This window comes from Mercenaria mercenaria, chromosome 2 (genome assembly GCF_021730395.1).
Source record: "Mercenaria mercenaria strain notata chromosome 2, MADL_Memer_1, whole genome shotgun sequence".
In the NCBI taxonomy this organism is placed as follows: Eukaryota; Metazoa; Mollusca; class Bivalvia; order Venerida; family Veneridae; genus Mercenaria; species Mercenaria mercenaria.
The window spans coordinates 58,772,968-58,917,146 of NC_069362.1; the positions used below are offsets into that span (position 1 = coordinate 58,772,968).

Below are 144,179 nucleotides of genomic sequence, written 5' to 3' on the forward strand. Positions count from 1 at the left end.
TTTTTACGACTAATACATTTTGAACAGCACATTATTTGTAATATTGAACAATGTGTACAAAAATGTCCCAAGAGTACAAAATAGCAAAATTAATAAATATTTTTCTTGTTCTTGTGAAATATTTCATTTATTTGCACATTCTTAGAGGAGGACTCTGCAAATCAGTTCTAACAAAGATTTGACATAGTTATGCCATTTGAGATTTTTCTTGCAAATAATGTGATGTCCCAAGTGTACATGACTTGACATGTTTGATTTTACAGGTGTCTGTGCCCAAAAATATAAATGACATGTCACCTAGGTGCATGGCAGCATTTAATAGGGTGCAGTTTTCTTACAGAAATGTCTTTTCAGTTGTTATAATGGTAAACTGGCAAAACATTGTGGATTTTTGCAAATTTTGACAGAATTTTTTTTAAATAAGTGTACCTTTATATTGACTAACTTAATTCTAAATCATATACTTTAATGTATTCTACTATCATTATAGCTCAAAAGAATGCATATTCTCTTGAAAACTAATGACTTTTTAGGGTAAAATCCTGCAGGTTTAAATTATTGCTATTTTTGTACACTTTGGAAATAAATATGATATTATACAAAATACAAATATAATTCTAATTATTTTCTCACAGAAACATCTAAAGTGAACATGACTACTGCCATGGTAGTAAAATTGTTGTCATTTACATATATGTGCACAAAATTTGCACAACTGAGAAACTGAATAAAGTTTTAAAAAAACATCAGCAAGCAATACTTTAGTAAATAGGAGACTAAAATATGAAATATGAATAAAATGCTATTAATTAACTAGTAAAACTACCAAGAGAATGTTTTTATCCATATGTTGTACAATATCAATGTTTTCACTTGAAAAACAGTGAATCTAATAAGGGCTTATAATTGTCCCAAGTGTACAGAGTGATGCTTACCTTAAAATATGTTGTAATAGAAGGCTATTATGGTACATGCTCTTGATATATAATGTGATATCTGATGCAATGAAAAGGTTGTTAACTTAGCTCTTAATTTATGTTTAAGCAGTTGTCAAATCCTTCCATCTTAAAACTTATGGAATTATAATTATTATGAGCATATAATATTATACTCATTTTGTAAGTTATTAACAAGAGCACACATCTGCAAGACACTATTTCTTCTCTCTATTCTTCAATGATTTGTTTTGTGTGTATACAAATGAAAGATACTGGTATTATTTTTCAAACACTGTAAATATAATCAGTGAAACTGTGTTTTTGTCCCAAGTGTACAGAAAATATACAAATATGTTCTTATGAAAACTTCTATATCTTTGACAAAGTTTGATATATTGTTATGAAAAGTTGGCACAGTTCATGCATACATCCGAAGTTTTGTAAATGTAAAGATTTACCACTGCACCAAGGACCTTCAAACTTCACATGCTGATAGTACTTATTGAGTATACTACCCCTACTGAATTTGGGGTCACCAGGTCAAAGGTCAAGGTCACAGGGGCCAACGTTAACTTTTTGCATGAAGGCACTTTACTCGCGAAATACTGCACCCAGGACCTTCAAACTTCACATGCTGATAGTACTTATTGAGTACACGACCCTTACTGACTTTGGAGTCACCAGGTTAAAGGTCAAGGTCACAGGGGCCAACGTTAACTTTTTGCATGAAGGCATTTTACTCGCGAACCACTGCACCCAGGACCTTCAAACTTCACATGCTGATAGTACTTAATGAGTACACCACCCCTACTGAATTTGGAGTCACCAGGTCAAAAGTCAAGGTCACAGGGGCCAACATTAACTTTTTGCATGAAGGCACTACTCACGAACCACTGCACCCAGGACCTTCAAACTTCACATGATGATAATATTTATGTGGAGTACACCACCCCTACTGACTTTTGGGTCACTAGGTCAAAGGTCACCAGGTCAAAGGTCAAGGTGCTGTGGGGGCATTTGTCACCATTAGTGACAGCTCTTGTTGATTCTATCTTTATAACTTTTGGTCAGAATGTTTATCATGAAATCTTGGACAATTTCAAATCTGGGTCATGTGGGATCAGAAACTAGGCCACTAGGTCAAATCATAGGAAAATCTTGTATACTCTCTAGAGGCCACTTTTTTGCTCCAATTTTCCCGAAACTTTATCAAAATGTTTTTTTCATGAAATTTTTGGGTCATGCGGGGTAAAATACTAGGTCACTAGGTCAAATCAAAGAAAATGCTTGTTCACACTTAAGAGGCTGTTGTTTTTTTTGGTCCAATCTTAATGTAAATTGGTCAGAATATTTGTCTCAATGAAATCACTAGGTAAAACATGTTTACACTGTTATGTTACACAGGTGAGTGACCTTGTTTTTGATGTTTTGATTATCTTAATTTTGTACCTAATTTTCTTTTGAAAGTAATCTAGGAGTTTCCAAAGGGATTCACAGTTTCTTTGTTTGTTTCAGACAAGAAAGATGGGGAACGTATGTTGAAGATGCTACATGTGAGTAAACATGTGTAACAGAATGCCGATGCTGAGGTGGCGGAAGCAGTGAGGGCTAATGAGACTTTAAGATATGGTAAATAGACTAGACAATAGGTCTTTTGCTATTCACAGGGCAAAATGTTTAAGGGATTTTCACATTAGAGTATATGGATTACTGATTTAAGGCATGTTTTGAGCATTACTTCGTATTTCAAATAATTCTTTCAAGAGTATTTTTATGAAGAGAAAAGTGTAATTGGCCTACATGGCTGAGGGGTTAATGTTGCTGAATGGAATTCCTTTCTCTTGCTCTTCTTTGGATTCTGACCCTGCTTGCATCTTCATGGCTTCCCAATTGTTGAGAGTTTTTAGCTCACCTGTCACAAAGTGACAAGGTGAGCTTATGTGATCGCGCAGCGTCGGTCGTCCGTCTGCGTCCATGCTTGTTTAAACTAGAGGTCACATTTTTTATGGGATCTTTATGAAAGTTGGTCAGAATGTTTTATCTTGATGATATCTAGGTCAAGTTTGAAACTGGGTTGTGTGCAGTCCAAAACTAGGTCAGTAGGTCTAAAAATAGAAAATCCTTGTGACTTCCCTAGAGGCCATAGTTTTCAATGGATCTTCCTGAAAATTATTCAGAATGTTCACCTTGATGATATCTAGGTCAAGTTTGAAACTGGGTTACGTGCGGTCTAAAAGTAGGTCAGTAGGTTTAAAAATAAGAGAAACTTTGTGAACTCTCTAGAGACCATACTTTTCAATGGATCTTCATGAAAATTAGTCAGAATGTTCACCTTGATGATATCTAGTAAAAGGTTGAAACTGGGTCACTGCCATCAAAAACTAGGTCATTAGGTCAAATAATACAAAAACCTTGTGACCTCTCTGGAGGCGATATTTATCATGGGATCTGTATGAAAGTTGGTCTGAATATTCATCTGGATGATATCTAGGTCAAGTTTGAAACTGGGTCAACTGAAGTCAAAAACTTGGTCAGTAGGTCTAAAAATAGAAAATTCTTGTGGCCTTCCTAGAGGCCATATTTTTCAATGGATCTTCATGAAAATTGGTCAGAATGTTCACCTTGATGATATCTAGGTCAAATTTGAAACTGGGTCAACTGTGGTCGAAAAATAGGTCAGTAGGTCTAAAAACTGAAAAACCTTGTGACCTCCCTACAGGCCATATTTTTCATGGATCTTCATGAAAATTGGTCAGAATGTTCACCTTGATGATATCTAGGTCAAATTTGAAACTTGGTCACATGCGGTCAAAAAAAAGGTCAGGAGGTCTAAAAATAGAAAAACCTTGTGACCACCCTAGAGTCCATACTTTTCAATGGATCTTCATGAAAATTGGTCAGAATGTTCACTTTGATGATATCTAGTTCAAGTTTGAAACTGGGTCACGTGCCGTCAAAAACTAGGTCAGTAGGTCAAATAATAGGAAAACCTTTTGACCTCTCTAGAGGCAACATTTTTCATGGGATCTGTATGAAAGTTGGTCTGAATATTCATCTTGATGATATCTAGGTCAAGTTCGAAACTGGGTCAGTGGCGGTCAAAAACTAGGTCAGTACGTCTGCGTCGTCCGTGTGTCCGAGTGTAAACTTTTGCTATTTGCTTGTGACCACTCTAGTTTAAGATCCAGCCTTGAAATTTGGATGACACAGTGATTTTTTTTGCCCGTTTTGGGAAAAGGTCCGGTACCGGATAAATTGGGAAAAACAGCAGGGTTTTTACTCAGACTGGGAATTTTTATAGTTAATTAATAACATCATTTAGAATGCTTCTTCCTTTAATTCCATGTAAATAGCATCAAACAAACTGTTTAAATGGTTAAATCATGGTGAATGTCAATGTAACTAAGTTTTCCTTCTGCAATCATCAAAATGGCTTTTAGGGGTACTTTATAAAGAAGGAAAAAAATCGCTGTGACATGTACAGTTTTGCACACCAATCTTGAAACTGTCTTTCAGTGACCATAAATGTGACCTACTGATTTACACTCTAATATTTTCGCATCGGTTTGCCATTTGAAACATGTGGTTCAATATACTCAGGTGAGCGATTCAGGGTCATCATGACCCTCTTGTTGTGTTATACAATGTTGACATCATTTTTGTTTTTGAAATGTTTTTCTGTGTTGCAATTATTGTTATAAGAAATTTAGAGTATTAACTGAAGTATTTTGCACTTTTTATGGAAATCAGATAACCTTGCTAATCGAGTTTTGCTTCACAAGGGGATGGTCGTCTGGAAGAATGCACGAGGCAAGTTGGAGAAGGTTGTTGCAGTTGTTTAGAAAGACATGCTGTCAGTTCTGCAAGAATTCATTCCTTCTTGATAATAAGGTAAGGGTATTTTTCTAGTGAAGCAGAAGCAGAAATTGCTGTTGTGCAATGTATAAGTTTGAAGAATACTGTAAAATCAGGTTTTTGACATACTTTAATTTTGGCTAAATTTGTATTAAATTTTGTGTTTATTTTGTGTAAATTAGTCCTAGGGTAAACTTGGACATTTTACATTAACATTAAGGGCTTCAGAATTTTAAAAACTCCATGGGTCCAAAACAAAGTCACATCCTGCTACACAGGGCTACTCGTCCCACTCATTTATACACAGTACTATATTCTAAAAGAAAGTGTGTCGTAAAAAAGGACTAATACGTCAGCTTGAGTAATCTTGCAATGAGAAAAGTCTTTTCAGTGTTATATCTGATTGTTACTTTGATGTTTTTCTGAGAATTAATTTTGAATTTTGCAAGGATAAACTTGCCGATGTATTTTTACCTAACAAATCAACAAGTCAGTGCACATATCTTTGGTACTATATACATATTACTTCACAGATTTAAATAAAAAAAACAATGCATCAAGCACATGAAAAAGAGGGATTTACCTGGTACAAAGAGTCTGCCGGACATCTCAGTATTTTTGTCAGGCACTGCCAAGGACCAAATGTGTTGGTTATGTGCACACTGGGATATGAGCAAAGGGTTTGGAGGAAATATTGAGGATGTCTCACAGATGCTTTGTGCCAAGGAAAGCACTTTTATTTTTAGCTCATCTGTCACGTAGTGACGGTGAGCTTTTGTGATCGCCCTTCGTCCGTCTGTCATCCGTCCACAATTTCATGTGAACAAGATAGAGACCACATTTTGCAAGCAATTTTGATCAATCTTGTACAAAACTTGTATTGGCATTATATCTTCGTTCCTTTCAAAAACTGGCCAGATCCCATTATGGGTTCTAGAGTTATTGCCCCTTAAAGGGCCAGAATTTGCTATTTTTGTCCGTCAACAATTTCTTGTCTGCACGATAGCAGCTTCATTTATGAGTTGAATTTAACCAAACTTGCACACAGCTTGTATCACTATAAGATCTTGGTTTCTTTCTTGAACTGGCCAGATCCCATAATGGGTTCCAGAGTTATGGACCCTAAAGAGCCAAAATGAGCTATTCTGACCTTTTCTGCACAATAGCAGTTTTATTTATGATTTGATTTTAACCAAACTTGCACACAACTTGCATCACCATAAGATCTTGGTTCTTCCTTGAACTGGTCAGATTCCAGTACGGGTTCTAGAGTTATGGCCCCTGAAAGGGGCAGAATTAGCTATTTTGACCTTGTCTGCACAATGGCAGCTTCATTTATGATTTGAATTTAACCAAACTTGCACAAAATTTGTGTCACCATAAGGTCTTGGTTCCTTTCTTGAACCAGATTCCATTATGGGTTCCAGAGTTATGGCTCCTGAAAGGGCCAAAATTAGCCATTTTGACCTTGTCTGCACAATAGCAGCTTCATTTATGATTTGATTTTAACCAAACTTGCACACAACTTGTATCACCATAAGATCTCGATTCCTTTTTATTCGCCCAAAGGGACATATTATGTTATCGCCTCGGTGTCCGTCTGTATGTCTGTTGGTTAGCAATTTTCCTTCCGCTCTGTAACTCTTGAACCCCTTGAAGGATTTCAAAGAAACCTGACACAAATGTTCACCTCATCGAAACAATGTGCAGAGCGCATGTTTCAGATGGCTCACTTCAAGGTCAAGGTCACACTTAGGGGTCGAAGGTCATGACTTTGTTTTGTGTGTATATTGCTCTGCATTTGCGTCGATTGCAGTGCTCTTGTTTTTATTTGGCAGATCCTTTTGCTCACTTACAATACTCTTTTTAATTATGTTCCATTCTGATTTCCTTTATCTGTTTGTTTTTTTGTACAGCGGTTGCCAAGCCATTTTCCTGTACCAGTTTCAGCCAGTTTGCCAGGTTGGATGTTTAGGTTATTAGCTTGACTATTTTAAGAGTAAGTAGAGCTATCCTACTCACCACAGTGTCAGAGTTGGCGTCACACCTTGGTTAAGTTTTTCGTACCAGTTCACATTTTGACAAAAAAATAGCTTTTGAGGTAAAATGTTGAAACTTTCAATACTTGTGTACCATCACCATGTGTAGTTTTAGGCAAGAGTACATAATTCCATCAAGGATTTTGTCTGAATTATGGCCACTTTAACTTGGATATCTTGGTTAAGTTTTTCATTCCAGTTCATGTTTGGTGGACACTGTTTGATATATGGCTTTGAAACTTTTATCATTTGTTAATTATAACAGTCTCTATCTTCAGACAAGAGTATGTAACTCTGTCAACTATTTTGGATCTCCATCTGTAGAGAAGAAAAATACTTGTGTATGTAAATTGTTGGATATTCTGTTTTCACTGTTACGTTAACTGTTAACAGCGTCCCACGGTCATATATTCTTTTTAAGGTCAGGGAAAAGTCAGGGAATTTTGTAATTGGTCAGGGAAATTGGGAAATTTGGCAAAAGTCAAGGAAAAGTCGGGGAAATTTGGAATTAGAGGTTGGGAGTTTAGGAATCAATTTTTAAAAACGCAGAAATAATGCAATACATGTACAAGGCTATGGTAGTTTCTTAGATTTTGGTCTAAACCTAGCACTTTACAAATATTTCAGTTAGCACTATAAAATTATTCTGTATTTCATATCCAAACATTATAGTCTATCTATCATTAAGTCTTATATCCCTTCTGTTAGATTCGAATAGTGTCATGTTTTACAAATGCTATGAAATGTGTAGTCCTGCATAGTTGAAAAGTTATTTCATCGTAAAATGTACTGACATAAAAGCCATTACAGTTACTGTTCTTTTCTGTCAGCTATGCTTGCATGGAAATTTTGCTGAGGAATGCTGAGGAAAGTTCTGTACTCAGCCTTACAATTTTTAGCTCATCTGATTTTTTTGGAAAAAAAAATTTTAGTTATTGTCATCACTTGATCAGCACCTGTGTCAAGGTCAAAGGTTTTAGCCTTCCATTTCGTGTCCGCTCTCTATCTCCAAAACCCCTTGAAGGAATTTTATAAAACTTTGGTCAAATGATCACCTCGTCAAAACGATGAGCAGAACTTATGAGTCAACCATGCCGGCTCAAGGTCAAGGTCACAACTTAGGGTCAAAGGTTTGAGTCTTCCATTTTGTGTCCACTCTGAATCTCCTAAACGCCTTTAAGGATTTTCATCAAACTTGGGTCAAATGATCACCTCATCAAGAACTCACGAGTCAGCCATGTCAACTCAAGGTCAAGGTCACAACTCAAAGTCAAAGGTTTGAGCTCTGTATCTCCTAAACCCCTTGAAGGATTTTCATGAAACTTGGGTCTAATGATCACCTCATCAAGACATTGTGCAGAATTCATTAGTTAGCCATGTCAGTTCAAGGTCAAGGTCACAGTTAAAGGTCAAGGTTTCAGACTGCCTTGTTTACAAAATTATTCCCCTTTTTAGCTCACCTGTCATGAAGTGACAAGGTAAGCTATTTGACCGCTTGATGTACGTCGTCCGTCGTGCGTCAGCAATTTCTAAAAAAAATCCTCTTGAAAACTACTGGGCAGAATTACACCAAACAAGAAAGATTCCTGGGTGGCCCCCTTTCAAAAATTGTTCAAAGAATTGAATTCCATGCAGAACTCTGGTTGCCATGGCAACCGAAAGGAAAAACTTTAAAAATCTTCTTGTCCAAAACTAGGCCTTTGATATCTGCTGTGTAACATCATCTAGTGGTCCTCTACCAAAATTGTTCAAATTATCTCCCAAGGGTCAAATATGGTCCTGCCCCAGGGGTCAAATGGTTTATATAGACTTATATAGGGAAAAGTTTGAAAATCTTCTTGTACAAAACCACATGGCCTAGGGCTTTTATATTTGGTATGTAGCATCATCTAGTGGTCCTCTATCATGATTTTTCAAATTATCGCTTTAGGGTCAAATATGACCCCGCCCCGGGGTCCCAAGTTTTACATAGACTTATATAGGAAAAAAAGGTTTAAAATCTTCTTGTCTGAAACCACAACACTTAGACCTTTGATATTTGTTTGTAGCCTTGTCTTATGGTTTTCAACCAAAAGTGTTCAAATTGTTCCCCTTGGGTGAAAAGAGGCCCTGCCCTAGGGGTCCCAAGTTTTATATAGACTTATATAGGAAAAAGCTTTAAAAATCTTCTTGTCTGAAACCATACGACCTAGGCTTTTGATATTTGGCATTGTCTAGTAGTCCTACCAAAATTGTTCAAATTATGCCCCTGAGGTTCACTTAGTTATTATGTGAGTTATATAGGAAAAATACGTAAAAAATCATCTAATCCTATTTCCAAGATTGTTTAATTATAATCCTGATGACCCCAAGTAATATGATGTCACTTGACTGTGACCTTGACCTACTGACCTACTTTCTTGTTTTTAGCTCACATGTCACTTTGTGACAAGGTGAGCTTTTGTGATCGCGCAGCGTCCGTCGTCCATGCGTCCGTCCGTGCGTAAACTTTTGCTTGTGACCACTCTAGAGGTCACATTTTTCATGGGATCTTTATGTAAGTTGGTCAGAATGTTCATCTTGATGATATCTAGGTCAATTTCGAAACTGGGTCATGTGCGGTCTAAAACTAGGTCTAAAAATAGAAAAGCCTTGTGACCTCTCTATAGGCCATACTTTTCAATGGATCTTCATGAAAGTTGGTCAGAATGTTCACCTTGATGACATCTAGGTCAAGTTGAAACTGGGTCATGTGCGATCAAAAACTAGGTCAGTAGGTCAAATAATAAAAAAACCTTGTGACCTCTCTAGAGACCATATTTTTCATGGGATCTGTATGAATATTGGTCTGAATGTTCATCTTGATGATATCTAAGTCAAGTTCGAAACTGGGTCAACTGCAGTCAAAAACTAGGTCAGTAGGTCTAAAAATAGAAAAACCTTTGACCTCTCTAGAAGCCATACTTGTGAATGGATCTTCATGAAAATCGGTCAGAATGTTCACCTTGATGATATCTAGGTCAAGTTTAAAACTGGGTCACGTGCCATCAATAACTAGGTCAATAGGTCAAATATCACAAAAACCTTGTGACCTCTCTAGAGGCCATATTTTTCATGGGATCTGTATGAAAGTTGGTTTAAATGTTCATCTTGATGATATCTAGGTCAGGTTTGAAACTGGGTCAACTGTGGTCAAAAACTAGGTCAGTAGGTCTAAAAATAGAAAAAACTTGTGACCTCTCTAGAGGCCATACTTTTGAATGGATCTTCATGAAAATTGGTCAGGATGTTGACCTGGATAATATCTAGGTCAAGTTCGAAACTGGGTCATGTGCCGTCGATACCTAGGTCAGTAGATCAAATAATAAAAGAACCTTGTGACCTCTCTAAAGGCCATATTTTTCATGGGATCTGTATGAAAGTTGGTCTGAATGTTCATCTTGATAATATCAAGGTCAAGTTTGAAACTGGGTTAACTGCAATCAAAAACTAGGTCAGTAAGTCTAAAAATAGAAAAACCTTGTGACCTCTCTAGAGGCCATACTTTTGAATGGATCTTCATGAAAATTGGTCAGAATGTTCACCTTGATGATATCTAGGCCTAGTTCGAAACTGGGTCACGTGTCATCAATAACTTGGTCAGTAGGTCAAATAATACAAAACCTTGTGACCTCTCTAGAGGCCATATTTTTCAATGGATCTTCATGAAAATTGGTCAGAATTTTCATCTTGATGATATCTAGGTCAGGTTCAAAACTGGGTCAAATGAGCTCAAAAACTAGGTCACTGTGTCAAATAATAGAAAAAACGTTATACTCAGTTCAAAACTGGGTCATTTGGGGACAGGTGAGCGATTCAGGACCATCATGGTCCTTTTGTTTAGCTCACCTGAGCACAAAGTGCTCAAGGTGAGCTTTTGTGATCGCCCTGTGTCCGTCGTTGGCGGCATCAATAATTTGACTGTTAACACTCTAGAGGTCACAATTTTGGCCCAATCTGAATGAAACTTGGTCAGAATGTTACCCTTAATAAATTCTTGGATGAGTTCGATATTGGGTCATCTGGGGTCAAAAACTAGGTCACCGGGTCAAATCAAAGAAAAGGCTTGTTAACACTAGAGGTCACAATTTGGGCCTAATCTTAATAAAACTTGGACAGAATGTTACCCTCAATAAAGTCTTGGAGGAGATTGATATTGGATTATGCGGGATCAAAAACTAGATCACCAGGTCAAATCAAAGGAAAAACTTGTTAACACTCTAGTGGTCACAATGTTGGCGTAATCTTAATGAATCTTGGTCAGAATGTTACCCTCAATAAAATCTTGGACGAGTTTGATATTGGGTCATCTAGGATCAAAAACTAGATCACCAGGTCAAATCAAAGGAAAAACTTGTTAACACTGTAGAGGCCACATTTATGCCTGTATCTTCATGAAACTTGGTCAGAATGTTAATCTTGATTATCTATAGGTCAAGTTCAAAGCTGGGTCAGGTGGGGTCAAAAGCTAGGTCACTAGTTCATTTCAAAGGAAAAGCTTGTTAACACTCTAGAGGCCACATTTATGATGTATCTTCATGAAACTTCGTCAGAATTTTAATCTTGGTGATCTTTAGGTCAAGTTTGAATCTTGATCATGTGGGGTGAAAAACTAGGTCACTGGGTCAAATCAAAGGGAAAGCTAGTTTACACTGTAGAGGCCACATTTATGACCATATCTTAATGAAACTTGGTCAGAATGTTAATCTTGATTATCTATAGGTCAAGTTTAAATCTGGGTCAGGTAGGGTCAAAAACTAGGTCACTAGGTCAATTCAAAGGAAAAGCTTGTTAACAATCTAGAGGCCACATTTCTGACTGTATCTTCATGAAACTTAGTCAGAATGTTAATCTTGGTGATCTTTAGGTCAAGTTCGAATCTGGGTCATGTGGGGTCAGAAACTAGATCACAGGGTCAAATCAAGGGAATAGCTATTTAACACTTTAGAGGCCACATTTATGACCATATCTTAATGAAACTTGTTCAGGTTGTTAATCTTGATGATCTTTAGGTCATTAGGTCAGGTGAGCGATACAGGGCCTTCATGGCCCTCTTGTTTAAGATACAGCCTTGAAATTTTGATGACATACACAGTTTTGCACACAAATTTTAAAACTGAATTTCATTGACCATGAATGTGACCTACTGACTTGCTTAATATTTTATCATTTGTTTGACATTTGAAACATGTAGCTCATATTAGTTACTCGGGTGAGTGATCCAGGGTCATCATAACCCTCTTGTTTGACTTTTATATTCACTCAATTGACAAGGCTGTTGAATAGTCTTGCGTTGCTGTCCTACGACAGCTCTTGTTTGACTTAGTACTTTTTGGTTAAGGTTTTGTATGTAAGCTAGTATCTTAGTACCCACTAATGGGAATGGATAGAAACTTCACACATTTGTCCATTGTCATAAGCTGATAAGCACTGTGCAGGTTCCATAATCCTGTTTTGCATTTGTACAAAATTATGCCCCTTTTTTGACTGCTGTATTCATTTATTTGACAAGGCTGTTAAATAAGTGAGCGTTGCTGTCTTCTGACAGCTCTTGTTTATCAGTACCAATTATCGGTCAACTGACAATTTGCAAGCTTGTATATGTAAGCTGATAGCTCAGTACCCACAGACGGAAATGAATTGAAACTTCACACACTTGTTCACTGTCATGAGTAGTGCACTTATTTCATAACTCTATTTTGCATTTTTACAAAATTATGCCCCTTCTTTGACTTAGCAGTTTTTAGCACACCTGTTACAGAGTTTGTCCGTCATCTATCCGTCCACAATTTCTTGTGAACACCATAGAGACCACATTTTGCAATCAATTTTAATCAAACTTGCACTCAACTTGTATTGCCGTAATATCTGGTTTCCTTTTAAAAACTGGCCAGATCCCATAATGGGTTCTAGAGTTATGGCCCATTAAAGGGCCAGAATTTGCTATTTTTGGCTTGTGAACATGATAGAGACCACATTTTGCAATCAGTTTTAATCAAACTTGCACACAACTTGTGTTGGCATAATATCTCAGTTCCTTTTGAAAACTGGTCAAATTCCATCAGGGGTTCCAGAGTTATGGCCCATTAAAGGGCCAGAATTTGGTATTTTTGGCTTGTGAACATGATAGAGAACACATTTTGCAATTAGTTTTAATCAGACTTACACACAACTTGTATTGGCATAATAGCTCAGTTCCTTTCGAAAACTGGCCAGACCCCATGATGAGTTTTAGAGTTATGGCTTAAAGTGCCTAAATTTGCTATTTTTGGCTTGTGAACACGATAGAGACAACAGTTTGCAATCAACTTTAATCAACTTGTATTGGCATAATCTGATCCTTTCGAAAATTGACCATTGGTTCCAGAGTTATGGCCCCTTAAAGGGCCAAAATTTGCTATTTTGGCTTTTGCAGCCATTTAGAGACTTCGTTAATAGTTTGATTTGATACAAACTTGCAAAATGTCTTCAACAACAATAAATCTTGGATTTCATGATGAATCTGTCAGATCCAATCATAGGTTCCGGAGTTACGGTCCCTGATTTACCCCCTGAAAGAGCCAAAATTTGTTAATTTTTACCTTGTGAACACAGTAGAAGTGAAATTTTATATTTGATTTTAACCACACTTACACACAGCTTAAGTCACAATAAGATCTCGATTTCTTTAAAAAGCTGGCTAGATTCCATGATTGGTTCTAGAGTTACTGCCCCATTTCAAATTTTCTATTTTGGCCCTTTAATCCATATAGAAGTTTCATTTATTCTTTGATTTGATACAAACTTGCACAGAATGATTATCTTGATGATCTCACGGCCCGGATCGAAAGTGGGTCATCTCAGGTCAAAAACTAGGTCATCAGGTGAAATCATAGGAAAAGCTTGTTAACAACCTAGGGGCCACATTTATGACCCTGTCTTCATGAAACTTGATTAGAATGTTTATCTTGATGATTTCTAGGCCAAGATTGAAACTATGGGTCTATGGGCTCAAAAACTAGGTCATCTGGTCAAATCAAAGAAAAAGCTTGTTAACACTCTTGAGGTCATATTTATGACCCTATCTTCATGAAACTTGGTTAGGATGTTTATCTTGATGATTCCTAGGCCAAGTTTGAAACTAGGTTATACGGTGTCAGAAACTAGGTCACCCAGTCAAATCAACCCAGTTTACACTCTTGTTCATTTGATGTGCAAGAAACTTGGTCAGAATGTTTTCCTGCATGAAATATCTGATGAATTTTTCTGGATCGTGTGCGCTTAAAAACTAGGTCACCAGGACAAATCAAAGAATAAGCTTGTTTGCACCGTAGGGGCACATTTTTGTTTCTGTTTTCATAAAACTTGGTCAGAATGTTATTGTGAAGTCTTATACGATTTCATAGCTGGGTCACGTGGGGTCAAAAGCTAGGTCACTAGGTCAAATCAAAGGAAAAGCCACTTTTTTGCTCCAATCTTCCTGAAACTTTTTCAAAATGTTTTCATGTAATTTTGGAGAAATTCGAATATATGGGTCATGTGAAGTAAAGAACTAAGTCACAAGGTCAAATCAAAGAAAATGCTTGTTTACGTTCAAGAGGCCATGTTTTTTTGGTCCAATCTTAATGAATTGGTCAGAATATTTGTCTCTATAAAATCACTAGGTAAAACATGTTTACAATGTTATGGTGTGTTACACAGGTGAGCCACCTAGTTGAAAGTTTTAGCATTCGACCAACCAGCAGTTTTTGAAATTTTTTCAAAGAAACCCCTTAAGTTTCTTTTTAGCCAAACTTGTAGAGACAGACCTGGTACTGTGTTGTTTAGTCTGGCTTAATACCTGCTCAAGCCATAATTTTCAGGGGGGTGTAGGTTCAAGCCCCACTGGGACCAAATTTTTCTTTCCTTATTTTCCTTTTTAGCTCATCCGATCTTTTGAGGAGAAAAAATTATGAGTTATTGTCATCACTTGATCGGTATCGGTGTCGGTGTTGGCGTTGCCTGGTTAAGTTTTATGGTTAGGTCAGCTTTTCTCCTAAACTATAAAAGCTATTGCTTTGAAACTTGCAACACTTGTTCACCATCATAAGCTGACCCTGTATAGCAAGAAATATAACTCCATCCAGCTTTTTGCAAGATTTATGGCCCCTTTTGTACTTAGAAAATATCAGATATCAGATTTCTTGGTTAAATTTTGATTAGGTCAACTTTTTCTCTTAAACTATCAAAGTTATTGCTTTGAAAGTTGCAACATTTGTTCACCATCATGTGCTGACCCTGTAAATCAAGAAACATAACTCCATCCTGCTTTTTGCAATAATTATTGCCCCTTTTGGACTTAGAAAATCAGTTTTCTTGGTTGAGTAATATGTTAAGTCAGCTTTTCTCATAAACTATCAAATCTATTGCTTTAAAACTTGCAACAGTTTTTCACCATCATAAGTGGACGCTGTAAATCAAGAAACTTAACTCTATCCTGCTTTTTGCAAGAACGATGGCCCTTTTTAGTCGTAGAAAATCATAGGTATGACAATATTTCTATTATACAAAAAAAATCAGATGAACATTAGCACCTGCATGGCGGTGCTCTTAATTTTATGTTTATCATACATTCAGAGGAATCTTTTAGAATTCCTCAAAACTTTGACATTTAACGCATGTTACTGAAGATAATACATATGGTCAGATTGCTGGGTCAGTGAGCCATTAGTTAATCATCCGAAAGTTTCCATGGACTACCAAAGTCTTTAAGCTCTGAAACTCGGATGAGCGATCTTGTTACTGGACATGGTCAGTCAGAAGCTTTCCTTTAGATTATACTTGTTGTATATATTTATAGTATATCTTTCTATATGTTTAATAAAATCTGTAAGAAGATCCTTTGGAAGCATAGAATGGAACCATGCAAAATAATAGCACACTCGGTTTGATTGAGTCTGTTCTGTTAAGTCATAATAAATCTTGAAACATTGTTGTAAGTGAAATAATTTTGTTTTCAGTAAAAGTAAAGGACGATGATGCACTGGACTTTTCCTTGGAGAACAAACAAGGTGGCGCGACAACGAGCATGATACAAGTGATCCTGACCTCAAAATATTCAGATTTACCTGCCTCCGAGATGGGTGACAAGGTATAATGTCTACAATAATTGTGTAAAAAATCAGTTTTATTGGTAACAAAACAACTGAACCAGAAGCTGAGACAAGGCATTTATGGCTCGATGTCTTACAGGAGCCCAATAGGGAGGGCGCAGATCTACAGATGATGGGGTCATGAGTTTGATCCTAGGGCGAGGCGCATATTCTCCATGACCATCGGTCCATCTTTCAGCTCTGACAGTACCATTGACTGTTAAAAGGGGTGCTTACCAAAAAGATACTGGCAGAATAGCAAACAGTTCAAATCATGATCAGACTGAACAGATGTGCAGGCTGATCATGATCTACACTGTTTGCAAAGGCAGAATCAATCTTGTCCAGCATGGTAAAGGTTAAAAGATTACACACTTTACATTATTATGTCTCCCCATACATATTGTTTTTGCCCCGTCGATTCTTTCCATCCATCTGTCACACTTCATTTCCGATCAATAACTGAAGAACCAATTGACCTAGAACCCTCAAACCTCATAGGGTGGCAGAGCTTATGGAGTAGACGACCCTTATTGTTTTTAGGGTCACTCCATCAAAGGTCAAGGTCACAGGAGCTTGAACATGGAAAACCATTCCTGATCAATAACTCGAGAACCACTTGACCCAGAATGTTGAAACTTCATAGGATGATTGGTCATGCTAATTAGATGACCTCTATTGATATTAGGGTCAGTCTGTTAAAGGTCAAGGTTGCAGCAGACAGAAAATGGAAATCCATTTCCGGTCATTAACTTGAGAACCAGTTGACCTAGAACGTTCAAACTTCATAGGGTGATAGAATTACAGAGTAGACAATCCCTATTGTTTTTGGGGTCACTCCATCAAAGGTCAAGGTCACAGGGGGCTGAACATAGAAAACTCTTTCTGAAAATAACTTGAGAACCACTTGACCCAGAATGTTGAAACTTAGTAGGATGATTTGACATGCAAAGTAAGTGAGCCCTATTGATTTTGGGGTCATTCCTTCCACTCGTTTGTCCATCTGTTTGTCTTGGATTTCGTGTCCTGTCCATAACTCTGTCATCCATAAATAGATTTCAATATTACTTGGCACAAATGTTCCCCATAGTGAGACAATGTGTCATGCGCAAAACCCAGACCCTTAGCTCAAAGGTCAAGGTCATAATTGGAGGTCAGAGGTCAAAAGGTTTTTTTTTCCTGTCCGGTCCACAATTCAGCCATCCATTAAGGGATTTTAATATTATTTGGCACAAATGTACCTTATAATTAGGCAATGTGTCTTGCACAACTTTCAAACCCCTAGCTTAAAGGTCAAGGACACACTTGGCAGTCAAATGTCAACATGGCATGAACAGGGTATGTTTCATGTCCGGTCCATAACTCTTTCATTCATTAAGGGATTTTAATATCACTTGGCACAAATGTTCCCCGCAATGAGACAATTTGTCTTGCGCAAATCCTGGACCCCTGGCTCATAAGTCAAGGTCACAATTGGGGGTCAAAGGTCAACAGGGTTTTTTTCCTGTCCGGTCCATAACTCTGCCATCCGTGAAGGGATTTTAATATTACTTGGCACAAATGTTTCCCATGATGGGACAATATGTCTTGCTGAAAACCCGGACCCCTAGCTCAAAAGATCAAGGTCACAATTGGAGGTCAAAGGTCAATAGGGTTTTTTTCCTGTCTGGTCCCGAACTCTGTCATGCATCAAGGGATTACAATATTACTTGGCATAAATGTTCCTTATGATGAGATGACTTGTCTTGCGCAACACCCTGAACTCTAGCTTAAAGGTCAAGGCAACACATGGAGATCAAAGATCAATAGGATTTTTTTCCTGATTGGTCTATAACTTTGTCATGCAAAACAGGATTTAAACATCCCATGGATGAGACAACGCTTCATGCGCAAAAGCCGAGCCCTTACCTGCAAGGTCGAGGTCACACTTGGAAGTCGAAGGCCAAAAGGGCTGTTTTCCTGTCCAGTCTGTTACTCAACAATCCTTAAAGGGATTTTAATATTACTTGGCCCAAATGTTTGCCAGTATGAGACGGAGTGTCGTGCCCAAGAACCAGGTCCGTAGGTCTAAGGTCAAGGTCACACTTAGAGGCCAAAGGTCAGATACAAGAATGACTTTGTCTGCAGTATTTTTTCTTCATGCATGGAGGGATATTGACATAACTTGGCACAAATGTTTGCCACCATGAGACAGATTGTCGTACGCAAGAAGGTCCCAAGGTCTTAGGTCAAGGTCACGCTTAGAGGTCAAATTCAAGAATAACTTTGTACAAAGCATTTCTCCTTCATGCATGGAGGGATTTTGATGTAACTTGGCACAAATGAGGCAGCCTTGTTTTTAAAATTACCTCCCTTTGTTATTACTATAAATAGATTATATTGTAACATTTTTTAGCTCACCTGTCACAAAGTGACAAGGTGAGCTATTGTGACCGCTTGATGTTCGTCGTCCGTCATCAGTTGTTCGTCGTCCGTCAACAATTTCTAAAAAAATCTTCTTGAAAACCCCTGGGCAGAATTACACCAAACTTCACAGGAATGATCCTTGGGTGGCCCCCTTTCAAAATTGTTCAAAGAATTGAATTTCATGCAGAAGTCTGGTTGCCATGGCAACCGGAATGAAAAACTTTAAAATTCTTCTTGTCCAAAACCACAGGGCCTAGGGTTTTGATATCTGGTGTGTAGCATCATCTAATGGTCCTCTACCAAAATTGTTCAAATTATCTCCCTAGGGTCAAATATGGTCCCGCCCCAGGGGTCACATGGTTTACATAGACTTATATAGGGAAAACTTGGAAAATCTTCTTGTACAAAACCACATGGCCTAGGGCTTTGATATTTGGTATGTAGCATCATCTAGTGGTCCTCTGCCAAGATTGTTCAAATTATCGCCCTAGGGTCAAATATGTCCCCGCTCCGGGGGTCACATGGTTTATATAGACTTATATAGGGAAAACTTGGAAAATCTTCTTGTACAAAACCACATGGCCTAGGGCTTTGATATTTGGTATGTAGCATCATCTAGTGGTCCTCTGCCAAGATTGTTCAAATTATCCCCCTAGGGTCAAATATGGCCCCGCCCCAGGGGTCACATGGTTTATATAGACTTATATATGGAAAACTTTGAAATTCTTCTTGTACAAAACCACATGGCCTAGAGCTTTGATATGTTGTATGTAGCATTGTCTTATGGTCCTCAACCAAGATCGTTCAAATTATCCACCTAGGGTCAAATATGGCCCCTCCCCGGGAGTCCCAAATTTTACATAGACACATAGGAAAAAAAGTTTAAAAATCTTCTTGTCTGAAACCACAACACTTAGACCACTGATATTTGGTTTGTAGCAATGTGTTATGGTCCTGAACCAAAATTGTTCAAATTGTACCCCTTGGGTGAAAAGAGGCCCTGCCCTGGCGGTCCAAAGTTTTATATAGACTTATATAGGAATTGCTTTAAAAATCTTCTTGTCTGAAACCATACGACCTAGGATTTTGATATTTGGTATGATGCATTGTCTACTAGTCCTCTACCAAAATTGTTCAAATTATTCCCCTGGGGTTAAAAGAGGCCCCGCCCTAGGGTCACTTAGTTATTATGTGAGTTATATAGGAAAAATACTTAAAAAATCATCTGATCCTATTTCCAAGACTGTTTAATTATAATTACCTGATGACCCCAAGTAATATGATGTCACTTGACTGTGACCTTGACCTACTGATCTACTTTCTTGTTTTTAGCTCACCTGTCACATAGTGACAAGGTGAGCTTTTGTGATCTCGCAGCGTCCGTCGTCCGTGCGTGCGTTCGTCCGTCCGTCCGTAAACTTTTGCTTGTGACCACTCTAGAGGTCACATTTTTTGTGGGATCTTTATAAAAGTTGGTCAGAATGTTCATCTTGATGATATCTAGGTCAAGTTCGAAACTGGGTCACGTGCCATCAAAAACTAGGTCAGTAGGTCTAAAAATAGAAAAACCTTGTGACCTCTCTAGAGGCCATATATTTCACAAGAGCTTCATGAAAATTGGTCAGAATGTTCACCTTGATAATATCTAGGTCAAGTTCGAAACTGGGTCACGTTCCATCAAAAACTAGGTCAGTAGGTCTAAAAATAGAAAAACCTTGTGACCTCTCTAGAGGCCATATATTTCACAAGATCTTCATGAAAATTGGTCAGAACATTCACTTTGATGATATCTAGGTCAAGTTCGAATCTGGGTCACGTGCCTTCAAAAACTAGGTCAGTAGGTCAAATAATAGAAAAACCTTGTGACCTCTCTAGAGGCCATATTTTTCATGGGATCTGTATGAAAGTTGGTCTGAATGTTCATCTTGATGATATCTAGGTCAGGTTCGAAACTGGGTCACGTGCCATCAAAAACTAGGTCAATAGGTCTAAAAATAGAAAAACTTTGTGACGTCTTTAGAGGCCATATATTTCATGAGATCTTCATGAAAATTGGTCAGAATGTTCATCTTGATGATATCTAGGTCAAGTTTGCAAGTGGGTCATGTGCCTTCAAAATCTAGGTCAGTAGGTCAAATAATAGGAAAACCTTGTGATCTCTCTAGAGGCCATATTTTTCATGGGATCTATATGGAAGTTGGTCTGAATGTTCATCTTGATGATATCTAGGTCAAGTTCGAAAGTGGGTCACGTGCCATCAAAAACTAGGTCAATAGGTCAAATAATAGAAAAACCTTGTGACCTCTCTAAAGGCCATATTTTTCATGGGATCTGTATGAAAGTTGGTCTGAATGTTCATCTTGATGATATCTAGGTCAAGTTCGAAACAGGGTCACCTGCGATTAAAATCTAGGTCAGTAGGTCAAATAATAGAAAAACCTTGTGACCTCTCTAGAGGCCATATTTTTCATGGGATCTGTATGAAAGTTGGTCTGAATGTTCATCTTGATGATATCTAGGTCAAGTTCGAAAGTGGGTCACGTGCCGTCAAAAAGTAGGTCAATAGGTCAAATAATGAAAAAACATTGTGACCTCTCTAGAGGCCATATTTTTCATGGGATCTGTATGAAAGTTGGTCTGAATGTTTATCTTGATGATATATAGGTCAAGTTTGAACTGGGTCAACTGTGATCAAAAACTAGGTCAGTAGGTCTTGAAATAGAAAAACCTTGTGACCTCTCTAGAGGCCATACCCTTGAATGGATCTTCATGAAAATTGGTCAGAATGTTAACCTTGATGATATCTAGGTCAAGTTTGAAACTGGATCACATGCCTTAAAAAACTAGGTCAGTAGGTCAAATAATAAAAAAACCTTGTGACCTCTCCAGAGGCCATACTTTTCATGGGATCTGTATGAAAGTTGGTCTGAATGTTCATCTTGATGATATCTAGGTCAGGTTTTAAACTGGGTCAACTGCTGTCAAAAACTAGGTCAGTAGGTCTAAAATTATTAAAATCTTTTGACCTCTCTAGAGGCCATATTTTTCAATGGATCTTCATGAAAATTGATCTGAATGTTCACCTTGATGATATCTAGGTCAGTTTCGAAACTGGGTCACGTGTGGTCAAAATATAGGCCAGTAGGTATAAAAAAAGAAAAACCTTGTGACCTCTCTAGAGGCCATATTTTTCATGAGAACTTCTTGAAAATTAGTGAGAATGTTCACCTTGATGATATCTAGGTAAATTTCAAAACAGGGTCACGTACCTTCGAAAACTAGGTCAATAGGTCAAATAATAGAAAAACCTTGTGACCTCTCTAGAGACCATATTTTTCAATGGATCCTCATGAAAATTGGTCAGAATTTTTATCTTGATAATATCTAGGTCAGGTTCAAAACTGGGTCACATGAGCTCAAAAACTAGGTCACTATGTCAGATAATAGAAAAAACAACGTCATACTCAAAACTGGGTCATGTGGGAAGAGGTAAGCAATTCAGGACCATCATGGTCCTCTTGTTTAAGATATAGCCTTGAAATTTTGATGACATACACAGTTTTGCACACAAATCGTAAAACTGAATTTCATTGACCATGAATGTGACCTACTAACTTTCTTAATATTTTATCATCATTTTGACATTTGAAACATGTAGCTCATATTTCTCAGGTAAGCGATCCAGTCATCATGACCCTCTTGTATTACTGGCTGTAGGGAAAAATCAAGACCACATTTTTATTGATACAACATACATGTTACATCCAATTTCATTCCATTCCATTGTAAGAGTTTTTATGCCCCCGGCATCTACTGATGCGGGAGGCATATAGTGATTGTGCTGTTTGTTTGTTCGTTCGTCCGTCTGTACGAGGTTAATCAAATAGGACCGTTTCGTCTAGCATGAATACCCCTTACTAGAATTACTTGATATTAATGCAGATGTAACCTGTGACCATTCCTCATCTTCAGACATGATCAAAATAATCTCTAAACCAAAGTTATATTTTGAAGAACATGAATAAATTTCCTACCATGATAAGATATTAAATTTTAACATAGCCTAACATATGAGTTGTTGAATTATTATGCCGTTGACAATAATGATAGATACCCTGTAATTACAAACGCTAAGGAAATTAAAAAGTGTCAGTGTTCCAGATAATCAGAGGGTGACTATGATTGCAATCTATGTAGTTTTAGGATACATCTATGTTGCCATATGATAGGCTATATTTTAGATTTACTGTAAAAGTTGCTTCAATATTGTCCCATATTATTATCCCCCGCCGATGAAATCGGGAGGTGGGTATTGAAATGGCTGTCAGTCAGTCCGTGCGTCCATCCACAGCCATTCCTGAGTAACTGGCTGTTAGAATTTCATGAAACTTGAAATAATCATGAACCAACATACTGCAATGATGCCCATCAAGTTTTTGTTTTGATTGGTCAATTTCCCTTAGAGTTATTGCTCTTGATTTAATGAAAAATGCCCAAAAATGTCCATCCGCAGCCATATCTCAGTAACTGTCAGGTAGAATTTCATGAAACTTGAAATAAACATGCACCAACATACTGCGATGATGCCCGTCAAGTTTTTTTTTTTTTATTGGTCAATTTCCCTTAGAGTTATTGCATACATGCCATAATCTTTCAGAATGTTTCCGGGATTCTGAGTTAAAATTTCTGGGATTTTTACCTTTTGTCCGGGACATACACCGTGACATAGGTATTCATCTGTTTCGTGCAAAAATATCATAATATACATGTAGTTTCCTGAGTTAAACATTGTTCACTCGCTTGTATTAATTTGCGGCAAATGTCGTCTAGCTTTCTAAGGGAGGTAAATACATGGATAGGGGTAAAACATCTATAGTTCGGCACGTGAATTTATTGCGTTCCCGAGGTGAACAGAATTAGGAGACTTACTATATATATACGAAGAATCAACCTGGTCATCGTGATTTAGATTCTAGCTAATTTGGTATCATTCTAAAGCTTAAACATTTATTTAATAATTAAATTGAATCCTTAAAGGAATAAAATAAATCTTGTAGATAAAATCGACAATATAAAATATTTGGAGTCTGGTCAATTTTCATCGGTCGGTCGGCAAAGGCATTCAGCATTTTAATTTAGAATATGTGTGACAATCAATCTATATCTTAAATAATTACAACCTTTTAAAATAATTATCGTTTAATTGACCGTTCTTAATAATCTCTTCCATAAAGGCTACATGTAGCTTTACCGCCAACGTGCTAAAAACAAAGAGATTTACGACTAATTTAACTATCATAAAACAGTTATTGATTGCATAATCCTGTCAGTTCTTAATCAGGGTCATAATAATAACTGACTGTAATTTGATCAGTGTCATCAAAAGATCGTCGCGTGATCAAAGCGGGCTTAATCAATACGTGTCCCGCTCGAGGGCATGAAACTGATTAGGAATAAACAATGTGACACCGGGGACTGTTTATTGTGTAAAATTTAACAACTTATAGACAAAAACAAGTTTTTTTGGGGGATTATTTTTATTTGTTCCTGTATTTTTATTATTCCGGGACATTTTAAGACTGCCCCGGACACGGGGACGAGTGTGTAATTTCCGGGACAATCCCGGACAATCCGGGACGTAACACATGTATGGTTATTGCCCATGATTTAATGAAAAATGCCCAAAAGTCTGTCTGCAGCCATATCTCAGTAACTATCTGGTAGAATTTCATGAAACTTAAAATAAACATGCACCAACATACTGCGATGATGCCCTTCAAGTTTTTTTTTTGATTGGTCAATTTCCCTTAGAGTTATTGCCCTTGATTTAATGAAAAATCCATGTCTGCAGCCATTTCTCAGTAATAAGCTGATAGAATTTCATGAAACTTCAAACAAATATGAACCAACATACTTTGATGATGCCTGTCATTTTTTTTTCAATTGGTCAATTTTCCTTAGAGTTATTGCCCTTTAATTGTTTAAAAATCTACAGATTTGTACATAACAAACCAACCAGTTGGTAGAATTTCATTAAACTTCTTTCATTCTTTTCCATTAAAATTTGTTATAAACATGTGAAGTTTTGTGCCCACACATGGTCACCACTTTGCCTTGGTCAAAACCCACCTCCCCAACCCCCCCCCCCCCCCTCCCCCCACCAAAAAAAACATTATTTTTTTTATTATTATTTCTTTTCAAACCCCCCATGAATATTTGTCAGCATGCAAAGTTGCACCGTCCCCCCCCCTCAGTCTTCCCCCCCCCCCCCCCCGATCATACATCCCCATCTCCCACCCATTTTTTTTTTTTTTTTTTTTTTTTTTCATTTTTGATTTTCCATCTATTTATAATCAACATGTGAGATTTTGTAACCTCACCTGGTCACCCCTGCCACTGCCCCCGCCCCACCTCCCCCACTGCAAAAAAAAAAAAAAAAGCAACATTCATTGTGCCCCCCACCCCCCATGAGTGATGGGGGCATATAGATTTGCTCTTGTCTGTGTGTCTGTCCATCCGTGCGTCCCTCAGTGATATCAATTTGATGAAACCTTGCATTAGTCTTTATCATGATATGAACTTGCGCACCTTATATTTTCCGTCTGGCTCCGCCCACTATTTTTAGAGTTATGGCCCCTGAAATAGTCAAAAATGCACATTTTCACCTTGTGACACGCCTAGCTCAAAAAGTGTTTGATATAAATTGATGAAACCTTGCATGAGTCTTTATCATGATATGAACTTGCGCACCTACTATTTTTCATCTGGCTCCGCCCCCTAATTTTAGAGTTATGGCCCCTGAAATAGTCAAAAATGCACATTTTCACCTTGTGACACGCCTAGCTCAAAAAGTATTTGATATAGATTCATGAAACCTTACATGAGTCTTAATCATGATATGAACTTGCGCATCTCTTATTTTTAATATGGGTCCGCACCCTATTTCTAGAGTTACGGCCCGTGAAATAGTAAAAAATGCACATTTTCACCTTATGACACCCCTAGCTAAGAAAGTATTTGATATAAATTGATGAAACCTTGCATGAGTCTTTATCATGATATGAACTTACGCACCTACTATTTTTCATCGGAGTCCGCCCCCTATTTTTAGAGTTACTGCCCCTGATAGAGTAAAAAAAATGCACATTTTCACCTAATTATGTGCCTCACTCAGAAAATATTTAATGTAAATTCATGAAACCTTGCTTGAGTCTTAGTCATAATGTGACCTTGCACGGTTGGCATTCTTCTTGAGAATTTTAGCAGTTATGGCCCATGAAATAGCCAAAATAGTGGGGTTTTTTTGTTTCTGATGCTGATAGCTCAAAAAGTATATGGTATAGAATAATGAATCCTTCTCATATTTTTTTTTTTTGAGGCTATACCCCATTAAGACTGCAGACATTTGAATTATTTCACCTTATTTGTGACAAATGTACCAGTGGGGGGCACACCCTGTGTCCTACAGATGCATTCTAGTTTTCTGTTAAAATGATCTTGACTAATGAAATTATTTGCTTCTTAGTCACATCCTTAACTTTTTGCCGGACAATTGTTTTGCCATTCCTCACCACAAGCCCTTTCGGCGGGGGATACCAATTCATCGAATTTGCTTGTTGATAAATTTATTTTGGTTTAGGCGTAAAAAAAAAATTGTTTCCGGTATCCTGACTTACCCTAATTTTTTGGCCCGAACCTAAATGTTTTTATGGCCTTGGAGAATATTTTTTTCAACTTTTTAATAAAAAGTTGCAAAACTGCAAAACACTCTTATTTACATTCATTTTTTGACAGAAAAATAATTTCCAAAAAGTCTCCCTTAATAAAAAAAAAAATCCAAAAAAAAAAAAGAATTCCGACCTACCTACCCTAATTTTTTTGAGCATGTTACCGGAAACAAAGAATTTTTTTTTTAGGCCTTAGAGATTATTTTGATCATGTGATTCCTCCCTCCCCCACCCCCCACCTGCAGTGATTGGATATATAGTACAATATTGTTTATATATCATCGACAGATGTCAGTTCATTATGTTATACTGCAGTAGAGAAAATTAGGTGCCTTGTAGGGGACTTTGTATTGCATGGCAATAATTCATTCACTTGTTCTTCTTGATTTTGTTAAAAATTGGAACCAACAAACTGTCACAAGGTCCTTTTGTACATAACTTTTATTTATCAGGAAATTAAATATCTTTCCCGCATTCACAAAACAACTTTCTTGGCGGGGGGATATGAATTCACTGAATTTGTGTTTTCTACTACCGGTAAATAAAAAAGTTAAGGTTTAAAGTTGTTTCATGTCAGTCAGATGCTACATGAGCCATTGGAAAAAAAAAATAAAGCCTTGCTTGTGAAGAAAGTTACTATATGTCGTCCACGTTTTTTAAGCCATGACTAATTTATGCAGGACAGTTGATTCGCAAAAAAAAGAGCAGGAACATATATATAATACATAGTGAAGTGTATAAGTTATCGATGAATGTAAACAAATGCATAGCCCAAAGAATATGGCGTCAGCTTGACAAACTTGATTTTCGAGGTTTGGGCCTTAGTAATTTCACATTCTTTTAAAAAAATAAATCATTTGTTTCAATAAACATTGCATGAGAAAATTGTGCAGTTCATTGAATTGATAGTTAATGATAGCTAGTCAAAAGTACTTGCCTATTATGTCATATGGACAGAATGTCAATATAACGCATTTGAAAAAGTGTATCTTTCCATCACGGCTAAAAACATGCGGTTGAAATATACTGGTACCGGCTGAAAAAAACAAACTTAGATGAAATGCCTTCTTGCTGTAAAACAGCTGAAATGCTTTTTTAAAAATATACTTGTAGTAAAGTAAATGTAAATCACTGTAAAACAAGATGTTTGTCATGATGTTTTGTTGTCTTTTCAGAAAAAGGCTGCTGAAGCACACAGTATGTGGTCCAAAATGGGTCCTAAAGTTAATCTTGTAGGTATTTTTCTTTATCCATTTCTTATTTCTAGAGACTTCTGTTCTTTAGAATGATAAACTTCACACCAGTGGAGGTTTGAAATCTCCCAAAAGATCGTATAGAAGCTATTTAGTAGGCTTTTAGAAGGTTGATAGTTCAGCCTTGGTACTTTGCCTGAAATAATGCCAGGAGGTGCCACATCTGTCTTCCTCCACCGTTATAGCTGGATGTTTTTCTACATTGTTTTTTAAATAACTTGGCTATTTCAGAAACGTCCATTTAAAAAGAATAAAATAATTGAAAATGCAAAATATGTAACTTCCTGTACCAATCTAACATGGTTTAGGCTCTATAGTCAAATATCAGAGCTATTGTTGTTATCATTTTGTATCTGTCAGCATCCAGTTGACAATAGTTTTGCATGTAAGCAGGTTTCTCTTAAACTTAGCAAGGCATAATGCATTCAAACTTCACACATATAGTTTGCATCATGTGATGACTTCACAAGACAAGTTAACTCAAGTTTCTACTTTATCAAAAATTATGAACCTGTCTAGTCTCTTACCAGTGGAACACCAGAAGGGACTAGGAATGCCATCCATCCATCCATCCATCCATCCGTCTGTCCAATTGTTTCTGCCCCGTAACTTTATATGCATAGATGGATTATCTAAATACTTCACACAAACATTCCCCATGATGAGACAGTCACAATGTGTCTTGCACATGACCCATAGTTGTTGGTCAAAGGTCATCTTCCTTTGGGCGATTATTGCCCTGTTGGTGAAGCTCTTGTTTTTTCTTAGTTCCTAAATGCCTTGAAGCATTTTTAGTCCTAATGCAGTTGCCAACAACCACAATTGACAATCACTAACAAAGTTTTCCACCAGTAGCAGATTTCTGTATTGCCACTGCAATGGCCACATGTTACCTTAGAATTTCTGGTTAAAGTTTTGCATGTAAAAATTTGATTTAAAGAAACTGTTAATAGCCTATGCCAAATGTTTTCAGATATTACACATGCCTTGGTCATTATGGAATTACTTCCCAGGACAAGTTGAATAACTCAAGCTTCAAATAGGAAAGCGTGCTTTCATAAGACAGTTCTTGTTTTGTATTATAGTCTACTGAGAAGGCAGAATGATTTTACATACATCCATTACATTTGATAGATCAACAGACAAACCTCAATGTTTTAGCACTGGTAGCTTAACAATTTTAAGCTCACCTAGCTCACTTGTCACATAATGACAAGGTGAGCTTTTGTGATCACCTTTCGTCTGTCGTCCGTCGTCAGTCCATCCGTGTGTCCGTCCGTGCATCAATAATTTCTTATCTGCATGATAGAGGTTTCATTTATGATTTTATTTTGACCAAACTTGCACACAACTTTTATCACCATAAGATCTCAGTGACTTTCTTGAACTGGCCAGATTCCTTCATGGGTTTCAGAGTGATGGCCCCTGAAAGGGCCAGAATTAGCTAATTTGACCTTCTTTGCACAATAGCAGCTTCATTTGTGATTTGAATTTAATCAGACTTGCACAAAACTTGTGTCATCATAAGATTTTGGTGCCTTTCTTGAACTGGCCAGAACGCATTATGGGGTTCAGAGTTGTGACTCCTGAAAGGGCAAAAATTAGTTATTTTGACCTTGTCTGCACAATGGCAGCTTCATTTATGATTTGATTTTAACCAAACTTGCACACAACTTGTATCACCACAAGATCTTGGTTCCTTTCTTGAACTGGCCAGATTCCTTCATGGGTTCAGAGTTATGGCCCCTTAAAGGTACAAAATTTGCTATTTTGGCTTTTGCAGCCCTATAGAGACTTCATTCATGGTTTGATTTTGATACAAACTTACAAAATATCTTCAACAACAATAAATCTTGGATTTCATGACGAATCTGTCAAATCCAATCGTAGGTTCCAGAGTTATTTGATATCTGATTTAATCCCCTGATTATAATTAAAATGGATTTATATCTGTAAGTACTTAAGACTTATTTGAAATTTCATTATTGTTTTTAGTTGGACTGAGAAAATCAGGGTAGGTAGCTATTGACTGATTTTATGTCAAATTACCTCCCTTTGTTTCAAATTAAAATGGGTGTATCTCAGTAACCAATGAAGATACTGATCTGAATGTCATTTGTGCCATCAGATGGACTCGGACAATCAGGGTAGATAACTTTTGACTGAATTTACGACAAATTACCTCCCAATTATGTAAACGAATATATACTAGCAGCATCAAATGAGATTGGTTTTAAATGTTATTTTAGTCTTCCAGGGTAAGGAATAGTCATGTTAGTACAAAAATGTAGCATTTGAGCCTAGGACCCTCAGACTTGATATGGAAATTGGCCCTGATTAGGTCAAAAGGGACTGTTACAAGAAAATGTTTATCCTGATGATATTTAATGTGTATACCTATGTGCTCTACGTCAAAACTTGATCATATCATTTTGAGCAATGGTACTCAGGTGAGTGATACAGGGCCATCATGGCCCTCTTGTTCTATTTGCATTCTCTTTTTACAGAGAGAAGATAGGCAAATGAGAAATCTAGCTGTAATCTGTGTGATGTGTTTGATGCACATCAACATAGTCTCAACAAGAACAGACTCTTCACCGACTGTATGAAGGGATACAATGAGAGAAAATATATCAGTGTATGGACAGTCCAAGAGAAACAGAATACTTAAGGAGAAATACCTGTAGCATCCAAAAAATTCCAGTCCTGTCGCTAAAGGTAAAATATGAGTTTTGTGATTGTACGTTTCATTATGTTATGTTCAACAGTATATAGAGGCTTTATGTATTTCACTTACATAAGCAACATTATTATGTCTCCCACCACACAACGGTGTGGGAGACATATTGATTTAGTCCTGTCTTTGTGTGTCACAAATATTGTCCGCGCTCTAAGTCAAATATTTCTCATCCGATCTTCACCATACTTGAACAAAATGTGTTTGACCATAAGTCCTCGGCCAAGTTAGATAACGAGTCAAATTGGCTTAGGCACTTTGGAATTATGGCCCTTGAATTACCGAAAATTGGCCGTTTTAGCTGGACTTTTCGAAGAAAATGTAGAGCTATTGCACTCGCCCCGGCGTCGGCGTCGCCGTTTAAAAGTTTTTGATAAAGTCAAATATCTCTTTACTATTAAAGCTATTGACTTGAAACTTAAAATAGTTATTTACTATCAAAGTCTACACCAGGAGAAACAATCCCCACAACTCTGTTTTGAATTTTGACAGAATTATGCCCCTTTTTAACTTAGAATTTTTGGTTAAAGTTTTTGATAGAGTCAAATATCTATGTTACTATAAAAGCTATTGACTTGAAACTTAAAATACTTATTTACTATCAAAGTCTACACCAGGAGAAACAATCCCTATAACACTGAATTGAATTTTGATAGAATTATGCCCCTTTTTAACTTAGAAATTTTGTTAAATTTTTTGATAAAGTCAAATATCTCTGTTACTATTAAAGCTTTTGACTTGAAACTCAAAATAGTGATTTACTATCAAAATCTACACCAGGAGACACAATTCCTATAACCATACATGTGATACGTCCCGGATTGTCCGGGATTGTCCCGGAAATTACATACTCGTCCCGGTGTCCCGGACAGTCTTAAAATGTCCCGGAAAAATAAAAATACAGGAACAAATGAAAACAATCCCCCAAAAAACTTGTTTTTGTCTATAATTTGTTAAATTTTACACAATAAACAGTCCCCGTTGTCACATTGTTTATTCCTAATCACTTTATGCCCTCGAGCGGGCGAGCGGGACACGTGTTGATTAAGCCTGCTTTGATCACGCGACGATCTTTTGATGACACTGATTAAGTTACAGTCAGTTATTATGATGACCCTGATTAAGAACTGACAGGATTATGCAATCAATAACTGTTTTATGATAGTTAAATTAGTCGTAAATCACTTTGTTTTTAGCACGTTGGCGGTAAAGCTACATGTAGCCTTTATGGAAGAGATTATTGAAAACGGTCAATTAAACGATAATTATTTTAAAAGGTTGTAATTATTTAAGATCTAGATCGATTGTCACACATATTTTAAATTAAAATGCTGAATGCCTTTGCTGACCGACCCATGAAAATTGACCAGACTCCAAATATTTTATATTGTCGATTTTATCTACAAGATTTATTTTATTCCTTTATGGATTCATTTAATTATTAGATAAATGTTTAAGCTTTAGAATGATACCAAATTAGCAAGAATCTAAATCACGATGACCAGGTTGATTCTTCGTATATAGTAAGTCTCCTAATTCTGTTCACCTCGGGAACGCAATAAATTCACGTGCCGAACTATAGATGTATTACCCGTATACATGTATTTACCTCCCTTAGAAAGCTAGACGACATTTGCCGCAAATTAATACAAGCGAGTGAACAATGTTTAGTCTCGGGAAACTACATGTATAATATGAAATAAGACAAAGCCTCAAAGCGAGCTCAAAGAAATCGGATTTATCTAAAAATATTATGCATCATTTATTTGTCACAAAGAAACTATTCACTAGTCACAAGAACTCAGGAGAACCTATTCACTTAAAAAGTCTACATTTAGTGTCACCATACCTATAACAGTGAATATCATAACGTTGTAAAATTTATGGGAAGCCGGTGTCACGGTGATGTCATACCGCGTTCCCGTTTCTTTTTGCTTATTATGACATTTTTTCCATTTTGTGGCCGATGCTTGATCTTTTAAATGAAAACAATTTTTTTTTTTTCAAACAACTGGTAATCATTTTTTCATTATTGTTAAGTGATGAATAATTTTTAGCAATTCAATGAAGTTCTGTATTCACTCCGGAAAGAAGTACTTCCTGTGAGCACCAGTCCGCTAGGGTGCGCTTTTTTAAAACTTCCGACGAAACTTTTCAAATCCATCACCAAGTGTGAAAGTATACTTGCGTTACCGTAAAGCTCGATTCTCGAGCAGGCCCTTTGGGCCTGCTCTTCGAGCTCGCTATTATGATATTTTTGCATGAAACAGATGAATACCAATGTCACGTGTATGTCCCGGACAAAAGGTAAAAATCCCAGAAATTTTAACTCAGAATCCCGGAAACGTTCTGAAAAATTATGGCATGTATGCCTATAACTCTGATTTGAATTTTGACAGAATTATGCCCCTTTTTAACGTAGAATTTTTAGTTTAAGTTTTTGATAAAGTCAAATATCTCTGTTACTATCAAAGCTTTTGACTTGAAACTTAAAATACTTATTAATCATCAAAGTCTACACCAGGAGAAACAATCCCCATAACTCTGATTTGAATATTGACAGAATTATGCCCCTTTTAACTTAGATTTTTTTGTTAAAATTTTTGATAAAGTCAGATATCTCTGTTACTATTAAAGCTTTTGACTTGAAACTCAAAATAGTTATTTACTATCAAAGTCTACACCAGGAGACACATTTCTCATAACTATAATTTGAATTTTAACAGAGTAATGCCCCTTTTTAACTTGGATTTTTTTTTATTGGCAAAGCTCGAATTCAGAGTCAAGCACTGAGAAAAGTCGAGCGTGCTGTCTTACGGACAGCTCTTGTTACTCTTGTCCTCGCTCTAAGTTGAACATTCTCATCCAATCTTCACCAAACGTGAAGAAAATGTGTTGACCATAAGTCCTTAGCCAAGTTCGATCACTAGCCCAGTCGGCCCAGGTACTTCGGAATTATGGCCCTTGAATTACTGAAAATCTGCTTTTTTACCCTTGTCTGTTCTCTAAGTCGAACAGTTCTCACCTGATCTTTACCAGACTTGCACCACACAATGGTGTGGTAGACATATTGATTTACTCCTGTCTGTGTGTCCGTGTGTCTGTCACAAATCTTGTCCGTGCTCCAAGTCAAACATTTTTCATCCGATTTTCTCCAAACTTGAACAAAATGTGTTTGACTATAAGTCCTCAGCCAAGTTTGATAACTAGCCCAATTGGCTCAGGTATTTTGGAATTATGGCCCTTGAATTACTAAAAATTGGCTTTTTTGTGCCCCCCATGAGTGGTGGGGGGCATATAGATATGGTCTTGTCCGTCCGTCCGAAGTTCGTGACACGCCTAGCTCAAAAAGTATTTGATATAAATTGATGAAACCTTGCATGAGTCTTTTTATCATGATATGAACTTGCACACATCCTATTTTGAGCTCGACTATTCATAGAATAGTAGAGCTATTGGACTCGCCCATGCGTCGGCGTCCGCGTCCGCGTCAGCGTCCGCGTCCGCGTCCCGATTTGGTTAAGTTTTTGTATGTAAGCTGGTATCTCAGCAACCACTTGTGGGAATGGATTGAAACTTCACACACTTATTCACTGTGATAAACTGACTTACATTGCACAGGTTCCATAACTCTGTTTTGCTTTTTTACAAAATTATGCCCCTTTTTTGACTTAGAAATTTTTGGTTAAGGTTTTGTATGTAAGCTGGTATCTCAGTAACCACTTGTGGGAATGAATTGAAACTTCACACACTTATTTACTGTGATAAACTGACTTACATTGCACAGGTTCCATAACTCTATTTTGCTTTTTTACAAAATTATGCCCCTTTTTCAACATAGAAATTTTTGGTTAAGTTTTTGTATGTAAGCTGGTATCTCGATCAGTATCCACTAATGGGAAAGGATTGAAACTTCACACACTAGTTCACTGTCATGAGCTGATAAGCACTATGCAGGTTCCATAACCCTATTTTACTTTTTTACTAAATTATGCCCCTTTTTCGACTTTCTTATTCATTCAAGCGACAAGGCTGTTAAATAGTCGAGCGTTGCTGTCCTCCGACAGCTCTTGTTTGTCTGGCACTGCCCCCTATTTTTAGAGTTATGGCCCCTGAAATAGTCAAAAATGCTCATTTTCACCTTGTGACACGCCTAGCTCAAAATTTTTTTGAGAAACCTTGCATGAGTCTTAATCACGATGTGAACTTGCGCACCTCCTATTTTTCATCTGGCTCCGCCCCCAATTTTTAGAGTTATGGCCCCTGAAATAGTCAAAAATGCGCATTTTCACCTTGTGACACGCCTAGCTCAAAAATTATTTGATATAGATTCATGAAACCTTGCATGAGTTTTAATTATGATGTGAACTTGCAGACCTCCTATTTTTTGTCTGGCTCCGTCCCCCTATTTTTAGAGTTATGGCCCCTGAAATAGTCAAAAATGCACATTTGACTTTGAGATGCTTCTAGCTCAAAAAGTATGTAATATAAATTGATAAAACTTTGCATGAGTCTTTATCATGATATGAACTTGCGCACTTCCTATTTTTCATCTGTCTGCCCCCTATTTTCAGAGTTATGGTCCCTGAAATAGTCAAAAATGCACATTTTCACCTTGTGACAGGCCTAGCTTAAAGAGTATTTGATATAGATTCGTGAAACCTTGCATAGGTTTTAATCATGATATGAACTTGTGCAATTCATATTTTTCATTTGTGTCCGCCCCTATTTTCAGAGTTATGGCCCCTGAAGTAGTCAAAAATGCTTATTTTCACCTTGTGACACACCTAGCTCAAAAAGCATTTAATATAAATGGTTGAAAACTTGCATAAATCTTTATCATGAGATAAACTTGCACATCTCTTATTTTTTTGGCTGGCTCCACCCCCTATTTTTAGCTCACCTGAGCCAAAGCCTCATGGTGAGCTTTTGTGACCACTCAGTGTCCGTCGTCTGTCGTGGGTCGTGCTGTGTGCGTCATGCGCCCGTCAACAATTTCTAAAAAAATCTTCTTGAAAACCACTGGGCAGAATTACACCAAACTTCAAAGGAATGATCCTTGGGTGGCCCCCTTTCAAAATTGTTCAAAGAATTGAGTTCCATGCAGAACTCTGGTTGCCATGGCAACCGAAAGGAAAAACTTTAAAAATCTTCTTGTCCAAAACCACAGGGCCTAGGGCTTTGATATCTGGTATGTAGCATCATCTAGTAGTCCTCTACCAAAATTGTTCAAATTATCCCCCTAGGGTCAAATATGGTCCCGCCCCGGGGTTACATGGTTTATATAGACTTATATAGGTAAAACTTTGAAAATCTTCTTGTACAAAACCACATGGCCTAGGGCTTTGATATTTAGTAAGTAGCATCATCTAGTGATCCACTACCAAGATTGTTCAAATTATCCCCCTAGGGTCAAATATGGTCCCGCCCCGGGGGTCACATAGTTTATATACACTTACATATGGACAACTTTGAAAATCTTCTTGTACAAAACCACAAGGCCTAGGGCTTTGATATTTGGTATGTAGCATCATCTAGTGGTCCTCTACCAAGATTGTTCAAATTATCCTCCTAGGGTCAAATATGGCCCCGCCCCGGGGGTCACATGGTTTATATAGTCTTATATAGGGAAAACTTTGAAAATCTTCTTGTACAAAACCACATGGCCTAGGGCTTTGATATTTGGTATTTTACATCATCTACTGGTCCTCTACCAAGATTGTTCAAATTATCCCCCTAGGGTCAAATATGGCCCTGCCCCGGGGGTCCCAAGTTTTACATAGACTTATATAGGAAAAAAAGTTTAAAAATCTTCTTGTCTGACACCAGAACACTTAGACCTTTGATATTTGGATTGTAGCATTGTCTTATGGTCCTCAACCAAAATTGTTCGAATTGTACCCCTTGGGTGAAAAGAGGCCCTGCCCTGGGGATCCCAAGTTTTATATAGACTTATATAGGAAAAAGCTTTAAAAATCTTCTTGTTTGAAACCATACGACCTAGGCTTTTGATATTTGGTATGATGCATTGTCTAGTAGTCCTCTACCAAAATTGTTCAAATTATGCCCCTGAGGTGAAAAGAGGCCCCACCCTGGGGTCACTTAGTTATTATGTGAGTTATATAGGAAAAATACTTCAAAAATCATCTGATCCTATTTCCAGGACTGTTTAATTATAATTACCTGACGACCCCAAATTATATGATGTCACTTGACTGTGACCTTGACCTACTGACCTACTTTCTTGTTTTTTAAGATACAGCCTTGAATTTTACATACACAGTTTTGCACACAAATCGTAAAACTGAATTTCATTGACCATGAATGTGACCTACTGACTTTCTTAATATTTTATAGTCAGTTTGACATTTGAGATATGTAGCTCATATTACTCAGGTGAGCAATCCAGGGTCATCATGACCCTCTTGTTTACTCTTGAAAGGTATATTTATAGTGAGTAAACAATATATAAGGACAAACTTACTATTTAGATGATTAGGCAGTTGTGGGAGATGTGCACTTTTCTCAAAAGCAGCTCTAATTTTTAGTTTACAATTTGAAATTGTGATGACTGAATTTGTTTGTAGAGTCTTCAGTTTGTAGGCCTGTTGTAGGTATATGTAGATGTCTTAAATTGGAATGACCAATGTTCAATGAACCTAACTTAGGTCACTTTTATCTCTTTTTAGCTTCTAAAAAGTGTTATTTGCAGAGAAATAAATTTATACTGAATGCAAAATCTATAACTTGATATTATTAGTGGGCGCTATGTTGGAGAGTATTTGTTGAATGTAAAAAGAATTTGTCATAGCAAACTTGATAAAAAAACTGAATAACATAATGTTTAGCCAAAGTAATTATATTGATTTTGTATAGCAAAACAATGAAAATATGATAGTTTTCTGCTACAATAAAGACATGATAGTTTTCTGCTACAGTGAAAACATGATCATTTTCTGCTTTTGCTATATTACTGTAAGTTTCCAGAGTACAATGTATTGTGTATATTACAAGAAATAGATGTTGAAAAAAAAAAAACAACTGTTACAGTGAAACAGAAGAGGCAGCAGCAGAAAGCACAGGTATTTAGTAAATATTTGGAAGGTCCACCAAACTTGCAGACAGCTTGGCCTATTGATCTAGTTGAATTAAATTAACATTATGGTAGTTTTGCAGGTTTGATAAACTGGAAGTAATGGTGTTTCGTCATTAAAAAATAGGATTAAGTCTGGATTCGGGGGGATGGCAATGGAAATCATTTTTAGCTTGACTATTTGAAGAATAGTCTAGCTATTCTACTCACCCTGGCGTCGGCATCACACCTTGGTTAAGTTTTTGCATGCAAGTACATACAGCTATCATTTAAAGGCATATAGCTTTGAAACTTATTTTTTCTTTTTCTAGATCAATTACCAACCTCACTGGGTCAAGTTCCATAACTCTGACATGTATTTTGAGCAAATTATGCCCCCTTTTGGACTTGGAAAATTCTGGTTAAAGTTTTACATGCAAGTTACTATCTCCAAAACTAATGCAGATACTAAATTGAAACTTCACATGTGTCTTTGGGGTTATAAAACTAGTTGATAGCAGCAAGTCCCATAACTCTGACCTTCATTTTGGCCAAATTATGCCCCCTTTTGGACTTAGAAAATTCTGGTTAAAGTTTTGCGTGCAAGTACATACAACTAGTACTAAAAGGCCTATAGATTTGAAACTTATTTTTTCCTTTTTTTTAGGTCAATTATCAACCTCACTGGGTCAAGTCCCGTAATTCTAACATGTATTTTGAGCAAATTATGCTCCCTTTTGGACTTAGAAAATTCTGGTTAAAGTTTTACATGCAAGTTGCTATCTCCAAAACTATTGCAGATATTTAATTGAAACTTCACATGTGTTTTCGGGGTTATAAAACTAGTTGATAGCACCAAGTCCATTAACTCTGACATTTATTTTGGTCAAATTATGCCCCCTTTTGGACTTAGAAATTCCTGGTTAAAGTTTTGCGTGCAAGTACATACAGCTATATCTAAAAGGCTTACAGATTTGAAACTTATTTTTTATTTTTCTAGATCAATTACTAACCTCATTGGGTCAAGTCCCATAACTCTGACTTGTACTTGGGCAAATTATGTCCCCTTTTGGACTTAGAAATTTCTGGTTAAAGTTTTACATGCAAGTTACTATCTCCAAAAGTAATACTGTAACAGATATTGAATTGAAACTTGACATGTGCCTTCGGGGTTATAAAACTAGTTGATAGCAGCTAGTCCCATAACTCGGATGTGCATTTTGGTCAGATTATGTCCCCTTTCGAACTTAAAACTATTTTGATATTTAACCTTTTTGTTGTAATATTTTCCTGCTTCTGGGACAATATTTCGAATAGTCGAGCTTGGCTGTCTTATGGACAGCTCTTGTATTAATTAATTGCAGCAGGTAAGAAAATTTATTTCAAGGGCAACGTCATTATCTTTCTAAAGTGAAATTATGATATTACAGAGCTCCAGATTTTGGTGCATTTGGGAATTTACCCATCACTTTTTGTCTGAATTGGGTAGTGGAAATCTGAATTGGGTAAGAATAATATCATTACCCAGCCTTTTCAGAAGTAATTGGGTATTTGCTAAAACCAATTGGTTATTCAATCTCGCACAAACAATTGAGTATTGTTTTCTCGTGGCTTAAATGAAATTGTGTATGCTTACAGATACATGGTATATATCATTAACCAGGTTTGACTAACTACATAAAAGTACTTTAATGGCACCCTTCAATGTTTAATGCAAACATGTATTTAAAATTGTAATGAAATGTGATTGATTGTATGTAAAACAGTATTGTACAATTTATTTGACCTGTCAAAACTTGTTCCCGGCTTTCATTATGTCTCCCACCACACAGTGGTGTGGGAGGCATATTGATTTACTCCAGTCTGTGTGTGTGTGTGTGTGTGTGTGTGTGTGTGTGTGTGTGTGTGTGTGTGTGTCACAAAGCTTGTCCGCACTCTTAAGTCGAACATTTCTCATCCAATTTTCACCGAACTTGAACAAAATGTGTTTGACCATGAGACCTCGGCCAAGTTCGATAACTAGCTTAATCAGTCCAGGCATTTTGGAGTTACGGCCCTTGAATTACCGAAAAATCCGCCTTTTTACTCTTGTCCGCTCTCTAAATCCAACATTTCTCATCCGATCTTCACTAAACTTGAACAAAATGCGTTTGGCCATAAGACCTTAGCCAAGTTCGATAACTAGCCAAATCCACCCAAGCACTTTTGATTTATGGCCTTTGAATTACTGATTGGATCCACTCATCCAGACCATATGATTGGATCCACTCATCTAAACCATCTAAAGAAACTAGACATTTTACATAGGGGCAGTTGTGGGAGACATGCGCTTTTCTCAAAAGCATCTCTGGTTATATTCTGTTCAGGCCTACATAAGATTAACATGAAAGCCAGAAACATGTTTTGACAGGTCAGCTAAATAGTACAATACTCTCTTTTTAAAATTGCTTTTACATGCAATATCCCAAACGATGTGTTCACAGCAGTATGCATTCTCCCATAAGATGTCGTCCAGTATGACACTACATCATCACAAACAGATAACTGTTTTTGTTGAACAGCAAAATATCCCACTAATTTGTTTGTTTGTGCTTCAACAAAGTTTTTTTTCTGCAATCTCTTTTACATTTCATCGGCATATGTAGGAGTGAGCTTGGCGGCTGGTCTGTTGGTTTTTGTGGTTTCCGGATGATAACTAATGAAAGGCTTGACCGATTTGAATAATTTTTGGTACACAGGTGTAACATCAGAAAATACAGTTCAAGTTTGAATTTGGGATCAGTAGGTCAAAGGTCAAGGTCACAGTGACCCTGAACAGTTAAACAGTTTCTGGATGATAACTTGAGAACGCTTGGGCCTATGATCATATATTTTGGTACACAGGTGTAACATCATTAAATACAGGTGAAGTTTGATTTTGGGGTCTGTAGGTCAATGGTCAAGGTCACAGTGACTCAGAACAGTTAAATGGTTTCCGGATGATAACTTGAGAACACTTGGGCCAAGGATCATAATTTTTGGTACACAGATGTAACATCATGAAATACAGGTCAAGTTCGACTTTGAGGTCTGTAGGTCAAAGGTCAAGGTCACAGTGACTGGGAACAGTTAAATGGTTTCCAGATGATAACTTGAGAACACTTGGGTCTAGGATCTTAAATTTTTGTACACTGGTGTAACATTGAATGCAGGTCGTGTTCGACTTTAAGGTTAGTAGGTCAAAGGTCAAGGTCACAATAACACGTAACAGTTAAATGGTTTCTGGGCGATAACTTGAGAACATTTGGGCCTAGGATTATGAAAATTGATAGCGAGGTTGGTTATGACCAGCAGATTACCCCTAATGATTTTGAGATCAGCAGGTCACAGGTCAAGGTCAAAGTGACCCGGAACACTTAAACGGTTTTCAGACAATTACTTCACAATGCTTGGGACTGGGATCACGAAATTTGATAGGGAGGTTGGTCATGACCCGTAATTATTTAGGGTTCCAAAGGTCAAAGGTCATTTAAACCTATTCCAGACAATAACTTGAGAACGCTTTGACCGAGGATCATGAAAGGAGGTTGATCATGACCAGCAGATGACCTCCATTGATTTTAGGTTAGTAGGTCAAAGGTCATGCAAGTTCAGCTTTGACATTGGCTTAGTTCTGTGACAAGGCCATATTGTGGGGGTATAATTCATCACTCATGTGACAACTCTAGTTTTTCTTTCAAACAAAATTAATTTCATGAAAATTTATATGTATTTTGGTGAAAGAAATATTAAAATTCACAAATATTGTGATACTAATGAAAAATCAAGTAATATCTTAAACAGAGATCAAACCGTGAACAACAAAATTGACACGACGTGACAATTTAGCTAACTTGCCAATTATTACTGGTTATTTGATCGTAACAAAAAGACTATCACACCTTTTGTTATCGGTTTGAATTGAAAAGCTCATGTCAATTTGAAAGATATCATTCTGAAATACTGAAACAGTTGTTTTTATTTATTAAAAATATTTAATTAAAAAAACAAAAACAAAAAAAAATATAATGATATTTGTTTTATTTTCGAGAAAACAAAAATCGATAGTACTGTGAGACCGATTCAGCTCTCCACCGCAGAGGTAGAATTTTTTACCTGTGTCAATGTAAACTCTGCTTTCATTTTCCATCCACCTCAAAGTTTACCAAAAATATTTTTTATGCCCCCGGCATCTACTGATGAGGGAGGCATATAGTGATCGTCCTGTCCGTCCGAGCTCACATTTGCATACTTAGGTGGCTATAGGAACAATAGGTTACTGTACTTTTTCTTTGATGTCATTCATTCCGTAAGGCTTTTATGTGGCTATTTTTAGCTCACCTGTCACAAAGTGACAAGGTGAGCTTTTGTGATCGCGCGGCGTCCGTCGTCCGTCCGTCCGTGCGTGTGTAAACTTTTGCTTGTGACCACTCTAGAGGTCACATTTTTCATGGGATCTTTGTGAAAGTTGGTCAGAATGTTCACCTTGATGATATCTAGGTCATGTTCGAAACTGGGTCATGTGCGGTCAAAAACTAGGTCAATAGGTCTAAAAATAGAAAAACCTTGTGACCTCTCTAGAGGCCATATTTTTCATGAGATCTTAATGAAAGTTGGTCAGAATGTTCACCTTGATGATATCTAGGTCAAGTTTGAAACTGGGTTACGTGGGATCAAAAACTAGGACAGTAGGTCTAAGAATAGAAAAACTTTGTGACCTCTCTAGAGGCCATATTTCTCAATGGATCTTCATGAAAATTGGTCAGAATGTTTATCTTGATGATATCTAGGTCAAGTTTGAAACTGGGTCACGTGCGATTAAAAACTAGGTCAGTAGGTCTAAAAATAGAAAAGCCTTGTGACCTCTCTAGAGGCCATATTTTTCATGGGATCTTTATGAAAATTAATCAGAATGTTCACCTTGATGATATCTAGGTCAAGTTCGAAACTGGGTTACGTGCGGTCAATAACTAGGTCAGTAGGTCTAAAAATAGAAAAACCTTGTGACCTCTCTAATGGCCATAGTTTTCAAGAGATCTTCATGAAAATTGATCAGAATGTTCACCTTGATAATATCTAGGTCAAGTTCGAAACTGGGTCACGTGCGGTCAAAAACTAGGTCAGTAGGTCTAAAAATAGAAAAACTTTGTGAGCTCTCTAGAGGCCATATTTTTCATGGGATCTTTATGAAAATTAGTCAGAATGTTCATCTTAATGATATCTAGGTCAAGTTCGAAACTGGGTCATGTGCATTCAATAACTAGGTCAGTAGGTCTGAAAATAGAAAACCTTGTGACCTCTCTAAAGGCAATATTTTTGAAGAGATCTTCATGAAAATTGGTGAGAGTGTTCAGCTTGATGATATCTAGGTCAAGTTCGAAACTGGGTCAAGTGCGGTCAAAAACTAGGTCAGTAGGTCTAAAAATAGAAAAACCTTGTGACCTCCCTAGAGGCCATATATTTCAATGGATCTTCATGAAAATTGGTGAGAATGTTCATCTTGATGATAACTAGGTTAGGTTTGAAACTGGGTCATGTGCGATCAAAAACTAGGTCAGTAGGTCTAAAAATAGAAAAGCCTTGTGACCTCTCTAGAGGCCATATTTTTCATGAGATCTTCATGAAAATTGGTGTGTATGTTCACCTTGATGATATCTAGGTCAAGTTTAAAAGTGGGTCAAGTGCCTTCAAAAACTAGGTCAATAGAAAAACCTTGTGACCTCTGTAGAGGAAATATTTTTCAATGGATCTTCATGAAAATTGGTCAGAATTTTTTATCTTGATATCTAGGTCACATGTGCTCAAAAACTTGGTCACTGTGTCAAAGAATAGAAATAACGATGTCATACTCTGTTCAAAACTGGGTCATGTGGGGATAGGTGAGCGATTCAGGACCATCATGGTCCTCTTGTTCTCTTATGTGGCTAAAAGAACAATAGAGAGAACAAAAGAGTAGCCACATAAGTATCCATATGTAGGAACGTCCGTTTGTACGAGGTTAACCAAATGGGACCTTTTTGTCTAGCATCAATACCGCTTACAAGAATGACTTGATACTAATACAGATGTAGCCTGTGACCATCCCTCATCTTCAAACATCACCCGACCTCAGTTTGACCTTGACCTCGTTTTGGACTTTGGTTGCTTTGTATCGACAAGGATGCCACTGGGGGCAAACAAGGATGCCACTGGGGGCATCAAGCGTTTATTGAACGCAGCTCCTTGTTTCCCAGGATTTTGGGCTAAAATCGGGGGTGCGCATTATACATGGGAGCGCATTATACAAGGGTATATATGGTATTAGGAATTTCAATTGCGTTTCAGTATGCACACTGTAAAAATTCAGTTTGGTTTTCTGCAACTTTAATTGCATAAATACCCAAATACACAGCTTATCTGGAGCTATGATATTAAATATATTTATTTACGACTGTGAGAAGATGCATTAAAATCTACATTGTAGAAAAAAGGTCTTTTAGTGAATATGTTACCAAATTTGTGATTTTCCCATGGACTCCCATTATGAAAACTTGTGTTAGGTCAAACTTTTTAAAATCAGTCTAGCAAAAAATCGAGCATACGGCCATATCTTTTTTATTATCTCGTCTGAACACGAAGTGCTCAAAGGTGAGCTTTTGTGATCGCCCTGTGTCCGACGTCCATCCATCCGTTGTCAACAATTTGACTGTTAACACTCTAGAGGTCACATTTTTGGCCCAATCTTAATGAAACTTGGTCAGAATGTGACCCTTAATATAATCTTGGATGAATTTGATATTGGGTCATCTGGGGTCGAAAACTAGGTCACCAGGTCAAATCAAAGGAAAAGCTTGTTAACACTCTAGAGGTCACATTTTGGCCCAATCTTAATGAAACTTGGTCAGAATGTGACCCTCAATACAATCTTACATGAGTTCTATATTGGGTCATCTGGGGTCAAAAACTAGGTCACCAGGTCAAATCAAAGGAAAAGCTTGTTAACACTGTATAGGCCACATTTATGACTGTATCTTCATGAAACTTGGTCAGAATGTTAATCTTGATGATCTCAAGGTCTTCAGTTTGAATCTGGGTCATGTAGGATCAAAAACTAGGTCACTGGGTCAAATCAAAGGAAAAGCTAGTTTACACTGTAGAGGCCACATTTATGACCATATCTTAATGAAACTTAACTAATGTTAAACTTGATGATCTTTAGGTCAAGTTCGAATCAGGGTCATGTTGGGTCAAAAACTAGGTCACTGGGTCAGACCTAAGGAAAAGCTAGTTAACACTTTAGAGGCCACATTTATGACCATATCTTAATGAAACTTTGGTCAGAATTTTAATCTTGATGATCTTTAGGTCAATAGGTCAGGTGAGCGATACAGGGCCTTCATGGCCCTCTTGTTTACCAAATTTTCTAAGTATATTCTAATTTACATACATGTGATAGTCCCGGAAATGACATACAAGTCGTGGTGTCCCGGACAGTGTTGAAATGTCCCAGAAAAATAAAAATACAGGACCAAAGAAAATACCTCCTGCCCGCCCCCCACCCCCATCCCGGAAAAAAACTAGTTTTTTATGCCCCAGGCATCTACTGATGCGGGAGGCATATAGTGATTGCCCTGTCTGTCCGTTGGTTCCATCCGTACGGGGTTAACCAAATGGGACCGTTTCGTCTAGCGTCAATACCCCTTACTAGAATGACTTGATACTAACGCAGATCTAACCTGTGACCATTCCTCATCTTCAGACATCACCTGACCTCAGTTTGACCTTTACCTTGAACTTGACTTCATTTTGTAGGTTGCTTTATATCGACAAGGATGCCACCGGGGGCATCAAGCGTTTATTGAACGCAGCTTCTTGTTGGTCTATAAATTGTCGAATTTTACCTTAATAAAACACAATAAACAGTCCCGCTGTGTCAAATTGTTTATTCCAATATCAGTTTCATGCCCTCAAGCGGGAAACGTGTTAATCAAGCCGCAATCTTTTGATGACCCTGATTAAGTTACAGTCTGTTATTATGATGACCCTGATTAAAAACTGACAGGATTATGCAATCAATAACTGTTTTATGATAGTTTAATTAGGAACAACAGTTTAAAATCTCATTGTTTTTAGCACGTAGGTGCTGAAGCTACATGTAGCCTTTATGGAAGAGATGATTGGAAACAGTCAATTAAACGATAATTATTTTAAAAGGTTGTAATCGTTTAAAATATGGATTGATTGTCACACATATTCTAAATTAAAATTTTGAATGTTGAATGCCTTTGCCGACCGACCCATGAAAATTGACCTGACTCAAAATATTTTATATCAATTTTATCTACAAGATTTATTTTATTCCTTTAAGGATTCCATTTATATTTATGATTAGATAAATGTTTAAGCTTTAGATTGGTAACAGATTAGCTAGATTCTAAATCACGATGACCAGGTTAATTGTTTGTATATAGTAAGTCTAATTCTGTTCACCTCGGGAACGCAATAAATTCACATGCTGAACTATAGATGTGTATTACCCGTATTTACCTCCCTTAGAAAGCTAGACGACATTTGTAGTAAATTATGCTTATAGTTATAAGCGAGTGAACAATGTCTATCTCGGGAAACTACATGTAATTTTATGATATTTATGCATGAAACAGACTAATACCAATGTTATGGTGTATGTCCCGGACAAAGGGTAAAAATCCCGGAAATTTTAACTCAAGAGTCCCGGAAATGTCCTGAAAAATTATGGCATGTTTGATTCTAAAGTTTTGAAAAATCAGAGTTTAATTAAGTCTACATTGTAGAAAAAATTTTGATCTGAACGTGCAGAACTAACTTGATTACAGATTTCTGTTTAACATTCAGGGTATGGACAGGTAAGACATTTGGCAGAAGTACACCTGTTATCATATTACACCCTGATCATTCGATTGTATGCTTCAAAACGGGTGAAAATAATAAACTGCAGTCTGTATGCTTTCTTGCCTTTCTTTAAACATTGTTACATCGTCCATTGAAACAAAAGTATGATTTGGAAGGCCATTTCTTCGAATATGCTGATCAGTGTTAAGGGTCAGATATTGCGAATATATAAATCATTTCTGGTAATACAACTGAAATTTTCAAATCCAGTGTTCATTCCAGGCCGCGCCATGGGGCCATAGGCGCGTATTTTACTGTATTGGCGCATAAAAGTTTGCCCTATAGCGCCCGTCGGGCGCACACTTTTTCAGAAAACATTCCGTTTACAATGAGCCGACTTCCAGAAGTTGTGAATCGAATACGACTCTTACGATGACGTAACGCGCATTTTCATTGGTCGATGTTAAAATAGTAGCCAGTCTCCGGTCGCCTAACAACATACAGCTTTCAATGTTGCTATGCAATGGCGGACAAAAAAAAAATGTCGCGATTCGGAGAAAAAAGAAATCCAATTTTACGTTTTTCTCTAACCGTTAAAAAAAGCAGACGATGGAGAACAAATTTCCAAAGAAAGATGACATGTTCGAGACCGCTAGACCACTCAATAGCCTAACCGCTTAGCCAAAATCAGGCGACAAACATCAATTCCGTAGTAAATCCGCATTCATGGCTGTCGGACTTTCCGTGGTTAAGTTTCGGTAACGGTCAAAATATTATGACTTGTTTCGTTTTTGTCGTGTTGAGCGACCTGTGAAGTGTCCACTTTTCTCTTTGTAATTATGTTTTACGAACCGCGAAAATAATACCTTGAACTCCATGTAAGAAAAGTGTTAAAAATACAGCCTTTCCTTTCATGTAAATCAGTTTTTCTTTCATGGCCCCTATTTTTTTCAAATGTCCCCAATTTTTTGCCATCATGGGGCCCTTTGACCCCACTTAAAAAAATCCTGGAATGAACACTGAAATCATATCTTGTTCTGACTGTATGATATCTCAAGTTTGAAAAAAGAAGTGAATGAGAAACAAAGTTGTTGTTTTTTGTGCTATTTCAGCCCAAAGCTGTATTACCAAAGGAAGAAGGTCTGGAACCAGTAGCTCTCTGACTTGGCATCACGGGCTGCAGGAACAACAACAGCAGCTGATTATACTGTGAACATGTACGTTTTTAACTTTTCTTTGTGTTAATCCTTTAGCCAGTCAAACTCTGTTATAGTATTATAGTATAATATAATTATATAAATGATGTATAGTAATGGATATATTGGGTATACATTTGTTTCAGTGCAAGATTGAAATATCTTTCACAAGTGAAAATGTCAGTTATGTTGTTCATGAGTGAAAGATATTATGATCTTTTGTGTAAAACAAACAAATTTAATTTTTAGCTCACCTGAGCTGAGCTTTTGTGATCGCCCTGTGTCTGTCGTCAGTTGTCCGTCCGTCTGTCATCAACAATTTGATTGTTAACACTCTAGAAGTCACAATTTTGGCTTAATCTTAATGAAACTTGGTCAGAATGTTACCCTCATAAAAATCTTGGACGAGTTCGATATTGGGTCATCTGGGGTCAAAAACTAGGTCACCAGGTCAAATCAAAGGAAAAGCTTGTTAACACTCTAGGTCACAATTTTGGCCCAATCTTAATGAAACTTGGTCAGAATGTTACCCTCAATAAAATCTAGGATGAATTTGATATTGGGTCATCTGGGGTCAAAAACTAGGTCACCAGGTCAAATCAAAGGAAAAGCTTGTTAACACTGTAGAGGCCACATTTATAAATTTATCTTCATGAAACTTGGTCAGAATGTTACTCATGATGATCTCAAAGTCCAGTTTGAATCTGGGTCATGTGGGGTCAAAAACTAGGTCACCAGGTCAAATCAAAGGAAAAGCTAGTTTACACTGTAGAGGCCACATTTATGAATCTATCTTCATGAAACTTGGTCAGAATGTTACTCATGATGATCTCAAAGTCCAGTTTGAATCTGGGTCATGAAGGATCAAAAACTAGGTCAAATCAAAGGAAAAGCTAGTTAACACTCTAGAGGCCACATTTATGACCATATCGTAACGAAACTTGGTCAGATTGTTAATCTTGATGATCTATAGGTCATGTTCAAATCTGGGTCAGGTGGGGGTCAAAAACAAGGTCACCGGGTCAAATCAAAGGAAAAGCTTGTTAACACTCTAGAGGCCACATTTATGACTGTATCTTTATGAAACTTAGAATGTTAATCTTGATGATCTTCAGGTCAGGTTCGAATCTGGGTCATGTGGAGTCAAAAACTAGGTCACCAGGTCAAATCAAAGGAAAAGCTTGTTAGCACTCTAGAGGCCACATTTATGACTGTCTCTTTATGAAACTTAGTCAGAATGTTAATCTTGATGATCTTTAGGTCAAGTTTGAATCTGGGTCATATGGGGTCAAAAACTAGGTCACCAGGTCAAGTCAAAGGAAAAGTTAGTTAACACTTAAGAGGCCACATTTATGACCATATCTTAATGAAACTATCTTGATGATCTTCAGGTCAATAGGTCAGGTGAGCGATACAGAGCCTTCATGGCCCTCTTGTTATTTTATGTTTTTTAGCTCACCTGTCACAGAGTGACAAGGTGAGCTTTTGTGATCACACTTCGTCCTGCGATGACCCCCGGCATCAGATTGGCCCCGCCCCAGGGGTTACTTGATTGTACATAGGAAAATCTTCAAAAAAATGTCTAGAAATAAGTTAGAAGGCCAAGAGCTTAAATGCAAATCTTCATTGCAACCATTTAACCAGGTGAGCGATATAGGGCCATCATGGCCCTCTTGTATACTAAATTTACTCATTTTATAGTTTCTTTCCAGTGAAAAATATATTTGAATTTTTTATGCCCCCGGCATCTAGTGATGCGGGAGGCATATAGTGATCGTCCGTCCCGTCCGTACGTCTGTCCGTTCGTACAGGGTTAACCAAATGGGACCGTTTCATCTAGCATCAATACCCCTTACTAGAATGACTTGATACTAATGCAGATGTAGCCTGTGACCATTCCTCATCTTCAGACATCTCCTGACCTCAGTTTGACCTTGACCTCATTTTGGACTTAGGTTGCTTTATATGGGCCATCTCTTGGTTAACCAAATGGGACCGTTTCATCTAGCATCAATACCGCTTACAAGAATGAATTGATACAAATACAGATGTAACTTGTGACCATTCCTCATCTTGAAACATCACCTGACCTCAGTTTGACCTTGACCTCGTTTTGGCCTTAGGTTACTTTGTATCGACAAGGATACCACTGGGGGCATCAAGCGTTTATTGAACGCAGCTCCTTGTTAACTGTTAAAATTCCAGGTATATATATTTTTCATAAATTATGTTACAAATATTTAGCGACTTATGTCCCCTTTCTTCTTCCCTTTGTTGTTCCTTTCCTTTGGGCTTCAGCAGTCAAGTTCTTTAAATTTTGCTCCCATCACCTGATGTAACCCTTTGGGCGTATATTGCCCTGCGTGGCGGAGCTCTTGTTTGCTGTTTTGATACACTTCTCTATCTCTGTTATTACTAAAAAATTTGTTTGATACAGACTTAAGCTATTGTCCCATATCTTTATCCACATTGGAGAGTTACAGCTGCAGTTTCCTTAGATGTGCCTAATTCCACTATCCAGCATCGAAATAGCCGAGCGCGCTGTCTGCTGTGATAGCTCTTGTTGAATTATCTCCCTTTATTGAAAACCTTGTCCAGTGCATAATTCAAATACTATGTAAGCTAGTGATGGGCCGATTAGCGGATATAATCGATTGACGGCTAGAAAAGTCCAACCGATTACGATAATCGATTATGTTTTCTCAGAGTCGATAGCGGGTACGAATCTACACGGGTATGGACGAAGGTTTACGAAGGGAAATACGGTGCGTGAGAATTTATGTTTACCTAGAAATATCCGAAATATGGACTACCTGCATACATCACGGATAAAACAGAAGTATGCCGACAATCAAACGTTAGTATTTCGTTTCAGTTATCCAATGAAAATGGATTTAACATCTTACAGTTAGGCACAGCTGTTAACATGGCGGCGTCCATAGCGTCAATAAAAGTGGGGCAAAATAAATTAGAGAAACTTTGATAAATTTTCGTATTTCACAATGGTATGCCCGAGGGAATTTATCTGTTGAAACTGGACACTAATGCCGTCAAATTTCCGTGTCCATAATGTAATTTCAATGGAAAGAACTTTGGTGTTTTTATGCAGTTGCAGTTGTCATCGAATTGTCATGATTTTTTTCTGCCGAAATTCCGTTTACCCAGTACCGCTGACCAGTGTACATATGGAAACAGATTAAACTCTGATTTTTATCTGATCATTTTTTACCAAGCTTTATGACATTGTTATATGCCATAGCAACAAGCAGTTGGAACATGGTGCTACTCAGTAGTGTCAGGCTATGGTAACCATTGTATCAAAATATTTATATTACCGAAAAATAACTAAATTCATTTAATGATTTTCTACAATCACTATTTTTGTCAGCCAGAGAAAGACTGAAATATTTGTACTTCCTTGCTGTATGCTAGATATGTTACAGGTACAGGTATACCAGTCAACTGTCACAAATGACAGCTATGGGTCTATGATACATGTACACCAGATTGCAATTTATTGTTGTTTCCCTGTCTGCAACTAATTAGTCATTACTAAACAAATTTCTGCTTACCAGGAACCAGCTTTAAAACATCTGATTAATGGTAGTTCTTTATTTTTCAAAAGAGCATATGAACTTTAAGTAAAACAGTCATTTTAAAGACATGACTATCTGAATAAACAAGTATGAAAATAAGTAACATTCAACCGATTATTTTTCCGATACATCGCATCGGTTTGCTAACCGATTCCAACCGATAATCGGTTGGAGTTTTCCAACCGATGTCCCATCACTAATGTAAGCAATTGACTTCATACTTTACAAATTCATTGAGATCAGTGAGAGGGAGTGCATTGTTAAAGAACTACAACTCTTGCTGACCACATTACTGCCTAACATAACCTCCATAACTGAAAAGCCCCTTTGGCTACAGTAATTTCGGGGAGCATCCACCGATGTTACTGATTGTCTTGTTGTCATTAAGCTTCTTGCCCTTTACTATTCTGATATTATGTCATCCACTGTCCCCCTCCCGCAAGCCCGGCATTTTTTTTTTTTTACTTAGTTTCTCGCCCTTTCGTATCCTGTCATCACCACTGTGCACACATAGCCTGCTCCCCCTCTCTTCCCATACCCTTACATGCCCCACCAAGGAAAAAAAAGTCTTTAAATTTCGCTTTTTTTTTTATACACCCCTTTGAAGAAGGAGGGGTACATTGTTTTGCAGATGTCGATCAGTCTGTTGGGTGTTGGTTGGTCGGTATGTAGACCATTCCGTTTCTGGATAACTCAAGAACACTTAAGGTATTAGGCCCCTAATAGTAATGTTTAAAATATGGCATTTGTTTGGTATATTCTTACAGTTAACCGTGCTTCGCACTTAGTTGCAAATTTTTAAAAACTTTTACCGTGCCGTTTTTTATAAAGTTTGTGTAATTTATGGTATTTCCTCAAGCTCAAGTACCCTTACAGAAGAAAAAGGCCTGCTGCGTACTCTTGCTGTGTACATACAGCGTATATGATGCGTACATGATGTGTACTGAAATTAAGGGCTTTAAATAGTACGCAGGATATACACCGCACATACACCGATAGTACGTTTGTAGTACACTTTTGACATGCAAATGAGCTCTGCCGTGTACTACTTGCTGCGTACATGCTGTGGACTACATAGTACACAGGATGTATGCTGGAGGAATTTAGTATGTGGGAAATAGTACGCAGCATGTACGCGGCACATACACTTTTCACATGCAAATGAGCCTGCGGTGTACTACCCTGCGGCGTACATGCTGTGTACTCCTGCGGTGTACATGCTGTGTACTCCTGCGGCGTACATTCTGTGTACTCCTGGCCCGAGTCCTGCGGCGTACATGCTGTGTACTCCTGCTGCATACATGCTGTGTACTCTTGTGGCGAAACTGCTGTGATAATGTAAATTCCTTACCCCACCAACTTTCTTATGCAAATGCTGATCATTTGGACAGAAAAAAACAGAAAAAAAGATAAGTGACATGCATCAATAAGTATTTACCCTTACTAAAATAATGTAGATTGATGTTATCAAATAAATTAGTATGCTTTTCTTCATCCACTTTTCAATGAAATAAATCAATTTTTGTAGCATGTAATTTGGTAAACATCTGAAGAAAATGGCGTAACTGCATCAAGGGGAAACAACTTTAATGCAACTAAATATAAGTGTTATAAATTTCGAAGTATCTGCGGTGTACATGCAGTGTACTATTTTCTTGTACAAGTCCCTCCTGCGTACATGCAGTGTACTCCTTAAATTTTCAGAGTCTGTGCTGCGTACTTGAAGTGTACTAGTGACCTCCTGCGTACATGCTGTGTACTCGTCGAAATAGTACGCGGCATGTACGCGGCATGCGGTGTATGTAAAATGTACTCCTCTGGCGTACTACTGTGTTCGCGGCATATACACAGCAAATACGCAGCATGTACGCCACAGAGGCTTGCTTCTGTAAGGGTAGAGACAAATTTCAAAGTGGTTGCCTTTATCCAAAAATTGCAGAGAATTCATTATTCCATTATTTTTTATGAAAGAAACATCAAACTATTGGTAAACAATCATAAAACTTAAAATAAAAGCTGTCAATATCATTTTTTTCTAGGGTGCCTCGAGTAAACAGATTTAATGAGGCAGAATTCCAACTCCAAAATTGAAAAATTAAGGTCGAATCCTGTGGGTCTGTTTTGAATTTTGCTCACTTCATTCAAAAATAACCTTGCGGCAGAAGTAAAACCTACCTACATTTCTTCCACAATATGTAATCTAAAGAATGAAGGCAAAATAGAGAACTTTTACCGCATGTAACTCGGTATTTTTAAAGATGTCTAACTCTACCCCTTCTGTTTCAGAGGTAAATTCACTTTGAACAGCAAGAAATCGCTTATCAAATGAATTTTTTCCCCACTTTTGTACAATTAACCAATAACAAGTCTTGAAAGGAGTAAAAACACACTAGAAAAAGGGTAAATAAGGGGAAAAAATTTTGGTCCAAGTGTGGCTTGAACCTACGCCCCCTGAAACTTGCAGTCAAATTAGGTTTATGATAGGAATTGAATACTCTTCAAAAAGGAGGTACTCTATTATGGGCCTAATACCTTAAGCCTAGGATCATGAAAGTTAATAAGGAGGTTGGTCATAACCAGCAGATGACCCCTATTGATTTTGAGATCAGTAGGTCAAAGTGACCCGGAACAGTTAAATGTTTTCCAGATGATAACTCAAGAATGCTTGGGCCTAGGATCATGGAAGTTGACAGGAGGTTGATCATAAACAGCAAATGATCCCTATTGACTTTGAGGTCAGTAGCTTAAAGGTCAATGCCATAGTGACCAGGAACAGTTAAACTGTTTCCGGATGATAACTCAAGAATGCTTGGGCCTAGGATCATGAAAGTTGATAAGGATGTTAGTCATGTTCAGCAGATGACCCCTATTGGTTTTTAGGTCAGTAGGTCAAAGGTCAAGGTCATAGTGACCTGGCATAGTTAAACTGTTTCCGGACAATAACTTGAGAACACTTTGGCCTAGGATCACAAAACTGGATAGGGATGTTGATCATAATCATAATCATGATTTTTAGTTCAGTAGGTCAAAGGTCAAGAACACTTAGGCCTAGATTCATGAAACTTAATAGGGAGGTTGCTCAAGACCCCTATTGATTTTGAGTGACCCTGCCTTTACCCAGAATGGTAGAACTTTTGTGTACAGTAACCAAATAATTTCTGTTCCTTGTGCAATTACTGAGTGCATCCAGGAGGGGTATTTCATGTTCTACGAGTTGTTGTTTAAATTTTGCTTCCGTCCTCCTCTGATATAACCCAATGGGCATATATTGCTCTGCTTGGTCGAGCTCTTGTTGTGTTGATCTGTCAACCTGTACTAATTAATTTGTCCAGAAACTGGTTCTCTTAGTATGAAAAAGTAACACTTTTTATGACCTAATTTAAGCCACTGGTAAATATATATTTATTTCACAACAATGAGTAGTATTAACTGACCAGTGTATTTTTGGATGTAGCAAAAAGTTTTTGTAAGGTAAGTTTAAAGTTAATGATGGATAAAAAACATCAAATTCTGTCCATAAACTGGTTCCTAGCCAGTATATTTGCCAATTAATAGCTGTGTCCTAAATTTTGACAATTTAAATTCCAATTAAGACATATTTTGAGTTATCAAGAAATCCAAACCTGCCGTTTAACATAACTGAAATACTGTTGAAAACCAACCAAAACAAACAAACAAAAAAAACACAAGAAATTCAACAAATACCTTTTAAAATAAAAATTCCTTAGCTTTAACTATCTTGTTGTGAAATTAGATGGTCCAGTTTCTTTAGAGATATTCTTAAGAGCAAATTTGTCCTTCTCAGGGGCACATCACAAAGGTGAATATTTATATGGATCCAAGTTTTAACTTGAAATAGTAATTTATGATAACAGATACAACTGAACTAGTTTTAACAAAATTTAGAGTATTTATCCTTCCTTTCATAGAATAACTACATGCAGTAAAGGTCTACTTGAAATTTTATATGGTAATGATTGTAATATTACATATTTAGGCAAAAAAGAGAAAGTGTGTGGTTATGATCATGGCCCGCCCCCATCCCCTCACCGCCCCGCTAAGAAGGGATTTGGCTCCAACGTACAAAAACCTACCAGTGTCACTGTGAAGTGCACCTGCATTTAATGTTAGCACATAGTGCATTATTATACCTGGCTAAGAGTATGGCCCTTAGAACTTGATACTAGTGATAGGCAAATCAGTTAGATTTGCCAACCGATTTGATTAATCGGATATACAGTCTAACCTGTACTAACGGTCACCTCCGATCAGCGGTCACCTCCGTTCAGCGGCCATTTTATGACGCCCCCGACAGATTTTCCTCTATTTTATCACTTTATTCAGTGGCCACCTGCCGTCCGCGGCCAGCGGCCACCGAAATTGCCTCCCGACCGCCGTATTTGACCCCTTTCAGCGGCCATTTTTCTTCCAAAACCAATTATTTTTAGGCAATAATCGCCGAAGATACCCGATTTTGAGAAACACGTGGTTGCTAAGTTTCGTGTGACTTCACCACAAGAACGACAAAATGACATGAGCTTCTCAATTAAAACTGATAACCAAAGGTGTAATCCCCTTTTGTTATGATCAAATGGCCAGTAATTATCGGTAATTAGCGTGTCACCTCGTGTCAATTTTTTTGTTCACAGTTTGACCTCGGTTAAAGATAATACTCGATAACTAATTAATAGCATAATATTTGTGATTTTTTTATACTTCTGTCATCAAAATACTATTAAATTTTTACGAAATTAATTGTGTTTGAAAAAAAACTATATAAACCACTCTATCTTTTACGGAACGTAACGGCAATCTTAGATTTAGCGTAGACAATAAGCGCCGAGAGTAGCTTCCCTTACCAAAATGGCGAAAATTGTAAACAAACTTGTTTTGAAGTTGGAAAATTGTCTGTAACAATTTTTTTTGTGGTAAAAAAACCACGCCGGAGTTTTAGATTGCTAAGAAGACCATTCGTATTGCGAAGGCAAATGCATGTCATTGTATCCTGGTAAAATAATAATGGAAATCCCAAAAAAAATGGGCCTAAAGGCTATAGACTGGTCAGAAGTCTGAAAAAATACATATACTGGCTGCACCTCCGATCAGCGGTCACCTGGCTTAAGCGGCCAAATTGTCTGCTTTCCTTGGCTGGCTGCTTAAGACAGGTTAGACTGTAATCAGATAATCAGTTACTCTAGTTGTGTATCTATAAGTTCACCTCACAGTGTATGCTTTATGTCATTACTTAAAAAAATGAACCACACAGACATCAAATATCCTATTTCTTTTGTATCCCTTCATAAACACGAGTAAGTTGACAGCATAAAAGATAGTAAACTTCAAAACAGGTACACGTCTTAATTTTACAAGGAACTTTTCCAGTGATACTGTGTTATTAAATTAAATTTATTTATTAATCCTTAGTTAACGACTGGAATGATTTTAATCCCACAAAAGCAAAAAATGAAAATTCCTTTGCTTGCGTAAGTCTTAGACTTTCCCGACTTAATTTTGTAAAAGCCATATATCTTCCAAAATCTGGGTGATCACAGATGACTTCAGTTTCTTTGGAAGCCATTTTAGGTTATAACACACTAAATAGTTGTTGTTCTTTATTCTATATAAAATTGACCTATTTCCAATGGCCGCAGCACACATCAGGACCCATTTTAAATGTCTGTAACCTACATTTTCTTGAAGAGTATTGTCAATGCTAAATAAAAATCAAAAGAAAAGTGGGGGTCATGTTTGATGCAAGAAAAATAATTTCAGTCAAACACACAAACTGCAAAATCAGCTAAAAAATGAGACCCCAAATTACACTGGTGGTGTATGATCTAAGTTTCCATGGAAAATTTTGTCATGTTATTTCATTATGAAAATGCTACCTACATGTCAAGCATAGAATGATGTCATGTGATTTTAGCAAAAGAAATGCAAAGAAAATAAGGAAAATAGCTCTACAGGGCAAAAAATATGAGAACTACTTGTATCTGCCATTATGCCACTGCCATTTTTTTTCGCGCCATTTTTCTATTTAGTGTCTGTATGCCTTTACGTAGAGTAGTTTCCCTTGGCGTAACTGCCCCAAAGAACCGTAAATACCAGAAAGAAAAAGACCAGAAACAACTAAACTATCCGTTTAGGGTGCCAAGTAATTAATCGGTCAGGGAAAAAGTGAAGTCGGCGGTCGCGCTCATGAATGCAACGCCGACAATTATTCGATTGTCGCCGATTGTCGGCCCATCACTACTTGATACAATAAAAAAAGTTTAATCTATATTTTACTTATATTGCTACAAGTAGACACCGTCGTTTATATGACTGAAAAATTGTTGAAAAAGACGTTAAACCCGAAAACACACATATTTACTTATATGAATAAATTTACTATATTTCAGTAAGAAAGTTGAGAAGTTTCTGGAGTCAGGGGAACACGAGTCATTATCATTACCACTGTGTACAGGATACCGGAGAAAAGAAACTTACCAGTCTATACAAATAAAGTAAGTAATTTCTAGATCCTTTAGGAGGTATAAAGAAAATTTATCTTTCTCACACTTGGGTTGGCGTTGATCCAAGAGATTTAGATAAAGTCTGGATTCACAATCTTCCCATTTTGTCACTTGATATATGAATGCATTCAGACTTAAAATAGTTGTTTTCAAGAAAAAGGGGACTTAGAAATAGGCTGTGTTCTTCCATCCGTCCTTCAGAGCCGACATTGGCATACTTAGGTGGCTATAGGAACAATAGGTAACTGTACTTTTTAGCTCACCTGTCACAAAGTGACAAGGTGAGCTTTTGTGATAGCGCGGTGTCCGTTGTCCGTCCGTGCGTCCGTCCATAAACTTTTGCTTGTGACCACTCTAGAGGTCACATTTTTCATGGGATCTTTATGAAAGTTGGTCAGAATGTTCATCTTGATGATATCTAGGTCAAGTTCGAAACTGGGTCACGTGCCATCAAAAACTAGGTCAGTAGGTCTAAAAATAGAAAAACCTTGTGACCTCTCTAGAGGCCATATATTTCACAAGATCTTCATGAAAATTGGTCAGAATGTTCACCTTGATGATATCTAGGTCAGATTCGAAACTGGGTCACGTGCCATCAAAAACTAGGTCATTAGGTCAAATAATAGAAAAACCTTGTGACCTCTCTAAAGGCCATATTTTTCATGGGATCTGTATGAAAGTTGGTCTGAATGTTCATCTTGATGATATCTAGGTCAAGTTTGAAACTGGGTCACGTGCCATCAAAAACTAGGTCAGTAGGTCTAAAAATAGAAAAACTTTGTGACCTCTCTAGAGGCCATATATTTCATGAGATCTTCATGAAAATTGGTCAGAATGTTCACCTTGATGATATCTAGGTCAAGTTCGAAACTGGGTCACGTGCCATCAAAAACTAGGTCAGTAGGTCAAATAACTGAAAATCCTTGTGACCTCTCTAGAGGCCATATTTTTCATGGGATCTGTATGAAAGTTGGTCTGAATGTTCGTCTTGATGATATCTAGGTCAAGTTCTAAAGTGGGTAACGTGCCTTCAAAAACTAGGTCAGTAGGTCAAATAATGGAAAAACCTTGTGACCTCTCTAGAGACCATATTTTTCATGGGATCTGTATGAAAATTGGTCAGAATGTTCACCTTGATGGTATCTAGATCAAGTTCGACACAGGGTCATGTGCGGTCAAAAACTAGGTCAGTAGGTCTAAAAATAGAAAAACCTTGTAACCTCTCTAGAGGCCATACTTGTGAATGGATCTCCATAAAAACTGGTCAGAATGTTCATCTTGATGATATCTAGGTCAAGTTTGAAACTGGGTCACTAGCCATCAAAAACTAGGTCAGTAGGTCAAATAATAAAAAAACCTTGTGACCTCTCTAGAGGCCATACTTTTCATGGGATCTGTATGAAAGTTGGTCTGAATGTTCATCTTGATGATATCTAGATCAAGTTTGAAACTGGGTCAACTACGGTCAAAAACTAGGTCAGTAGGTTTAAAATTATTAAAATCTTTTGACCTCTCTAGAGACCATATTTTTCAATGGATCTTCATGAAAATTGATCTGAATGTTCACCTTGATGATATCTAGGTCATTTTCGAAACTGGGTCACATGCGGTCAAAAACTAGGCCAGTAGGTATAAAAATAGAAAAACCTTGTGACCTCTCTAGAGGCCATATTTTTCATGAAATCTTCATGAAAATTGGTCAGAATGTTCACCTTGATGATATCTAGGTAAAGGTCAAAACAGGGTCACGTACCTTCGAAAACTAGGTCAATAGGTCAAATAATAGAAAAACCTTGTGACCTCTCTAGAGACCATATTTTTCAATGGATCTTCATGAAAATTGGTCAGAATGTTTATCTTGATAATATCTAGTTCAAGTTCAAAACTGGGTCACATGAGCTGAAAAACTAGGTCACTATGTCAAATAATAGAAAAAACGACGTCATACTCAAAACTGGGTCATGTGGGAAGAGGTGAGCGATTCAGGACCATCATGGTCCTCTTGTTTTCTGATGTCATTCATTCAGTAAGCTTTTATGTGGCTGTTTTTCTTGTCAAGGCTTAAGGAACAGTAGGGAGAACAAAAGAATAGTCACCTAAATACCCATTTGTAGGAATGTCTGTCCGTCTTTCCATCCGTTACACTTTGTGTCCGGTCAATAACTGCCATCCATGACGGGATTTTGAAATAACTTGGCTTAAATGTTCCCCTTAATGAGACAACCTGTCGTGCGCAAGCTCCAAGGTCAAGGTCACACTTAGAGGTCAAAGGTTAATGGGTCAGTTTTGTGTCTGTCCATAACTCTGCCATTCATGAAGGGATTTTGAAATTGCTTTGTACAAATGTTCCCCATAATGAGACGACATGTCTTGCGCAAGACCTACACCCCGTAGCTCTCAGGTGAAGGTCACACTTAGAGGTCAAAGGTTAACATGGTCTGTTTCTTTTCTGGTCCATAGGTCTGCCACTCATCAAAGGATTTTAAAATTGCTTGGCACAAATATAATATCCCTATAATGAGTTGTGTCATGTGCAAGAACCAGGCTTCAAGGTCAAGGTCACACTTAGAAGTCAAAGTTTAAAATGGTCCATTTCTTGTCCAGGCCAAACTCTGACATTCATCAAGGAATTTTAAAATGACATGGCACAAGTTTTCTCCATAATGAGTTGATATATCCTGTTCCTATAATGAGATGAGGTGTCATGTGCAAGACCCAGAACCTAGCTCCAGAACCAGGCTTCAAGGTCAAGGTCACACTTAGAAGTCAAAGTTTAAAATGGTCTATTTATAGTCCAGGCCATACTCTGCCATTCATCAAGGGATTTTAAAATAACATGGCACAAGTTTTCTCTATAATGAGTTTATATATCCTGTGCAAGACCCAGACCCCTGGCTCCAAGGTCAAGGTCACCTTTGTGCCCATAGACACAATGTTGTGTGCACCATCTTACCTCATCCCCTTGACACAATTTAGTGATACTTCACACAAGTGATCAGTAACAACAGTAGTTGTGCATGCGGCATGTGAGGTTCTTTCAGGAAAAAAATTGAAGAGTTACAAGACTTTGTTACTATACTACAGTTGAACTTCAATGGCTCGAACTCGGATCTTTCGAACACCCGCGATCGCTCGAACTCTTCGCTCGGTCCCGAATTTATTCCTTCATTATTCTATACAGTTCTACCTCGGATCGCTCGAACTTCGAAAATTCGAACTCTCGAACTCATTTGGTGGTCCCTTTGGCTCAATTACAGTAATAATTACACCTATTTAGTCGAACAGACAATTTGTCGCCGGAATGGCTTGTGTTTACAACATTTTTCACACCTCTGTCTTACATTCGCCAAGCTTCCCCTTTAACCGGCGCGTGCGTAATTTTCACACGCTTATGTAATTAACGTCGGTATACGACAAACAAATTAAACAAAGTTACTTTCGTTCACTGCAATGCTTTAATGGGCTTTGATTAATACGAATAAAATTATTTAAAATAATTGAGCAATGTCTGTCTTTATATTTTCTGCATAAAAAATCCGATGTCAACATTCATACTGCTTTAGCATGGATGAACAACTTAGTAAAGGACCAGGAAACGGGGGCGATAGCTAAGTCGGCTACTGGAAAGCAAGGAACAAAACGAAAATTAGATCCAAAAACTTTAGAAACAAAATATAACGCCATCATCGAATGTGAAAAAGGTCTGAAATCAAAAACAGAAATCGCTAAAATGTTTGATGTTCTAAAAACACACTTTCTGGTTGGATAAAAAAGTCAGTGTTACGCTAAATTTGGTCCAAAACGACGAAATATGAGAACTGTAAGTAATTTAAAATGTTTTTATTCTTTATTACTAATGTTGGATTTATTTATTTCATGTGTCTATTTATAGAATATGTCATCATGTGACGTCATTTAGTACTGTTCTTAAATATTCTCGTGTATACATGTCCGCGATTTATCATGTTTATATTTGATAATATTTGTACTGGACTATGATCCATAAAGGTTTGCTATTCATGTCTTTCTGTTTAATGCTGTCTTGAACTAATTCTTATAATTATATTGGTGTTTTATCTGTGGTTTTTCGTATCTATGTCTTGTTTGAAAATAAATAATAAAGAATATTTCAGCGTTTGTTTTTTTATTTAGCATCGCATCATACACATATTTAGGTACAATATGACAATATATTATGATGTAAGGTTTGTAACACATCATTCCCTCGAATTCCCAAATTCAAAATGGCCGCCATTTGGATGGCTCGAACAACGGAAAACTCGAACTAATTCCCATGGGACACTCGAGTTCGAGCCATCGAAGTTCGACTGTATATACATAGACACAGTTTTGTGCACACCAACTCTCCTCATCCCCTTGACACAATTTAATGAAACTTCAAAGGTCAAGGTCACACCTACAAATCAAAGGTAAACAGGGTGTTTAGTGTCCGGTCCATAACTCTGCCATTCAATAAGGCATTTTGAAATTACTTGGCATAAATGTTCACCATAATGAGATGATGTGTCATGAGCAAGTCCCAGACCCCTAGCTCTAAGGTCAAGGTCACACTTAGAGGTCAAAGATTAACATGGTCTGTTTCTTGTCCAGTCCATAACTCTGCCATTGATGAAGGGATTTTGAATTTATTTGGCATAAATCAAGATCAAGGTCTTACTTAGAAGTCAAAGGTGTTTCTTGTCTAGCCCATAACTCCGCCATTTATCAAGGGATTTGAAAATAATTTGACACAAATGTTAACCATATCGAGATGTGTCACACTTATGACCGAGACCTCTTAGGACAAGGTCACAAAATGATATGTGATTTTTTGCGAATACATCTGTGGCATTCTTGGACCTACTTCAGGGGCATTTGTCACCAATAGTGACAGCTCTTGTTTTAGTACCATGTAAGTGTCATGGGTTTCATTTGTTTATTACTTACCTCCCTTTTATATGATAAGATATTTCATTATATTTTTGTTTATTTTTCTTTACCAATTTAAAAATCAAATCACATTAAATATGTCTTTAAAGTACATTATACATATATTAGCATTTGAAAGCATTCTCCAATTATAGATTTCCAGACATTTTCAGACTTTATAATGTCTTTATGAATTATATGATAATTATATAGTTACAGTTTATGTACATGTCCTATTACCAGGAAGATGTTGTAATGGTGTGCAATATGTCTTGTGAAAAATGTCCCCGGGCGGGGGTGGTGGTTAACTCTGTTACAAATTCTTGTTATCACCAACATTATATATGAAAATATCTGTAACTCTGGCACCAAGATTTACATGTACATGGCAAAGATGTCTCTTAAATCAAAAAAATAACATGATATTTTAAAAGGAGTGACATTGTAAAAAACAAGGACTTGGTCTTGTATACAAAAAGGTCTATAATACTGGCAGCAATAAGCCCTGTCACAATTGGTGAAATGCTGCCAGACAGTGAGTATTTGAAGGATAATTGGGCAAAATCTTCCGGTGCCAGTCTGACAGCAGGTGAAATCGGACGAAGGCATGGTCAGTTTTGGCTCATCAGATAATGCCGTAGAAAGATTTAGAGAAAGGTTAAAATTCAGCAGCTACCTTAGCCTTTGCTCAGCCCATTAACACATCATCAGAAGATTGTCCTACTATCAGAATGGGCTCTGAGGGTGCTTGCATAAATCCGACGGAAACAGTACAATTTTTGATACAAACTTTACTTTCAAAATTGCCTGGCGATCATACTGGCACTGACCTGGCATGTATAGGAGCCCTGACAGGCACTGTCCAATTACAGTAATCATCTATGTATTGAATGATGTCTGTCAGAGTGCCTGACAGTGTTGATTTTTGCTGCGCAGAGTGAACTCTTTCCATGAAGCAGCTGCATGGTACATTCTGATGCCCCATTTACTATAAACGTTTTTCGCAATTACAACCTGCTTCACTCCTCATCTTATCAATAAAGAAGACAGCATTTGTTACTCCAAGGCATCTGTGCTTTTTCTCATCCAGTCTAGAAACTGTGGATGGCTCACATATTTCATAGAAGAGGTGGATGCTGTCTCAGGGAGCCTTAAATACAATCATCCATTCACTGCCTGGTAAACAGTTAGGCACCACCAGACTTAAAAGGTGTCTGTCCAGTTTCCTGTATATTCTCAATGAAATTGGGCATTGTTCCTGCAGCGGGATCATTGCAGGCTGTTTAAAAAGTGCAAAATTGTTGATTTTGGCATGCTATTTTTAATGGATTGTGTAAAACTTTCATTTTGATAACTTTCTGTATTCTTGTATGAGAGTCCTGATCTTGCCATTAATTAAGATTAAAATGGCTACCCTGATTCTGCTTATTAATATTGCGACTCACTACATGTAAGCCTGGCCGTGCCCAAAATTTTCGAATCTAAGTGTACCCTGCTACCTAAGTTCCTACTATTCATCACTAGATTGCTATCTTTCTCCTACTTTTTAGCTCGACTATTCGAAGAATAAGTAGAGCTATCCTACTCACTACGGCGTTGGCGTCACACCTTGGTTAAGTTTTTCGTACCAGTCCACATTTTGACAAAGTCTTTTGAGATAAAGCTTTGAAACTTTCAACACTTGTTTACCATCATCATGGCCAGTTCTAGGCAAGAGCACATAACTCCATCAAGGATTTTGACTGAATTATGGCCCCTTTTGACTTAGAAATCTTGGTTAAGTTTTTCGTACCAGTTCATATTTTGACAAAGTCTTTTAAGATAAAGCTTTGAAACTTTCAACACTTGTTTACCATCACCATGGCCAGTTATATCCAAGAGTACATAACTCCATCAGGGATTTTGGCTGAATTATGGCCCCTTTCGACTTAGAAACCTTGGTTAAGCTTTTCATACCAGTTAATATTTAGACAAAGTCTTTTGAGATAAAGCTTTGAAACTTTCAACACTTGTTTACCATCACCATGTCCAGTTATAGGCAAGAGCACATAACTCCATCAAGGATTTTGGCTGAATAATGGCCCTTTTTGACTTAGAAATTTGGGTTAATATTTCGTACCAGTTCATATTTTGACAAAGTCTTTTGAGATAAAGCATTGAAACTTTCAACACATGTTTACCATCACCATGTCCAGTTATAGGCAAGAATACATAACTCCATCAAGGATTTTGGCTGAATTATGGCCCCTTTTGACTTAGAAATCTTGGTTTAGTTTTTCGTACCAGTTCATATTTTTTGTAAAGTGTTTGACATATGGCTTTGAAACTTTTATCACTTGTTTAGTATAATAGTCTCTGTCTGTAGGAAAGAGAACAAAACTCTGTCATCTATTTTGGCTGAATTATGGCCCTTTTTAACTTTGAAATAGGTTCTGTTTTCATACAAGTCCATGTTTTGTCAAAACTATTTGACATATGGCTTTTAAACTTTGAACACTTGTTTATCATTATGATTTCCATCTGTAGGCAAAAGTACATAACTATTTTGACTGAATTATGGCCCTTTTTGGACTTTGAAATTGGCTCATATATTGCCATTTAGTGGAAGACTTATCGAAATCAAAGTAATACAGGAACATTGTTTGTCTAATCTATTTATTTCTTTTGTTTGAATATCCATGGAAATATTTTGACCCCATTCTTCAATCAATTCTTCGAATAGTCGAGCGCGCTGTCATCAGACAGCTCTTGTTAGCTCACCTGAGCAATGCTCAGGTGAGTTTTTCTGATCACTCGATGTCCGTTGTCTGTCTGTCTGTCTGTCTGTCCGTCAACATTTAGCTTGTGTATGCGATAGAGGCTGTATTTTTCAACTGATCTTCATGAAATTTGGTCAGAATGATTACCTTGATGAAATCTGGGACGAATTTGAAAATGGGTCATCTGGAGTCAAAAACTAGGTCACTAGGTCAAATCAAGGAAAAACCTTGTGTATGCGATAGAGGCTATATTTTTCAATTGATCTTCATGAATTTTTGTCAGAATGATAACCTTGATAAAATCTAGGCAAAGTTTGAAAATGGGTCATCTGGGGTCAAAAACTAGGTCACTAGGTCAAATCAAAGAAAAACCTTGTGTATGCGATAGAGGCTGTATTTTTCAACTGATCTTCATGAAATTTAGTCAGAATGATTACCTTGATGAAATCTAGGTCGAGTTGGAAATGGATCATCTGGGGTTAAAAACTAGGTCACTAGGTCAAATCAAGAAAAAACCTTGTGTATGCGATAGAGGCTGTATTTTTCAGTTGATCTTCATGAATTTTGGTCAGAATGATTGCATTGATTAAAGCTAGGACGATTTTGAAAATGGGTCATCTGGGGTCAAAAACTAGGTTACTAGGTCAAATCAAAGAAAAACCTTGTGTATGCGATAGAGGCTGTATTTTTCAACTGATTTTCATGAAATTTGGTCAGAATGGTAACCTTGATAAAATCTAGGACTACTTTGAAAAAGGGTCATCTGGGGTCAAAAACTAGGTCACTAGGCCAAATCAAGGAAAAACCTTGTATATGCGATAGAGGCTGTATTTTTCAACTGATCTTCATGAAATTTGGTCAGAATGATAACTTTGATGAAATTTAGGCCAAGTTTGAAAATGGGTCATCTGGGGTCAAGAACTATGTCAAATCAAAGAAAAACCTTGTGTATGCAATAGAGGCTGTATTTTTCAAATGATCTTCATGAAATTTTGTCAGAATGATAATCTTGAATCTAGGCCAAAATTGAAAATGGGTCATCTGGGGTCAAAAACTAGGTCAAATCAAAGAAAAACCTTGTGTATGCGACAAATGCTGTATTTTTCAATTGATCTTGAATTTTGGTTAGAATGATTGCCTTGATAAAATCTAGGGCAGATTGTAATATGGGTCATCTGGGGTCAAAAACTAGGTCACTAGGTCAAATCAAAGAAAAACCTTGTGTATTTGATAGAGGCTGTATTTTTCAATTGATCTTCATGAAATTTGGTAGGAATAATTGCATTGATGAGATCTAGGTCAAGTTAGATGATTGGTCATCTGGGGTCAAATACTAGGTCTCGGGTCAAATCAAAGAAAAACCTTGTGTATGCAATAGAGGCTGTATTTTTCAATTGATCTTCATGAAATTTGGTCAGTATAATTGCCTTGATGAAATCTAGGTCGAGTTTGAATATGGGTCATTTTTGGTCAGAAAGTAGGTCACTAGCTCAACTGAAAGAAAAACCCAGTGTATGCGATAAAAACTGTATTGTCCAATTGATCTTCATAAATTTTGGTCAGAATGTTTGCCTTGAAGAAATCTAAGATAAATTTGAATATGGGTCATCTGGCTTCAAAAACTAGGTCACTATGTCAAATCAAATAAAATACTTGTTTAACTCAAGAGACCACATTTTTGGCCCAATGGTAATGAAAATTGGCCAGAATATTTTTTTCCATGAAATCACTAGGACAAACATGTTTACACTGTTATGGTGTGTTTCTCAGGTGAGCGACCAAGGGCCATCTGGGCCCTCTTGTTTTTATATCAGAGGCTCATGCTTTTCTCCTTTTTTTTCGTCAAAGGTCACTTGAAAGCCTGAACTTGAAAAAACCGGCAAGAATGTGAACAAGATATGAGTGGTAGAAAATCAAAATAGAAGTAAAATATGTCAACTTGATGAATATAAAATGGAGAAACTTATAGTTTTAATTTTTTGACATTTAGCAACTAAATATCATTTGAAAAATCGCAAAACATATAGCTAATGACTACACTGTACCGAGACATTTATATGTGTCAAAAATGCTTAATAACTATTGAATAATAGTACCACAATAATAAATCTAATTCTAAAGTCTTATTAAATACTCTAGAATAATATTGATTATATTAATTTACTCAATTGTTAAAAATACAAATAGTTAATACTATTCAAAACTACTATGAAGATACTTAGGGCCTTCTGAACGGCACTGAGAAAGGCTGAAAACTCTTTGCCACAGAAATGAATAACATCTTTAAAAAGATCCTTTGGATGCATAGAACGCAACCAAGCAAATAAATAGCAGACTTATTGAAATGTGAAACACCCCTTACATCTCCTAGTACCGGCTTAGGTGGAATTTTACTGTACTAAAGTTAAATGGACTCTGTCATCCCAAGACACCAGAAAATTTAACAACACTGGATCACACAAAATATCATTTTAAATTGAATTTCGATCATCTCGAAGTAAAATGCTTGATGCTTTGAAATTCGAGGTACCCAGTTTCAACTGTCTTTGCTATCAAAAATTTAGTTTCGGACACAGCTGAAACCTTAAAATGTTTCGTGAAATTCATAAAACTGAAATGTTGACTCTGGAAATTGCAAAACAGATAGATATTAGGTAACAAAATATTGGCTTTGTATGAGTGAAGCATTATCCTCAAGATACAAACACATTTTTGTGATTTCAGATCCCAAAGCTGTCAGTTAGATGCTTCCTGTCAGTGGCCACTTATATGGATAAGAAGTACAGAGTTGCAGAACAGCTGTTCAAGACTAATACACAAACATCCATGACCTGGACCAGGATTTCCTCAGAATATTGGTAAATAGATATATAAAACTTTTCCAAACAGCACATCCAAATACAGATAATGAATGCTCTGCACTCTTCCACTCATCCATTTATATTGAATAATGTATTGTCCGCCTTCTTAGCTCAATTGGGAGAGCGCAGATCTATGGATCACAGGGTCGTGAGTTCAATCCCAGAGTGAGGGTATATGTTCTCTGTGACGATTTAATAAAAGACATTTTTGTCTGAAATCATCAGTCCACCACCTCTGATTCATGTGAGGAAGTTGGCAGTTACTTGTGGAGAACAGGTTTGTACTGAGACAGGGCACTAGACAACTTTTGGGGACAGGTACACATACCCTCAGGAAGGTGAATTTTTCGTCGTTGCAAAAGAGAAAGGGAAAGTTTTTAACCATATATATGTACTACTTTTCACACTTATTAATACTGTTTTCAATCATTTCTAACTAATGTAACTATATTGCAGCAGTAACCTCTAGTTGTGTCAAACAGCCTTTAATCAGGGAATTTTCTTCTGAGAAAGGGGACAAATACATACTATTTTAAGAGGGGAATGGGGCCCATATTTGGCCCCAAGAATGGCCAAACGAGTGCCCTGATACTGGTACAGAATCCAGGAACACTGGTTAAATTAACTGCCTGCTGTTACCTAACTAAAATACTGTTGAAAAACTGTGATAAACCCAAAACAAACAAACAAAATGAATAATGTACTCTACATTCTGGCATAAAACTGTTGTTTTGGTTATTTCATTGGGTGTTTGACCAGGAGAGTAAACTTCATTGAACAGAGATATTCTTGCACTTGCACGCTATTAAGAAACCATTTTAGCTCCACTATTCGGAGAATAGGGGTGCTGTTCTACTCGCCCCGTCGTCAGCGTGAGCTTTCTTGGTTAAAGTTTTGTTTTTCTTTAAGTTACTATTGTTTATGTCTTACTGTAACTTCACATTAACATTGTTCAGCGTGCAAACAAAGTATGTGCAGGGGCTGGGCCCATTATATCCAAGGTCAACATCACCAAGGTGTTATACTTAGGTTATTTTTAAGGTTAAAGTTTTTCGGCAACCTTTGTTATTCTGTCATACCTTTGTTACTATTGCTTATATCTTACTGTAACTTCAAATAAACATTGTCCAGCATACAAACAAAATATGTGCAGGGGCTGGGCCCATTATACTTAAGATGAAGGTCACGAAAGTGTTATACTTGGGTTATTTTTAAGGTTAAAGTTTTTCGGCAATGTTTGTTTTTCTGCCATATCTTTGTTACTATTGCTTATATCTTACTGTAAGTTCAAATAACGTTGTCCAGCATACAGACAAAATATGTGCAGGGAATGGGCCTGTTATACTTTAAAAGATAATGACATGAAATTAAAAATTATTTCTTTATAATCCTCAACCTGCATATTATGTGGTTAGAATCCCCATAACTCTAATTGTATTTTTGACAGAATTAAGGCCCTTTTCATTCTTAAAGTTTTTGGCAATCTTTGCTTTCTGGATATAACTTTAGTACAATATAAGATAATGACTTGAAACCTAAAATGTATCTTTATCATCATCATTTGCTGTTATAATAAATAAAATTAATAAATAGAATAAAATAAAAATAAATAAAAAATAAATAGAAATATAATTTTAATTACCGGTAAGCAAAGTCTTTATACTTTATGTGCATGTAGTTTCTTGGACTGTTTTGGGGTGATTAGCCCCAGAGTGGACAATACAGTTCAGATACTCTTAATACAATCTTACCTACAAGCAACAGTAAACAATCAAAATAGACCTAACATTTCAGCAGAACAGTTATAACATGTATGGCATGTAAATATGTGTAGCTGTCCAAAATACAAAGAATACTATAATTTCTACGTGATTCTGTAAATGATTATGTAATGTAGCACTCTGTTATCCTTTCAGATATTACATGATTAAGGTAAATTAATTTGCCCACTATTATATAATTTCTTCAATTTCAGTGACATAATACACACCCTGTGTAATATGCAGAGATAACGCTAATAAATCATGCCAATTATAAGACATATTTAACAAAAAATATACAACATTTTTTAATCAAAATTTTATAGAAATGCTTGGATAGTGTTCATGTTGTTTAAATGGAAACGAGATTCCAGCAACCACTTCGTTATAGCTTATGACCTCAGTCTATAAATAGCTCATCAAATAAACACTGGTTCTGAGCACAGTTTCATTCATAACAAATGTCGATATGAATTATACTGCGCATTATTAATTATATGTTTAATAAAAGTATAACTTTGATTTTGCATATAATACAGTAAATAGTGAGCACAAAATATGTATAATGTAAAAGGGAAGCATAAGTTTTAAAAATAAATTCTTCCAGATCGGTTGCTATAGGTTCTAGGGGAGGTAAGGGCTGCGTGGCACTGCCACAGTAACACGAGAAGAAACAAATGACCACATTCTACTATTTGTATATCGAATCAGTGTACATGTTATATTTCGTTACAGAAATAATGTTTGCCTGTTTACATTTACAATAGAAACTATATTATTTGATTTAATGGCAGTTTTTATATGCCCGTTTGAAAAACAGGATGTATTATGGGAACGCCCGCTTAGCTCAGTAGGTAGAGCGTCAGTCTACGGATCGGGGGGTCGTGAGTTCGATCTTCGGGCGGGGCGTATGTTCTCCGTGACTATTTGATAAACGACATTGTGTCTGAAATCATTAGTCCTCCACCTCTGATTCATGTGGGGAAGTTGGCCGTTACTTGCGGAGAACAGGTTTGTACTGGTACAGAATCCAGGAACACTCGTTAGGTTAACTGTCCGCCGTTATATGACTGAATTACTGTTGAAAAACGGTGTTAAACCCAAAAAAACAAACAATTATGGAAATGCCCCGGGCGGGCGGGCGGGCGGGCAGCATCCCCAGATTTTATCCGGAGCATATCTTCTTCATGCATGTAGGGATTTTGATGAAACTTGGCACAATTGTTCACCATCATTGTCATGTACAAAAACCAGGTCCCTAGGTCTAAGTTCAAGGTCACACTTAGAGGTCAGAGGTCAAATTCACAATTGTTCACCATCATGAGATGGAGTGTCATGTGCAAGAAGCATGTCCTAGGTCTAAGGTCAAGGTCACACTAAGAGGTCAAAGGATACAAGAATGAAAACTGTCTGGAGCATTTCTTCTTCATGCATTGAGGGATTTTGATATCACTTGGCAAATGAGGTTCACAATGATGAGACGGAGTGTCATGCACAAGAACCAGGTCCCTAGGTCTAAGGTCAAGTTCACACTTAGAGGCCAAAGGTCTGATGCAAGAATGACTTTGTCCAGAGCATTTTTTCTTCATGCATGGAGGGATTTTTATGTAACTTGGCACAATTGTACACCATCATGAGACAGGGTGTCATGCACAGGTCTCTTCTTTAGAATTACTTCCCTTTGTTGTTACTATAAATAGGTTATATTGTAACCTTTTCATTACTAGTCTTTGGGAAAAATTGGGACCACTTTTCTGTAGTACACTACAACATGCAGGTTACATCCTATTTTGAGGTGTATTTTGACCTATCTCTAGCTAGTAAGGATTTTTATGTGGACTTAGAAAAACAAATTTGTTTTAGAAATATTCTGACGAATGCTGAAAGTAATACTGTCAAGCTTAAATGCAAATCTTCATAGCAACCATTTAACCAGGTTAGCGATATAGGGCCATCATGGCCCTCTTGTTTCATTTTCTGAAGAACAAAAAGAAAATCCATCTCCAGTTTATGCTGACCCAGACGGAAAAAAAAGAACTATTGTGGCCTCCGTATCTACAGGCATAAACACACTAAATAGCTGAAACACTGCCAATGACTGCAGCACACATACAGCGGCCCTTATTAGACATTTGTAAATTGCATTTTATTAACAACTCAATAAATGCTGAATAAAAAACAAAGTAAAATTTGGAGTCTTGCGTGATGCAAGAAGAATATTTTCAGTCAAACACAGTAAAATCTGCTAAAATTAATTTAATGTGAGACACAGAAATTGTTGCGGTGGCGTATGGTGCAAGTTTTCAATGATAACAAATAATAATATAATGCAACTATTTCATGATTGAAATACTGTCATAGTTTCAAGTATAAATAGACATGCCTTGGGATTCCGGTAAAACAAAAAAATGCAGTGAATGAAAGCTATAAGAAGATTCTTTGTGAGCAAAGAACGCCACTAGTCAAACATAATAGCAGACTCGGTTTAACTGAGTCTGTTCATGAGAGGTCATGAAATGTACAAACCCTTCATGGCCTTAGCAGTAGCTTAGGCGGAACGCTATTATCCGTATATTGTTTCTCCACTAAACATGCAAATCGGAATGTTTGAAAATGGACTTTGGACGAAGTAACTTTAAAGAACATCATTTTGTGATTTAATGCTTGTATAACACCAAATTACTAGAATTTCTTAGCTTTAGTAGATAAAATCAGTAATTAGGTTGATTTTTCACGATGATTGGTGTCATCTATGTTGTTTAAATATGTACAAATGAAAGCTGTAATATTCAGTAATATAACCGACGTGTCAAACCTAGATGCTGACTTAATTTAGCCTGAACAAAAATGTTTTTGTTCCTTCAAATCACAATATGTAATCAAAGATCATAACATGGTAATTAACGTATCTATTCAAACAATACAATCATGTAATGTTAATTCAGAAATATATATAGAATTTTAAAAGCATGAACAATGAACACAAATTAAGCCGCTAACACTGTAAAAAACTTCAATATAAGTCTTTGATTGTAATTTTACATTGAAAGAATCGGACACATATATACTGTCATATTTAATGTTTAAAGTGGTGGTAACATATCGTCTTTTTTTGCATCATCATAATTTTAGCTCCAATCAGTTCAAGAGCATGGTCCTTTTTGGTCGACCAATATGTGGCGGAGGTGCTTTATTGCAAATGACATTTTTGAATGTAACCCATAAGTCATCAGAAGATTTTGGCTACTTATACGTTACACTTTTTGGTGCCCACATCAACCAGAGATGAATTTCACAAACTTTAATATCTTTTGTTGACTTCCATTTTGATGTAGATGTATGACATTTAATTTGTGTCCTACTCTCACAACAGTGCCACTTTATTTCGACTCTTGATTTCGCCATGAGTAATTAAAATTTTAGAAATTAGATTTTGTTTATTCTGTAATTTGTATGTAAATGGCAGTATGACGCAAAGAAGGTAAAATTGAATTATAGCCCCTAACAAGACCTTGCTTCAGATTAAAAGATGTACTTCATATTAGATATTAATTTACCTTTCTAGTTTTATGATTTAGACAAATATATAAAAAGTATCTTGCCGTATTCCTTTGTAAAGTACATTACATAACATAGAACAGATACATTACAATACATAATAGGTACGTTACCTATAGTGGCATTGGCACAGTTGTTTAATTTAACTGCATATCCTGGTAATCAAGTTTGAATATTAAAATATATGCATAACATAATATTATAGGGCAAAAAAAACCCACTTTATGGTGAGCTTTCGTGATCGCCCAGTGTCCGTTGTTCGTCGTCCGTTGTCAGCAATTGACTGTTAACACTTTAGAGGTCACAATTTTGGCCTAATCTTAATGAAACTTGGTCAGAGTGTTGCACTCAATAATCTTGGACGAGTTCAATATTGGGTTATCTGGGGTCAAACACTAGGTCACCAGGTCAAATCAAAGGAAAAGCTTGCTAACACACTAAAGGTCACAATTTTGGCCAAATCTTAATGAAACCTGGACAGAATGTTACCCTCAATAAAATCTTGAATGAGTTTGATATCGGGTCATCTGGGGTCAAAAACTAGGTCACCGGGTCAGATCAAAGGAAAAGCTTGTTAACACTCTAGAGGTCACAATTTTGACCCAATCTTAATGAAACTTGGTCAGAATGTTATCCTCAATAAAATCTTGGACAAGTTTGATATTGGGTCATCTAGGGTTAAAAACTAGGTCACCAGATAAAATTAAAGGAAAAGTTTGTGAACACTTTAGAGGTCAAAATTTTGGCCCAATCTTTATGAAACTTGTTCAGAATGTTACTCTCAATAAAATCTTAGATAAGTTTGATATTGAGTCATCTGGGTTCAAAAACTAGGTCACCTGGTCAAATCAAAGGAAAAGCTTGTTATCACTGTAGAGGCCACATTTATGACCATATCTTAATGAAACTTGGTCAGAATGTTAATCTTGATGATCTATAGGTCAGGTTCAAATCTGGGTCAGGTGGGATCAAAAACTAGGTCATGGGGTCAAATCAAATGAAAACCTTGTGAACACTTTAGAGGCCACATTTATGACTGTATCTTCATAATACTTAGTCAGAATGTTAATCTTGATGATCTTTATATCAAATTAAAATCTGGGTCATGTGGGGTCAAAACCTAGGTCACCAGGTCAAATCAAAGGAAAGGTCAGTTAACACTTTTGACCATATCTTTATGAAACTATCTTTATGATCTTTAGGTCAATAGATCAGGTGAGCAATACAGGGCCTTAATGGCCCTCTTGTTTCTTTTTTTTTACAAACACGTAGAAAACAAGACAGTTACCATGTTATCCAGATTCATATCAAGTTATATCTCCAAGTTTTAAGTAAAATAATTATTAAAATGAATTTAAAAACAACATGTGGCATCCCTGTCATCTTGTGACAGAACAATAATCATACAAGGTCGTTGAGTCACATGAAAAAAACCTAAAAACTCGATTAAATCAAATCGATAATGTATCTGTCAATAATGTATGTATCTATTGTGCAGAAACAAAAATAAATCTGTTATTATTGTCATGAAAAAAAACAACTTTCAGTCACATAGAAAACATATGAATGTTTAATGTGTATTAATTTTTAAATGAGTGTGTAATGGTAAATGATATTTTTTTGAAATAGTGGTAACATATCTATTTAGATTTAAAGACATACTCATATTAATATGTCGCCAATGAAATAATATCATTGCCTTTGCAATAACATGGTATAAATATTAATAATTGCATGATGAAATATAACTACTTATGGATTTTAAAACATATTGTGAAAACACATTAGGTTCATATGTTGTTTTTTTGTCTTCCCCGCAGTTTGGTAATATATCAGTTTGGTGTTCGAGGGACAGATATTTAATAGCCACACTTTATGCAATAAAAACACCTTTTTATCCAGGGATAGTGCCTTTCCATTGAGTTTTTAACCAGGTTTTCAACGAAAACCTGAGTTATTAGATTGGGGTATGTCGTTGGTCGTGCGGGCGGATGGGCGGCGGCGTCAAACTGGTGTTTCCGGTCAATAACTTTTGTTTCGGTAAAGATATTTGAATAAAACTTGGTATGTATGTAGCTTATATCAAGACAAAGGCTGGGATTGATTTTGGGGTTTCTGGGGTCAAGGTCAAGGTCACTGTTACTTAAAATAGAAAAAGGGTTTCCGGTCAATAACTTAACTTAGGAATGAGCTATCATGATGAAACTTGGTGTATAGAAAACTTATATAAAGTTGTAGCTTGGGATTGATTTTGGGGTTTCTGGGATCAAGGTCAAGGTCATTGTTACTAAAAAATAGGGTTAGGGTTAGGGTTTAGGGTTAGGGTTGTGCTTTAAAGTGGTGCACTGTGATTCAGTATACATTTTTATTTTTATGAAAAGTGTTGAAAACCAGGTTTCGTGGCATTGCTGCGTTTCTTGTTAAAATTAATCGGTAAGAAAATTAAGTATATAAGGATAAAGTGACGTTACAACAACACAAATGTATACATCCAAGTGAGGACAAGGCAAAATCGCAACATATAATTTAAAAGCACATTAGGAATATGTAATATGCTCAGATGTGTCAAGTACGTTATATATTTCAATCTGATTCTACTCACTTTACGATAGTTTGGCATATATAAATAGTTCAACATACTTTGTTACAGTTGTATTAGTATTTACACAGGTGGGACAAACTTTCACTAATTTGCATGTTTAGCAGAGAATCAATGTATATATAAACATTGAATGAACTTAAGTTAATATAACAACACAAGTAAGCTGAAAAAATTAACAGCTGCAACACAGCACTCAGAGACTGGTATTGTGATAGTTAATAAAATCTTCAAGAAAATTCTTTAGAAAAATTAAAGGTAGTGGTAGATTTCTTGGAAGCACAGAGCTCCCCAAAACAGATACATAAACAAATAGAACAGAACCAATCAAAAACAAAATAGCAGACTCGGTTTGTCTGTTTATGAGAGGTAATGAAATGTGCAACACCATCTCACACCCCAGCACCTCCATAAGCGGAACTCTATCGTTCAGAATAGTCGAGGAAAAAGCTATAAAAACAAGTCTGAGAATTGTTTGAACCTGTCTATTTTAGGTATCATAAATTAAATATGTCATTGCTTTTGGTTGGATAGTAACACTGTCAACATTTGGAGAGAAATACTGTCAACCTCGGGACCCATGACAATATCATTCGCATGCTGACAATTCTATAAGCAACTATATTTAAAATGTGCATAAAGTATTTTTAAAAGTACTTAAATATATATAATAATGACTATAATCGATTTTATGACTCTTCTCATTGTGTCTGAAATCATTCGTCCTCCACCTCTGATAATTCATGTGGGGAAGTTGGCAGTTACTTACTGAGAACAGGTTTGTACTGGTACAGAATCCAGGAACACTGGTTAGGTTAACTGCCCGCCGTACATAACTGAAATACTGTTGAAAAACGGCATTAAACCCAAAACAAACAAACAAACAAATCATCAAAATTCACTACATCTGACAAGACTGGAATCATAAGTAGTCTCGTTTCACAGTCGTAAACAGTCTTTCGCCACAGAAATTTTAGTATTTATTTTTTTGTGGTAAACTTTGGCTAACTAAACAGTTTTAATAGCAATACATTATTTTCAATACAAATTTGCTGTTCATTATTTTCATAATATCCATCTCAAAAGTATGCAGGGTTCATTAAAAACCATTTTTTTTTACAGGTTGGACAACTTTTGTGTATATTTTTCCAGTACAATGCGAGTTTGTTTTTTCCTGTACACAGAAATACCTCATTGTGTCTTGAATACGACACTGTATCCCTATAGACATACCACTGTGACATTCCGTCAGACATTTACATGGAGTATACAAGATACATTCATTGCAATAAACAATTATTCATATAAAATTAAAAAATGTCCTTCGCCTGATCAGAAATAATCGGGGGATGCTGATTTGATAAAAAAAAAAATCCGAGTAGGTTAACCACCGTGAATAGGTGAATGATCTGCAATGCATTAAATAGAAAATATGACAGACCAGTGAAATAATTGCTTCTTATTACATACTCAATTATAAATAGCTGTTGAGTTACAGTGGAACCTGAAACATCAATATTTTTCCATACTGATGTTCAAATTTCATATCGGATGTGTGATGTCATCGTATACTGTGTTTAAAATGCAGATTATCTAAATCCTTTATGACACCCACCAAATAGTTTACTTTTTTGTAATTTTTTTTTCACAGCAGGCAACTCTAATGTTTGACACTTCAGGCAAAATAATTGTGAAGTACAAATAGGGACTTTGACTTGTAACCATGTAACACTTAATAGGAAGACAAATGTTTTCCAGTTGAATATAAAAATTTTAACCTTCCAAATTTCAGTTATTTAGAGAACTACAAGGGATCAGATCAGACAGGATAACATACCTGACCAGAGCAGAAGGAACAAATGGCCTGAAGCAGGCATGAATTTGTCAGCACGTTCACAACTTCGGCTCAGGCGGACAGCTGGGAAGAGGCTAAACAAGACTACTCAGAAGGGTGCTCTAAGTTGAGAAAATTTGAGGTATAGATTATATCACTAGTTATTAGCTTGTCTGAATTTTCGAAGAAAATCTACAAGGTATTGACGTCACGTGATTGTTGGCATTGGCATTTGTTAAAATTTTTGTTTAGGTCTGCCTTTTCTCGTTTATCATCATTAGGGGACTATAACGTAGGCCAAAACTTTGAAGTATTCATTGTTTAATAGGGAAATATATAGGGCCATGCTAGAGTGGACGTTATACTGTTTGTTTTAGGAGGATTTATTACTAAGTATTATACTAGATTAGAATCCCCCCAAATAAACGAAACTTACCGTAAGTTGATGTTTGGTTGGGATTCTTTGTAGTCATATAACACTGAAGTGATCAGATGAGATGGGTGCCACGCCCAGCATATACCTCAGCATTTAAAGCCCATATTTTTATACAGGAACGAAAACTAAAGATCCAAGACACCTTGGATATGCCAACAAAATTATTATACATATAGATTGATAAATTCGAAATTTTTTATGAAATAAGGGAGGGTTAACATTGTGCTTCCTCGGGTGAGCATCTGGTCACTTCACTGTTATATGACTACAAAGAATCCCCACCAAACATCAACTTATGGTAAGTTTCGTTTATTTGGGGGGGATTCTTTTACGTCATAACACTTCCGTTCACAGATGAGACTTCAAAGCCTAAGTTTCTGTATAAAAAATGATATTCGACCTGAAGTCACCCACCTTGGAATATGTAACAATAACTGTTTATGTTTAACAGACATTTATTAATACTTTAAACCCTTATTATATACATACTTTAGCAAGTATGATTATTCATACAATACATCCAATATCTCACACAACTGTTATATCATTAACAAGCGTTATACTGTAAATCCAGAATTTGCATTGTCACTTTTCACAAATTGAGCACAGCACTACCATAGTCTTTCTCAACCACTTTCTTATCATAAAAAGCTCAAAATGTCCTTACACTGGACCAACCCGCAGTCTTTAATATATCCTGAATGGAACAGAGGAGTTTTTGGCTTTTGAAACTGAAGCTGACCTGGTGCTGTGTGCTTTGAAATCACATTTTATGCCAGCTTTATACATAACAGTTTTTATCCAACGGCCAATTGTGGCACTTGTTACTGCTTTATATGGCTTAATATAACTACTAAAGAAATTAGTTGTACTTCTTAAGGTTACGAAGTAGGCCTTGAGAAACAAAAATCAAACAACACCAAATCATAGAAAGAAAGATTTGTTTGACATGAAAATTAAACAGCATGTAAAACATGTATATTACTTTACGAAACAAGTGTCAGTGTACTGATATAAACATTGAATTCCAGAACATGACTGCCTATAGGGACCCCACTTCCGGACAGTCAAACGCCTTTAAAAACTCACCATTTTCAAAGAACTGTTACACATGTTTGTTTTGAAGCATTTGCAATAGTGTGCGAGTGGTGAAATTTCACATAACAAGGTTTTCATCAATTGTTTATCTTTATTTCTTTACAAATGGCATTCATTTTCAAAGGGAAACAACTTTTTCTCGACGATTACTTAAAATAATCGGAAAAGTTGTCCCCCTTTGAAAATGAATGCCATTTGTACATAAAATAATCGGAAAAAGTTCTTCCCTCAGCTTATCAATAGACAATAAATGTAAACTCTGGCATCTAGATGCTAAAACCAAAGCAATAAGCATAACAAGTTTCAATGTTAACATTTTCAAACAAAGCTCTTCATGAGCTGGCAAACTTCTCAAATAATTCAGTACTAATGAAACATCCCATGTTTCGCTATATCTCGATTGAGGAGGTCTCAGATTAAAAATTCCCTTCATCATTCTTAAAAGTAAAGGATGTGCCCCCACAGAGCATCCATCTATCACAATACCTACTGCCGATAATGAAGACCTTGCTGAATTTAAAGCACTGTAACTCATACCTTGTTCAAAAGCATGCTAAAAAATCTAAAGCTATATTTACATTTGTCTGAAATTTACTGATTTTCCTTTCACTGCAATAGTTAAACCATTTCTTAAGATACATGTGTACTGTTTCTGGGTTCCATGTTGCCATGAACACATAATGATGTTTGCAGCTCTTTCTGATATGTTTTTACCTTGCAAAGTCTCCCTGACAAACGACAAACCAGTAACGTTAGATTCTTGTGCAGCTGATGGATTTTCTGTGTTCCTGGTAATGTTAACAATGTGTCGTGCACTGGAAGAATGTAAGGATCCTGTATCAGATGTTCCATCACTGTAGGGAACCATGTTTGTGTCAACCAGATGGGTGCTATAAGGAGGCACTCCCCATAAGTCTGGGAATCAGGCTGAAAGGTGGAAATGCATAAAAATATAAATCTGACCAGTTCATAGCAAAAGCATCAATAAACTCTGCCTCTGGATCTGGTTTCCAGGACACAAACCTATTCAGCTGAGTATTTAGCCTAGATGCAAACATGTCAATTTCTGGTTTATCCCGGATATTAAGAATTTTCTCAGCTATGTACCTGTCTATCATCCATTCAACATTATCATTTTAATGTCTTGACTCATAGTCAGCATCATTCTCAGAGCCAAGAAAATGTACTGCAGAAATCCATATATTGTTATCAATAGCCCAAAGCCACAGTTTTTTGGCCAATGCATTGCATAATTCTGACTTAATGCCACCAAGACTATTTACATAAGACATTGCACAAGTATTGTCTGTTCTTACCTGCACATGAATGTTTGAGTCTTGTTTATAAAATGATTTTAATGCATGGAAAATTGCCAGCAGCCCCAAGAAATTTACATGATATAAGGCCTCATCATATGTCCATCTACTACCTATTTTCATATTATTACAGGTTGCACCCCAGCCTGTACCACTTGCATCTATAATAATCACTTTATTTGGGGGACCGTGTGATATTTTTCTTGAAGCTGTTGGCAAATTTTCTATCCGTCAACTTAATTCCTGACGCATGGCGTCAGTAATTTCCATTTTTTCATCAAAATTACCACATCTAGCTAGGCATTTTGCCTTTTCTTTTTCCATTTCTCTATAAAAAAGCGGTCCATATTCTACTTGCTGAAAATGATGCTACCATAAGACCAACTGCCCTTGCGACTTCTCTAATTGTCACTATGTTTTTGTTTTTAAGTTTCTTGCATTCAAACAGTAGTACTAATTTTCTTTCTTCAGTAAGATAAACAACCATTCTAACAGAATCTATATGGTTTCCCAGGAAAATAATGTTCTGAACTGGTTCAAAAACTGATTTTTTCTCATGAATAATGAAACCTAAATCAGACATTACATAGATAGTGTCTTGAACATTATGTTTACACTCTATTTTTTGTATCAGCAAGAAGCAATGAATCGTCAATGTACTCGGAATTTGAATGTCCCATTTGTCGTAATTTTGCATAAATGGGTTTCATCAACTTGTGAACTTCCTGGGTGCTAGTGCTAGGCCGTTAGGTAAACAAGTGTATTCTAGAATTTTGCCGTTCCAAATAAACCTTAGATAACGTCTGTGAGGCTTATCAATATTGACTGAATAGTACGCATGACGTATATAAATTGATGCCATGAAACAATTTGGTTTAACCAACTTTAGTGCAGTTTCAAAAGTGTCCATTTTGAAATGGTGATATTCGACAGATTTGTTTATTATCCCCCGCCGATGAAATCGGGAGGGGGGTATTGAAATGGCGTTGTCCGTCCGTCAGTCAGTCCGTCCGTCCGTCCGTCCGTCCGCAGCCATTTCTCAGTAACTACTTGGTAGAATTTCATGAAACTTGAAATAAACATGAACCAACATACTGCGATGATGCCCGTCAAGTTTTTTTTCTGATTGGTCAATTTCCCTCAGAGTTATTGCCCTTGATTTAATAAAAAATGTCTGTCTGCAGCCATTTCTCAGTAACTAACAGGTAGAATTTCATCAGATTTGAAATAGACATGAACCAAGATACTGCCCTGATGCCCGTCAAGTTTTTTTTATTTGATAGGTCAATTTCCCTCAGAGTTATTGCCCTTGATTTAATGAAAAATGTCCGTCTGCAGCCATTTCTCAGTAACTAGCAGGTAGAATTTCATCAAACTTGAAACAGACATGAACCAAGATACTGCGACGATGCCCTTCAAGTTTTTTTTCGATTGGTCAATTTTCCATTTAGTTATTGCCCTTTAATTGTTTAAAAATCCACAGATCTGTACATAACAAACCAACCAATTGGAAGAATTTCATTAAACTTCTTCCATTCTTTTCCATGCACATTTATTATAAACATGTGATGTTGTGTACCTACACCTGGTCACCACCTTACATTGGTCACCCCCCCCCCCCCCCCCCCCCCCCCCCCCCCCCCCTCTTTTTTTTTTTTTTTTTTTTTTTTTTTTTTTTATTTTTCGTTTTCTACCAATATTTATAATCAACATGTAAACTGTTGTATCCTCACCCCCCCCCCCCCCCCCCCCCCCCCAAACCATTCATTTTCTTTTAATTTGATTTGATTAATGAAATTATTTGCTTCTTGGTTACATTCTTAACTTTTTGCAGGATATATTTTTTTGCCGTTCCTCAACTCTGACCCTTTCGGCGGGGGATTCCAATTCATCGAATTTGCTTGTTTCTTTTAAATTTAAAATCAAACGGTATTCACCATCTTTTTTAGGTCTAACAAAAATTGGTGAAATAAATTGATCTTCTTCAAACTGTGCCTGTTGAATGACTCCAGAATCTAAAAGTTTTTGGACCTCTTGTTCTATAATTTTTATACGCCCGTTTGAAAAACGGGACGTATTATGGGAATGCCCCTGGCGGGCGGATGGGCGGTGGGCGGCGTCCACAGACTTTGTCCGGACCATATCTTCTACATGCATGGAGGGATTTTGATGAAATATGGCACAGTTGTTCACCATCATGAGACGGAGTGTCTTGCGCAAGAACCAAGTCCCTAGGTTTATGGTCAAGGTCACACTTAGAGGTCAAAGGTCAAATTCAAGAATGACTTTGTCCGGAGCATGTCTGCTTCATGCATAGAGGGATTATGATGAAAGTTGGCACATTTATTCATCATCATGAGACGGAGTGTCATGCGCAAGAACCAGGTCCGTAGGTCTAAGGTCAAGGTCACACTTGGAGGTCAAAGGATACAAGAAAGAAAACTTTGTCCGGAGCATATCTTCTTCATGCATGGAGGGATTTTGATATAACTTAGCACAAATGTTCACCACCATGAGGCGGAGTGTCAAGTGTGCAAGAACCAGGTCCCTAGGTCTAAGGTCAAGGTCACACTTAGAGGTCAAAGGATACAAGAATGAAAACCTTGTCCGGAGCATTTTTTCTTCATGCATAGAGGGATTTTGATATAACTTGGCACAAATGTTCACCACCACGAGACGGAGTGTCAAGTGCAAGAACCAGGTCCCTAGGTCTAAGGTCAAGGTCACACTTAGAGGCCAAAGGTCAGATACAAGGATGACTTTGTCCGAAGCATTTCTTCTTCATGCATGGAGGGATTTTGATGTAACTTGGCACAATTATACACCATCATGAGACAAAGTGTCATGGGCAGTTCCCTTCTTTAGAATTACTTCCCTTTGTTGTTACTATAAATAGCTTATATTGTAACTTTTTCATTACTAGTCGTAGGGAAAAATCAAGACCACTTTTCTGTAGTACAACATGCATGCTACATCCAATTTTGAGGTGTATTTTGACCAATCTCTACCTGGTAAAGATTTTTGTATGGACTTACAATTTTTTTTTTTTTTTTTTATTATTTTTTTTTAAGATTAACTTCCCTTAATTGTTGCTATAAATAGCTTATACTGTAACTTTTTTATAATCTACCATAGGGAAAAAAGAGTCCACTTTTCTGTGGTAAACATAGATGTTACTTTCCAATTTTAGGTGTATTTTAAGGTATCTCTACCTGGTAAGGAGTTTTTTTGTGGACTTAGAAAAACAAAAGTATTACAATGATTACTAAACAATCACAAAATTAAAATTCCATTTGCAAATACAGGTGCTAGAGTGAAGAAATTTGCTGTGACGGGCGTATATTGTGACATTCTGGCACTCTTGTTTCTTCATGGCAATCAAATTTTTGAAAAGGATATATATTTTGTTTTGGAATTTCTTTATCAAAATCAATTTTGCAGTGTAATGCAATATTCAACACACTGTCATCTGAAATCAATTTTCGCCAATTTTGTTAAAAAAAGCGTAGCCTACCTGCTTGAAAACTTACTGGTGCTGGGAGATCAACTACTTCCTGTTGACCTCGGTCTTCTGGCCATTTTTTGGACGGCTTTGTGTGTACAGATTACTACGAGCAAACACACTGCCTCTTCTGTATGGTGGTCTTCTTGCACCTCTCAAGAAACGTGCTCCACCTCTGAACACACGCCTGCCATTGAACTGTGATCTGTTAAATGCTACATTTCTACTTATCTTGTTCATCTCTTGAATGTCTTTGATATCCTTCACAATTGTATCCCCATACAACATGTATTTATATGAAGTAGAAGCCGAACAAAGATACGGAGCTTTGGATCCATATCTTTCTTGTGATACTCCTTTTTACGACAATTCAACCATTTATTAGCTTGACCTTATAGAGCTATCGAATTCATAGCCAGTTCTAAGTTCTCTTGATCAAAGGTTTCTGCATAAACATCCAGCACTTTGGCGATATTACAAGCTGCTTTCACAAAACAGTTCTGAATGCCCCGAAGTTTCGAATCCTCCATTTGTGTATGTTGTCTTAACACACTCCATACACCTGGGTTCACCTTAGTTTCTTTCAAACTTGCAAAGTTTTCTGGCCTATGAATGTCTTTAACAACATTTTCGTAATGATCATCAGTCATACCCTCACGAAAAGCATCATTTACAAGCTGCGCAAGCTGCTCATCAACAGGCTTCGATGTCAAATCTTACTAAACTTACCGAACACAGAGTTTTGTGTATCATCATTCAAAGAATCTTGGTTCGACCGTTGATCATTTAAACTGGCAATAGATTATTCATCATCGTTCTGACCTGACCCAAAATCATAGTTTTCATCATCAACATCGTACTGTGTATCATACTCATAGTCGTACAGATCATCAACACGTTTGGTCAGACTTTCAACTTTTTCATTAGTTTTGTTTATGTTTTGGTTCATTTCCCGTAAAATGGCTAACACCTCTTTATTAAAGTTCTGTGCTACATTCGGGCCGAGCCACGAGAATTCAATTGGGAACTGCGAGCAATCTGGTCATCCGCTTTAACATTACCTGCACTCGTTGACGATTTCTTCGGCCTAGAACCTGTGACAGGTCTTATATTGTTCTCTGCAGCATGCTTAATCATGGCTGCGGCCATATTTTTCACATACCTGTGCATATGTCACAGAAAACAGTCGAAAGCGGAATAATATTACCGCAAAAAGAACTATATTTTGTGAACTACGTAAGTTCTAAATTTAGTTAGTTCCTGAAAACAGTAGAGGGAAAAACCAAGAATAAAGCTTAACAAATAAAAAAGAAACTCTACTATATCGCAAAGACTGTATTTATCAACGGCTAAATATCACGTTGATTTTATAAGTTTAATATAATATTATACTAAGTGTTATAAATCAAAGCAGTTTCGAAAAACATGACATTGATTTATGAATATATGCTAAGGCAATATATGCTAGGTGACACTGAACTGAGAACACGTCCGTTCAGGTCGAAATCACTAGCGCACTGAGGTATATGCTGGGCATGGTGCGCATCTCATCTGTGAACGGAAGTGTTATGACATAATGCCTTTGTGTAAAATGTTTGTGCCACATTTTCCGTTGTGAACTTAAAATATGTTTAAATGTCTTGTTAAATGCTATTTCTGATAATTGTTTTCTCTAATGTTTGTCAAAGACTTGAATATTGATGAGCATAATGGACAGTTTTATTGAATCTATTGCATTTTATTAGCTCACCTGTCACATAGTGACAAGGTGAGCTTTTGTGATCACCCATCGTCTGTGCGTCCGTCCGTGTGAGCGTCAACAATTTCTTGTCTGCATGATAGTGGTTTCATTTATGATTTTATTTTAACAAAACTTGCACACAACTTGTATCACCATAAGATCTTGGTTCCTTTCTTGAACTGGCCAGATCCCATTTTGGGTTCCAGAGTTATGGCCCCTGAAAGGGCAAAATTAGCTATTTTGACCTTGTCTTCACAATAGCAGCTTTATTTATAATTTGATTTTTACCAAACTTGCACACAACTTGTATCACCATAAGATCTTGGTTCCTTTCTTCAACTGGCGAAATTCCGTTATGGGTTCCAGAGTTATGGCCCCTGAAATGGCCAGAATTAGCTATTTTGACCTTGTCTGCACAATAGCAGCTTCATTTATGATTTGAATTTAATCAAACTTGCACAAAACTTGTGTCACCATAAGATCTCGGTTCCTTTTTTAAACCGGCCAGATCCCTTAATGGGTTCCAGAGTTATGGCTCCTGAAAGGGCCAAAATTAGCTATTTTGACCTTGTCTGCACAATAGCAGCTTCATTTATGATTTGATTTTAACCAAACTTGCACACAACTTGTATTACCACAAGGTCTTGGTTCATTTCTTGAACTGGCCAGATTCCATCATGGGTTCCAGAGTTATGGCCCCTTAAAGGTCCAGAATTGCCTATTTTGGCTTTTGCAGCCATATAGATACTTCATTTATGGTTTTATTTGATACAAACTTCCAAAATATCTTCAACAACAATAAATCTTGGATTCCATGACAAATCAGATCCAATCGTAGGTTCCAGAGTTATTTTATATCTGATTACCTCCCCTGATTGTAATCAAAATGGATTTATATCAGTAAGTACTTATAGGGACTTACTTGAAATTTCATTATTGTCATTAGTTGGACTGAGCCAATCAGGATAACTATGGACTGATTTTATGTCAAATTACCTCCCTTTATTTCAAATTAAAATGGGTATATCTCCGTAACTAATGAAGATACTGATCTGAAATTTCATTTATGTCAACAGATTTATTTGGCAGATCCTTCTTTTGTTCACTTACAATAATTTTTTTTTTAATTACTTCCCTTTTAATTTACTATAAATAGCTTATTTTTAGTAACTTTTTTATTATTGGCCGTAGGGAAAAACCGAGACCACTTTTCTGTGGTACAACATGGATGGTACCTACAATTTTTAGGTGTATTTTGACATATCTGTACCTTGTAAGAATTTTTTTTTCTTTTTGGTTAAATTTCTTCCCTTTGTTGTTCCTGTCCTTTGGACTTAGATATTTTTTCTGAGGACCTTCTTGTCCTCAAGTGCAATGATAACAGGTGAGCGATATAGGGCCATCATGGTCCTCTTGTTACCTCCCTTTATGGCTCAAAATGTAAAAGTTGTGAACAGTGTTATAAAGTAGCATTTTTCTAACCATATAATTACCTACATCCTTCATGACACCCCCCAAATAGTTCACTTTTTTTGTGATTTTCTTTCCCAGCAGGCAACTCTAATGTTGGACACTTTGACAAAATAATTGTGAAGTCCAAATAGGGACTTTGACTCATAACCGTGTAACACTTTAAGTCTACTTTGTAAATGTTTTCCAGTTGAATATAAAAATTAAAATCTTCCAAATTTCAGTTATTTAGAGAACTACAACGGATCAGATCAGACAGGTTAACATTCCTGACTAGGAGATAGAACAAATGGCCTGAAGGAGGCATGAATTTGTCAGCACGTTCACAACTTTGGCTCAGGCAGACAGCTGGGAAGAGGCTAAACGAGACTATTCAGAAGGGTGCTATAAGTTCAGAAAATTTCAGGTATAAATGATATCACTAGTTATTAGCTTGTCTGATTTTTCAAAAAATCTACAAGGTATTGTCATCACTTGATTGTCGGCGTTGGTATTTGTTAAAATTTTTGTTCAGATCCGCCTTTTCTCAAAGAGGTACAGCTTTGAAACTTTGCACACTTGTTTATCATCATTAGGGGACTATATGTAGGCCAAAACTTTGATATGTTGGTGTCCTTCCGCATTCGCACCTTGGTTAATATTTTGATGCACTTTCTCTTTATCTCTGTAATTACTTGATGGATTTGTTTCAAACTTGAAATAGTTATTCCTCATCATCACCCACATCATATGGCACAAGGATCAAAACTCTCACATCAGTATTTCATGAATTATTTCCCTTTTTAACTTAGAATTTCAGGTTAAAGTTTTGATGCACTTTCACTCCATCTCAGTTATTACTAAATGGATTTGATTCAAACTTAGAATAGTTGTTCCACATTATTAACCACATCAAATCACACAGGGGCTTCAACTCTGGCATTTTCACTATATCTCTGTTATTACAGGGAGGCATTTGATTCAAACTTAAAATAGTTGTTCCTCATAATCATCCACATATGACACAAGGGCCATAACTCTTGCAACAGTATTTCATTAATTATTCCCCTTTTTAGCTCACCTGAGCGCGAAATGCTCAAAGGTGAGCTTTTGTGATCGCCCTGTGTTCGTCGTCCGTCGTCCGTCATCAACAATTTGACTGTTAACACTCTAGAGGTCACATTTTTGGCCCAATCTTAATGAAACTTGGTCAGAATGTTACCCTCAATTAAATCTTAGATAAGTTTGATATTGGGTCATCTGGGATAAAAAACTAGGTCACCAAGTGAAATCAAAGGAAAAGCTTGTTAACTCTCTAGAGGTCACAATTTTGGCCCAATCTTCGTGAATCTTGGTCAGAATGTTACCCTTAATAAAGTCTTGGACGAGTTCGATATTTGGTCATCTGTATTCAAAAACTAGGTCACCAGGTCAGATCAAAGGAAAAGCTTATTAACACTCTAGAGGTCACATTGTTGGCCCAATCTTAATGAAACTTGGTTAGAATGTTACCCTTAATAAAATCCTGTACGGGTTTGATATTAGGTCATCTGGGGTCAAAACCTAGGTCACCAGGTCAAATCAAAGGAAAAGCTTGACACTCTAGAGGTCCCATTTTTGGCCCAATCTTAATGCTTGGGCAGAATATTACCCTTAATGGGGTCAAAAACTATGTCACTAGGTTAAATCAAAGGAAAAACTTGTTAACACTAGAGGTCACATTTATGACTGTATCTTCATGAAACTTAGTCAGAATGTTAAACTTGATGATCTTTAGGTCCATTCAAATCTGGGTCATGTCCGGTCAAAAACTAGGTCATGGGGTCAAATCAAAGGAATAGCTAGTTAACACATTAGAGGCCACATTTATGACCATATCTTAATGAAACTTGGTCAGAATGTTAATCTTGATGATCTTTAGGTCAGTAGGTCAGGTGAGCGATACAGGGCCTTCATGGCCCTCTTGTTTACTTAGAATTTCAGGTTAAAGTTTTGTTGCACTTTCACTCTATCTCACTTATTACTGAACAGATTTGATTTAAACTTAAAATATTTGTTCCACATCAACAACCACCTCATATGACACAAGGTCCATAACCCTGGCCCCCTTTTACTTAGAATTTAAAGTTAATTTGATGCATTTTTACTATATCTCTGTTATTAGCTCATCTGTCACAAAGTGACAAGGTGAGGTTTTGTGATAGCGTGGCGTCTGTCGTCTGTGTGTGTGTCCATGCATCCGTAAACTATTGCTTGTGACCACTCTAGAGGTCACATTTTTCATGGGATCTTTATGAAAGTTGGTCAGAATGTTCATCTTGATGATATCTAGGTCAAGTTTGAAACTGGGTTACGTGGAGTCCAAAACTAGGTTAGTAGGTCTAATAATAGAGAAACCTTGTGACCTCTCTTGATGCCATATTTTTCAATGGATCTTCATGAAAATTGGTAAGAGTGTTCACCTTGATGATATCTAAATCAAGTAAGAAACTGAGTCATGTGCGATCAAAAACTAGGTCAGAAGGTCTAAAAATAGAAAAACCTTGTGACCTCTCTAGAGGCCATATTTTTCAATAGATCTTCATGAAAATTGGTCAGAATGTTCACCTTGATGATATCTAGGTCAAGTTTGAAAGTGGGTTACGTGCCTTCAAAAACTAGGCCAGTAGGTCTAAAAATAGAAAAACCTTGTGACCTCTCTAGAGGCCATATTTTCCATGAGATCTTCATGAAAATTGGTGAGAATGTTCACCTTGATGATATCTAGGTCAGGTTCAAAACTAGGTCACATGCCTTACAAAAAACTAGGTCATTCGGTCAGTATTAGTCGTTATGTCTCCCAAACTTTTCAGGCTTGTTGGTCCTGACATATTGATAATGCTGAGGGCAATGGTCTTGGTGGTTATCACTATGAAGTTGTTGGGCTCAGAGCCCCAAACTTACCCTAGAGGTTACTCTTTATTATCCAACCATCTACAGCTTGTGGACTAGTCAGATCGCCTTTTGTCCATGGTCTGTCATTCCGTCTGTTAACAATTTTTGTTATGGCATCTACTCTGAAACTACTTGGTGGTTTTCAATGAAACTTAGCCACAATGAACTGGGTTGCGTGTAGACAGGTGAGCGATTCAAGACCAACATGGTCCTCTTGTTACAGAGAGGATTTGATTCAAACTAGAAATGGTTGTTCAAAGTCGTCAGGCACATCCTATGACAAAAGAATTATAACTGTTGCGCCAGTATTTCGCAAATTATCCCCCCTTTTTACATAGAATTTCATGTTAAGTTTTGGTGCACTTTCACTCTTTCTCAGTTATTACTAAATGGCTTGATTTAAACTTAAACAAATTGTCACCCACATCATTTGACACAAGAACCATCACTCTTGCACCAATTTTTCATGAATTATACCTCTCTTTTTGCTACAAATTTCAGTTAAATTTTGATGCTTTTTCACCATGTCCCTTTTTAGCTCACTTAAGCAATGTTCAGTCGAGTTATTGTGATCTCTCGATGTCCAGCGCCCATCTGTCTGTCTGTCATCTGTCAATATTTAGCTTGTGTATGTGATAATGGCTGTATTTTTAGCTCGGCTATACAAAGTATATGGAGAGCTATCCTACTCGACCCGGCGTCGGCGTCTTTCCACGTCCCCACCTTGGTTAAAGTTTTTTTTACACTTTTTTCGTTTTAATCCCCAGCCTCAGGCACATCCTATGACAAAAGAATTATAACTGTTGCACCAGTATTTCGCAAATTATCCCCCCTTTTTACATAGAATTTCATGTTAAGTTTTGGTGCACTTTCACTCTTTCTCAGTTATTACTAAATGGCTTGATTTAAACTTAAACAAATTGTCACCCACATCATTTGACACAAGAACCATCACTCTTGCACCAATTTTTCATGAATTATACCTCTCTTTTTGCTACAAATTTCAGTTAAATTTTGATGCTTTTTCACCATGTCCCTTTTTAGCTCACTTAAGCAATGTTCAGTCGAGTTATTGTGATCTCTCGATGTCCAGCGCCCATCTGTCTGTCTGTCATCTGTCAATATTTAGCTTGTGTATGTGATAATGGCTGTATTTTTAGCTCAGCTGTACAAAGTATATGGAGAGCTATCCTACTCGACCCGGCGTCGGCGTCTTTCCACGTCCCCACCTTGGTTAAAGTTTTTTTTACACTTTTTTCGTTTTAATCCCCAGCCACAAGTGGTGGGGGGTTATAGGAATGGTCTCCGTCGGTCCTTCTGTCTGTCCGTAACACTTTCGTGTCCGCTCCATATATCCTAAACCCCTTGAAGGATTTTCATGAAACTTGGGTCAAATGATCACCTCGTTAAGACGATGTGCAGAACCCATGAGTCAGCCACGCTGGCTCAAGGTCAAGGTCACAACTCAAGGGCAAAGGTTTGAGCCTTCCATTTTGTGTCCGCTCTATATCTCCTAAACCCCTTGAAGGAATTTTTTAAAACTTGGGTCAAATGATCACCTCATCAAGACGATGTGCAGAACCAATGAGTCAGCCATGCCTGCTCAAGGTCAAGGTCACAACTGAAGGTCAAAGGTTTGAGCCTTCCATTTTGTGTCTGCTCTATATCTCTTAAACCTTTGAAGGCTCAAACCTACGAGTCAGCTGGCTCAAGGTCAAGGTCACAACTGAGGGTCAAAGGTTTGAGCCTTCAATTTTGTGTCCGCTCCATATTTCCTAAACCCCTTGAAGGATAATCATGAAACTTTGATCAAATGATCACCTCATCAAGGCGATGTGCAGAACCCATGAGTCAGCCATGCCGGCTCTAGGTCAAGGTCACAACTCAAGGTCAAAGGTTTTAGCCTTCCATTTTATGTCCGCTCTATATCTCCTAAACCGCTTCAAGGAATTTTATAAAACTTGGGTCAAATGATCACCTTATCAAGGCGATGTGCAGAACTTACGAGTCAGTCATGCTGGCTGAAGGTCAAGATCACAGCTTAGGGTCAAAGGATTGAGCCTTCCATTTTGTGTCAACTCTGTATCTCCTAAACCCCTTGAAGGATTTTCATCAAACTTGGGTCAAATGATCACCTCATCAAGAGCTCATGAGTCAGCCATGTCAACTCAAGGTCAAGGTCACACCTTGGTTAAGTTTTTGCATGCAAGTACATACTTCTACCATTTAAAGGCATATAGCTTTGAAACTTATCTTTTCTTTTTCTAGGTCACATACCAACCTCTCTGGGTCAAGTCCCATAACTCTGACATGTATTTTGAGCAAATTATGCCCCCTTTTGGACTTAGAAATTCTGGTTACTTTTACATGCAAGTTACTATCTCCAAAACTAATGCAGATATTGAATTGAAACTTCACATGTGTCTTCGGGGTTATAAAACTAGTTGATAGCACCAAGTCCCATAACTCTGACCTTCATTTTGGTCAAATTATTCCTACCTTTTGGAGTTAAAGTTTTGCGTGCAAGTACATACAGCTATTACTAAAAGGCATATAGATTTAAAACTTATTTTTTCTTTTTCTAGATCAATTATCAACCTCACTGGGTCAAGTCCCATAACTCTGACATGTATTTTGAGCAAATTATGCCCCCTTTTGGACTTAGAAATTCTGGTTACTTTTACATGCAAGTTACTATCTCCAAAACTAATGCAGATATTGAATTGAAACTTCACATGTGTCTTCAGAGTTATAAAACTAGGTGATAGCAGCAAGTCCCATAACTCTGGTATGCATTTTGGTCAAATTATGTCCCCTTTTGAACTTAAAACTCTTTTGATATTTAACCTTTTTGGGTAATATATTCCTGCTTCTGAGACAATATTTAGAATAGTCGAGCTTGGCTGTCTTACGGACAGCTCTTGTTCAATTGATCTTCATGAATTTTGGGGAGAATGATTATCTTGATGAAATCTAGGCCGAATTTGAAAATGGGTCATCTGGGGTAAAAAACTAGGTCTCTAGGTCAAATCAAAGAAAAACCTTGTGTATGCGATAGAGGCTGTATTTTTAGCTCACCTGAGCCAAAGGCTCATGGTGAGCTATTGTGACCACTCAATGTCCGGCGTCCGTCGTGCGGCGTCCGTCCGTCAACATTTCCTAAAAAAATTCTTCTTCTTGAAAACCACTGGGCAGAATTACACCAAACTTCACAGGAATGATCCTTAGGTGGCCCCCTTTCAAAATTGTTCAAAGAATTGAATTCCATGCAGAACTCTGGTTGCCATGGCAACCGAAAGGAAAAACTTTAAAAAATCTTCTTGTCCAAATCCACAGGGCCTAGGGCTTTGATATCTGGTATGTAGCATCATCTAGTGGTCCTCTACCAAAATTGTTCAAATTATCCCCCTAGGGTCAAATATGGCCCCGCCCCGGGGGTCACATGGTTTATATAGAGTTATATAGGGAAAACTTTGAAAATCTTCTTGTACAAAACCACATGGCCTAGGGCTTTGATATTTGGTATGTAACATCATCTAGTGGTCTTCTACCAAGATTGTTCAAATTATCCTCCTAGGCTCAAATTTGGCCCCGCCCCGGGGGTCCCAAGTTTTACATAGACTTATATAGGAATTTTTTTTTAAAAATCTTCTTGTCTGAAACCACAACTCTTAGACCTTTGATATTTGGTTTGTAGCATTGTCTTATGGTCCTCAACCAAAATTGTTCAAATTGTACCCCTGGGTGAAAAGAGGCCCTGCCTTGGGGGTCCCAAGTTTCATATAAACTTATAAAGGAAAAAGCTTTAAAAATCTTCTTGTCAGAAACCATATGGCCTAGGCTTTTGATATTTGGTATGATGCATTGTCAAGTAGTCCTCTATCAAAATTGTTCAAATTATGCCCCTGGGGTTAAAAGAGGCCCCCGCCCTGGGGTCACTTAGTTATTATGTGAGTTATATAGGAAAAATACTTAAAATATCATCTGATCCTATTTCCAGGACTATTTGATTATAATTACCTGATGACCCAAGTAATATGGTGTCACTTGATTGTGACCTTGACCTACTGACCTGCTTTCTTGTTTTTTAAGATACAGCCTTGAAATATTGATGACTTACACAGTTTTGCACACAAATCTTAAAACTGAATTTCATTGACCATGAAAGTGACCCACTGACTTCCCTCTTGTTTGAATTATGCCCCTGGTGTGAAAAGAGGCCCCGCCCCAGGGGTCACTTGATATATGAGTTATACAGGAAAAAATACTTAAAAAATTATCAGATCATGTTTCCTGGACAGTTTAATTGTAATTACCTGATGACGCCACATGATAAGGGTCACCTGACTATGACCTTGACCTACTGACCTACTTTCTTGTTTTTAGCTCACCTGTCACATAGTGACAAGGTGAGCTTTTGTGATCACGCAGCGTCCCTCGTCCGTCCGTCCGTGCGTCCGTCCGTAAGCTTTTGCTTGTGACCACTCTGGAGGTCACATTTTTTGAAAAAAATTTGAAAGTTGGTCAGAATGTTCATCTTGATGATATCTAGGTCAAGTTCGAAACTGGGTCACGTGCCTTCAAAAACTAGGTCAGTAGGTCTAAAAATAGAAAAACCTTGTGACCTCTCTAGAGGCCATATATTTCATAAGATCTTCATGAAAATTGGTCAGAATGTTTACCTTGATGATATCTAGATCAAGTTCGAAACTGGGTTACGTGCCTTCAAAAACAAGGTCAGTAGGTCAAATAATAGGAAAACCTTGTGACCTCTCTAGAGGCCATATATTTCATGGGATCTGTATGAAAGTTGGTCTGAATGTTCATCTTGATGATATCTAGGTCAACTTTGAAACTGGGTCACGTGCGGTTAAAAACTAGGTCAGTAGGTCTAAAAATAGAAAAACCTTGTGACCTCTCTAGAGGCCATATATTTCATGAGATCTTAATGAAAATTGGTCAGAATGTTCACCTTGATGATATCTAGATCAGATTGGAAATTGGGTCACGTGCCTTCAAAAACTAGGACAGTAGGTCAAATAATAGAAAAACCTTGTGACCTCTCTAGAGGCCATATTTTTCATGGGATCTGTATGAAAGTTGGTCTGAATGTTCATCTTGATGATATCTAGGTGAAATTTGAAAGTGGGTCACGTGCCGTCAAAAACTAGGTCAGTAGGTCAAATAATAGAAAAACCTTGTGACCTCTCTAAAGGCCATATTTTTCATGGGATCTTTATGAAAGTTGGTCTGAATGTTCATCTTGATGATATCTAGGTCAAGATCGAAACAGGGTCATGTGCGGTCAAAAACTAGGACAGTAGGTCTAAAATTAGAAAAACGTTGTGACCTCTCTAGAGGCCATACTTGTGAATGGATCTCCATAAAAATTGGTCAGAATGTTCATCTTGATGATATCTAGATCAAGTTTGAAAGTGGGTCACGTGCCATCAAAAAGTAGGTCAGTAGGTCAAATAATGAAAAAATGTTGTGACCTCTCTAGAGGCCATATTTTTCAGGGATCTTATGAAAGTTGGTCTGAATGTTTATCTTGATGATATATAGGTCAAGTTTGAAACTGGGTCAACTGTGATCAAAAACTAGGTCAGTAGGTCTTGAAATAGAAAAACCTTGTGACCTCTCTAGAGGCCCTACCCTTAAATGGATCTTCATGAAAATTGGTCAGAATGTTCACCTTGATGATATCTAGGTCAAGTTTGAAACTTGGTCACGTGCCTTAAAAAACTAGGTCAGTAGGTCAAATAATATAAATACCTTGTGACCTCTCTAGAGGCCATACTTTTCATGGGATCTGTATGAAAGTTGGTCTGAATGTTCATCTTGATGATATCTAGGTCAAGTTTGAAACTGGGTCAACTGCAGTCAAAAACTAGGTCAGTATGTCTAAAATTAGAAAAATCTTTTGACCTCTCTAGAGGCCATATTTTTCAATGGATCTTCATGAAAATTGATCTGAATGTTCACCTTTATGATATCTACGTCAGTTTCGAAACTGGGTCACGTGCGGTCAAAAACTAGGCCAGTAGGTATAAAAATAGAAAAACCTTGTGACCTCTCTAGAGGCCATATTTTTCATGAGATCTTCATGAAAATTAGTGAGAATGTTCACCTTGATGATGTCTAGGTAAAATTCAAAACAGGGTCACGTACCTTCGAAAACTAGGTCAATAGGTCAAATAATAGAAAAACCTTGTGACCTCTCTAGAGACCATATTTTTCAGTGGATCTTCATGAAAATTGGTCAGAATTTTTATCTTGATAATATCTAGGTCAAGTTCAAAACTGGGTCACATGAGCTCAAAAACTAGGTCACTATGTCAAATAATAGAAATTACGATGTCATACGCAAAACTGGGTCATGTGGGAAGAGGTGAGCGATTCAGGACCATTATGGTCCTCTTGTTTAAGATACAGCCTTGAAATTTGGATGATATGTACAGTTTTATACACTAATCTTAGAACTGACTTTCAGTGACCATGAATATGACCTAGTTACGTACTTTCTTGTTTTTGAAGCTTTAGCAAAGAAATTTGTTCAAGTGAGCAACTTAACTCAGGTGAGCGATATAGGGCCATCTTGGCCCTCTTGTTCAATTAATCCTCATGAATTTTGGTCAGAATGATTGCCTTGATAAAATCTAGGTCAAGTTTGAATATTGGTCATCTGGGGATTAAAAGTAGGTCACTAGGTCAAATCAAAGGAAAAGCTTGTATATGTGACAGAGGCTATATTTTTCAGTTGATCTTCCTGAAATTAAGTCAAAATGATAACCTTAATGAAATCTAGGCCAAGTTTGAAAATGGGTCATCTGGGGTCAAAAATTTGGTCACTAGGTCAAATCAATGAAAAACCTTGTGTATGCAATAGAGGCTATATTTTCCAATTGATCTTCCTGAAATTAAGTCAGAATGATTGCCTTGATGAAATCTAGCTCAGATTTGAATATGGGTCATCTAGGGTCAAAAAGTAGGTCACTATGTCAAATCAAAGAAAAACCTTGTGTATGCGATAGAGGCTGTAGTTTTCAATTAATCTTCATGAATTTTGGTCAGAATGATAACCTTGATTAAATCTAGGCTGAGTTTGAATATGGGTCATCTGGGGTCGAAAACTAGGTCACTAGGTCAAATCAAAGAAAAAGCTTTTGTACGCAATAGAGGCTGTATTTTTATGCCCCCGAAGGGAGGCATATAGTTTTTGAACCGTCTGTCGGTCTGTCTGTCGGTCTGTCAGTCTGTCCGCAATTTTCGTGTCCGGTCCATATCTTTGTAATCCATGGATGGATTTTCAACTAACTTGGCATGAATGTGTACCACAGTAAGACAACATGTCGCGCGCAAGACCCAGGTCTGTAGCTCAAAGGTCAAGGTAACACTTAGACGTTAAAGGATAGTGCATTGATGGGCGTGTCCGGTCCATATCTTTGTCATCGATGGATGGATTTTCAAATAACTTGGCATGAATGTGTACCACAGTAAGACGACGTGTCGCACGCAAGACCCAGGTCCGTAGCTCAAAGGTCAAGGTCACACTTCCACATTAAAGGTCATTTTTCATGATAGTGCATTGATGGGCGTGTCCGGTCCATATCATTGTCATTCATGCATGGATTTTAAAATAACTACGCATGAATGTGTGAAACAGTAAGACGACGTGTCGCGCGCAAGACCCAGCTCCGTAGGTCAAAGGTCCTAAACTCTAACATCGGCCATAACTATTCATTCAAAGTGCCATCGGGGGCATGTGTCATCCTATGGAGACAGCTCTTGTTCAATTAATCTTCATTAATTTTGGTCAGAATGATTGCCTTGATGAAATCTAGGTCAAATTCGTATATGGGTCATCTGGGGTCAAAAACTAGGCCACTAGGTCAAATCGATAGAGGCTGTATTTTTTAATTGATCTTCCTGAAATTAAGTCAAAATGATAATCTTAATGAAGTTTAGGCAGAATTTGAAAATGTGTCATCTTGAGTCAAAAAGTAGGTCACTAGGTCAAATCAAAGAAAAACATTGTGTATGCAATAGAGGCTATATTTTCCAATTGATCTTCCTGAAATTAAGTCAGAATGATTGCCTTGATGAAATCTAGGTCAAATTTGAATACGAGTCATCTAGGGTCAAAAAGTAGGTCACTAGGTCAAATCAAAGAAAAACCTTGTGTATGAATTTTAGTCAGAATAATAGTCTTGATAAAATCTAGGCCGAGTTTGGAAATGGGCCATCTGGGGTCAAAAACTAGGTCACTACATCAAATCAATGAAAAACCTTGTGTATGTGATAGAGGCTGTATTTTTAGCTCACCTGAGCAATGCTCAGGTGAGTTTTTCTGATCGCTCTATGTCCGGCGTCTGACGTCCGGCGTCTGTCGTCTGTCAACATTTAGCTTGTGTATGCGATAGAGGCTGTATTTTTCAATTAATCTTCATGAATGTTGGTCAGAATGATAACCTTGATAAAATCTAGGCCGAGTTCGAAAATGGGTCATCTCGGGTCAAAAACTAGGTCACTAGGTCAAATCAAAGAAAAACCTTGTGTATGCGATAGAGGCTGTATTTTTCAATTAATCTTCATGAATATTGGTCAGAATGATAACCTTGATGAAATCTAGGCCGAGTTTGAAAATGGGTTATCTGGGGTTAAAAAGTAGGTCACTAGGTCAAATTAAAGAAAAATCTTGTGTATGCGATAGAGACTGTTTTTTTCAATTGATTTTTATGAAATTTGGTCGAAATTTTGTCAGAGTGATTACCTTGATGAAATCTAGGCCGAGTTCGAAAATGGGACACCCGGGGTCAAAAACTAGGTCACTAGGTCAAATCAAGGAAAAACCTTATGTATGCGATAGAGGCTGTATTTTTCATTTTATCTTCATGAATTTTGGTCAGAATGATTACCTTGATGAAATCTAGGCCGAGTTTGAAAATGGGTTATCTGGGGTTAAAAAGTAGGTCACTAGGTCAAATCAAAGAAAAACCTTGTGTATGCGATAGAGGCTGTATTTTTCAACTGATCTTCATGAAATTTTGTCAGAATGATAACCTTGATGAAATCTAGACCAATTTTGAAAATGGGTCATCTGGGGTCGAAAACTAGGTCACTAGGTCAAATCAAAGAAATACATTTTGTATGCGATAGAGGCTGTATTTTTTAATCGAGGTTGATGAAATTTAGTCAGAATTGTTGCCTTGATCAAATCTAGGTCAGATTCGAATATAGGTCATCTTAGCTCAAAAACTAGGTCACTAGGTCAAATTGAAGAAAATACTTATTTACACTTAAGAGACCACATTTTTGATCCAATCTTAATGAAAATTGGTCAGAATATTTGTTTCCATGAAATCACTGTGTCAAACATGTTTACACTGTTATGGTGTGTTTATCAGGTGAGCGACCTAGGGCCATCTTGGCCCTCTTGTTTCAATTGATCTTCATGAATTTTTGTCAGAATGATTGCCTTGATAAAATCTAGGTCAAGTTCAAATATGGGTCATCTGGGGTAAAAAACTAGGTCACTAGGTCAAATCAAAGGAAAAGCTTGTATATGCGATAGAGGCTGTATTTTTCAATTGATCTTCCTGAAATTAAGTCAAAATGATAAATCTTAATGAAGTCTAGGCCGAATTTGAAAATGAGTCATCTTGAGTCAAAAAGTAGGTCACTAGGTCAAATAAAAGTAAAACCTTGTGTATGTGATAGAGGCTGTATTTTTTCAATTGATCTTCATGAATTTTGGTCAGAATGATTGCATTGATGAAATCTAGGTCAAGTTTGAATATGGGTAATCTGGGATCAAAATTAGATCACTAGGTCAAATAAAAAAAAAAACTTATACTCAAGATTTTTGCTCCAATTTTAATGATAATTGGTCAAAATATTTTTTTCCATGAAATCACTAGGTCAAACATGTTTACACTGTTTAATATATTGTGTTATGGTGTGTTTCTCAGGTGAGCGACCTAGGGCCATCTTGGCTCTCTTGTTTAAGATACAGCCCTGAAATTTGGATGGCATGTACAGTTTTGGACTCTGATCTTAAAACTGACGATCAGTGACCACAAATTTGACCTACTGAACTACTTTCTAATATTTTAGCATCAGTTTGCTATTTTAAACATGTGGCTCATATAAATCAGGTGAGCGATTCAGGGTCATCATGACCCTCTTGTTTTTTTATGATTCCTAAAAACATGCATTTCTAATATGAATCTAAGTCTTGGGATCACTTAGTAATGGTTTATTTTGCTCCTTGATATAATATAAGAAAAGTGAAGAAAAAAAATCATAAAAAGTTGCATAAATGTAATTCGGATAGTTTGCATTTGATCGTACTAAAGACATGTTAGACAGTCAGTTTTTAGAATAGCACCATCTCTCTGTTTATATGTCATTAGTCCCCTACCTGTGTTATGATGGTGGGGGCAAATGGTAAGTCATTCATTCAGTCAGTCTCACGTAGTAGGATCCTGCATTTCCTTTAAAAGTACTTTTTTTTTTTCATGAAACTCAGTATGTCAATAGCAGTATGAAAAATAAGAGTGCCCTTTTGTTTGTTGCTATGGCAAAGTATGTTGTTTCTATGACAACAAATAGTGAAAAGGTATGAGAAAAAAGTGCCAGAGAGTGATCCAACTTTTTATAATAAAAAGAACAAGATATTTTTTTCATGAAGCCTGATACATAGGTAGACAATACACAGCCTTTTATTTTATTGCTATGGTAACAAATGTGATTGAGGATATGTTTGATATGTTTATTTCAGACCTGAAGTTTTGTTGTCTAGCTGTGTGGATGTTTTAGATGTTTGGAACATTGGAAAGTGTAGAAATGACAAGGTATTGAATACAGGTATGATGCTAACAATATTAAAATGTTTTGAACTGGAATAAATTATAAATGAGAAAGATTGAACAAGTCATTATGTTCAGTGTGCTCATATGAGTTTACTAGATAGGTACAGATACCATGATTACAAAATACATTTAGATCCGCTTGCTTGGCTCAGTAGGGAGAGTGCAGATCTATGGATCACGGGGATTGTGAGTTTGATCCTTGGGTGGTCCGTACGTTCTCTGTGACGATTCAATAAAAGGCATTGTGTCTGAAATCATTCGTCCTCCACCTCTTATTCATGTGGGGAAGTTGGCAGTTTCTTGCTGAGAACAGGTTTGTACTGGTACACAATCCAGGAACGCTGGTTAGGTTAACTGAACACCATTTTATAACTGAAATACTGTTGAAAAACCGCAAACTTAAAAACAAAACAAAAATAAATAAATGACAAATTGAGCCCCCAGAGATATACCAGTGATACACTTTTTCTTCAACAATAAAAAGACTCAATATATTTGGTTTTAAACAAAGAATTTACATGCTCAATGACTCCTTTTACTTGTTACGGGAACGCCCAGGGCGGGTGGCGTCCACAAACTTTGTCCAGAGCATTTCTTCTTCATACATGGAGGGATTTTGATGTAAGTTGGCACAAATGTTCACCATCATGAGACGGAGTGTCATGTGCAAGAACCAGGTCCCTAGGTCTAAGGTTAAGGTCACACTTAGAGGTTAAATGTCAAATTCAAGAACAGGACTCCGGAAATTTTCAGAACTCAATGGGTCCCAAACGAAAATCCTGACATCGGCGCTACCCCACCATTACCAATATATAACAGATATTTGTAAAATGTGATAGAGTAAAGAAATAAGCATGTCATGCATTAAAAATGATCTACCGGTCACCGCAAATTACCATACAATGATGACAGTTATTCAGTGTTATGTGTGATCGTTACTTTGTTTAAATTTCGATGTTTTTCCGAGAAAATACTTGCAAGGATAAAATTGCAGGGGCATTGACACCGTGTACCTAACTACTCTAAAAGCCAACGCACGTGACTTCGGTACAGTATACTCAGCAGACACTTTATGATGTTTCCTCATTCTTTGACGGAATTTTATAAAATACAGATGCGTCAAAGCGATTTACTCGACACATATTCTCTGCCAAACATACTCAGTATTTTAAGAATACTCTGCCGCGGACCTAATGTGTACGTTATGTGAAAGCTGAGATCAAATTTCCCGCATAAGGTCATGCGCATTGGCCACAGATATTTCATTACGCTGGCGTTGTACTTCAACAAGCAGCTACATTCTACAAAGAAACAAAATTTCATTTTGAAACATTTTTTAAAAGACCGATTTGATAAACAGCGCCACAGCGGTTTTCTTATCATTCGTGTTTGCCAGTCCATTTTTTTTTATTATTTTTTTTTTATGTACAGTTGGGTTGCAAAGACGATTTTCTGTACTTGTTTCAACTAAAGTCCCAACAAATGAATCATGTAATTTTTACAAATCAAGTATTTATAAAAATTATTTATATCGGTTTCCCGTGTGAGGTCTCAATAAATGCAGTGACCATTTGTTTTTTACCCGTGATCAAACATAGCCTTTTGAAGAAAAAAAAACAAAAAAAAAAAAAACATCTGTCGGATTCTAAATAAAAGAAATGGATCCCCGTCAAAAGCATTTGGATCCAGTCAGAAACATTTGGAAACCAGTCAGAAATGTTTAATACATTGCAGTCGGCTGTCTGCAAACATTAAAGGATGTGCCGCGCAAGCACTGATTGCGTCTCGTGCTAATTACGGACCGATTATCAAGGTGACAATCAGACCGTTTGACACGTTTATTGATTATCTGAGGGTGCGACCAACAGTTTCCTGCTTGGCAGGTCATCGTGTATTGAGATTTCAGACCGAAATTTATACTTTTCTTCATTTTTACGGGACCAATTTTTTTATTTTTTCACTCCACGAATCGGTCTGAAAAGTCAAAAATCGGTCCAAAACCGACAAACCGGCAAATTTCCGGAGCCCTGTTCAAGAATGACTGTCTAGAGCATGTTTTCTTAATACATTGAGGGATTTTGATGTAACTTGGCACAAATGTTCACCACCGTGACACGGATTGTCATGCACAAGAACCAGGTCTGAGGTCAAGGTCACAATTAGAGGCCAAAGGTCAGATACAAGAATGACTTTGTCCGAAGCATTTTTTCTTCATGCATGGAGGGATTTTGATGTTACATGGCAGAAATGTTCACCACCTGCATGAGTCGGAGTGTCATGTGCAAGAACTAGGTCTATGGTCAAGGTCACACTCAGAGGTCAAAGGTAAAATTCAAGAATGACTGTCTGGAGCATTTCTTCTGCATGCATGGAGGGATTTTGATGTAACTTGGCACAAATGTTCACCACCATGAGACACCCTTGTTTTTAAAATTACATCCCTTTGTTAATGTTATAAATAGCTTATATGGTAACTTTTTTTATTACTGGCCATAGGGAAAAATCAAGACCACTTTTCTGTGGTACAACATTCATGTTGCATCAAATTTTTAGGTATATTTTAACCTACCTGTTTGCTATGACTGGCATATATTGTGACATTCTTACACTCTTGTTAAAATCATTGATTCTGGATTGGTGCTTTTCATAGAAGCACAGCAGCAGCTATTGTTATTTGAAAAATATGTGTTCATTTACAGAATAGGTATGTAATTGATTAAGGATAGGATTATTGTTACTTTGACATGCAAAGATTATGATGAATTACCATATTTGTTTTAAAAGATATCTAATATGTTATTTAGGATATGTTTGGTATGTTTATTTTCAGATGTGAAGTTTCCATATCTAGCTGTGTTGATGTTTTAGACATTTGGAACATTAGAAACTGCAGAAATTACAAGGTATTGAATACACATTATATTCTATTGATAATATTCAGATGTCATGAAATGGTTAAAAAAAGAGAAAAAGATTGTAAAGGTCCCATAAGAGTTTACTAGATAAACACAGACACCAAGATTTCAAATTTTCATCAAAGTCAGATTATTTGGAGACAATGAGGGCTCTTTAAAGTTTCGACATAAAAGATGTAATGTTCCCTATATGGCAGCAAAGATGAGAAATGCCCTTCAGATGACATTGATAAAAGATAAGTTTTGATACACTGTAATAAAACAGTTTGAACCAGTACAACTTAGCCCCTATTTAAGTCCCTATTGAATATACAAAAAGTAAACTATCTAGTATAATTCTGGAACAATGATCTGGGATAATTCTGGAACAATGATCTGGTATAATTCTGGAACAATTATCCTGTATAATTCTGGAACAATGATCTGGTATAATTCTGGAACAATGATCCAGTATAATTCTGGAACAGTGATCTAGTATAATTCTCAAATAATGATCCGGTAATTAATTAAGTATGATATTTCAATTCCAGTTAAGAAAAACAAATTGGCCAAATTCTTTCAAACATAGAGTTATTGTATTTGATCAACAGGTGATCTCTATCATTGTTAGCAGGACTATTTGAAGATGATGGAAAGTTTTACTACTCACCCTGGTGTTGGTTAAAGTTTTTAGCTCACCAGAGCACAAATTGCTCAAGGTGAGCTATTGTGACCAGTCATTGTCCATCGTCTGTTGTGCGTCAAAATTTGCCTTGTTAACACTCTAGAGGCCAAAGTTATGACCCAATCTTTATGAAACTTGGTCAGAATATTTTTCTTGATGACCTCTAGGTCAAGTTTGAAACAGGGTCATGTGAGTTCAAAAAGGTCAGTAGGGCAGATCAGAGATAAATCTTGAAATATGTTGAGAACACATTTAAGACCAGATCTTCTTGAAACTTTGTTAGAATGTTTTATCTTAATGATCTTTAGGCCAGGTTTGAATCTGGGTCATGTGGGGTCAGAAACTAGGTCACCTGGTCAAATCAAAGGAAAAGCTTGTTAACACTCTAGAGGCCACATTTATGACCCTATCTTCAATCATGAAACCTAGTCAGAATGTTTATCTTGATTATCTTTTGGCCAAGTTTGAATCTGAGTCATGTGGGTTGAAAACTAGGCCACTAGGCCAGATCAAAGGAAAATCTTTTTGACACTAGAGACAACATTTTAAGCTTGAAACTCATTAGAATTGGTCAGAATGTTTTCCTAGATGACCTCTAGACTAAGTTTGAAACCGGGTTATGTGGGGTCAAAAACTAGGTCACCCGGTCAGATTAAAGGAAAAACTCGTTAACACTCTAGAGGCCACATTTATGACTGTCATTAAAAAAAAACATAGTCAGGATGTTTATCTTGATGATCTTTAGGCTAAGTTTGAATCTGGGTCATGTAGGGTAAAAAAACTAGGTTACTAGGCCAGATCAAAGGAAAATCTTGTAAACAGTCTAGAGACCACATTTTAAGATTGGAAGTCATAAGAATTGGTCAGAATGTTTTTCTTGATGAAGTCTAGATAAAATTTAAATATGGGTTATCTAGAATCAAAAACTAGGTCACCCGGTCAAATCAAAGAAAAACTGTGTGTGTGCAAATAAAGGCTGCATTTTTCAACAGATATTCATGAAATATAATCAAAGTTATCTTCTTGATGAAATCTAGGTCAGAGGCTGCATTTTTCACCGGATGTGCTTGAAACTTGGTCAGAATGTTTGTCTATATAAAATCTTGAATGAGTTTTTATCAGGGTTACATGGGGTCAAAAATTAGGTCCCACAGTCAAAGCAAAGAAAAACTTGTTTACACTCTTGGGGCCACATTTTATATTCAATCTTCATAAAACTTGGTCAGAATGTTTGGTATCAGGAAGTATTTTATGATTTCGGATCTGGGTCATGTAGATTCAAAAACTAGGTCACTTGGTAAAATCAAAGGAAAAGCTTGTTTGCACTCTAGAGGCCACTTTTCTGCTTTAATCTTCACAAAACTTTGTCAGAATGTTTGTTTTCATTATATCATGGACGGGTTCTATTTTGTGTCATGTTGGGTCAAAAACTTGATCACTTGGTCAAATCAAAGAAAATGCTTGTTTACACTAAGGCCACATTTTTAGTCCAATCTTATTGAAAATTAGTCAGATTATTTGTCTCCATGAAATTTCAAACCGGTTAAAGATTGGGTCCAGTTAGGTAAAAAACTAGGTCACTAGGTCAAATCAAAGAAACTGCTTGTTTGCACTCCAGAGGCCACATTTTTGCTCCAATCTTCATGAAACTTGGTCAGAATGTTTATCTCCTTAAAAACTCGTACGAGTTTGAAACTGTTTATTTAACACTTGTTTATCATCATGATTTCCATCTGTAGGCAAGAGTACAATACTCTGTCAACTATTTTGGCTAAATTATGGGCCTTTTTGGACTTGGAAATCAGTGAAGTTTTTCGTACCAGTCTATATTATGCCTAACCTGTTTGTCATATGGCTTTGAAACTTTGACCACTTGTTTACCTTCATTGTCTACTTACCTAGGGCAAGGTCTTGAGCTCAGTTATGGCCTTTTTCTGGACATAGAAATTAGTTAGGTTTTGCATACCATTCGATATTTTGTCTATCAACTGTTTGATATATGGCTTTGACACTTTGAACACTTGCTTACCAACATGGTCACACATTACATTATAGTGCTAAACTTATCCAAATCCACAAAATTAATGCTGGTATATTGTCTTATCAGTTCCTGTTCTTTTGTCTGAAAATCTCAGGTAATATTTTGACCCTGTACTATCATTGCTTGGAAAAGTCGAGCACGCTGTTAACAGACAGCTCTTGTTTTTCTTTTGTCTGAAAATTTTTGGTAATTTTCCATCAATTCTTTGAATAGTCGAGCATGCTGTCAACATTCAGCTCTTGTTAGCTGTGATATCATTTATAACTCCTCTGATTTTTAGCTCATCTGATTTTTTGGAGAAAAAAAAATGATGAGTTATTGTCATCACTTGATCGGCGTCGGCGTTGCCTGGTTAAGTTTTATGTTTAGGTCAGCTTTTCTCCTAAACTATCAAAGCTATTGCTTTGACACTTGCAACACTTATTCACCATCATAAGTTGACCCTGTACAGCAAGAAACTTAACTCCATCCTGCTTTTTGCAAGATTTATGGCCCCTTTTGTACTTAGAAAATATCAGATTTCTTGGTTAAGTTTTATGTTTAGGTCAGCTTTTCTCCTAAACTATCAAAGCTATTGCTTTGAAACTTGGAACACTTGTTCGCCATCATAAGCTGACCCTGTACATCAAGAAACATAATTCCATCCTGCTTTTTGCAAGAATTATTGCCCCTTTTGGACTTAGAAAATCGGTTTTTCTGGTTAAGTTTCATGTTTATGTCAGCTTTTCTTCTAAACTATCAAAGTTATTGCTTTGAAACTTGCAACACTTGTTCACCATCATAAGCTGACCCTATACAGCAAGAAACATAACTCCATCCTGCTTTTTGCAAGATTTATGGCCCCTTTTGGACTTAGAAAATATCAGATTTTTTGGTTAAGTTTTATGTTTAGGTCAACTTTTTCTCTTAAACTATCAAAGCTATTGCTTTGAAACTTGCAACACTTGTTCACCATCATAAGCTGACCCTGTACAGCAAAAAACATAACTCCATCCTGCTTTTTGCAATAATTACTGCCCCTTTTGGACTTAGAAAATCAGTTTTCTTGGTTGAGTATTATGTTTGTCAGCTTTTCTCATAAAATATCAAAGCTATTGCTTTAAAACTTGCAACAGTTTTTCACCATCATAAGCGGACACTGTACATCAAGAAACATAACTCTATCCTGCTTTTTGCAAGAATAATGTCCCTTTTTAGACTTAGAAAATTATGGGTAGGACAATATTTCTATTATACAAAAAAATCAGATGAGCGTCAGCACCCACAAGGCGGTGGTGCTCTTGTTTAATAAAATCTACAAGGTACATGTATTGTCTACACTTGGTTGTTGGCATTGGTTAAAGTTTTGTTTAGGCCCACCTTTTTTCAAAAACTATAACAGCTACAGCTTTGAAGGTTTGCACACTTGTTTATCAACATTAGTTGACTGTGTGTACCAAGAACCATAATTCTGATATGCATTTTGCTGTAAGAATTATGACCCTTTTTAGCTCGACTATTCATAGAATAGTAGAGCTATTGGACTTGCCCATGCGTCCGCGTCCCGATTTGGTTAAGTTTTTGTATGTAAGCTGGTATCTCAGCAACCACTTGTGGGAATGGATTGAAACTTCACACACTTATTCACTGTGATGAACTGACTTACATTGCACAGGTTCCATAACTCTATTTTGCTTTTTTACAAAATTATGCCCCTTTTTCGTCTTAGAAATTTTTGGTTAAGGTTTTGTATGTAAGCTGGTATCTCAATAACCACTAATGGGAATGGATTGAAACTTCACACACTTATTAACTGTGATAAACTGACTTACATTGCACAGGTTCCATAACTCTATTTAGTACTCACTAATGGGAATGGATTGAAACTTCACACACATGTTCACTGTCATGATCTGACATGCACAAAATAGGTCCCATAACTCTATTTTGCTTTTTTACAAAATTATGCCCCTTTTTCAACATAGAAATTTTTGGTTAAGTTTTTGTATGTAAGCTGGTATCTCAGTATCCACTAATAGGAAAGGATTGAAACTTCACACACTTGTTCACTGTCATGATATGACATGCAGTGCAAAGGGTCAATAACTCAACTTTGCACTTTACAAAATTATGTCCCTTTTTCAACTTAGGAGTTTTTGGTTAAATTCTTATATGTAAGCTGGTATCTCAGTACCCACTTATGGGAATGGATTGAAACTTCTCACGCTTGTCCACTGTCATGAGCTGATAAGCACTATGCAGGTTCCATAACCCTACTTTGCTTTTTTTTACTAAATTATGCCCCTTTTTTGACTTCCTTATTCATTCATTCGACAAGGCTGTTGAATAGTCGAGCGTTGCTGTCCTCTGACAGCTCTTGTTGTACTTAGAAAACTTTACTACATGCATAAATCTTTTCTTACAGATTGTCCAGCACTTGCAGACGAGCGATGGCACCCATAGGCGGTGTGCAGAATCTATGAGTCAGCCTTGTCATCTCAAAGTAAAGGTCACAAATCAAGGTAAAAGGTTTGAGCCTTCCATTTTGTGTCCGCTCTGTATCTCCTAAACCCCTTGAAGGATAATCATGAAACTTTGATCAAATGATCACCTCATCAAGACGATGTGCAGAACCTATAAGTTAACCATGTTGACTCAAGGTCAAGGTCACAACTCAAGGTCAAAGGTTTTAACCTTCCATTTCCTGTCAGCTGTGTATCTCCTAAACCCTTTGAAGGATAATCCTGAAACTTGATCACCTGCAGAATCTATGAGTCGGCCATGTCATTTCAAAGTCAAGGTCACAGCTCAAGGACAAAGGTTTGAGCCTTCCATTTTCTGTTCGCTGTGTATCTCCTAAACCCCTTGAAGGATAATCATGAAACTTGGATCAAATGATCACCTCATCAAGACATTGTGCAGAACTCATGAGTCAGCCATGTTGGCTCAAGGTCAAAGGTTTGAGCCTCCTGTTTTGTGTCCGCTCTGTATATTCTAAACCTCTTGAAGGATAATCATGAAACTTGGACCAAATGATCACCTCATCAAGACGATATGCAGAACCCAAGAGTCGGCTCAAGGTCAAGGTCACAGTTCAAGGGCAAAGGTTTGAGCCTTCCTTTTCATGTCTGTTCTGTATCTCCTAAACCCCTTGAAGGATAATCATGAAACTTGGATCAAATAATCACCTCATCAATGTGCTTAACCCATGAGTCAGCCATGTCGGCTCAAGGTCAAGGTCACAATTTAAGGTCAAAAGTTTGAGCCTTCCATTTTATGCCCACTCTGTATCTCCCTAAACTCGTTGAAGGATAATCATGAAACTTGGATCAAATGATCACCTCATCAAGACGATATGCAGAACCTATGAATCAGCCATGGTGGCTCAAGGTCAAGGTCACAACCCAAGGTCAAAGTTTTGAGCCACTATTTATAACAGCAGCGTGAGATATAGCTGTCTTTCAGACTGCCTTGTTATACACCTGTTTTGGAAAAAAGGATATAAGTGATGTCACTTGAGTCTGTCCATCTATCATATATCATGTTCGGAGCGTAACTTAATAACCATTCAAGGTATTAACTTTAAAGAGCACATGAACCATTACATTATACTTGTTTTAAAACAATATTTTGGACATATTTTATAAACTGTTTTAACACATACTACCATTCAGGCTCGTTCTTGGCAGATTGTGAAGAATCAGTTGGGTGTCTTTTTAGCTCTGGGTGTCTTTTGAGCTATTGTGACCGCTTGATGTCCGTCGTGCCTCAACAATTTATAAAAAATCCTCTTCTTGAAAACCACTGAGCAGAATTACACCAAACTTCACAGGAATGATCCTTGGGTGGCCCCCTTTCAAAATTGTTCAAAGAATTGAATTCCATGCAGAACTTGCCATGGCAACCGAAAGGAAAAACTTTAAAAATCTTCTTGTCCAAAACCGCAGGGCCTAGGGCTTTGATATCTGGTGTGTAGCATCATCTAGTGGTCCTCAACCAAAATTGTTCAAATTGTACCCCTTGGGTGAAAAGAGGCCCTGCCATGGGGCTCCCAAGTTTGATATAGACTTACTTATATAGGAAAAAGCTTTAAAAATCTTCTTGTCTGAAACCATATGACCTAGGCTTTTGATATTTGATATGATGCATTGTCTAGTAGTCCTCTACCAAAATTATTCAAATTATGCCCCTCGGCTTAAAAGAGGCCCCGCCCTGGGGTCACTTAGTTATTATGTGCGTTATAAAGGAAAAAATACTTAAAAAATCATTTGATCTTATTTTCAAGACTGTTTATAATACATAAAATTACCTGATGACCCCAAACAATATGGTGTCACTTGACTGTGACTTGACCTAATGACCTACTTTCTTGTTTTTAGCTCACATGAGCCAAAGGCTCAGGGTGAGCTATTGTGATCACTCGGCGTCCATCCGTAAACTTTTACTTTAAACAACATCTCCTCATAAACTGCTAGGCCAATTTCATTCAAACTTCACAGGAATGTGTCTTGGGTGAAGCTCTACAAAAATTATTCAAAGAATTGAATTCCATGCAGAACTCTGGTTGCCATGGCAACCAAAAGGAAAGACTTTAAAAATCTTCTCAAAAATCAGAAGCCCTAGAGCTTAGATATTTGGTGTGAAGCATTGCCTAGTAGACCTCTACCAAATTTGTTCAAATCATGATCCTGGGGTCAAAATTGACCCCGCCCGAGGGGTCATATGATTTTACATAAGAAAATCTTTAAAAATCTTCTTCTCAATAACCAGAAGACATAGAGCTTAGATATTTGACATGTAGCATTGACTAGTGGACCCCTACTAAAATTATCCAAATCATGACCCTGGGGTCAAAAATCGACCCCACTCCAGGGGTCACTTGATTTTACATAGATTTCTATAGGAAAGTCTTCAAATTTTTTTAAAAAAATAAATCAGAAGGCGTAGAGCTTAGATATTTGACATGTAGCATTGCCTAGTGGACCTGTACAAAATTTGTTCAAATCATGACCCCCCGGAGTCAAAATTGACACCGCCCCAGGGGTCACTTTATTTTACATAAGGAAATCTTCAAAAAAATTCTAAAAATAAACCAGAAGGCCTGGAGCTTAGATATTTAACATGTAGCATGACCCCCGGGGTAAAATCTTCCCCCCCCCCCCACCCCCAGGTCAAATTGACCTAGCCCCGGGGGTTACTTGATTGTACATAGGGAAATCTTCATAAATTTGCTAAAAATAAACCAGAAGGCCTAGATCTTAGATATTTGATATGTAACATTGCCTAGTAGACTTCTACAAACTTTGTTCAAATCATGACCTCCGGGGTAAAATTGGCCCCACCCAGGGGTTACTTGATTGTACATCGGAAAATCTTCCAAAAAATTCTAAAAATCATCAGTTTGACATTTGAAACATGTAGCTCATATTACTCAGGTGAGTGATCCAGGGACATCAGGACCCTCTTGTTTAAAATACAGCCTTGAAATTCTGATGACATACACAGTTTTGCACACAAATTGTAAAACTGAATTTCATTGACTAGGAATGTGACCTACTGACTTTCTTAATATTTTATCATCAGTTTGACATTTGAGACATGTAGCTCATTTAACTCAGGTGAGCGATCCAGGGTCATCATGACCCTCTTGTTCCTGTATGTCTTTACTAACAATAACTTATAAACATCAGAAAAAATAGATAATTAGAATAGAAAAATCTGCTGTGTTTGTTTATAGATAGTTCAATACTGATCCAATATTGGACAGGGTGATAGCTGAGATCAAAGTGATAAATTATGCATGTTACTTTCATGAAATAACAGGCAATTATAATGAATTATAAAATGGACAAAGATCTTCAGTTTTGTTAGTATTTCTGTTATAGTATGGGGATATAATTAAAAGTGTAATTTACAAAAACTAGAAGATTATTTTATTCACTGTGTGTTTGTTCTTTTCGTTTTTGTAGAAACTCACCAGAAGCCAAGATCATGGTCTAAAGACAACTCCCACAAGACTTCTGTCAATACTGATTGTTGATTCTGTAAAATCAAATCCCAATAGATAACCAAATTCCTATAAATGCTTAAAATAAAATTCAAAATTTCCAAATTCATGGCCTTGCAAAATAAGTTTTGCTAAATCCTCTAAATTTCAAGGCCATAAAATGAAAGACATTTGTTCACAATTCAGGTGAGTTTTAAGTATTGACAGATGGTCCAGCATCCATCATGCAGGTCAACGTTTTTACCTGGACTGTACGAAATTTGTGGAGAGCTACCCTGTATCCTACTCAACCCAACGTCTTCCGAGTCCACACCTTTATCCTTGTTATTACTTAATGGATTCGCTTCAGACTTAAGATAGTTATTCCTCATCATCCCTGACATCACATGACAAAATCTTGCACCACTTTTTCCTGAATTACTTGTCTTTTTGTGCCCCCCTCCCCCATGAGTTGTGGGGGCATATAGATTTGTTCTTGTCCGTCCGAAGTTCGTGACGCGCATATCTCAAAAAGTATTTGATATAAATTGATGAAACCTTGCATAAGTCTTTATCATGATATGAACTTCCGCCCCTCCTATTTTTCGTCTGGCTCCGCCCCCTATTTTATTTAGTTATGGCCCCTGAAATAGTCAAAAATGCACATTTTCACATTGTGACACGCCTAGCTTAAAAAGTGTTTGATATAGATCCATGAAACCTTGCATGAGTCTTAATCATTGTAATTATGATCTTGCGCACATCCTATTTTTCATTTGGGTCCGCCCCCTATTTTTAGCTCACCTGTCACGAAGTTACAAGGTGAGCTATTGTGACCGCTTGATGTCTGTTATGCGTCGTCCGTCAACAATTTCTAAAAAAATCTTCTTGAAAACCACTGGGCAGAATTACACCAAACTCACAAGAATGATCCTTGGGTGGCACTCTTTCAAAATTGTTCAAAGAATTGAATTCTATGCAGAACTCAGGTTGCCATGGCAACCAAACGGAAAAACTTTAAAAATCTTGTCCAAAAGCACAGGGCCTAGAGCTTTGATATCTGGTGTGTAGCATCATCTAGTGGTCCTCTACCAAAATTGTTCAAATTATCCCTCTAGGGTCAAATATGGCCCCACCCCGGGGGTTATATGGTTTATATAGACTTAAATAGGGAAAACTTTGAAAATCTTCTTGTACAAAACCACAGGGCTTAGGGCTTTGATATCTGGTGTGTAGCATCATCCATTAGTTCTCTACCAAAATTATTCAAATTATCCCCCTAGGGTCAAATATGGCCCCACCCCGGGGATCACATGGTTTATATAGACTTATATAGGGAAAACTTTGAAAATCTTCTTGTACAAAACCACATGGCCTAGGGCTTTGATATTTGGTATGTAGCATCATCAGGTGATCCTCTACCAAGTTTATTCAAATTATCCCCCTAGGGTCAAATATGGCCCCGCCCCGGGGGTCCCAAGTTTTACATAGACTTATATAGGAAAAAAAGTTTAAAAATCTTCTTGTCTGAAACCACAACACTTAGACCTTTGATATTTGGTTTGATGCATTGTCTTAAGGTCCTCAACCAAAATTGTTCAAATTGTACCGCTTGGGAGGAAAGAGGCCCTGCCCTGGGGGTCCGAAGTTTTATTAGCTCTCCTGTCACGTAGTATAAGATCTTGGTTCCTTTCTTGAACTGGCCAGATCCCATTATGGGTTCCAGAGTTATGTCCCCTGAAAGGGCCAAAATTAGCTATTTTGACCTTGTCTGCGCTATAGCAGCTTTATTTATGATTTGATTTTTACCAAACTTGCACACAACTTGTATCACTATAAGATTTTGGTTCCTTTCTTGAACTGGCCAGATTCCATTATGGGTTCCAGAGTGATGGCCCCTGAAAGGGCCAGAATTAGCTATTTTGACCTTGTCTGCACCATAGCAGCTTCATTTATGATTTGAATTTAATCAAACTTGCACAAAACTTGTGTCACCACAAGATCTTAGTTACTTTCTTGAACTGGCCAGATTCCATTATGGGTTCCAGAGTTATGGCCCCTGATAGGGCCAGAATTAACTATTTTGACCTTGTCTGCACAATAGCAGCTTTATTTATGATTTTATTTCAACCAGACTTGCATACAACTTGTATCACTATTAGATCTCAATTCCTTTTCATACGCCCTCAGGGACGTATTATGTTATCGCCTTGGTGTCCGTCCGTCTGTCTGTCTGTCTGTTGTCTGTCTGTCTGTCTGTTGGTTAACAATTTCCCTTCTGCTCTGTAACTCTTGAACCCATTGAAGGATTTCAAAGAAACCTGACACAAATGTTCACCTCATCAAAACGTCATGCAGAGCTCATGTTTCGGATGACTCACTTCAAGGTCAATGTCACACTTAGGGGTCAAAGGTCATATGACTTTGTTTTGTGTGTATATTGCTCTGCATTTGCATTGCATTGCAGTGCTCTTGTTTTTATTTGGCAGATCCTTCTTTTTTCACTTAATTTTTTTTAAGTACTTCCCTTTATGTTACTATAAATAGCTTATGTAGCAACTGTTTGTACCCCCCGACAACAAAGTTGTAAGGAGGGGGTATACTGGTTTCAGGTTGTCTGTCTGTCTGTCCGTCTGTCTGTCTGGCGGTCTGTCCGTAGACGCAGTCTTGTGCGCACCATCTCTCCTTATCCCCTGGACAGAATTTAATGAAACTTCACACAAGTGATCAGTACCAACAGTAGTTGTGCATGGGGCATGTAAGGTTCTTTTAGAAAATTTTTTTGCAGAGTTATGGGACTTTGTTTTTTTTGTTACTATACTATATACATAGACACAATCTTGTGCGCACTATCTCTCCTCATCCCCATGACACAGTTTAATGAAACTTCACACAAGTGATCAGTAACAATAGTAGTTGTGCATGGGGCATGTTAGGTTCTTTCAGAAAAAAAATTTGCAGAGCTATGGGACTTTTGTTTTTTTTTTGTTACTATACTATATACATAGACACAATCTTGTGCGCACCATCTCTCCTCATCCCCTTGACACAATTGAATGAAACTTCACACAAGTGATCAGTAACAACAGTAGTTGTGCATAGGGCATGTTAGGTTCTTTCAGAAAAAAAATTTGCAGAGTTATGGGACTTTGTTTTTTTGTTACTATACTATATACATAGACACAATCTTGTGCGCACCATCTCTCCTCATCCCCTTGACACAATTTAATGAAACTTCACACAAGTGATCAGTAACAACAGTAGTTGTGCATGGGGCATGTTAGGTTCTTTCAGCGACAAAAATTGCAGAGTTATGGGACTTTGTTTCTTGTTTACATACTATGTACATACAGTCTGCATATGCAATCTTGTGCGTGCCTAATCTACCAAACCCTTGCACACATTTTAATGAAACTTCACACAAGTGATCAGTACCAACCCTTGTTGTGCATGGTGCATGTTACATTCTTTTAGATAATATTCTGCATAGTTATGGGACTTTGTTTTTTGTTACTATACTGTATACATACAGTCCACACAATTATGCAGTCTTGTGTGCGTCAAATTGCAATGTACTGTGTCAGTGCATGCGGGGGGTACATTCATCACCTTTAGTGATAGCTCTAGTTTATTATTGGCCGTAGGTAAAAACCGAGACCACTTTTCTGTGGTACAACATGGGTGGTACCTCCAATTTTTAGGTGTATTTTGACAATATCTGTACCTTTAAGAAAATTTCAACTATATTTTCTCATGATTCTTTTGATTGATCTTGATTATGAATTTTTGACCTTCTTGTCCTTAAGTGCAATGATAACAGGTGAGCGATATAGGGCCATTATGGCCCACTTGTATAGACTTATATAGGAAAAAGCTTTAAAAATCTTTTTGTCTGAAACCATACGACCTAGGCTTTTGATATTTGGTATGATGCATTGTCTTGTAGTCCTCTACCAAAATTGTTCAAATTATGCCCCTGGGTTTAAAAGAGGCCCCGCCCTCTGGTCACTTAGTTATTATGTTATATAGGAAAAATACTTAAAAAATCATCTGATCCTATTTTCAAGACTGTTTAATTAAAATTACCTGATGAACCCAAGTAATATGAGGTCACTTGACTGTGACCTTGACCTACTGACCTACTTTCTTGTTTTTAAGATACAGCCTTGAAATTTTGATTACATACACAGTTTTGTACACAAATCATAAAACTGAATTTCATTGACCATGAATGTGACCTACTGACATTCTTAATATTTTGTCATCAGTTTGACATTTGAAACATGTAGTTCATATTACTCAGGTGAGCGATCCAGGGTCATCATGACGCTCTTGTCAGAGTGATGGCCCCTGAAATGGTCAAAATTGCACATACAGGTCAAGTTTGAATTTGGGGTAAAAGGTCAAGGTCACAGTGACCCTGAACAGTTAAACGGTTTCCGGATGGTAAGTTGAGAAAGCTTGGGCCTATGATCATATATTTTGGTACACAGGTGTATCATCATAAAATACAGGTCAAGTTCGACTTTGGGGTCTGTAGATCAAAGGTCAAGGTCACAGTGACTCGGAACAGTGAAATGGTTTCCGGATGATAACTTGAGAAAGCTTGGGCCTAGGATAATAATTTTTGGTACACATATGTAACATCATGAAGTACAGGTCATCTTCAGCTTTGAGGTCTGTAGGTCAAAGGTCAAGGTCACAGTGACTCGGAACAGTAAACGGTTTCCAAATGATAACTTGAGAACGCTTGGGTCTAGGATCTTAAATTTTTGTACACAGGTGTAACATGATTAAATACAGGTCATGTTCGCATTTGAGGTCTGTAGGTCAAAGGTCAAGGTCACAATAACACGTAACAGTTAAACGGTTTCCAGATGATAACTTGAGAACGTTTGGGTCTAGGACCATGAAAATTGATAGCGAGGTTGGTTATGATCAGCAGATGTTCCCTAATGACTTTGAGGTCAGCAGGTCACAGGTCAAGGTCACAATGACCCGGGACACTTAAACGGTTTTTGGACAATAACTTCACAACGCTTTGGACTAGGATTACAAAATTTAATAGGGAGGTTGATCATGACCAGCAGATGACCTGTAATTATTTTGGGTTCCAAAGGTCAAAGGTCATTTAAATCTTTTACTGACAATAACTTGAGAACGCTTGGGCTGAGGATCATGAAACTTTATAGGGAGGTTGATCATGACCAGCGGATGAGGTCAGTAGGTCAAACTAGTTCAGCTTTGATATTGGCTTAGTTCTGTGACAAGGCCATATTGTGGGGGTATAATTCGTCACTCCTGTGACAACTCTAGTTTAACCAGATGCATTGGAACAGCATGCAGTATGTGCTGTGAAAAATGTCTGCAGGCAGTGGTTGTTGGTAACTCTTCAGCTTTTTTTAATGATTTCATCAGTAATTGCCAGTTATTGCCCTTTAGTTATTCCTTAATTGCTACTTTGACACAGTGTATACTTGGCAGCTGGTATCAATTCAGCAAATTTGCTACTTGTACTCATTCTTGTGAGAAATATTGTGTTATAGTATGAATAAAATATTGAAGATCAGTTTTGTTTTATTTGGTTTTCATTTTGAACCTTTGTATTTGAATCTTTCTTTTGAATTTGCTTTTTCTGGGACTCTTTATGATTTTGCGTTTCATGAAATCTTTCTTTTTTTCTTTCTTGAATCAGTGTGTCACTTTAAACTCTTTTTAAAGTCTATGGTTCCATTTGAAATATTTCTTTTCATTTGAATTCTGTTGTCAGTTTGATATCTGGGGTTTGTTCTAAATTTAAATTTTTCGGATCTTTAAGAGTTTTTCTTTTGAGTTAGAATTTTTTGTCCCTTTTAAAAAATCCCGAATTTTGAATCTGGGTTCCTTTAAAGGCTTTGTTTTCATTAAAAATGAATTTTTAACTTATTTTAAAATATTTTCTCTCATTCTGTTCCTTTAAAAAAATTTTTTTAAATATTTTGTTCAGCTTCCTTGCTTGGCTTCATTAAAAAGCTTTCCTTTAAATACTAAGTTTCATTTAAAACTTTAAATTGGATATTTAATTTACTTTAAATTCTTTGGTTTAATTGTCTTTTTATTCCAATTCTTTGATCCACTAAAATCTTTATTTAGAATTTTAGATAATTCTTTTAATTTTAATTTTTGTGTCCCTTTAAAATATTTGGTTTAATTTTTAAAACATTTCTTTTAAAATTTGAGTCATTGGTTTACTTCGTAATCTTTGGTTTCTTTATAGTCTTTCTTTTGAATTATAATCTTTGTGTCCTTTTAAAATCTTTGGTTTCATTTAGTCTTTCTTTTGAATTAAGGTCTTTGACTTACTTTAAAATCTTTCTGTTGATTTTGAATCTTTGTGTCCCTTTCAAATCTTGTTTCCTTTTAAATATATCTTTTATTATTGAGTCTTTGAGATACTTTAAAATCTTTGGTTTCATTTAAAATCTTGTCTGAATTTTGGGTCTTTAACTTACTTTAAATTCCTTGGTTTCTTTAATGTCTTTCTCTTAATTTTGCATCTTTGTGTCCCTTTCGAACCTTTATTTCATGTTAGTCTTTCTTTTAATTTTGAGTCTTTGGCTTGTTTTAAAATCCTTGGTTTCATTTAAAGTCTTTTTCTTTGAATTTGAATCTTTGTGTCCTTTTTAAAATCTTTCGTTTGATTTAAAGTGTTTCTTTATCTGTCACTTTATTTTAAATATTATAATGTTGTCTTTTGCTTACTTTAAAATCTTTGCATTCTTTTAAAGGCTGTCTTTTTAATTAGAATCTTTGTGTCCCTTTCAAAACTTTGGTTTCATTTTATATATTTCTTTTAATTTTGAGTCTTTGACTTACTTTACAATCTTTGGTTTCATTTAAAGTCTTTCTTTAGAGTTTGAATCTTTGTATCTCTTTCAAATCTGTGGCTTCATTTTAAGTATTTCTTTTAATTTTGAGTCTTTTGCTTACATTAAAATCTTTGGTTTCATTTAAAGTCTTTCTTTTAATTACAATCTTTGTGGCCCTTTCAAATCTTTGGTTTTATTTAAAAAAAATCTGTAAATTTTGAGTCTTTGGTCTACTTTGGGTTTATTTAAATTCTTCCTTTTGATTTTGAATGTTTGTGTCCCTTTCAAATCTTTGGTTTTATTTTTAATATTTCTTTTAATTTTGAGTTTGTGGTCTACTTAAAAATCTTTGCGTTCATTCAAAGTCTTTGTTTTGAATTAGAATCTTTGTGTCCCATTCAAGTCTTTGGCTTCATTTTAAATATTTCCTTTAATTTTGAATCTTTCGTTTACTTTAAGATCTTTGGGTTTATTTGAAGTCTTTCTTTCTTGAATCTTTGTGCACATTTCAAATCTTTGGTTTCATTTTAAATATTTCTTTTAATTTTGAGTCTTCGGTCTACTTTAAAATCTTTGGTTTCATTTTAAGTCTTTCTTTTGAATTAGAATCTTTGTGTCCATTTCAAATCTTTGGCTTCATTTTAACTATTTCTTTTAATTTTGAGTCTTTTCCTTACTTTATAATCTTTGCTTTCATTTAAAGTCTTTCTTTTGAATTAGAATCTTTGAGTCCCTTTCAAATCTTTGGTTTCATTTTAACTATTTCTTTTAATTTTGAGTCTTTGGTCTACTTTATAATCTTTGGGTTCATTTAAAGTCTTTCTTTTGAATTAGAATCTTTGTGTCCCTTTCAAATCTTTGGTTTCATTTTAAATATTTCTTTTAATTTTGAGTCTTTGGTCTACTTTAAAATCTTTGGGTTCATTTAGTCTTTCTTTTGAATTAGAAACTTTGTGTCCATTTCAAACCTTTGGCTTCATTTTAACTATTTCGTTTAGTTTTGAGTCTTTCCCTTACTTTATAATCTTTGCTTTCATTTAAAGTCTTTCTTTTGATTCAAATCTTTGGTTTCGTTTTAACTATTTCTTTTAGTTTTGAGTCTTTCGCTTACTTTATAATCTTTGCTTTCATTTAAAGTCTTTCTTTTGAATTAGAATCTTTGAGTCCCTTTCAAATCTTTGGTTTCATTTTAACTATTTCTTTTAATTTTGAGTCTTCGGTCTACTTTAAAATCTTTGGGTTCATTTTAAGTCTTTCTTTTGAATTAGAGAAGCAATTCAAATATCAAAACATGAACATGTCCATCTTATAACTTCGAGAATTCGATATCTACAACGCTGAAACGCAAAACCGAATGTGACGTAGACATAGAACTGATGCATGCACATATAGAAACCCACTTACCTGATAAAAAAAACAAGCGAACACTCGATGATTTCAGAAAATATCGCCATTTAAGTTTGCAACCATTCTGCTCGCTTGAACCAAGTGTGCAACCACATCACGTCCTGCCCCTTGCTAATGAGATTTTTAAAATATAAGGGCCATTAGGGTGGTAACTTTTCAGTGATGCTGAATATATATCTTCTTGTCAGAAACTGCAAGCCCAATTTTAAAGTGATTTCACACAAATATACCTGGGTATTGTTCAAACTATTTTAAAAACATGGTTGTCAGGGAGGATTGGTTAGTTTTTATAGCTCACCTGAGCACAAAGTGCGCATGGTGAGATATTGTGATCATGCTGTATCTGTCGTCTGCGTCAAGTCGTCCATCGTCAACAATTATGTTTAAACGACATCTCGTCCAAAACCACTTGATGGATTTTGATGAAATTTGGCCTGGATGTTGCTTGGGTGGTCCTCCTACCAAAGTTGTCCAAACAGTTCTGCTTGGTTGCACATACGGGCTGCCAGGGCTAAAAATATAAAAAAAACTTCAAATGACATCTCCTAAACTGATGGTCTGATTTTGAAATAATTTCAAATAAATGGTCCTTATGTCACCCTCTACCAAGATTGTTCAAATTAAACCAATTCGTCCAAAAACATGGACGCTGGAGGGGGTGGTCACTTTTCCCTATATGTATATAATAGAAACTTTAAAAATCTTCTTGTATGAAAGTTGCCCGATTTTAGAATAATTTTACACAAATGGTCCTTATATGGTCCTCTACCAGGATTGTTCAAATTATTTTGATTTGTCAAGAAACATGGCCGCCAGAGGGTGTGGTCACTTTTCCCTATATATATATAGTGGAAACTTTAAAAATCTTCTTGTTTGAAACTGCAGGCCTGATTTTAAAATAATTTTACACAAATGGTTCTTGTGTAATCCTCTACCAAGATTGTTCAAATTATTTCGATTTGTCAAAAAACATGGCTGCCAGGGGGCGTGGTACTAGGTTCAAAAGTGTGTGTGACCTGTATATAATATAGGCTAACAAAGAAGAGACCTAACTGTGTATTTATACAAATACCCTTGAAGCCTTGTACTCAGGTGAGCGCCTTAGGGTCAATGACCCTCTTGTTTCCTGTATGTAAATGAGAAGAATTGTGGTGACCCTCTACAAAGACTTTTCAAATTAGACCTAATGAGATTTGTAAAAAGCATTGTTGCCAGATGAAGTTGTCTCTTTCCTTTTATGTAGGCAGTAGAAAAGTCAAAAATCTTCCCAGAAACTGTCAGCCTGATGTAGAAATTATTTTACTTCAATGTAGGTGATCCTTAATTATGATTGTTTGATTTTTATGATTCGTTAAATAAAATGGTAGCTAGAGCTGCAATATAAAAATCATATTGAAGTCCAATTTTAAGATAATTCTATAAAATGTTCCTTCGGTATCTAAACCAACTCGATTTGTCAAAAAAGCAAGACTGCCTCTGAATATGCATGCCAGTTTTCACAATATTTTGGCAGACATTTTCTTAGATGACTCTTACTGTTGTATATGTGAAACTCAGGTGAGCGACCTAAGTCCATCATGGCCCTCTTGTTTATCTCTGTTCCTGGAAAAAGCATGAATAATTACTGCAGATGAATTTGGGTATAGTGGTCTGTAAATTTGAAATGGTCAAATGAAGAAATACCCTGTGGAAATTTGTCAACAAACAACATTTTTTTTTTTTTTTAAGAAAAGGGAAATATATATATATAATTGATAACGAAACTGATGAGAAAATAAGTCTCTGCTGCCTATACATATGCATTAATGTATGGACAGATTTAAGAAATATGAAAAAAAAATCAAAGAAAACTATTTGAGGACTGTTAGAGTGCATACTGTGTTATTCTTTTTTGCAGTTTACATAGATTTTTTTTATGGATTTAACATCACACCGACAAAATTAAAGGTCATAATTATGGTGACTTTCCAGCTTTGATGGTGGAGTAAGACCCCAGGTGCCCCTCTTTGCATTATTTCATCACAAGCAGGTTCCTGGGTAGAACCAACAGCCTTCTGTAAGCCAGCTGGATGGTTTCCTCACATGAAGAATTCAACGCCCAGATTAAGGCTCGAACCCACATCTGTTTACATAGATAGGATACTTTTCCATTGCAGTGAAATACCTGGGATCAGATTAAGGTTGGCAGACCGTGTTCACTTATTGATATTTACTTTCTTTAATCAAGTTATTTCCCTTGAGTGTGGAATGTGACACAATGGAGACACAAGGGTTAAATTGTTCAGAAAATGCAAGTATTATTGCAGCAGGGAACTGGAATCAGATCAGAAATTTTACATTTATTTGCACCCAAAAGTGCATAAGATGACCTTTATTTTTACTAAAATACCTTCAGAAAAAACCATTATTTTCATCATGCCTGCTGGAAGGTCTGTAGTTATCTTGAATAATCTTTACCATGACCAATACACCTACAGTTTTAGCTCACCTGTTACGTAGCTATTGTGACCGCTTGATGTCCGTCGTGCGTCGTCCATCAACAATTTGTAAAAAAATCTTTTTCTTGAAAACCACTGGGCAGAATTACACCAAACTTCACAGGAATGATCCTTGGGTGGCCCCCTTTCAAAATTGTTCAAAGAATTGAATTCCATGCAGAACTCTGGTTGCCATGGCAGCCGAAAGGAAAAACTTTAAAAATCTTCTCAAAAACCAGAAGCCTAGATCTTAGATATTTGGTGTGAAGCATTGCCTAGTGGACCTCTACCAAGTTTGTTCAAATCATGACCCCGGTATCAAAATTGACCCCGCCCGAGGGGTCACTTGATTTTACATAAGAAAATCCTAAAAAATCTTCTTCTCAAAAACCAGAAGCCCTTGAGCTTAGATATTTGACATGTAGCATTGCCTAGTGGACCTCTACAAAATTTGTTCAAATCATGTCCCCCAGGGTCAAAATTGATCCTGCCCCAGGGGTCACTTGATTTTACATAAGAAAATCCTAAAAAAATCTTCTTCTCAAAAACCAGAAGCCCTAGCTTAGATATTTGACATGTAGCATTGCCTACTGGACCTCTACAAAATTTGTTCAAATCATGTCCCCCAGGGTCAAAATTGATCCTGCCCCAGGGGTCACTTGATTTTACATAGGAAAATCTTCAAAAATTTTCTAAAAATAAACCAGAAGGCCTAGATCTTAGATATTTGACATGTAGCATTGCCTAATAGACTTCTACAAAATTTATTCAAATCATGACCCCTGGGGTCAAATTGACCCCGCCCCATGGGGTTACTTGATTGTACATAGAAAAATCTTCAAAATTTTCTAAAAATAAACGAGAAGGCCTAGAGCTTAGATATTTGACATGTAGCATTGCCTAGTGGACCTCTACAAAAAAATTTCAAACTTGACCCCCCACAATCAAATTGACCCAGCCCCAGGGGTTACTTGATTGTACATAGAGAAATCTTCATAAATTTGCTGAAAATAAACCAGAAGGCCTAGATCTTAGATATTTGATATGTAACATTGCCTAGTAGACTTTTACAAACTTTGTTTAAATCATGAACCCCTGGGGTAAAATTGACCCCGCCCCAGGGGTTACTTGATTGTACATAGGAAAATTGTCAAAAAAATTTCTAAAAATCATCAGTTTGATATTTGAAACATGTAGCTCATATTACTCAGGTGAGCGATCCAGGGTCATCTTGACCCTCTTGTTTGTTTTTGAAGCTTTAGTAAAGAAATTTGAGCCACATGTATAATTTTCATACAGATTTTAATACCTGTCTCGATTTATCGGGTTAGATTTACACCAAACTTGTTCAGTAACATCCTTATGGGTCTTCCAAATGGATCTTTATCAGGTTTGTTCAAATGGTTTAGCTTGGCCCATTTTAAGCGCCTCCAGAGCTGAAAATAGAAAAACCTGTAACAACTTCTTTTCATGAACTGCTGGATGGATCTACATTAAACTTGAACTGTAGTATCATTTTAAGGTCCTCTCTCAAATTTGTTCAAATTGTTTAGCTTAACTTATTTCAAGGTGTAATTTTAGTCAATTTCAGGTGAGCTACTTAGGGCCACTATGGCCCTCTTTTAATTGGTTCTTACTTTGTTAGGTGTTTTATGTCTCTGATGTAATTAACCATGTCCCCTTGTGTTGACTCTCAGTATTGTGTATTTCTATTATTAAAGCTGTTTTGATTAGTATTTTTTTTCTGTTTTATTTAGCTGATGAGTCCAAGCCAATCACGGGAGGTACAGCACTGGTAACGTGCCAAGGGTGCAGGTTCACATCAGACACATTCCCTTTCACAACGTGAGCTTGAAAGTCCTTTCACATACAGTCAAGATCCCAGCAGGCTAGAAATTTGTATAGACCTAACTGTAAGTATGAAAAAGATGATATACAGTCAAACCTGTCGCTAAAGACCACCTTTGGGAAATGAAAAAATGATCTTTGTTAACAAGTGGTCCTACACAGCAGGTTAAGATACAAGGTCTATGTGGTTACGAGGAGAGTAAATTATTTTAAAAAGCATGTTTTGTGGTTTTGTATTTACTTTAGCTGAGGTCTTTTGTGATATTCTACCTATATTTGTAGACTGGAAATACCAGTCTGGGGCCTCTGTCTTGAAAACTTATTCGTATTGTAAGTTAAGGAATGGTTTACGATAACCTAAGGTGAGACTAAGGTAGCTTTATATTGCTATCTCCAAACACCTCTTAACACCCTTGTAAAGCGCTTGTAACTTAAGGTGTTGTTAGTTACGATATCGTAAGTCCTGGATAATCCTTTTAATGAAGTCATTTTCGACAACGAAACGTGTACCTGATAGCCCACAAGCTGTCTATTGCTAAACATCATGGGAAATGTGTCCAAGCCACTATGTTGGTTTTCTCATGGCGCGGCTCATATAATAAATAGAAAAGTGAGATGTAATATTGTAAGATGATGAATTATTCAAAATCATGTCAGAATTCAATAATTCAAATCAAGACTAAATGCCTGTGCATAATGTATATTAAACAAAACAAATTTCATAATGAAATTAATACTGGAAGAAATTACTTGCCAATCAAATTAATCAAAACAAAATCTGTGCCAAGCTATAGAAATTTAACCAAAATTTGCTATGTAAACACAAGACGGCCATGAAGGCCCTGTATCGCTCACCTGACCTATTGACCTAAAGATCATCAAGATTAACATTCTGACCAAGTTTCATTAAGATATGTTCATAAATGCGGCCTCTAAAGTGTTAAATAGCTTTTCCTTTGATTTGACCCGGTGACCTAGTTTTTGACCCTACATGACCCAGATTCGAACTCGACCTAAAGATCATCAAGATTAACATTCTGACTAAGTTTCATGAAGATATAGTCATAAATGTGGCATCTAGAGTGTTAACAAGCTTTTCCTTTGATTTGACCTAGTGATCTAGTTTTTGACCCCACCTGACTGATTTGATCTTGACCTTTAGATAATCAAGATTAACATACAGACCAAGTTTCATTAAGATATGGTCATAAATGTGGCCTCTACAGTGTAAACTAGCTTTTCCTTTGATTTGACCTGGTGACCTAGTTTTTGATCCTACATGACCCAGATTCAAACTGGACCTTGAGATCATTAAGATTAACATTCTGACCAAGTTTCATGAAGATACAGTCATAAATAAGGACTCTAGAGTGTTAACAAGCTTTTCCATTGATTTGATCTAGTGACCTAGTTTTCGACCCCACCTGACCCAGATTTAAACTAGACGTATAGATAATCAAGATTAACATTTTGACCAAGTTTCATAAGATACAGTTATAAATCTGGCCTCTAGAGTGTTAACAAGCTTTTCCTCTGATTTGACCTGGTGACCTAGTTTTTGACCCCAATATCAAACTCGTCCAAGATTTAATTGAGGGTAATATTCTCGACCAAGTTTCATTAAGATTGGACCCAAATTTTGACATCTAGAGGGTTATCAAGCTTTTCCATTTATTTGACCTAGTGACCTAGTTTTTGACTCCACCTGACACAGATTTGAACTTGACCTATAGATGATCAAGATTAACATACACACCAAGTTTCATGAAGATACAGTCATAAATGTGGCCTCTAGAGTGTTAACAAGCTTTTCCTTTGATTTGACCTAGTGACCTAGTTTTTGACCCAATCTGACCCAGATTTTATCTTGCCCTAAAGATCATTAGGATTAACATTCTGACCAAGCTTCATGAAGATACAGTCATAAATCTGGCCTCTACAGTGTAAACAAGCTTTCCCTTTGATTTGACCTGATGACCTAGTTTTTGACCCCAGCTGACCAAATATCAAACTCGTCCAAGATTTTAATAAGGGTAACATTCTGACCAAGTTTCATTAAGATTGGGCTTAAATTGTGACCTCTAGAGCGTTAACAAGCTTTTCCTTTGATTTGACCTGGTGACCTAGTTTTTAACCCCAGATGACCCAATATCGAACTCATCCAAGATTTTATTGAGGGTAACATTCTGACCAAGTTTCATGAAGATATAGTCATAAATCTGGCCTCTACAGTGTTAACAAGCTTTTCCTTTGATTTGACCTGGTGACCTAGTTTTTGACCCCAGCTGACCAAATATCAAATTCGTCCAAGATTTTATTGAGGGTAACATTCTGACCAAGTTTCATTAAGATTGGGCCTAAATTGTGACCTCTAGAGTGTTAACAAGCTTTTCCTTTGATTTGACCTGGTGACCTAGTTTTTAACCCCAGATGACCCAATATCCAACTCATCCAAGATTTTATAGAGGGTAACATTCAGACCAAGTTTCATTAAGATTGGGCCAAAATTGTGACCTCTAGAGTGTTAACAAGCTTTTCCTTTGATTTGACCTGGTGACCTAGTTTTTGACCCCAGATGACCCAATATCGAACTCGTCCAAGATTTTATTTAGGGTAACATTCTGACCAAGTTTCATTAAGTTTTGGCCAAAATTGACGACAGACGGACGATGGACACAGGGCGATCACAAAAGCTCACCTTTGAGCACTTTGGGCTCAGGTGAGCTAAAAAGGGCATAACCTTGCAAAACAGAAAAACAGAGTTATTCCCTGCTTTGACAGAGTGACCTAAATTTTGACATAAGATGACCAATTTTCAAACTTGAGTACCATTTTGAATTAAAAGACAAACATTCTGACAAGGTTTCACAGAGATAGGGAATAAAATGTGGCATTTTTTTCATGATTTGACTGAATGACCTTGTTTTTTGACCTCTGCTAACCAAGTTTCATAATTAATCTAGTTGTAAAAGACATACATTCTGATGAGGTTTCAAATAGATCAAAAAGAAAGTGTGGCAGGCAGTGTAGAGTGAAAACAAGTTGATCTGACCTGGTGATCTAATTTTTGACCCCAGATGATCCACACTAAAATGTATCTGAGATTTTGCGGAGGATAATATTCTGACAAAGTTTCATGAAGACTGAACAAAACTGTGACGTCTAGAGAGTAGAATTGTTGACAACGAAAGACAGGGGTATCAAAATAGCTCACCTTGAGCACTTTGTACTTAGATAAGCTAAAAACCTGTTATTGTATTTGGCGGACTAAACAGTAGCTGCTGCTGTATGAAGAGATTCCAACTCCTGATAAAAAAACTGGTAATAAACTGATAAATAGCTATAATTATATAACTGTACCATAAAAGTGCGCCAACACTACAGCTGATTTAAAATTCTCTCACAATAAACTTGCAAAAATCCTGAAGAAGATTACCCAATACAAAACAGACACCTGTAGTTTGCTGAACCAACCAGATCAAACATTGCAACTACTTATGAAATTATCCTATTGAAAAGCCTGAAAAAGGAAGTGTCTAAATTGGATTGAAATTGACCCTTTAAAATTATGTCAATTTTTTCAAACAGCAAAAATGTTCCTGCATAGCTGATATTCAAACCAGTGAACACAAAAATTTAAGATCATTTTTAATTTTGTTGTTTGATCTTTGAGGGTTAAGTGTTCAATTAAACATATAAGGTTTCAAAGTAATTTGTAATGGAACAGTAAAATGCTGAAGATGATGTACACTGGAGCCACGCCATGAGAAAACCAACATAGTGCATTTGCGACCAGCATGGATCCAGACCAGCCTGCGCATCCGCGCAGTCTGGTCAGGATCCATGCTGTTCGCTTTCAAAGCCTATTGCAATTAAAGAAACCATTAGCGAACAGCATGGATTCTGACCAGACTATGCGGATGCGCAGGCTGGTCTGGATCCATGCTGGTCACAAATGCACTATGTTTCTTTTCTCATGGTGCGGCTCATTGTAATTCAAATGAAAATCAAATTTCTAACATCTAAATAATTAACTTATTTTTTAAAGTTACTTGTTGCTACAGGAAAAAAATCCTGCAAACCTGAACAGCTTGTAACTGCACGAAAATCAGTTTAAGAATCACAGAGCTCTCCTTTGTAGCAAAATTTGATTGCTAATCCCTTATTCAACTTAATCCTTTGTCATTACTTGTTCATTACTTGTTCAGAGGAAAAAAAATCAATTTAAAACTTTTTTGCACAAAAATTATCCTTTTTCTAGCAAGATATACAAAAAAAAAAACACTACTTTTTAGTACTTCCAAATGCGCAACATTTAACTTTACACCTGGCCAGTTTTTGATGTCACAAAGATAAAAGTTCAATTCAACATCAAAATAGTCCTGAAACAAACCCTTGTTTATTTTTATGACCTTTTTTTAACAAAAAACACTGCGAAATTTGAGAATATTACAACAATCTTTTGTATTAACAAACATAACGTCTTTTCTGTTAATCAAGCATGTTTTTGGTGACTCATAGGCCCCAGGTATTAGATGACATAACTGCTTTATAGTTTGTTAAATATTTACAAATAATGTAGCATTTTGTTTGAGAGAAATATAGAAAATATCTATAATCCTGTCAGTTTCAACTTCATGCTAAAGTTAATGCAAACAGAAAATCAGTCTTACAGTCACAGGGTGTACTCGAAATTTCTTTCCGCTTAATTTTTAAATCCTTTAACATAATATTTAAACAATCCATTAACAGCAAAAATTACAATATAGTGTATCTTTCCACTTTGCCTTGTTTAATCCCTCAGAAGATGAAAAATATTGGTACAGGATAATATCATATATCCCCCCTAAAATATATATATTTTCCTTAGTTGGATTATTTGACAAAAAGCAACTTAAAAGCTTACCCTTTTTAAAGCTAGAAGCTGATGTGTACTAAAAAAACTTATCCACATTGAACTAAAGTTTATTGATAAAATTATTTAACGAAGTTAATTACTTTCTGCAAAAGCAAATTTTCCAACAGATTAAAATCTCCCCTTTGTTGCATTTGGTATGCAAAACTACAATACTGCAGGGCTGCCTATAACAAGGACAAAAGAAAATTCTTTGCCTTTTCCTTAACCAAAATCAAGATTTCCATCGATCAGTACCACCTTACATTGTTGGCCTCTTCCTCCCTACACCAGTACAATCCATCCATTTATTTCTTACAATATTTTTTCTTCTCAGTTACAAACATAGGAGGTAAAAACAATCAGTCTTTAAGCTAACAAATATTATACAATATGTTAATACCTAGTCGAGCGATGTTGTTTAAACAAGCTCAAGAATCTACAGGAAGTATAATACACCTATTAAGATGATGGGAAATTTCAAATTCTGTCCATGAACATTATTCCACCTCAAACTTTCCCTGACATTTTTAAAATTCTATTTTCTAACTCACAAATTTTCAAAATTCCTTGACTATATACACTGAACATGTATTGACACTGCAAACATCTATTCTTCTTATGCTATCTGAGCATCTTTTGAACATAACAGAAAATTGCTTAATGCGCAAAAAACAAGGAATGCTGAAGTCTCATATGGAGAATCTGTAGTTGAACACATAATGCCAATTGTCACTGCCGATCCACTACCTTAAAAAAAAGATTCCAAGAGAAAATGCTATTTGGCTTATTGTCACTACATGTCCACTACCTTAAGAACAAGTATCAGACATACAAATATCACAAAACTGCTTTTTCCTAACAACCAAAGAATGCCGAAACTGCATACGGAGAACAGAAAGTGCCAGTTGTCACTACATATCCACTACCTGAAGTACAAGTTTCAGATGAATACTTGTACAGAGTTTTACCATTGTATAATGTATTAAAGTTCCAAGTTGAAGAACATCATTTATTCATTTCAGAATGACAGCATAAAGATAAATTATACACTTACGTAAAACCCTGGTAAGAATGCGTTATCCACAGTTGTTATCCCATAAAATAATAAAAATCAATAACGCAAAAAGTATAATTGACTTATCGCATGATCAGATATTATTCTCCTTATAAATTTCACAGCGGTATAATTCCGACTATACGAAATTTAACAAAGTGGAAATAATTAAGTGAAAATGAAAGCCGCATTTGAAAGGTAAATTTTAATTGCTTTATGGAATTTTGATTGAAATTTTCGATTGATGAACAAAAGAGCAATTTGAAGAGTCCTTTACACCATTACATCCAATTATGTCTCGGTCAAGAGACGAGTTTTCAATATTTTCTTTATACCTTTTAAAAGCAAAAATAATACTTTGTAATAAGAGTGGCGATTTATTCATTCCGAAGTCAGAGATCGAAGAATATTCGGTCAACGTGTTTTTAGTAATAACCTGAAGGCTTTACTAAGCTAAAAATGAAGACTTTTAGTTTGTTAACATTTAAAATTTTATGATGGTTATTTAATTTGTTGAGAGTAGAGAATGTTTGATTTTGAAGATAACATGACTGGACTGCCAGTCTGTATAAACCCCTGAAGTGTCAAAATGGTTAAACGGTGACATAAAGTAACTTGTAAACATTAAAACATTTCCCCTATCAAACTAGTCATCTTGCTTACTTCATTAAGCCTGGGACACTTTTATTATTAAGCAAATCAACACAACAATTAACAAATTTCTAAATCACACAGATGGAAACGGAGATAAATGATGAATAACAGCAGGTTTAAAAAATCTCGGGTTACAATAACTGAATAAAAATATACAATAATAAATTGCAGTTTATAGAATTAATTATCCTGAGAAATATAAGTACTAAAATAACTTATAATGAAGTATGCATTAAGTTACAACCTGGCAGTTGTATAATGGGTGTGTGTGAATGTGTTAAAGAAGTTGATGGTGTATTTATTTATATTTTAACATGGTTTGATTTTATTGCCAGTTAAACAAAGAAGGTCGAGCTCTGTATATTCTGTCAAAAACAAAGGCTGATGTGCAGACTGTTCAGAGAGCATTATGACATCAATTATGACATCAAATTGCAACATGATGTCTGGTTCATTATATCTCTGGCAAATGAAGCCCAGCATATCAAGCAACATTAAGAATGAAAACAATGGTTATGGTTTATTGTCTCATTTACAATGGTTTGTCGTTCAGATGTTAGATATTTAACCAATAGGGCTAACACCCTTGTGGCTCTATTTCTGTGCATATGATAAATCAGGTGATAAACCACTCGAAGGCCTTGATTATTTGTTTGATATATTTGGGGCTTGATAGGGATTTGTATCTTGCATTATCATAATCCTCAAGCAGTTATCATTGCATAATCCTCAACAGTTATCATTTCATAACCCTCAAGCAGTTATCATTTCATAATCCTCAAGCAGTTACCATTTCACTGAATTTTTGCAATAATCATTTCACTTACAAGAAACAGTTATCATTTCTATCACAAACATCGAGAAGTTATCACTGACTTACCTAAAGCAGTTATCATCTTATTAACCTAAAGCATTATTATTTCATTAACCTAATTTTTTACCAAAAGCAGTTATTATTACACTAACAGTTAATGTTATACACTGGACTTACTACATTAACCCTTATCATGCTGGACACCATTTATTCTGCCTTTGCAACCAGTGTAGATCACGATCAGCCTGCACATATGTGCAGTCTGATCATGATCTGCACTGTTCACTATTCAGTCAGTATCTTTTTGGTAAGTACTCCTTTTAACAGTCAATGGTACTGTCCAAACTGAAAGATTGACAAGTTTATTATAGAAAATTATCAAGGTAAGGCTTAATGACAATTTTGTAATAGAAAACATATTCAAAGAAAGAAGGACACCAGTCCTGCTTTTCTTTTTAAATAGGAATTTATAGTCATCATCTACATAAACCAAACTATAGACAAATAATTACAGGAAGTAAACTAAACATATAACATATAAAGACACATAAATTCTCTTTTGAGCAAGAAATAGTATAGAAAGAGGGCCATGAACTTCATGTATAGCTCTACTGATGTAGTTTTGACCACACAGTTTACCCAAGTTTGAGCATCATTCTAATAAAGTTTCATGTGTATCAGGTAGAAAATATGATATATGGGGGACTGAAAAGGTCTTCCTAGCTGACCACATTTTGTTTTGTTTGTTTTGGTTTTAACGTCGTTTTCCAACAGTATTTCAGTTATGTAATGGCGGGCAGTTAACCTAACCAGTGTTCCTGGATTCAGTACCAGTACAAACCTGTTCTACGCAAGTAACTGCCAACTTCCCCACTTGAATCAGCGGTGGAGGACAGAATGTTATCAGACACAATGTCTTTTATCAAACTGCCATGGAGAACATATGCCCGCCCAGGGATAGAACTCACAAACCCGCGATAAATAGATCTGCACTCTCCCTATTGAGTTAAGTGGGCGGGCTGACTAGATTTCGAGTTTAAGTTTCAGACTTAACATAAACCAAATGTTCTGTACATGATTCAGACTTTGTCCTCTAGGCTGTTAACAAGGTTTTTCTATAATCTGACTTAGTGACCTATTTTTTAATCCCAAATTTGACTTTTGAGTTCAGTTTGTGACCTTAACATTTGACCTACTGATTCAGATAAATTTAAATGTGCCCTGCAAATTGTCCCATCACCATCCATCTATATGCCAATTTTGAATTCAATACCATGAATAGTTATTAAGTTATGCTCAGGACAAATAATATGATGGGCATATTTGACCTATGAGCTCAATTTGTAGCCTTGAGCTTTAACCTATTGATCCGGTTTATTCACTTTACACACTGCCTCATCAATAACTATCAATAAGCCAAATTTAAAATCAATATCTTGAACAGTTATTAAGTTATACTCCAGACACTAAACACGATGAAAAACAGTTTTGACCTTGCTGTGACCTTGACCTTTTCCAGACACAAAGGTTCATGTGCAGTGCAAATTGTCTCAATGCCACCTACATATATTTAAATTTTAAATCAATACTTTGAATGAGTATTTAGTTGTGCTCTGGCCATAGATTAGAGCTCAATTTGCGACCTTAAATTTGACCTACCGACTTCTCATCGCAGTCTACCTATATGCCAAGTATGAAGTCAATAACTTGAACAGTCTGGAATTATGATGGTCATATTAATATTTGACCTTTGAGCTCAATTTGTGATTACTGGTGCAGAGTAGTGGGTAAAAAAAATTATGCCCTAGAAAATGTTGACTTTGAAGGTCTGCTATTATGAGAGGGATCCATAAAGAAATGAAACTTATGTCCACAATTGGAAAATGTGGTAAGTGTATGAAGGTCAAGGTCTATAAACAATGTGAATGACTTGTGACTAGGAGTAATGTATATGAGTTTCAAGGAGATCCATCAAGAAATGAAAATATTAAAACAAAGATTAGATTTAGACTGACACAGCAAAAACAATGTGCCACATATCATTTGATCTTGGGGGTGGGGGTGGGGATAAAAATACTGGTAAAAAGAAAATACTAAATATGGTACAACTCAATAAAATGAAACAATTTCAAGGCAAGTGGCAAAAGTCTGTGATTTCTTGTTTAATATTTTATTACTGCCCGTATGACCAACACAACATGAAGAAGATAGTTATTTCAGTTTTCAGGGGGTAGTGCAAGGTACACTTGTAACACCAAACCAGAGACTCCTGTTTCTTTTACATGCAGTGTATAGCAGGTGTATATGGTACATCTCGGTTAAAAGTCTCACCTGAAAGACCATTAGCTATGTCAGTTGAAGAGTAGCAGATGGAACCTGTGACCCCTGGACTGCAAGTCTAGAACATACCTACTAGACCAAGAAACTGTTCCTTAAGGTTTGATCCAACAGTGACCAACTTTTTCCAGCTTGAATCTGGTCTATTCTATAAGACAAATGATAAAAGCAGTTAACAAAACACATTAATATAAAAGTTTTAAAATCTTGCATGAAAATGGCTGTAGTTTATTACACTTAAGAGAAAAGACTGTAACCAGAAACCCTACTTTAATTGATTGTGCCCAAAAACTACACCTGTTGATGTAACATGCACTTGAACAATGTAAATCTATAAAATTTAGTATTTAAAGGGGATTTTTTATTGAACTTGTTACAAAATTTATCATTTCTATTTATACAAACCAATATACTTGCTAAAAATATTGATCAACACATACCTTTAAAACTGTAAACAGTGTCATTCAGGATGATGGCTTTGTCATTTCTTTCAGCACTGCACAAAACACAGAGTAAAACTAGAATTGTGTCCATTAGACACGGATGCCCCCACACACTGTGCCATCCTCTAAATAGCAAATCTTTTACTAACGACCTTCACATGAAGGATGCTTGACTGAAAGCTTGAAGTCAACTGTATTTCAGATAAGGTTGTGCATCTGAGCAATTTTGAATCCATTCCTTAAAAAATTTTATGAGGAGTTGAACACACAAGATTTTTCTCTATATTCTATATAGCAACACTATCAAAGGCCAATAACTGCAGTAAAAATAATCACAGAAAAAATTCCTTCCTTTATGGCTATCTGCACATCAAGCTTGTTCATCAAGTTTGAAGCAAGTTTGGCTAATAGTGTGAAAGGAGTTGGACACCCAAGACTTCAGGACGTTCGGACGTACAAACATATGGACAGCAGCAACGTTATATGGCCCCCACATAAATGTGTAGGGGTATGAAAATTGAACAGTTTCATCAAGCAAGCAAGACTGTTGCATAAACCTTTGGTATAACTAAAAATACCTTTGATATGTTATTAAGCAATCTGATTGCCAACTTAGTCACATAGCATAGGTCTTTGTAGGTCATGAAAATGAGCTTAATCTACGCCAAAAAATATTGTGGAGACATTAGAAGTTTAGAGTAGTACATAAGTTAAAGATCTTGTTTCACAATCAACATAAATCAATTTATATATGTACAATAATGATCTTTGATCAACTTGAGGGAGGTATATATACTTATGCTTCAGACCAAGTTTGGTGACAACATATCAAGAAGTTATCTAAACATTTTTCTATTTTTAACTCTGGCGACTCTAAAAATGCGTCACATAGAACAATTTGAACATTCTTGGCAGAGGTCTTGCCATGCTTCTACAGATTAAGTTTGGTGTAGTTTTGACAAGTAATTACAGTGGAAATTTTTAAGTTCAAAATTATTGCAAACACCTGACACCAGACCATCCACCTTTACCTACAGCTCATAATAACCCTTTGGTTCAGGTGAGCTGATAAGGAAAACAATTATAGATTTATCTTTAAGTTGTTAGGTTAAAATACAAATAATTTATCAAATTTACCATCTTTATCATCGATGAAGGTTTTTTTTCCAAACTGCCAGTCTGCAGAAGGGGCACTCTCATTAACAGTCTGGGTAGAGATCCTAATACCTCTAACACTGTATCCTTCTTCAGGTCTTGTCAGTACACACAAGTCATGGTCCTTGGCTCTTGTCACTGTAAAACTCTTTTCGGCCCCTTTTTTTTCCTGCATCATTTTTTGTGTCCTGTAGTTTCAGGGATAACATCACACTGACACAATTATACATCACATGGGGACTTTCCAGCTTTTGACGGTGGAGGAAGACCCCAGGTTCCCCCCATGCCATATATCAGTAGAACAATCAACCATTCATAAGCCTGCTGGATGCTACCTTAAACCACTCGACCACAGAGACACCTGTACACAAAAGTAAAAGGGGATTTAACAAGAGTTACATTGACTGTAGGATCATATGTCTGTGACATTTCATACAATACTTTAAATGATATACAAACATATACATACATATATATTGAAACTTGATATCTCAAACTCGCTTATCTCAAAATTCCGGCTATTTTTAAGACATTTTCAAGTCCTGTCCAAAAACATATGTGCAAAATATTATGTCATGTCGAATTTCAGTTATCTCGAAGTGAAAAGCCCGATCCTTTGGAATTCAAGATACCAAGACTTAGTGTCAACTGTATATAATACATGTCAAAACTAGAGGTTGTCGTCCAGTACAGAGATCGGCTGTGATGTTCAAGCACAGACTAAGGGGTCCCTGACAAAGTGTGATCTCATCTACAATGTAAATGAAATAGCCAAGACCAATGAGGTTTGTTATAGTATTCATTATATTACAGTACTAGAGTCTTAGTTAAAAGACTTAAGAAATCATATCTTTTGATGAATCATTCTATACATTATTCAACTGATCCACCTTGACACAAGACCAAAACATTACCAATTAATAGCTTATATAATCTTGGATGCAAGTCATGATGTGTAGTTACTCTATACGATTTTTTAACCTTTAGCAATCCCATACTGTAGAGTGCTTCAGACGGGCCCCGGATCTGTTCTGCTGGTTCGAGTGCAGAGCTTGTAATATCGTCTCTTTGAATCTGGTGGAGCAATCCTCTATGCAGGCTGTATGCCAAAAAACATGCAAGTAGTTGCAGCAAAGTGTGTTTTTAATCTGGTTTTAAAGTCTTAAACCTGCATTTTAAACTGCTTTTCCATCTCACTTTCTCACTTTGATATAGCCCAACTTGTGACTGTCTGACATTTTGTCCGACTCAGCCAAATCTGGAAACCTGTGCAATCAATAGTGATTCCCAGCCAAATATAAATTGTTAGCTCAAAAATGTAAGGAAGGAGTAAAACCTTTCAATTTGCAGAAGGTAATATATCTGTTATCTTGTGAATATATGCATTTAGTTTATTCCACATAAAATCTGTGGAAAAAACGGCTTTTAAGGTGGTTCGTGGGTTTCCTACGCAAATTTCGAAGTATGAGATATAAGACTGATATTAGGTCTGTATGTACTAATATCTCCTGTCTTTCATTTGGAGAAAAATCAAAATCGTTCCGAGTCAACATTTCCTTTGAGGAGCGCCCCCTGACGGCACATGTATTTTTCAAGGGAAATCGTCGCTTTTCTGTCATAATCGCATTAAATTAAAGATATAACATTTTTTCAAACTCAGGAATATAGCTGAATTCAATGTTATTATTTACATGTTGCGTTTTGTAAATTATTTAATTTGGAAAATGCTTAAATAAAGAGATATCCGTAGTAGAGATTAGGAAAAATAGCAATGTATTGCATGGCCGTTTAGCCGATATAAAATAAAACGGAACGGTCAAAGTTCTTGATTTTCAAATATATTCTTCTTTAATCCTTTCTGAACAAGAAAATAAAATAAACAAGATGGCCATGATGGCCCTATCAATCGCTCACCAGAGTTGATCTGGCCTACTGACCTAGTTTTTGACCCCACATGACCAAGAGTTGAACTTGACCTAAAGATCATCAAGACAAACATTCTGACTAAATTTCATAAAGATTTGGTTACCAATGTGGCCTCTGGAGTGTTCACAAGCTTTTCCTTTGATTTGACCAGTGACTTAGTTTTTGACCCCACATGACCCAGATTCGAACTGGACCTATAGATTATCAAATCAAACATTCTGACTAATTCTCATGAGTTTCAAACTTAAATTGTGGTCTCTGGAGTGTTGAAAAGATTGTCCTTTGATCTGGCCTAGTGACCTAGTTTTTGACCCCACATGACCCAGATTCAAACATGACCGAGAAATGATTAAGACATAAAGATTGAGTCACAAATGTGGCCTCTAAAGTGTTCACAAGCTTTTCCTTTGATTTGACCAGGTGACCTAGTTTTTGACCCCACATGACCCAGATTCAAACTTGCCTAGAAATCAAGCCAAACTTTCTGATTAAGTTTCATAAATATTGGGTCACAACTGTGGCCTCTGAAGTATTCACAAGCTTTTCCTTTGATTTGACCAATGACCTAGTTTTTGAGCCAATGTGACCCAGATTAAAACTGGACCTAGAGATAATCAATACTAACATTCTGATCAAGTTTCATAAAGACTGGGTCAAAAATGTGGTCTCTAGAGTGTTCACAAGTTTTTTGTTTGATCTGACCTACTGACCTAGTTTTTGATCCAGCATGACCCAGTTTCGAAGTTGACCTAGAGATCATCAAGACTAACATTCTGATCAAGTTTCATAAAGATTAGGTCAAAAATGTGGTCTCTAGAATGTTCACAAGCTTTTCCTTTGATCTGACCTACTGACCTAGTTTTTGACCCCACATGACCCAGTTTCAAATCTGACCTAGAGATCATCAAGACAAACATTCTGACCAAGTTTCATAAAGATTGGGTCAAAATGTGGTCTCTAGAGTGTTCACAAGCTTTTCCTTTGATCTGACCTACTGACCTAGTTTTTGACCCCACATGACCCAGTTTTAAACTTGACCTAGAGATCATCAAGACTAACATTCTGACCAAGTTTCATAAAGACTGGGTCACAAATGTGGTCTCTAGAGTGTTCACAAGCTTTTCCTTTGATCCCACATGACCCAGTTTCGAGCTTGACATAGAGATCATCAAGACTAACATTCTGATCAAGTTTCATAAAGATTGGGTCACAAATGTGGCCTCTAGAGTGCTCACAAGGCAAATGTTGACGCACGACGGATTACACACGACTGACGACACACGATGCACTACTTATGCCGGACGCCGGACAATGACTGGTCACAATAGCTCACCTTGAGCACTTTGTGCTCTGGTGAGCTAAAAAGGGTTGTCTTCACAGCAGATTTTTTGTAAATTTACATTTCATTTCTGTTGGTAAGCTAATCATCGCAATGTTGATACGTCATTTATGGTGTTAACATCACACAAACGTTTTGTTCATTATGTCTTTTATAGATCATACATTTTTGTATATACAGGACAATGAAACACACATTGAAAGTATACAAAAATGAAATATTTTTTACTAATTAAAAATAGATTCATATTATTTATAGTGTTAAGTAATTTACAATCTAAGTACAGTGAAACACCGCTCGCTCGAGGTCGCAAGGGGATGAGCAAAATGCTCGAGTTATCCATGGTTTCGAGCGACCCAAACATTGACCAACATACTAAGAAAATTGAAGTTTGGTTTACCAATTGTCATCGAGACCATTTGCAGAGGAAACGGTGATGCGTAATAATAACACACTCGCGACATTTTCCAAAAACGTATTACAAACGTTATTTATGATAGATCGTAAATGGCACATGTGAAGAAACAGCTAAGACATTTTTTTATTTGAAATACTGTAATCGATTTCGCAATTTTCTTCTCCAAATTAAGATCTCATAATTATAGTCTCAATTTTATGAAAAGGCTTTATTTGCATGCAAACAACCTGATTAAAATATTAAGATCTCATAATTATCTTCTCGATCCCGCAGAAAAAAGTAATAATTAATAACAATTTTGATCAATAAAATTTTTCTTCCAACTTTCATCAATAATTAATCTCATTATCAGATCAAATATACCGATAAACAAACATTTAAGATAGTCGGGGAATTCTCACGGCGTGCGAAAATTTTAAATTAACCGATACATTCTGACCGCCGAAGGTGTGAAAATGTTGACACCTTTGCTCGAGTTTGCCATAAGCAACAAAGAGTAAATTAATACACAGGGACCAGATGTCATGCTCGAGCGATCGAGTTATCGATGCTCGACCCATCCATGGTAATTTCACATAGAAAATAGAAGGAAATCGGCCGGGACCACATGAATTGCTCGAGCGAGCCCAGGTGCTCGAGTCATCGATGAGCGAGCGGTGTTTCACTGTATAATGATGACTAGCTATGGGCACCCTTTCCTTTTCTTAAAATTTCAGGCTGTCTCAAATTCTATTAGACTATCTACAAGAACAGAGTGTACATTCACATGGATTTCTAAATACTGTTACATTTGCGGTGTCGCAGTTAGCATTGTGTGCAACCAATATGCATCTGCTATATTGTTTTATCCATTTTTGAAACAGTTCTAGAGCTGAATTAATGCCTGTAGACTTCACTGTAAACAATTCATGATACATTTATAAGCCGCGCATCTCCAACGCCATGATCTCAGTTACTCTTTAAGGAATGTATCCAGTCGGTGTTTGCTTGTAGACTTCACTACAATTAATTTATGGTACATTTGTGAGCCGTGATACGCAAATTGTGAAATAAAAATCAACAGGCGCATCAAAACGCATAAATGAAAAATCCCCATTTGATGCATGCATATCGCAACATCTGTTCATTTTTTGCTCAATGTCATGGACATTCTTTAAGCGATGTTGCAGTCTGCCAGAGCTGGAGCGATCTTCTGTGCATGTCCTGAAGTGATTATCAATCGGAGTGCACGGCAAAAATACGCAAAGTACCGGTATTGCATGACAGCATGCATTTAGTGTATAATATTGTCACAAGGTTTTCTGTGACAATATTTCTCTCAAAAGTTTTAACACAGGAATTATTACTTAATTTTTTTATTTTCTCAAAATTATCTTATTAGAATATGTATTTTCAGAAAAAATCCAATTTTGTTACAACTTATTATTATCCTCCTAAAAGATTTCTAACTAATTTGCAGACATGTTTTAACCTGGACCTAATATGTTTTAGCTTTTACTGTATAATTTTATTGTGTTAAAAACATTGCTATTATGCTCATTATAATGTTGATTGGTATAATGATTATGTATGATTAACTGTATACAAATTGAAATTTATCTCGACTAATTCTCACTGTAAGAGTCTATACTTGTTTAGAAATGTTCTTTGGCATATGTTCCCTTGCCAACATAATATGCTATTTAAAGCCAGGGTTCGAATTTAGCCAGATTTTCTACTTGCATTTTTTCGCAAGTGGTATTTTTTTTAACTTGCTAAATGAAACAAGAGGACCATGATGGTCCTGAATCGTTCACCTGTCCCCACATGAACTGAGTATGACGTCGTTTTTTTCTATTATTTGACATAGTGACTTAGTTTTAGAGCTCATGTGACCTAGTTCTTAACATTCTCACCAATTTACATGAAAATCCACTGAAAAATATGGCCTCTAGAAAGGTCACAAGGTTTTTCTATGTTTAGACCTAGTGACCTAGTTTTTGACCGCACGTAACCCAGTTTCGAACTAGACCTAGATATCGTCAAGAAGAACATTCTGACCAATTTTCATGCAGATCCCATGAAAAATATGACCTCTACAGAGGTCACAAGGTTTTTCTATTATTGACCTACTGACCTAATTTTGGACAAGACGTGACCCAGTTTCGAACTTGACCTAGATATCATCAAGATGAACATTCTAACAAATTTTCATGCAGATCCCATGAAAAATATGACCTCTAGAGCACAAGGATTTTCTATTATTTGACCTACTGACCTAGTTTTTGATCGCAGTTGACCCAGTTTTGAACTTGACCTAGATATCATCAAGATGAATATTCAGACCAACTTTAATACAGATCCCATGATAAATTTCGTCTCTAGAGAGGTCACAAGGTTTTTCTATTATTTGACCTCATGACCTAGTTTTTGACCGCACGTAACCCAGTTTCGAACTAGACCTAGATATCGTCAAGAAGAACATTCTGACCATTTTCATGCAGATCCCATGAAAAATATGACCTCTACAGAGGTCACAAGGTTTTTCTATTATTTGACCTACTGACCTAATTTTGGACCAGACGTGACCCAGTTTCGAACTTGACCTAGATATCATCAAGATGAAGATTCTAACAAATTTTCATGCAGATCCCATGAAAAATATGACCTCTGGAGCACAAGGATTTTCTATTATTTGACCTACTGACCTAGTTTTTGATTGCAGTTGACCCAGTTTCGAACTTGACCTAGATATCATCAAGGTGAACATTCTGACCAATTTTCATGAAGATCCATTGAAAAATATGGCCTCTAGAGAGGTCACAAGGATTTTCTATTATTTGACCTACTGACCTAGTTTTTGACCGCATGTGACCCAGTTTCAAACTTGACCTAGATATCATCAAGATGAACATTCTCACCAACTTTCATAAAGATCCCATGAAAAATGTGACCTCTAGAGTGGTCACAAGCAAAAGTTTACGCACGCACACACGGACGGACGGACGACGGACGCTGCGCGATCACAAAAGCTCACCCTGTCACTATGTGACAGGTGAGCTAAAAACAACTTGCATTTTCCGTGACTTGTCACTTTATTAGAACATTAACACAAACATGCACGTGACGAGTCCAGCCAATAGTATTTGCGCTATATAAATAGTAACTTATTATAGATTACCAAAAAACCCACCGGATGCGGTAAACGTCATCAAAATTGGTGCAGGTACTTGTCAGCAGTTGAAAAGACATGCGCATGGGACATGTATCGAGTGTAAACTTCCGTTTACGACGAAAGCTGAAAGAGTGCTCCGAAATTCGTTCTGCAAATGACAATGCGCTGCAGTGACCGCGAGTTGTTAAAGAAAGAACAGTGTAAGATCGAGACGACCGTTAGAAATGCACATTATTCAGCCAAAAATTTTCACTCGCAAATAAATGCTGGTGTCTCAAATCTCACCTCGCAGTTTGAAATTTGCACTCGCATTTCGTGAGTATGCGAGCTTAAATTCGAACTCTGAAAGCATGGTTTTGAATGAAGAAGAAAAGGAGAAAATATTAGGACTTGAAAGTAAGAACTGAAACAATCTCTGCAGAGTTGATATTTATGTCAGGAATACCTGTAGTTATGTAAAAAGTAAACTTTTATACGGAAAACCGTTTTGACATTAATTTTGAAGTCAAGATTTAATTGTCGAAGGAACTCATATTTATTTGTTACTTATATTTGTGTTGATTTCAATACAAGACGTTTAAAACAGAGCTGGAGTTATTCATCAATTTTGCTGATTTCCCATCAGCGCATCAACAACAGTCGCTGAGCATTTAGCTCTATCACAAGTGGTGGAGAAAGCCGCGTATTATGGCAGTTCTATCCTGCCATAACTTTTCCGGTACCTACACAGAGCAGGAATAATGACGTCCCAACATTTTGTGAGATGGTCCTGGAAAAGCGATGTGACCAACATAATGGATACCACAGTAGGCTTGGAAATACATATCAGCCATGGAACGCAGA

At 36.6% G+C, this 144,179-nt stretch overlaps 2 long non-coding RNA genes across 2 annotated transcripts; both read left to right on the top strand.

The window, feature by feature from the left end:
- Positions 1 to 2,450: 2,450 nt before the first annotated feature.
- Positions 2,451 to 15,959, top strand: LOC128555148 (uncharacterized). The gene is made up of 4 exons (XR_008369830.1): positions 2,451 to 2,567; positions 4,721 to 4,829; positions 6,710 to 6,768; positions 15,829 to 15,959. It is a non-coding gene; the product is annotated as an uncharacterized LOC128555148 (long non-coding RNA).
- Positions 15,960 to 47,132: 31,173 nt separating this feature from the next.
- LOC123562774 (uncharacterized) lies at positions 47,133 to 109,215 on the top strand. The gene is made up of 7 exons (XR_008369831.1): positions 47,133 to 47,240; positions 57,217 to 57,321; positions 67,743 to 67,876; positions 87,418 to 87,599; positions 100,890 to 100,975; positions 103,811 to 103,883; positions 109,005 to 109,215. It is a non-coding gene; the product is annotated as an uncharacterized LOC123562774 (long non-coding RNA).
- The last annotated feature ends 34,964 nt before the right edge of the window (positions 109,216 to 144,179 follow it).